The sequence below is a fragment of the Cydia fagiglandana genome, chromosome 2, assembly GCF_963556715.1.
Source record: "Cydia fagiglandana chromosome 2, ilCydFagi1.1, whole genome shotgun sequence".
In the NCBI taxonomy this organism is placed as follows: domain Eukaryota; kingdom Metazoa; phylum Arthropoda; class Insecta; order Lepidoptera; family Tortricidae; genus Cydia; species Cydia fagiglandana.
In genome coordinates, this window is record NC_085933.1 from 27,472,658 (window position 1) to 27,616,836 (window position 144,179).

Sequence of the window (144,179 nt, forward strand, 5' to 3'; positions counted from 1 at the left end):
CTTGCGTGTCCGACGCCTGTCGGTAGCCACTTACAAAACTGGGCGTAGTCGCGTAACATGGTCCGTTGTGCGGCGAAAACACCTGTCCATACTTTTGACATTGGCAAAATTATCATAAAAGAAGTCATTTTTAAACGTAGAGACAGAGACCCATCGCGCCTACATGTTTAAATTTTACCGCTTTTTAGGGTTCCGTACCCAAAGGGTAAAACGGGACCCTATTACTAAGACTTCGGAAGTGGTCAGTACTTGGATGGGTGACCTTTTTTTTTTTGCTTTTTTTTGTTTTTTTTTGCATTATGGTACGGAACCCTTCGTGCGCGAGTCCGACTCGCACTTGCCCGGTTTTTTTGTTGCAAAGCTAGGTTTCCAGACTATATTTTATTGAAAGTACTTACTTAATTGTTAATACGCTGTTCTGTTTGGCTTTGGATTCCGTTACGGTGACCATAAAATAAATTATTGTCGGACATACCCGAAAAGAATAAATAATCATAAAATGAAACTCCACACGTTGAACATTGTCTATTTTATTGTATGTATGTATACTTAGAGCTAACAATAATACTAGACGATATATTACACGCAGGAGCGAGCGAGTGCGAACGGCCGTCGGCCGCTTTCGCCGGTTATTAATAATTATTATTCTCTCTATTAAGCTAATAATAATCACTCAGTCCTTTACTTATATATAAAAGCAACAAAATGTAAAAATAATAATAGTAAATAAGCCAAAATTCAAATAGCATTAAAAACATGTTTAGTATAGATTTACCAAATGATTAAACGTCACTTTGGCTTCATTTTTATAAAATAATAATATACAAAAATATCTTATGTGACAATTTGAATTTCGTAAAATAATTTCTTGCTAAAAACTAAAAGAAACGGACGGAAGATTACACAGAAAATAAATGGAGATTATGAAAATAAAATAGGAACTATCAACCACTTTTAACTAATTCAATACAAAATATATTCAGTGGCCGCCAGTTACTCAAAAATACAAACATTTCAAATTCTTATCGACCATACAGCTATACATTTAGAGTATACTCGGGTTGCGTATACATTTTCATATTTTATACCAAAGACATGAACGATAGAAAAAAGATGAATGACTGTTTCAGATTTTACTCCAGCAATATTTAGAAATTGTCTGTTTAATAAGTTGTGTGAACTTGATTGATACAGGCATCCTTGCTTAACAAAAGTTATTAGACTTGTTTTGTAAAACTAGAGCTAGCAAAAGTTATTTTGTTAAACAAATAGGTACTTATCACATATCTGAATATGCTTTTTCAATAGGTAATTTATTTTATTTGTTGATACAAATATTAAATATTATTTTTTGGGATTTGTGAATAGGAAGAACAAACCACATAACGAGCACAAAAACTAAAATAGCCTGTATCAATCATAGTCCTTACTTTAAACACGCTACATATAACATATGCCTCTACTCTGTACCGGAATGTCAAATAATACCTACTCTAAACATACATAGAGTAAACTACCTACAACTATTTAATACTTCACGATGATACCTATGCTTAAGAAATAAATAGCTTACCATTATTACTATCATTATTATTTATTATTGTACGAACGCGTATACATATTTTGAATACAGCTCACATTTTATTAAAATTTAATTGTCCTAAAGGACTTTGTTGTCACCCCGTTGTGACAGGACTTCGAATCGTTTTATAACTAGAGTCTATACTTCCACGCACAAGTTTGACAGTTCATAATGTACTATTTAAAAAGTTTAAATGTTGCTATAGGTGATTTTGTCGATATTAAAAATATACCTACTTACGGGTTATGGTTTCAAAGTCAGTAAGTTTATTATTTAGTTTCACCTTTTAAGCTGGCAACCCTTTTTTCTGTCAAACTAGTATCGAGCTATGGATTAAATGTTAGATTTAAGTTTGCCTTACTCTTATATACATTTTGACATTAATGCCAGTGTTCAATGATCACCATCATCATCACATTACAAGAATGAAAAAAAAAAGATTGCAAATTTTTACACATGTTAACATTTTGTGGAACTCGCATAACAATACGTAGCGTATGTGTGTGTTTAAATCACATTTCCGTTACATTTATTTTTGGTATTGCATATATTTTTTCTATTATCTGAGATTACACTTGAGTAATTTACACCAGGAATGATGTCGTTCGTGTCTCTTATGTCAGCATGACTGTAAACGGCATGTTATAAGCATCGCCGACGCAAGCGCCACAGCTACAGGCGCACTGTTGTCACAAGTGCAGGTATTGGACCATGCCGATGGTTCACACAGACACTTAAGTGGAAACTGTGCTTTTTTCTACAGGGCGGCCAGTAGACAAAATTGTAAGCTTCATAGACGCAAGGGCTGCAGGTGTAGGCGCGGTGCGGTGTTTATAGACGTAGGGCGGGATGATTTATTCAAACATTAGTTTCTGTGATTCCTCTTTTGTTTGTCGACAGGGCGACAGTAGACGGGGCTATGCGCGTCATAGTTGAGCTGCAGACACGGCGTTATGGCGGCGAACAGTAGTACACATCGCCGACGCAAGCACTGCAAGTATAGGCGCGGTGTTGTCACAAGTCGATCATCACGTAGGACGGGATGGACATATTGTAAACAGTTGTGGGAATCATTTCTATCGACTGGGCGGTCAGTAGACGGGGCTATGGGCGTCGTAGTTGAGCTGCAGATATGGCGGGATGGCTGCGGAGAGCTCTGACGCGCGCCGGCGCAGCGCCGCGATGCTGTGCCCGCGCCACACCTCCTCTTCGCCTTCGCCGCCCGCTCCTGTCAAAAGAGATTCGTTGAAGACACATGATTCCTTATGTTCTAGAAATCAGATAATATTACTATAACAGAACAAGTAGAAGGTGGAGGTACTGACGCAGAGGTAGAATACACTTGAAAACATTAGGGTAAAAAATTTAATGAAATTGTGTTTGCATCAAATGTTCACCCTTTTTTAACGTCTATTCTCTAGGTTTCCAGGACCGCTTATTGCCTTAAGTAAAGGGTGAATTAAATTGGAACTATGACTTAGTTTTCCTTAAAACCTATCCTTATAGGTTCGTACCTGAAGCGGTGGGCGAGGCGTTGTTCCCGCAGTGCATGTGGGGGGGAGTGGGGGAGCCCTCCAGCGCGCCTCCTTGCTGCCCGATGTTGTTGCAGTACGACATCATGGTGTCGCCTGTCACATATAACAAACAAAGGTTTGGATTTTTGCTTAAATCTTAGTTACCTATTTAACCCTTATCTTGGCAAGGCTCAAAATATCTTAAATATAATCATTTTTTTAGTTTTTTGTCACCTATTGAGCATACTAGACTATTAAAAAATAAGGAAAAAAATCCAGGATTTTCCAGTTTCGGAAAATCATATGTATCATATTTGATACTATGCCAATAACTCGACAAAATAGTTACCTACTTTTTCGAATAAAAATGAAGATTTTAATAAAAATAAAACATGTAATGCAACAGAAATTAGCATTTACTGCTAATTAAACGCAATCTAAAGCATCAGATGACTATTAAACCTGTAAAAATAAATTATATCTACGAATACCTGATCATATGGGCGGAAAATGTGATCCCGTAAAGTTTCGAAAAAGTCTTCAGCAAAAAGTTGAGTAAAATATGATACGTAAACAAATAATTATAAGTAAAAAAAAATACAATTTTTTTACTTTGGGGCCATTTTTTTGCCATACACATATTTTTCCGTGCTACGGGCTACGGCGTAGCAATAATGCTACAGCGTACGAATATATAGTTAAACAACATCTAGTAGTTAAAAAAATCAAAGTTTAATAACTAAATAATACGAAAACTAATATTAAATAATTGAAGCATGTTTTGTAACCCCACAAATATAAAAAATATATATAATCATGTAAAACTATTTTGACGATAACTTGACAATGTATTAAATATAATACAATCCTTTCGATATGTACATTTCTGAGTTCTTGGCAGTGTATCAAATATAATACATAACAGTTTCATGTAAGGTTCTGTGTATTAAATGTTTTTAAATTCGAGGGCATTGTAAATATGTATGCACTAAGAGACAGTAAAGATATCAAAATGTAGATTATGGAAAAATATATACTAACATAAGAAATAAATGCAAAACTTCCAGTACGAACTGAAATCTATTGTATCCGCGGCGCCATGTTGATTATTACTAATTAATTTACAATGACACTCGTGTCAATTATTTTTTTCTATAAGTAAGGAGAGTAGCTCGACATATTGATGGCAGAATTATTCTGTTAGGTAATAAAGTGAACCTGCTAGATTTTTTTAAGTTCCGTGTATCACGGGTGTTACGATGCCAAGATAAGGGTTAAGACTAATCTATTACACTTCTGCTAAATTCTCTTTGCTTCTGCGTAGCAATCAAATTAATTTTCATTTCTCCAAAGCAGAGACACACAAAATTAATTTTCTACTCAGGCAATAATAAATTTATGCTACAGTCAGTGACAGTGCTGCTGAATATGGTGATGTTTAATGCTATCCCTCATCCGAAAAGGCGTTCAGAAGAGTTTTGGCTATTTTAAGCGGCAACGGAAGGGTAGTTAATTCTGATATTCGAGGTAGTCCAATGTATTGTAGTCACTGTGGAGACTTACCCAGTGAGTTGAGCGGGTAGTGCGACTGGTAGGGCTGGCTGGAGGCCACGGAGGAGATCGGTAGCGCCGGGTTGAGGTCGGCGGAGAGCTGGGGCAGTCCACCCACGCCGGCACCGAAGCCACCCATGGAAACGCCGCCCTGCGAGAGCTGGCCTAGCCCTGAAACACAATGACAGTTCTGATTAGACTCGATCATTTCCTAAATTTCGTTCTGTAGAATTTTTCTAACAAAAGTAGAACGTAAAATAATCCCTGGTTTAAACTTTAAAGACTACCCACTTCGCTCGTTGCCCTTCGGCCAAAACTCTTCGGTGATGGTCGATAGATGGAACTCTCCTTATAAATAAAAGAGTTAAAATGTATGTAGCCTGTTTTCTGCCCTCAATTTTAATCTAAGTCTAAAGGCGACAATCATTACCGACCGATCGATCAAGTTTATCGACAAACGATCAAATTTAATATTAAAAACACATCGGGATGACAGGGGCCCGTTTTTCAAAAGTTTCTTAACTTGTATAACAAATGGTCCCTTTCTAACAAAAGCTGTCAAAAAGTGTCATCCGCTTGTATTACAAGTTACAAGCGTTTAAGAAACGGGCTCCAGATGCGAAAGAGTCACGTAATGATTTTCATACATTTCATACGTTTCGATTGGTGTTTTCTTTAAACAAATGATCCGGCGCTCTCTAATGTTTTGTTTTATAGATGATGATGTTTTTGTATTTGTATGTTGTACCTGCGGGCATGCTCCACGGTCTGTCTCCGAAGACCCCAGGACTGCACACATCTCCTCCGAAGGGCGGGAGGCCATGAGATGGTAACAAAGATCCCGGAGACCTAAACACGTTGGTGCTCTTCTTGCGTTTCTTCCACTTCGCTCGACGGTTCTGGAACCACACCTGGAAACAAGGAAATCATCGTTACAAATAAGTAGGTAGTTTACGAATCTACTTTATCAATCGACAATTTGACACACATCCACAGAATGGCTGTAGAAGGACCACTGCAAAATCTGTGAAAAGAAGCGTTAAGGGTAGATTATCTCTAGGCATTAAGAAATGGCCAAGCCAGGCTAGCACCACGCTGAGTCGGGACCATTTCGTAGCTTTTATGTCAAGTTATGTTACGTGTTGTTTTATTCTTTTATTTTGCCCTGAATAAACACTCTCTCTTCTCTATAAATCGGTTGCTAGAAGGTTCCTTTATACCAGCTCAAATAGAAATCCAGATACAAAAGACGTTGCTCCGAATATTCTCTAATATAATTCATTAATTGAAAACCGTCTGGAATCGAATGGATGTCTTAATTTCTCTGCCAACATTTCTGCAACCAGTCAGACCAAGAAAAGACTGCAGCGGATTTGATAGCCCACGCAGGGCAAGTTTCATTTTAAACGTCAAACTTCTATTAAATTATGACGCATAAACAACACTTGCACTGCGTGGGCTATCAAATCCGCTGCAGACTTTTCTTGGTCCGACATTAATCATTGTTGCAGCAGTGGGAGAGAAGAAACAATGACTAAACTGTAAGTACCTATGCAAAAATATGTAAGTAGGTTTGTTGTCACTAACTTTGACTACTGAAGCCTATGAAAGCTATAAATATCTTTTGTAACGTAGGTATACTTATTTTAGCAGGCGCTGGCTTATTAGTTGAGTATCTTCCCATAAAAAAATGTGGTAATTATACCTACCAATATATTTGTGTCACGACATAATTCCAGCACATCTATTAAAATCTAAAACAAACGACGCAACAATAAAAACGCGTAAAAAAGACGCGAAGCGACAGCCGTATTAAAAATTCACCCCCGCGGGCGAGACGGCTGCACCGTGTAGTAGGAGGGAAAGAGAGGGGAGTAGTCATTTGGCAACTGTCACGAGCAGTCATTATTTATCGCCGTTTGTCGCCGACTTTATTTACCTGTTTTGGAACAACGACGTGGAATAGGTAGTGTTTATTTTCAGGCTAGGTTAGGTTCAGTTCGCTGTCAGTATTATACTTAACATTAACACTGGGCCCGATTCGGATTATGAAATAGACATCTTTTAGACATCACCAAGATACGATAACGATATGTTTAAGATCTAACCTGTCAAATTTGACATTTGCGCGATTCTGGAGATACTATTGAACGATTTCCACAGGATATGACTTAGAGATCTAATTCACATCTAATAGATATCTAGTATTCTATCTAACGTAAAAGTGACATTTGTGGCCCGAATTGCGTTGCAAAAGAGAACTAGTTGATATCTAAACTATAACGTATCTAGAATGGATCTAGTACGTGTCGTCGCTTGTGAATATCTTGAAGTTCGAATACCGCAGACTGTTCGCAGATTGACAGCAGTCATGTGGATTTCCGGTTGAACTTCAAAATGACGAAGTCTCGAAAGCGATAACCGGACCGTTGTCCGCCGCATCACTTTTTGTGGAAGTGAAAATTCGAGTTGGTGGAAGGTTGCGTCATTTTGCCAAAAAATTCGATACAGTTGATTAAAATTAATTCATATGTAATTAAAGCCAAATAATTTATTATAGGATTTATAGATGCTCCATGAGGTGTAATACGATTACTATTTGATATGGTCTGTCAGTGGTTTATTCTTCTTCTTTTAAAAATACCTTCCACCATCAATGCGTGAAACGTCACTATCCTATAATAAATTATTTGGCTTTAATTACATATGAATTAATTTTAATCAACTGTATCGAATTTTTTGGCAAAATGACGCAACCTTCCACCAACTCGAGTTTTCACTTCCACAAAAAGTGATACGGCGGCACCATAGTACCGAGTATATCACCAAAGCATTATACTTAATATATAATTTAAAAAGTCGAGTAAAAGTAGGTACTTAATGTGTATTTCCAGAAATGTATTACTTATTCAGAATCAGAGTTAGAATATTCCCTCAAAACAGAGATATATATAACTCCGTATAAGATAAATAAAGTCTAAGAAAAAAACGTGCCTCGGATGTCAAGCAAAAGTCACTCTCGAATAGATGGCGCCATATACCTTTGGCCTATTGTCGGTTAGATGGCGTTAGCGACACCGTTTGATATTTAACAATTTTAACACGTATCAGTGAAAGAACATGGGTCAGTGTGGAACAATAAAAATTAATAATCATATATCCGTAAACATATTTTAATTCATTTGTACATTTTGAATTTTATTTTAAGTTTTAATCGTGTGTCGATAGATGGCAGTAAATGTACTGTGACTACAAAATTTACTTTGACAGGACCCCTCTATACTATCTATTCTTTTTGCCTCAAAATAAACAATAGACACAAACTTCGATAAATAGTTGACCATTACGAATCCTAACCCTACAATCAGAACAATGAATTCATCACACATGAAAAATCACCGGCCACATTTATTCCTGCCCGCGGTCCGGCGTCCCGCGGGATCCGGGATGCCCCGGAATCAATATCCCGGGAAATGACGGGCGATTTACCCTAATCCCGGACCATTTGTCACCGGATCGGACAGATCAACGGGATTTAGGACGTGGCAAACTAATTGTCTTTATAGAAACTTTCAAATGGGGTATATTTTGGATTAATTTATTTTAAACTAGTGCCAGTGGATAATATTTTCTTCTTCATTGCACGATTTATCTGTATTTGGGTCATATAAATACATTTTATTGTACCTATGCCTAACTAGTTTGAGTATTTCTTGTAGACATCGCAAAGTTAAAGGAATCTAAAGCTAATTTTTACGCGGTACCTTTTTAGGCGGTATATAGTATATAGTATAGGAGGACACAAGCGGGGACGAGGAAAACCCAGACGCAGCTTTTTGGAGCAAGTGAAAGAAAAAGTGGGGGTCGTGTCGTACCAAAAAGTCAAAGAGCTGGCGCAGGATAGGGAAAGCTGGAAGATACTCCACCGACAAGAGAATACCTCTTAAGTTAATGATGATGATAGTATAGGTAATTTTTTAGGGTTCCGTACCTATCTAAAGAGTAAAAACGGGACCCTATTACTAAGACTCCGCTGTCCGTCCTTCCGTCAGTCTGTCTGTCACCAGGCTGTATCTCATGAACCGTGATAGCTAGGCGTTTAAATTTTCACAGATGATGTATTTCTGTCGACGCTATAACAACAAATAGGTACGAAAAACAGACTAAAATTAATATTCAAGTGGGGCAAAGACGTGATTTTTTGCCGTTTTTTGCGTAATGGTACGGATCTTTTCGTGCGCAAATCCGACTCGCACTTGGCCGGTATTTTCTGTACTTGAGACTGAAATATGTATAGGTAAAGCATAATTTAGGATATCGTATAGGTATATGAATCTTATGCAGTCACTCAGGACCTTAAATGTTCTTTTTTTCTTATTCTTCTGAAACCGTGTAAGCCTGAACCCATCAGGTACCGACCATCGATTCGATTGGTGGAGTGGAGTGGTAATGGGCGGGTCACGGCGCGGTCCCGTTCGCGCGGAGCGCCGTGAGCGCGCGGTTAGCGCGCCATGTTTGCGGGTCGTGCGTCTGCGCATGGACGGGAGTCACAAGCGACAGCGGGTCTCATGGCTTAGCAAAGATGCCAGTGGTTTGCGCTACGACAACGAAAAGCTTTCTATCTAAAGAGAATAATATGTAAGAGGGATAAAGATCCCTCTTACATATTATTATTCGTGCGACAGAGAGACATATAGCGTTTCGTTGCCGCAGCGCAAACGATTGGCATCTAGGCTGGGCACCCTGATGTTACAGCAATATACCTACTTCTGTAGACCTTGATGTCGTTTTGCAAAACGGTCAGCAAACTGTGGCCATCTAGCAGCCTAGCCAACATGTCATTCGCATAATCGTATCGCCAAAAGCCAAACGAAGTGTCTTTCATTGTAAGAGAAAAATAACCACCTTTGTTTTTTTTAAAGCAAGTGTGGACATTATGGTGGCAATGAGGCTTGAATACGGATTTCTCGTACTCTTCCCATTAAAACAGCGGTCGGCAACCTTTTAGCAGCCAGGGGCCACATAGTAGTTAACGAAGTGGACGCGGGCCGCACTTTGTTAATATTTATGACTTTATCAGACATTGTCATTTTTCAATATTACATTACAAAATACTTCCAAATAGCCAGGGAGGCTCGCGGGCCGCAAGCGAGAGGTTCGCGGGCCGCTGGTTGCCGACCGCTGCATTAAAAGGTTAAATTTTATCAAAAGTTCCATCACGGGATGTGCCCGCTCCCGCCCCCGCCGCCGCTCGTGACTCGGCGCTTGCACCGGCCCCGCTAATGCGTTCAGTCAACAGCGCAGCAGCTAACTGTTGCCACCTCGGGGTAATGGGTTCACGTCGACGTTGGGATATTTTTCCGTAACTCTATATAAGAACCTACCTACCTAAAGAAATATGGCGCCACATTAGTGTACGGTAAAACCGTCTATTGTGTCTAGAGCACAGAGCTTTAAAAATTGGACCTTGCTGACCAAGGTCTGGCTGGCCTTATGACGGGTTTCCCAACCAAAAATTTGATATGCCGGTGTGCCTCACATCGATCTTATATAGTTTCCAGGGGTTTTTTCGGTTTATTATAGGTATTTAATGACATTTTGTCGCACAACATAGAAGGTATCTGTTTTTAATTGCTTGAGTGCAATAAATGGACCATCCATCTACACAGTTTAAAGCCCCACCTCATCAAATATTAGTAATGTAAGTAGTAATGTAAGGGGGAGGCCTATGTTCAGCAGTGGACGTCTTATGGCTGAGATGATGATGATGATGATGAAGTACAGGAGACCTTGACACGATATCACGATGTCGCTACGTCATTGCGATTATTGCCAATATTTCACCACGTTGCGAAGTTCCTTAAAAGTTTAGATTTTTTCAAGATTGTGCAAAAATTTAAGTACTTACATAAATGCCAACTTTGCAAGATTGGGCAACTTTGCATTCACAGTTTAGACAGCATAATAACTATTCTATACACGGTGTAACATGAGTAAACCGAATAATTTTAACAGCGTATTCCTGATCATATTTAGAGACAAAAATGTCATATAAACTTTTTTGATATTCGGCTAGTTTCAGAGAGATATTATTAATTTAAAAAAAAATAAGTTTGTATTGTTACATAGTGTAAAAGGCCTTTTTGATGGTGATGTTGCTGCTATGGGACGTAGTCTAAATATCCTTATTGAAAGATGTCCAAAAGTTACAAGTAACACTTTGCAAAAAGTAGGTTCTACGAAAAAAAAATGTAAAAATCAATTTTAAGTGACAAGTTTACCAATAACATTTATTTTTTATGTACAAATACATTCAAAAAATTGAAAAAACAAAACAAAAGAAATTTTTTTTTTGGCGACATTGACCTAAACTTATATTACATTTTTTACTTCTTTTGACCTCAGAAATGCGTGGTTAAAATTATTCGGTTTCCTAATGTTACACCGTGTATAGAGTGGCACTAAAATAATGCCATCTTGATTTGATATCTACTGATCTATCTGTTTTAATAGTTAAAGGCAAAGACTTTGTAATATTTTTACGTGTATGTGAGGTGTGCAATAAAGAGTATTGTATTGTATTGTATTGTATTTTTGTCTGATATCTATGTGTAGATGCATATTCAGATAACAAACCTGGCTCAAATATCCATGACCCCAAAATCTTAATCGAATGACGGTCATAGAACAACAACTCTCGTATTTGTATATGCGCTTCACTCAGACACAGTCAGAAAGGAGGAGCTTCGCTCCTCTCTACTCATCTTCTGTAAGTGGAGTATCTGTACAATCCCAAGAGTTAGGGCTGATTTCACCGGCGCGCGAACTCGCATGTGATTTTAGTTACCTACATTGCGGACTGTTGGTTACGTCCAATTCAACCGACCGATTAAAACCCGCAATGTAATGAAACTTGCATACGAGTTCTCGCATCGTCTAAATGAGCCCTTATAGACGCGACTAAAGAACTTGCAGACGGTCTTACATGACGACCGACGGTCAAAGTCAAAGTCAAAATATTCTTTATTCATGTAGGCCTAGGAACAAGCACTTACGAATAGTTACACATATATTGTTATCTTAATCTAATTATCAGAGCAATTGCTCTGATAATTATCCAATGTTATTATACAGATCAAATTTAACACTAAGAATTTCACAAAAGGATCGTAAAACATTAAAAAAAATTGTATAAATAATACTAGTCTAGAATTTCTAGAATAAAATCTAAATGTCAAAAAAAAACATAGGTAACTCCTTCATCGGACTCGGTCCTCTTCACATTAACCTTAGTAGCAAAACCTTATGTACATTTTTCTCTCCAAACGAATATTCTTCCCTAAAAACTACAAAAGCCAAGACGCGCCAAAATCCGGGATAACTAATAGCCGTAGTGCACATAATTCGAGCGCTGTACATTACCATAAGCCGGCCGTATTGCGAACCTTAGCGAAACGCGCTCTCTAAAATAAAAACATTGTAACTTGGCCTCCGTACATAAGTGTTTTATACTCAATAGATTTCATATTTCTTTTATATGTAGTTGAGATTCAAACTTATAGGTATTTTCAAGGATGACTGGAAATAAAAAGAAGGTCCATGGACCTTCTAAGAAGAAAACAGGGTTCGAAACAATTGCATTTTGTTGCTGCAAATGTCAAAACCAAAGTATCAGCACTCAGCAGTAATGTCGCGCAAGCAGTATCGCTCACAAGAAAAATCTGATAATGTGCTACACTTAAACCACGTTGTACGTAGGTAGGCTTCATTAAAATTTGGATTCTATGTTAATTTTATTTGTCAAAGATAACTTTATACTGGCATATGACTCGATGAGAGTAAAAGAATTTCGGTCAGACTAGGAATAGTCGAGCTTATATTATCTGGTAAACTTTTGTTCGCTCCACCAAAACTTCTCCAAATGGTAACTCTATTTTAAACGTTGTAGAGATCTGACTTAAAATGCCGGTAACCGTGTGGCAGGCCTGGTTACAGCCGTTGGTACGCGCGCCGCGTGCCGGCTGTAAATATCAATGTAGCGGTTTACGCCTAATATTGCTTTTGGATATGCGGCAAACATATTAACTTAGTTTATTGTGATCGCAAATTTTAGATAAGAGTTATATGCAAATCCGAGTTTTAGTTATTCGATCTGTTTCCGATATGATACTGATCTGTCACAAGTTACGTTTTTGGTCGAAGAAATTTAATGTCACTTTTGACTTTGACACTGTCAGACCAGTATCATATTGGAAACAGATCGAATAACTAAAACTGGAATTTGCCTGTTAGTAGTATATTATAATATATTCTGTTATAATATAATATATTAAGCAGGCCACTGACGAGCCTCCCAAATGGGTGCGGTCACATTGGATTCATCCAAATGGACGGCTTCCTAATATTAAACATTGTACGTTTTTGACACTCACGGACCGATTTTGGATTGCAGCCCCGCTATTTGGACTGTTGGAAGGCTCGTCAGGGGCCACCTTTAGGTAGGGTTAGAGTCTGTGCGGAAAGAGAAGAGGCCTAAAATGTATGGGATCCGATACATGCTACGACTCTTCTCTTTCCGCACAGACGTTTCATTGATATTATTTATTTAAATATTGCTTTTGGCTGTGCGGCAGCAGACATATTCACTTGTTTTATTGTGAATGCACTGGAACATAAACTCCTCAAACTACCTCGCAGCCACGTATACATTATGGTAACATTCCATTTCTAACCGCAGCTGCACTACCGCAGCTGCACTTTTTTTGGTGGGTAGGTGTCAAATAAGCAACACCTGATTTGTGTCATCTAAATTTATTTATTAAAAAAAAAATAGTTTGTATAGATATTATAAACAATTTTAACAATAATTCAATAAATAGTAACTTAATTCACAACATATTGTGTGGATAGCCCTTGTGAATGACCACTTTGTGATATAATTGTACTGACCTGCCACTCGACCTTTGCACCCTGACTTTTTGAATTTGACACTGTCACTTGGAGCACAAAAGCCATGGACACATTAAACACCATCCTGGAGACACAGAAGACCCTTGAGGCGTCGTTCAATAAGCGGTTCCAGGAGCTGGATGACAAATTGAAAACTGCATCGCCTCAAACTCATCCCACGATAAGCAGCCTTAACAAAGAGGTAAGCACCTTCAAGGAGCAAATGTCTGCCATGCTGGAGCTCCTTCGGCAACAGATCCTCAGCATTCACCGGACTGTTGATGCCATTGAGATGCGACACCGCCGTAAGAACTTGCTGCTTAGTGGGGTACCAGAGGTTGCAGGCGAAGATGTTGCAGCGACAGTCACTGCTATCTGCCAAAATGATCTTCACCTGCCCGAGGTGACCCGTTCTTCCATCTCGGTTTGTCACAGGCTAGGATCTGGGACAAACGGCAGACCCAGAGCCGTCCTGGTCCGCTTCACTAGTCTCCTGACTCGGAATGCAGTTTGGATGAAGAAAACAGCCCTCAAAGGATCTCCGGTTGTCATATCCGAGTTTCTCACAAAGCAGCGACAAACTGTATTTATGGACGCTCGCAAGCACTTCGGGATGCGACGTGTGTGGACCAGAGATGGCACCATCCATATTAAGCTGGCCAGCGGAAAGAAGGAGCGCCTGTCTTCGGCTGAGGAGCTTCAAGCGCTGATTGAAAAGCACCCTAGCAACCTGCAGCATGCAGCCCCCGCTGTCGAAGTGCCTGCACCTGCGGGACCTGAAGCCTCCGCGCCGGCGGTGCAGCCCGGCGCAGCCTCTACGGCCGCTACATTGGAGAAACGGGCCAAGCGTGGCTGCTAATAGAGGAGTTGTGTCGGTTTTATTTCGTTGTGTTTAGTTATAGTTATTTAGTAGCAAGCAGCATTACGTAATTCTCTTTCACTGTTCAGAAACTTGCCTTTTTAATCGCGGTATACTCAGTTTTTAGGTTTATACAATTGTTTTTAGTCTACCGTCCAGTTTTTAAACTTTTTATCAATCAATCTTTGGGTAATATGGCTCCATCGATACTGTCGATGATTTCGCCAACGTCAAAGTGGATCCCACGTGGGATCGAATTAATATTATTTGTAATAAATAAACTTTAGCCAGTGTACGGTATAAAACTATCAAATTATGGCCTCTAGGGCTCTAGCCAGCCACGGTTAGAGGTAGAAATACCAAATGCTCGTAGAGCACGACGTTGTTCGGTATTAGGGTTATGAGCTCTTGTAAGGTGATAGCTGGACTTTACAAGGACCCTCGTGGGCTACCCGGCGTTGACGCCAGAATGGTGGTTAAACGCGTTTCATGATTAATTTTTCATTATCTGCACACTTCCACATTAATTTACTGCATAATACGCTATCAATATTACACTTTAAACAACACTAATGAGCAAAAACAAAGAAATGAATCACGAGGCGATGTTACCAATATGGCGGTCGACGAATAAACCCCTAAACTTTTTATATAATTTTGTAATTGTTTTATCTTCTGACATTAATGACAACCTGTCACTGACGTAATGTCACCTAGCGGTGCGTTTCGTTATTGCATGCAGTAATATTTTATTTCAAACTTAAATTTTATTTGTTATGCGATTGCAACTTGCTCTGTCTTTTTTTTATATGTAAGTTAGTGCTTAATTATCTATCAATTAACTTTCTTTTTACTGAGTTGTATACTTTTCATTGTTTTTAACTGATTTTTTTTTGTGTAAATGGTTGACTGGTGGGGCAAACCAAAAGTCAATAGATAGACGTTGCGTGCATTCACGCTCGTTTTTTTTTTTTATATATATTCTTATATATTATATTTATATTTATTTATCACATAGTTTATACCTATCTTGTGAATTATTATGTCCGATGATGAATCGTTTCATTCAGCTTGCGACTTGTCTTCTACTTTTCACTCTTTCAATAGTTCAGTTTCTGAGCCTGATACTCTTGGTAGCTGCCTAGGGCGCACTTTTCGAACTGCCACAAAACATTTTAACACATGTCACATTAACGCGCAAAGTATCCCTAGCCACTACAACGACCTCCTTGACTCGTTTTCTTCGTGCAATGCCCACGCTATTTTCGTTTCCGAAACCTGGCTCAAACCTACCCTCGACTCCACGTCTTTTTGCCTACCTGACTTTGTGTTGGTGCGGAACGACCGCGTTGGTAAAGGAGGCGGCGGTGTTGCCATATACCTTCGCAGCAATATCCCGTATAAAATAATCTCTTCTCATCTCAGTTTTCGGGGTCTATGGAATATTTAATAATTGAAATTAATATTGGAGGGACTAAGGCTGCACTCGGTGTAGTGTACTGTCCACCCGGCGTTGACTATTTCATGGATTTTGAAACTGTTCTTTCCTCTCTTAGCGTTGAATACGAACATCAGATAATCATGGGCGATTTCAATACTGACCTTTTAAAGAACAACATTAGGACACGCAAACTGAACGCCATTATTGAGTCTGCTGATCTCTCTGTGCTTCCCCTTATGCCAACTCACCATAACATCGACACGTCGGATTCCTGGTTGGACCTTATTATTGTCTCTTGTGTGGATCTCGTAGAAAAAGTTGGCCAACTCCCTGCTCCAGGTTTTTCGCATCACGATCTCGTCTTTCTCAGTTATCGCCTTCGTCCTCCTAAGTTGCAGCGTGTGACGATACAACTCCGCAGTTTTGCCAGACTTGACATTCAAGCCTTACAGAGGGACGCACGCGCGGTAGATTGGTCGTCGACGCTGACAGCTTCGTCGGTTGATGAAGCGGTGGCGGCCCTTAACTCGTCTGTTCTTAAGCTTTTCGACATTCATGCGCCTATACGCACAGTACGGTTGAAGAGGCCTCCGGCGCCGTGGTTCACGCGAGAGGTACGAATCGCGATGACACGACGAGATCGGGCTTTTTGCAAATTTAAGCGCGACCGTTGCGAGGAGAATTGGTGCCTTTTTAAGGCTGCCAGAAATAAATGCAACCAGATGGTAAGAGCAGCAAAACGTAAATTCATTCACCACAACATCGCCATGTCTTCACCAGCTGAAACGTGGAAATTTCTCAAATCGATTGGCGTAGTTAAATCTGCTAACAAGTTAACTTCTTCTCTTTTTTTCGGCAAAAGATCTAAATTCCCACTTTGCAAAACCTTCTTCCTTAGACCCTGTTACGAAAGTTCTTAGTATTGCTGAAATCAGTGCCCTGCCTTGTTTTACTACAAACGCTTTCTCTCTTACCCCAGCCACAGATGAGGAGATTAGAAAAACAATAATGTCTGTGAAATCGAATGTTGTTGGCCATGATGAGTTAAGTAGAACTATGATTACTTCCATTTTAGAATATATTCTCCCTGTTATTACGCATGTTATTAATTTCTCTATGTCTTCTGGGGTTTTTCCTTCGTTATGGCGTCACGCCTATGTCATTCCTCTGCCTAAAGTTTCCAACCCTAGTGCACTTAAAGATTTTAGACCCATTTCTATTCTCCCCTTTCTTTCAAAAATTTTAGAAGCTATTGTCCATAAACAACTGTCCACTTACATTTATTCCAATCAATTACTTTCTTCATTTCAGTCTGGTTTTCGTCGTGGCCACAGTACTTCCACCGCTTTGCTCAAAGTGGTCGATGACGTGAGGCTCGGCATGGACTCCTCATTGTTGACAGTGTTGGTCCTTATCGATTTCTCCAATGCTTTTAACGCTGTTAACCATGATCTGTTACTGGCCACTCTTAGGCATCTGAATATATCTTCATCTGCGGCTGGTTGGTTCTCTTCGTATCTTCAGGACCGTCGTCAGGCGGTTCGTTCTGATCGTACGTTTTCTGACTGGTGCACTCTCACTTCTGGAGTTCCACAGGGCGGAATTCTCTCACCTCTTCTTTTCTCGATTTTTATTAACCTTATTACTTCTAAAATTAAATGCTCTTACCATCTGTATGCTGATGACTTGCAGCTTTATACCCAAGCGAGTGCTAAGGATCTGGACCAGGCAATCGCTGAAATAAACTTAGACCTTAACCATATCTCCACTTGGTCACATTGCTTTGGTATCACAGTCAACCCAGCTAAATGCCAGGCCATATTACTTGGCAGCACCCGCTTACTCTCTTTGGTAAACACTGTGGAATTGGCGCCAGTTCTCTTTGAAACTGAAGTTATTCCGCTTTCATCGCAAGTGAAGAACCTGGGGCTAACAATTGACAGTGGGCTCACATGGGAACCACAGGTGTCCGACGTTAGTCGTAGAGTAATTAACACGTTAAGAGCACTCTATCGCCATAAACATTTTCTTCCGGTCAGCACAAAAACTCTCCTTGTCCAAGCTCTTGTTCTGCCTGTCCTTGATTATGCTGATGTTTGTTACACTAATCTCACTCAAGATTCTTTAAATAAATTTGACCGGCTACTTAATAGCTGCATTCGGTTCGTGTTTGGACTTCGTAAGTATGACCATATCTCTGCTTTTCGTAGAAAACTTAATTGGCTCCCTATACGAGATCGTAGGTCCCTTCGTATTCTGTGTACTCTCTACTCAATCTTGTTTGATCCGTCCGCCCCAGAGTATCTCCGCTCGAAATTTAAATTTGTTACCCCACGTCCAGGCACAGATCTCCGCTCTTCCCGTAGCCTTAAGCTCATTGTCCCCCAACATCGAACGGGTTTCATGTCCAATTCTTTCACTGTCCAGGCTATCAGGCTTTGGAACGGTCTCCCACTCTCTATCAGACAAGCGCAGACCAAATTCACATTCAAGCGCATGCTGCGCAAACATTTCCTTGACAAACTTTCTTCTTCGTCAACTTAATGATTCACACAAGGTATATAATTATGTATATTATGTATGTAAGTCTATTTGTATTAAGTACCCACCAAAAACATAAATGTAAAAAAGGAGAGCCAAGTTCAATACAAAAATTATGCTTGGCTGTGGGGCTCGCCGCAAAAAGAATGGAGATCTAAATGAGTGCCACTGCCAAGTTCTATGCAAAATCCAAATATGTATTTATAGGAACAAAATAACATTATAAACAAGTATTAAACTCTATTTCTTTGCTTTATTGGATACCTATAACAATTGCTGTTATTTAAAAAAATGTGAGACCTTAAAGTAGGTTAGATTTGACTTGGCCAGTTTTCATTATATCAATCATTTTATATATATTGTAATTCTGATAAAACCTGGCCAAGCCAAATCTAACCTACTTTAAGATCTCACATTTTTTTAAATAACAGCAATTGTTATAGGTATCCAATAAAGCAAAGAAATAGAGTTTAATACTTGTTTATAATGTTATTTTGTTCCTATAAATACATATTTGGATTTTGCATAGAACTTGGCAGTGGCACTCATTTAGATCTCCATTCTTTTTGCGGCGAGCCCCACAGCCAAGCATAATTTTTGTATTGAACTTGGCTCTCCTTTTTTACATTTATGTTTTTGGTGGGATATCAATACTTTTTGTAAAGAAAACTAGGCAGGTATTGAGATTTAATGTTTTTTCTTGTGTTTCCGCTGTATGGTTTTTACATCTGTTCTTTGTATAATTATGTGGTACCGCGCGCCGCCGACGACACACCTTTGGCCGGTTGTTTAGAGCGTATTAAAAGTTTTTTGTATGGGGCACCACTTATTTTTTGACTAAACTTTATTTTCATATAGCAAATATAATAATACATATATTGGGGTAGTTTCAAATATCTGCTTGTAACGGTTCCAACGCTACAATAAAAAATATTTTTTTGTATGGGGACCCCCCCTATTTTTTAACTTTTTTTTATTTTTAGATTTTTTCCTACGCTTACACACAATAACCGAGCTGGATTCCAAATTTCATCCTTCTAGGTCATCTGGAAGTATGTTAGGTTTAGGTACTTATATCAGTCCCAATAAAAAATGTTTTTTTTTTGTATGGGGACCCCCCCTATTTTTAAACTTTATTTTATTTTTAGATTTTTTCCTACGGTTACACACAATAACCGAGCTGGATTCCAAATTTCATCCTTCTAGGTCATCTGGAAGTAGGTTAGGTTTAGGTACTTATATGTCAGTCCCAATAAAAAGTGGTTTTTTTGTATGGGGACCCCCCCTATTTTTTAACTTTATTTTAATTTTAGATTTTTTCCTACGGTTACTCACAATAACCAAGCTGGATTCCAAATTTCATCCTTCTAGGTCATCTGGAAGTAGGTTAGGTTTAGGTACTATAAGTCATAAGTCAGTCTTAAAATTTACGACTTTTTGACCTTCATACCTTTATAACCGTTTGAGCTAGCTTCATGAAATTTGGGCTTCTAGATATCCTTATGGATATAATTAAACACACGTAGTTTTATGTGTTTACGTCAAAGATGTTTTGAGTTATAGAAGGGTCAAAAGTGGCACCAAGTGGTTCGTGTAATATTACACTCGGCGCTGGCTAGCCAGTTCCTTTGCTTGAACTTGGCTTGACACGCTGCCGCGTGTCTAGATATGTGTAAGTTTATCACCATAGTTTATATTCATATAGAGTCTTGTTTACAAACTTATTTACTTTAAAGACACTGCACCTACTTAATCTTTCTGGTTTGACCCATTGGTTGACTGGTAGAGAATGCCTTAAGGCATTAAGTCCGCCATTTGTACCTTCATGTATTGTGCAATAAAGATTAAAAAAATAATAAATAATACTACCAGTACTGAAAGCATCGCTGTCATTGTCAAGTTCCATGGTAAAATTGACAGTAATGCAGCTGCGGTTAGAAATGGAATGTTACCCTTAGGTTCTCATTATAAGGACCAAGTTACCTTTCAAGGATTTACTTAGATATTAGGCATTTATCTATATTAGTATGTAATACATATACCGCCGCCTAGTCAACGTAGATCGTTTGAGGCTAAGTTGATCTGTGTAAGATTGTCCCCAATTTTTTATTTATTTTTTTATTTTATATAAGTCCGTTAGATAAGTAAAAGATGAAACACATAATGTTGGGCTCGGAGATATACTGCGGTTCGTGTTTTATCGCCGGGGCGGGGCGCCACGCCCGGCCAGCGGCTCGCAAACTGTGCACAATTTTTAATGATACCTATAGGAGGTAAACCAGTTCACAAATTACCTGATGGCAAGCAATTACTGTGCTCCATGGACCCTGCAAAATCCGAGGGGTTGTAAGTACGTTGCCGGCCTATAAGATGAAGTACGCACATGGTGATAACTCACAAATATGTAACTGTGTTTAATTTAACTGATTGTCCACTCTCTAAAACTCAAATAATTTAGAAGCAACGATTCATTTACGAGTAAATAGGTACATAACTTTATTTCTGATAATCGGTTAGGAATAGAGGCGGTAATAAATATAATAAATCAACAAATAACAGATTGAAAGTTTGATAAAAGCTAAAACGATCGATGTTTATTTACTTCTTTGCAAGTTTTATCTAACTCATAAATCGACTGAATACATGGGTCAAATATTTTAAAAGTAGCGAACCGCCCCGGTTTCGCACGGGTTACACAAAAGCTTAACAAATTATACACCTAAATCTTCCTCAAGAATCACTATATTGTGATGGTGAAAACCGCGTGAAAATCCGTTTAGTAGTTTTCAACATATATACATACAGACAGACGCGGCAGTGGACTTTGTTTCATAAGATGTAGTGATGACTTAATGTTATGCGTCTTTCCGGTGGACATCATAATTATCATAAAATAAACGAACTTTAAAACCTAATTGAAAAAAATGGTAATGAAAAAAAAAACATAAAAGTTTATTGTAATTTAACAATACAGTAAATCACGACCCACGACGCGTCCTGTACGGTTACCATCAGTTTGTCACTGACATAAACGCCGTCGAGAACGTAATTTGCTTTCTATACATCCCGTTTGCACTAATATGCGAGTGCGAGCGAGATGTATAGAAAGTAAATTACGTTCTCGACGGCGTTTATGTCAGTGACAAACTGATGGTAACCGTACTGAGCTAGGAAACCCTGTGTTACCCTGTGGACCGAGTTTCGTCATATTACCAATGTCTCAATCTACGTAATTTAATCTATTTATACAAGTTGTACAAAGAGTTGAATGAAAACTTACAGATACCTATGCCTATTTTCGTACTTTATCCTATTAAGCATGCATGTCAAAACTTCTACTTCTTAAAATTCGTATCATAAAGGTCGTAGAAAATAGAAAATATATTTAACACTTATGTAATGTCTACAGAAAAGATGCCGGTTTTCCTCAACGTTTTTGACACACAATGTATTAAAAGGCAAACTGAGAATTATGAACCACACCTATATGAATTGCTTTATGCGTTTCAAATCCCGTACTGTGTGTAAATTCTTCCCGCTTAAGGCGATATGATTCGACTCATCAACGAATCTGAGGGGGTGAGGTGCGCGGCAAACCGTGAAGCCCCGCCCGCGCGTCCCGAACCGCTCGACGAGCACGTGAGCGCGCGCTGTGCGCGGCGGCGATAGCAAACGGGTCACAGTATAAGGATCTTATGATGGCAGTATTTTAACCATACCGTGCAAGGGTCACGTTTTTATAGTTTTTATTGTATATGTATATATTTTTTGCATTACGTGTTTCTGATCATTATATTTAGAATTATTATTTTTACAGAGCCATGTGTACTTATTATTTAGTGATCGGTAACAACGTTTTAATTTAATGGCAGCGTAGTAGAATTAAAGTACCGAAAGGAAATAAACATTATAAGGTGACGGTCAATTAAGGTAAGGTATTGTTCATATAAAGGTAAGGTATAGGTAGGTAGGTAGGTAGGTAGGTAAGGTAGGTAGGTAAGGTAGGTAGGTAGGTAGGTAGGTAGGTAGGTAGGTAGGTAGGTAGGTAGGTAGGTAGGTAGGTAGGTAGGTAGGTAGGTAGGTAGGTAGGTAGGTAGGTAGGTAGGTAGGTAAGGTAGGTAGGTAAGTAGGTAGGTAGGTAGGTAGGTAAGGTAGGTAGGTAGGTAGGTAAGGTAGGTAGGTAGGTAGGTAAGGTAGGTAGGTAGGTAGGTAGGTAGGTAAGGTAGGTAGGTAGGTAGAACCTTAATCAATCGGGGTGAGAGATTAGCATTTTACTCTTAAATACGACAACCTGATAAGAAAACGCAAACATAATCGAAGAGTTTGTATACTACATTGTAAAACACCGGTTGAGTAGAGAGTAATTTTTTTTTATATGACAAATGGTATTCGGTTTTTGAGTATCAAGGCATACCTAAATAAAGAACACTATTCAATAAATTTCAGCAAATCGCTTGAATACATCCCGAAAAACAATACATTAAAGAAAAATAATAATAAAATCATAAGTCAAAAACTGTCACTAGTAGGATGTTGATACTCAGCAAAAATATCCTTCATTATAAGAGGTACTCACAAAAAAAATAATTTAATTTTTTTTTTATCGGGCTTAGGGAAAACTCAGTTAAAGATCAGATGGAGGAGCGGATGATGGAATTGAATTGATTGGCAGAGCTAGACAAAGATAAGTCTGCAACGATTTTGATTTGGTGTAACTTTTAACTTTTTTCATATTATGAGAAAGCCACATAGTGCTTTCGGTGGGGGGTGTTTAGTATTAATCCTTAATACCTACTGCTATACTGATTTACTTGAGGTAGCGAGGCTACTGGCCGGCGACACACAAGCAATGGTCTAAAAAGTAATAACTAACGGTGTCAGTGTCACCAAAACATCGCGACAGAAAGGATATCTGAATTCGCAAAATATACCATAAAACAGTGCCTTGAAATAACGAGGAAGCCAGCAGCGAGCAATCCACCCGCCGAGGCCTCTGCCAGCTGCAGACCACAAAATCCCGGTAAGCCCTTCTACAATCTGGTAAAGCAGTATAGTGTAGCGAAGGAACTAACTTAAAAAACTACAGTCCACTGGCTTTACGCCACACGTACATACCGTAATGTAACAAATTATTTTCAATATTATGTTTTGTTTCTTCCAAATATCTACTAAATAATTAACTGATTGTTGTTGAAAACCTGTTCAAGGACGCCGAATTAATATCTACTATTCCACGTCCTTGAACAGGTTTAAAACATCAATCATTTTCTTTTTCTACCAGATATGGTTCAGTCAAATTAATTTCTTCTACCTTTCTTAGCTAAACTCTAGTTCTACCTAAATTAGCCAGACTCTAAAACCAGTACAGGCAGCAGCAGATATAGATAAGCAGAATAACATGTTCAAAATGATCGACACAGACCTTATTATCTTGACATTTCCGTGTCATCATTTTGATTACTAGGCCCCGTAGCTATTTCTGCTGCTGACTGTACAATCCAGTAAATTTTAGTGAAACTTTTATATTTTTATTCAGTCTAGCGTATGCTTTATGTTTATTTATTACTATCGACCCGCCCCGGCCTCGCGCGGGTTAACAAATCGCTTAATAATCCTATAAACTTTTGTATAGGATTTTGCTTTGTTCGTCATTCCCACAGCTCGACTTTCGGCCTCGCCCAAAATTACTGGGGGTGGAGCATGCTTGGACATTCGAGATAAAGCTCCGGGCCTGACGACCCTCCGCGGGGTCGGCCTTCAGCCTCCTTCGGGCTCGCCTAACCTACTTGGAAATTTGAATTTGGCCTGTGTCCGCCGCCGTTTTGGATTTTTCCATTTTTTTTTTCACATAGTAATCTTGGGCCTCCAAGCTCGCCGCATGCCAAATCTCAGCGCACTCGGACCAACATGAAAAAAATTAAAAAAAAAGTCGCCCTGTGTGATTTTTTTTAAATGCAGTTTGTTTTGTCTTGGGGCCCTCTATGACATTTGGTCGAGCACCCCCCACCCATCTCGCACCGTTTAAAAGTTGCCATACAAAATTAAAATGACCATTATTTCCGCCATCTTGGATTTTTTCCAAAAAAAATTTTTCATAGGAATTTAGGGGCCTCTATCTTCCGCCATGCCAAATCTCAGCGCGCTCGGACCAACTTGAAAAAAAATAAAAAAAGTCGGCCATTTTGAAAAAAATTAAATGTATTTTGTTTTGTCTTGGGGCCCTCTATGACATTTGGTCGAGCACCTTCCACCCATCTCGCACCGTAATATGAATACTTTTTGAGATATTGGGGAAATTAAAGATCTCTACTTTCCCCCCTTTTTTTGCTTATAACTTTTGATATTTTGTGTGTGCTACTACACGCTTCGAATACATTTTTCTAGGCATTATGACGAATCTAATGAGGTATCACACGTATTTTTAGGAGTATTATCTCTATTTTTCACCATGTTCAGTTTCTCGAACAAGACTAATACAACCAAGCACAAGATGAACTGCCTGTAGGCACTTGGAACTCTCAATTATATTTAATTCATGTCGACCGTGGTCAAATATTAAAATTAGTGATATGTATTTAGTTCTTAAATAATTGTATTGCGATATGCTTATTATGGTAATTTTTTCAATTAATTCAATTTGACATTTTATATTTATATAAATTTATGATTATGATGATGAATTTGCACGCTTGACGGGCCTGGCACGTTGCATGCGATCCAAAGCCGGGCGCCTTCGGCATCCTCATACTAAAAGCGTAACACTATACATATATTGTAACATCCCCATACTGTGTCAATCCAAATAAATAATTTCTGATTTTCAAAGGAGTCAAAGAGCACGAAGGAATATAATCATTTTGCAGATCGGACGTAGGTATATCAGTAAAGGTGAAATACTGTAAATATATCATACTTACATACTCACAATTATATTATCTAGGAATATAATATTATTTACCTACATTGAAATTGGTTGGTGACCTAGTGAAAATACTGAAATATTTTAACTGTTGATGTAGTAAAGCTAGGCGCTTTCAACCACCTCGTAAAGTATTAGATGCTTCTGTTATCAGAAAGTGTGTTTTTATAGCACTTAGTGACTTTTTCTTACGTTTCATATGCTTTGTTTCCCATTGTTTGTAAATGGTAAAATCACGTGACCGCGCGGAACACACTGACACAGGTCCGTCCTCTACAAGCGCTGCCGCGCGACTGAAGAGGGCGTAAGTGCGTTCGCGAGTGATTGCGCTTGCGGATTTAGTAGGTATTGAAACATAGAAATTATTTTAATGATGTTACCGAGACAAAGTGATCCAAAACGTCTAGATTATCTTATTACCTATACATTTGTGTAAAAAACAAGTCTAAAAAGTTTGTATTGTAGATATGGTTTGGATTTATTGTTAAAAAAAGGCGTAACTTTGGAATTTTTTTCTATCGAGCAAAGTTTATCTAATCATGTTTTTGAGATCCAAAACGTATCTGCCAGATCCTTAAGTATAAGATATATTTTTTTCACAATTTTAAAACATTGTTTCTTATATTTCTAATGGATTCAAAAAACTGGTTCGCTTAGCTCCTACGGAAAAAGCACGCCTTAAAACGTTTATTTTCATTGCATTTTATAGTTCTAGCTGAATTTTTCAGGCGGCCAAAAATTTTCCGTTCGCTATCCAAATCGTAAAAAGCTCTTGTAACTCATGAAACAGTCAAAAGAACTTTAAGTAGGTATAAGCGTTATTTTCTACAATTACAATCGGCAGCTAAAAAGCGGGCAAAGTTAGATTACTTTAGTCGTCTTGAAGAAAGCGAATGGCACAAAGTTTGGGAACTCGAGACCGGAAGCGGAAGCGTTAGGGATGAGCCTCGAGCTTTTATGGGGTGAGTACATATACATAGGGCGAAGGTACTCATTGAATTTATGTATTGACGATTTATGAAAATAAAACAAACTGCGAATGTTATTGTTATTAACGATGACTCACGCTAGACCGGGCCAGGCCGGGTCGGAGCTTCCGGCGCTTCGTTTTCTATGGAAAGCACCACGTGATCACCGATCAGCTGTCATAAAAAATTACATGTCAGGCGCCTCGGCCCGGGCCCGGGCCGGTTTAGCGTGAGTCATCCTTTAATCTTTAAAAAGTATAGTAGGAGATAATTTATAATATGGCCGACCTTCACCGATCTGACTGACGGATGAAACTTATATCTTTAAACTCTCGCATTTTGTTGTTTTGTTGAAAATATATTCCTGAACATAGGGTTGCTCCGAGAAATAGGTTTGCCTTAAGAGATATGGTCAAGGCTATTTTTAATTAATAAAAAAAATATATTCATAATATTTCATCGACTTGACTACCGAATGAACTACGATCCAATCAAAAGCCTAGGTACAACTTGTAGATAATGAATCATTTAGGTTGCCTATCGTTTTCCAGTCACTATTATGTGGTTGCCGTGTTCAAACAGGTGAGTTCATATTGATAATTGCACTCATAGCCAACCGCTTAAATTAGAATATTTTATTGCGAATACGGTGGTACCGATAGCGTTGCCTGCTGTGTTTTTTCCTCCTATTAAGGCAGAGTAATAGCTTCTTTGCTAGAAATATCATAAAAGATCACTTTGAAAAGAAAGTGGTGTGTACATAACTTTAAATAGAGTGCCCACTGGAAAATCGAAAGAGCATAGGGGCCCGATTCGGATTTTGAAATAGACATCTATTAGACATTTTTTAGACATCACCAAGATACGATAACGATATGTTTAAGATCTAACCTGTCAAATTTGACATTTGCGCAATTCTGGAGATACTCTTGAACGATTTCCACAGGATATGACTTAGAGATCCAGTTCACATCTAATAGATATCCTACTCTACTAACGTAAAAGTGACATTGGTTGCCCGAATTGCGCTGCAAAAGAGAACTAGTTGATATCTAAACTATAACGTATCTAGAATGGATCTAGTACGTGTCGTCTCTTGTGAATATCTTGAAGTTCGAATACGGCAGTAGGTAGCTAGAAACAATCCGCCGAACCAGCCCTAGCGTCGCCGCGCGCATGCGCGCACGTGTATCGAGCGAGCCCCACAGAGCACAGAGACACGTATTGCTATTCTTTGGGTAAGGCCTCAAAATAATCATCATCATTAGCCTGTAACTACGGCTGATGATTCGTTGCCATGGGAACACAATCACTCTGCGATGGCTGTACAATTTAATGTGGGACTAGGCATTAAACGTATAAGCAGAGGCTGGCAGAGGTATTAGAATAGATTGATATTAAATATTTGTTATTTGTTACTACATTATAATAATAAAAACATTCTTTTATTTCAGACAAAGTCCATAGCAACTTACACACATTAAAATTACAATTCGGTACAAATAAAATTAAATAGAAATTCAATTACTCACAAATAAACCCTTCTCTATTTATTTTTTTCAAATGTTCTTCTAATAAGGTTATAATTGTTTCTCTTATAGATAGCAAAAAGGATTTCTGCGATCTCAATAATCTCAATATAATGGTCAAGTGTGAGTCGGAGTCGCGTTCTAAGGCTTCCGTATATTACATAATTATTAACAATGTATTTTGTTCATTTTTTTCACAATTTTAGACCCAGTAGTTTCGGAGATAAAGGGGGGAGAGGGGAATGGTCAGATAGACAGACGCACGAGTGGTCCTAAAAGGGTTCCGTTTTTTTCCTTTTGAGGTACATCATCATCATCATCTCAGCCATAAGACGTCCACTGCTGAACATAGGCCTCCCCCTTGGACCTCCATTCGTACCGGTTGGAAGCCACCCGCATCCAGCGTCTTCCGGCGGCTTTAACAAGGTCGTCCGTCCATCTTGTGGGTGGACGTTCTACGCTGCGTTTGCTAGTCCGTGGTCTCCACTCGAGTACTTTTCGACCCCATCGGCCATCTTCTCTGCGTGCAATGTGGCCTGCCCATTGCCACTTTAGCTTGCTAATCCGGTGAGCTATGTCGGTGACTTTAGTTCGTCTACGGATCTTCTCATTTCTGATTCGATCACGCAGAGAAACTCCGAGCATAGCCCTCTCCATAGCTCGTTGAGCGACTTTGAATTTTGAGATGAGGCCGATAGTGAAAGACCACGTTTCGGAGCCGTAAGTCATCACTGGTAACACACATTGATTAAAGACTTTCGTCTTGAGGCACTGAGGTATGTCGGACGAAAAGACATTACGTAGTTTCCCGAACGTTGAGGTACGGAACCTTGAAAATAATAAATTTCTCTCAGGAGAAAAGTTATGGCTAATAGAGTCAGAATGTGCTATAAAAGTAACCGTCCATCGGCTTTATGGTTTTCTTAGAGCCCGTGACTACGCTCAAACTTTTAAATAACACTTTAATAGGATGTAAAAACCTTTAACTGCATCGAGACTTAGGTACATTTATTTGCTATTGACATTTTTGCATATGCATAGACTAATGAAAATTTGTTCAGTAGTCGTTTATTTGGCTGCTTCATAACGAAAGCGGTGATGCTCCGAGTATGAGTTTACGCAACAGTATTACGTAAGTAGGTAGTTGATTTCCGAAAGTCAACATAAGGCAAACCAATTCGTTTTAAAATTTACATCACATATATCAGAACTGCGTATTGGACGTACAGTTAAGAAATCTCAGAATCTACTATGTAAGGTGTAATTCTATGGAACTTGCTAACTATGTAAACAAAAAGACACTAGTAAATTGATCATTCAGAGACAATTTCAATATGGCGATTTGTTTACATAGTTAGCAAGTTCCATAGAATGACACTTTAGGTACCTATAGGTAACAGGAAGCAGGTTTTAAACAGTCAGACGGAAGTTAGATGATCGTGCCATGTATGGTCCATTTAGCGTCAACATACAAACTGCCACGTCACGGTTCCGAAAAGGACAGAGACTTTTAATTTGGCTTTGTCCATACATAAGGTATTTTAGCAAGTAAAATAAAGTCCGGGAACATAAGACACTAAGTCTGACACTCAAGAGAAGGTGGTATTCATTTTAAAAACAATTATACCCGTGGCATACTTTTGACGCCACTTATCAGTTTATAATCGATGCCGACTGTACCCGGCAACCGGCCCCTACCTCTAATCCAACTTCAGCGAACAGTGAACTTCCAAATTGAAAGGACTCGCTTTTATTAAAGCGGTGTCTTTGTGCGACGCTACATTTGAATTTCGTTTGTGACTTCGCTTTAATATAATTTATATTAATTAGTTACTTCGCGCGGTTCTGCTCGTGCCCAACATCGGGAGGGATTTTGATTTACACGCTCTACTTCCTTACTATGATATACTTATAGGTAAATCACTCTCAGCAAAATTATAATTTCCTCACTTTGCTTAAATATAAGCTTCCTCTTCACCTTACAATAAGATTAAAAAATTAAATGGCATTTAGTCCTTTATGCCGACTTCCACTGTGTTGAAAATTTTGTACATATGTATCTATCCAATCAGCTCACAAAATTTCATGAGAATCGTTTAAGAAATGCGACCTGTAGAGGAGAACATCCGGATACACGAAAGCATTTTTGGCCAAGCTGAAACGGAGACCTTCGCGCGGTCAATAAGTCCATGAATTAGAATGTAGAATATGTCTGTTAAGAATAATAACATAAAAGGTATTTCGTTGTAAAGTTACCCCAACCAAGACGCGAACCTCCCCAGGGCTGACAGGTACACGCGAACGGAATTAAAACTCCCGCGGGGCAGCCCTGGCGAGCGGACAGTAATGGATACCCGCGCACACTGGGATGCGCACTCTTTGCTAGTGAAAAATATGTGAGATCGTTCCATTACGACTTACTGTATACCATCGCCCTCACTGTTAACTGTCCATTGGTGGACCTTATGCCTATTAGACTGGTCATATTTTTCATAAAAACGATTTCGACTGGCAAAGCATATTACTTTTTGGCAACCGGGTTTTTTAACCTAATTAGACCCCGCTGAATCCGAATTTGCCGGTTGCTTGATCGAATTCTTGACCGGAAGTGAGATATTTGACATTAAAGGTCCCTTTTTTTCGTTTTTCGTAAATAACTCTTAAACGGTGGCGCATAGCAAAAAATGTTCTATTACATAAGTAATCTGCATAAAATTGCCTACAAGAAAGATTCAGTACAATTTTTCGCTAGGATCAATATTCAAAGAGATTTCAACGCGGGAAATTTAATTATAATCACTTCTAAGGTCCCGTTTTTTAGGTTTTCGTAAATAACTCATAAACGGTGGCCAATATCAAAAAATCTTGTGAGACTTTAATAATCTACATAAAATTTTGAATAAAAAAGATTCAGTACACTTTTCGCAGGGATCAATATTTAAAAAGATAATAAAGAGGGAAAGTTAATTATAATAAATTCTAAGGTTCTTTGTTTTTATTTTTTCGTTAATAATTTGAAAAGTATGACTCATAGCAAAAAAAATCTTATACATAAATAATAAACGTAAAATTTCCTACAAGAAACATCTAGAACACTTTTCGCTAGGATCAATATTTAAAAAGACAAAGCAGCGGGTAAGTTAATTATAATCAATTTTAAAGTCCTTTTTTAGTTTTTTGTAAATTACTCGTAAACGGTGTCCCATAGCAAAATAGGTTTTCAAGAACAAATTATCTACATAAAATTTCCTCCAAAAAACATCTAGAACACTTTTCTCTAGGATCAATATTTCAAGCGATATTAAAGGAAGAAAGTTAATTACAATCAGTTCACAGGTCACTTTTTTTTAGAGTTTCGTAAATAACTTGTAAACGGTGGCCCGTTGCAAAACAATATTCTACATAAATACTAAACATAAAATTGTCCACAAAAAAGGCTCTGTACACTTTTTCGCTACGATCAACATTTAAAGAGGTATTAAAGGGGGTAAGTTAATTATAATCAATTTTCAGGTCCCTATTTTTAGGTTTTCGTAAATGACTCGTAAAATAAGGCTCAAAACAAAATAAGTTCTTAATGTTCTTGTAAATAAATAATCGATATAAAATTTTCTACGAAAAACATATGGAACACTTTTCTCTTTTTAGGGTTTCGTACTTCAAAATGAAAATAAACCGGCCAAGCGCGAGTCGGACTCGCGTTGCAAGGGTTCCGTACATTACCCAATTTTTAACAATGTATTTTGTATATGTGAAACGCGAGTGATTGCCTTTAAAAACCTGTCGGGATCGGTTCAAAAACTAAGTAATGCCCGACTCGCGCTTGACTGCATAATTCTAATAGGTTTTCCTGTCATCTATAGAGGTTCTATTCTGTATATTTTTTCAAAATTTAAGACCCAATAGTTTCGGAGATAAAGCCCCTCCCCCCAAAATAAAACATTAAAATACAAAAAATTACCATCGGGGTGATGGTCTGGCCTTTATCTCCAAAAATACTGGGTCTACATTTTTAAAATAAAATAAAATAAAATAAAATAGTTCTTTACCTATATAGACGAAAACCTAAAAATAGGGACCTGGAAATTGAATATAATTAACTTACCCCCTTTAATACCTCTTTAAATATTGATCGTAGCGAAAAAGTGTACAGAACCTTTTTTGTGGACAATTTTATGTTTAGTATTTATGTAGAATATTTTTTTGCAACGGGCCACCGTTTACGAGTTATTTACGAAAAACTAAAAAAAGGGACCTGAGAACTGATTCTAATTAAATTTCTTCCTTTAATATCGCTTGAAATATTGATCCTAGAGAAAAGTGTTCTGGATGTTTTTTGGAGGAAATTTTATGTAGATAATTTGTTCTTAAAAACCTATTTTGCTATGGGACACCGTTTACGAGTTATTTACAAAAAACTAAAAAGGGACTTTAAAATTGATTATAATTAACTGACCCGCTGCTTTGTCTTTTTACATATTGATCCTAGCGAAAAGTGTTCTAAATGTTTCTTGTAGAAAATTATACGTTTATTATTTATGTATAAGATTTTTTTGCTGTGAGTCATACTTTTCAAATTGTTAACGAAAAAATAAAAACAAGGAACCTTAGAATTTATTATAATTAAGTTTCCCTCTTTATTATCTTTTTAAATATTGATCCCTGCGAAAAGTGTACTGAATCTTTTTTATTCAAAATTTTATGTAGATTATTAGAGTCTCACAACATTTTTTGATTTTGGCCACCGTTTATGAGTTATTTACGAAAACCTAAAAAACGGGACCTTAGAAGTGATTATAATTAAATTTCCCGCGTTGAAATCTCTTTGAATATTGATCCTAGCGAAAACTTGTACTGAATCTTTCTTGTAGGCAATTTTATGTAGATTACTTATGTAATAGAACATTTTTTGCTATGCGCCACCGTTTAAGAGTTATTTACGAAAAACGAAAAAAAGGGACCTTTAATGTCAAATATCTCACTTCCGGTCAAGATTTCGATCGAGCAACTGGCAAATTCGGATTCAGCGGGGTCTAATTAGGTTAAAAAACCCGGTTGCCAAAAAGTAATATGATTTGCCAGTCGCATCAAGAAGGAGAGCGATTTTGAATTTTTTTGTCTAGTCTATATTGTAATAAGGCCCACCAATTTACAGTTATCTAAGAGCGTTGCGTTCATACTAAGATCGTAGACACCTCAGCCGAGCGTATTTATCGACAAATGACAATAGATAATTTTTAAGAAAAAAAAAACCGACTATGGGGCCCGGTGAAAGATTATGGTAGATGGTGCACTATGTAGAAAAGGAGGTAAAACCAGTACCTACTTTCTAGTAGCATTTCGTTTCCGTAAGGGTCGTAGTTATCTAGCCTAACCTAACCCACTTCTCTGATAGCAGTTCGGTTCTGTGAGGATCGCAGTTCGAACCTAATCAAACCCACTTTTCTAGTAGCATTTCGTTTCTGTAAGACTCGCAGTTCTAACCAAACCTAACCCACTTTTGTTCGGTTCTGTGAGGATCGCAGTTCAAACCTAACCTAACCCACTTAACGGCGCATGCGATGCGGTGTACGGGAGTTTGGGCGGGAGGGGTTTGGCATCATCATACCCACATTTGACCGGAGTTCTGTAGAAAGCGACCAACTTTTTATTTTTGTCAAAGTGACTTAAACCCTAACTCAGTAGCTTTGGTCGCTTTCTGCATTGATAAAAAATTTGAGTTGGTCGTTTTCTGCATAACTACGGTCATTTTATGGTAGGTAATCATAGTGGTTTATTTAGTTTAGGTATCATAGTGGTTTTCCGGGTCAAGGTCCGGGTGTCTGAGTCAGAGTCCGGGTCCGAGTCCCGGTCCAAGTCCGGGTCCGGGTCCGGGTCCGGGTCCGGGTCCGGGTCCGGGTCCGGGTCCGGGTCCGGGTCCGGGTCCGGGTCCGGGTCCGGGTCCGGGTCCGGGTCCGGGTCCGAGTCCGGGTCCGAGTCCGAGTCCGAGTCCGGGTCCGAACCGGATCCGGGTATGAGTCCGGGTCCCAGTCTAAGTCAAAATCGAAATTCGAAATCACCAAACATGTACTATGCGTCGTTGATGAGTTCTGTTCTGATCATCATCAGCAGTTCCACTTCATCAAATGCGACAGTTTTTAATGTAAATGCTTGATTTTATGATGAAAATACAAAAAATTCTATACGTATGCCTTTAAGATTTGAGGAGTTCCCTCGATTCCTTATGGATCCCATCATCAGAACTCGAGCTTGACAGAAATGTGGCTTAAAAACTAAACTTGCTTAACAAACATAACGAAGAGGACAAATCGCCAAACGTGAACTATGCGTCGTTGAAGAGTTCCGTTCTGATCATCATCAGCAGTTCCACTTCATCAAATGCGACAGTTTTTAATGAAAATGCTTGATTTTCTGATGAAAATACAAAAATCTCTATACGCATGCCTTTAAAATTTGAGGAGTTCCCTCGATTTCTCATGGATCCCATCATCAGAACTCAAGCTTGACAAAATTGTGGCTTAAAAACTTAACTTGCTTAACAAACATAACGAAGAGGACAAATCGCCAAAGGTGAACTATGCGTCGTTGAAGAGTTCCGTTCTGATCATCATCAGCAGTTCCACTTCATCAAATGTCACGTTTTTGAATGTATATGCTTGATTTGTTGATAAAAACACAAAAATTACCATATGTATGCCTTTAAGATTTGAGGAGTTCCGTCGATTCCTCATGGATCCCATCATCAGAACTGGATTTTGACAAAAACGGGACCAATCTGTATGCATATACATACAAACAAAAAAATAATTTTCTAAATCGGTGCAGTAATGACGGAGATATGGTAACAAGCATAAAAAATAAAAAAAATAAAAATAAAAAACATGCAACCGAATTGACACAAAAGAGATTGATAACCTCCTCCTTTGGGATTTGGAAGTCGGTTAAAAAGTAAAAATATATCGGAATGACGTCATCATCGGCATATAGTTATTTCAGAGCTAGGCTCTTGTCGGTGGAGCAATTTCCATTTATTTACATCCTGTGCCTTCTTTTTGACTTTATTAACTGATCAATGTCATTTCTTCTCAGCTTCCCTCTCTTCCTTCTTGCTTCAACTTTCCCTCCGACAATAGTCTGTATCGGGTGTACAAATTGAACGCAAAGTCATGTGATCATTTCTATACCTACAGTCCTACGTAATTTAAGTTTTGATTGGCGTATTGTACAAACGATTCTGGGCTAGACCCTAATCCCAATAAGGCCTAGTTTACCCTGGGTTGGAAGGTCAGATGGCAGTCACTTTCGTAAAAACTAGTGCCTACGTCAAATCATGGGACTAGTTGTCAAGCGGACCCCAGGCTCTCATGAGCCGTGGCGAAATGCCGGGATAACGCGAGGAAGAAGAAGATTCTGGGCTAGACCCTATTTTTACCAATATTTTATAACACTTAAAAAATAACGCACCAGCATATCAAAACGTCAGAAACTGAATATTTGCTTAAGTGAAAACTGAAAAGCTGATCTGAAAAATAATAGCTTTTAATAGAGAGTAAAAAAATTACATAATAGTGTATTAGCCTATAGCCTATGAATCGATTCTACCCCTCCCAATGTTGGGCATAAGCAAAATCGCAAGAAGTAATTAATTTATATGAATTACATTAAAGCGAAGTGACAAACGAAATGTAAATGTAGCATCGCACAAAGATGGCGCTTCAATGAAAGCGACTCCTTTCAATTTGGAAGTTTGCTGTTCGCTCAAAGTTGAGCGGGATTAGGCCGGTAGCCCGGTGCCCGGGCATACCCGGGTATAGTCTTGTGTAGTGTTTCATTTTTGATGTTGGCCAACTTCACAGCCAGAATTTGTTAAAAACAAAAACGAAACACCTTTAACTTTTTACTGTGACAGTAGGTGTACCTACCGGGTGTGGTCTGTAACACGACCAAAAAACCGGGCAAGAGCGAGTCGGACTCGCGCACGAAGGCTCCCGTACCATAATACAAAAAAAACGGTCACCCATCCAAGTACCGACCCCGCCCGACGTTGCTTAACTTCGATCAAAAATCACGTTTGTTGTATGGGAGGCCCACTTAAATCTTTATTTTATTCTGTTTTTAGTATTTGTTGTTATAGCGGCAACAGAAATACATCATCTGTGAAAATTTCAACTGTCTAGCTATCACGGTTCATGAGATACAGCCTGGTGACAGACAGACGGACAGACGGACGGACGGACAGCGAAGTTTTAGTAATAGGGTCCCGTTTTACCCTTTGGGTACGGAACCCTAAAAATTTAACTGTAGGCTGTACTCCTGAAATTGACCAACAATCGTTCAGCGACTTAAAAAAAACTTGTATTTTGATTTTTGCACACTTAAAAGTTTATTCTAAGTCGCAATGTATTGCAATTTCTCTGTTTAAAGAAACAGACTAAAGAGTACAGGCGAGCTCATAAAAACGTAGACATTTCTTCACTTCCTTAATCTATGGGAATAAAGTGAAAAAAATTATACATATTTTATGATCTCGAATACGACTGCACAAATAACACATTTTGTACAAAAGCAAACTCCCTTGAGCAAACTCAAGGGATCTCTTCCCAACATGCCAATATGAAACAAAAGTAGCACCTTATACCTACCACAATATTTGTCTTAGCCTTTTAATCCCTACCAGTAGGGTAACCACGACCCCGGCACCGAATAATAAAATCAAATATATCTCAATATTTATTAACTTGGCTAATCGCACTGCCACGCGCCCTATACTCCGTTACAACAATGAATGCCGTCATTAAACACCTTATCATTAACTATACAAGACCTAGTTTAGCTTGACTAGGCTTTGGATTAAGTGTGCATACAAAATAACATGTAATTTTAGAGGACTTTATGTGAATGTAGTAAGAACTATTTTCATGTGCATGAGGGATGTAATCTGGTCGGGTAGACGGATTGTCGGTTTGTCGGTGTTGTCAATTTGTTGAACAGGGAATGTGGTAAATTGATGTTTAATAAGTTTATTTTGATTGTGTGATGCGTCTGTCCATGGGAACTCGACTTTGTGAAAGTTTTAAAGCGTACTTACATAATGAAAATGTTAGGTAAATACTCTGACAAAAAATTGCTTTTTCTCAAAAATGGACTGCAAAGTCGACTTTGCCATCTAAAAAATAGGTCGCGAAGCGCGTAGTTTATGGTTAGTCAAAAATTAAAAAGTTAAAAACATTGCAGTCTCGATTTTGAAACTGCAATTGTAACGTAGACATTTTCTTAGATTTTTAATTAATATTTTTGGGTTGAATTCCTTTTCTTATTTCAACGTTTTTAACAATATCCCAAACTAACTCGATTGATTGCACTTATTTGCATAATCTGTTGCATTCAGATGCACCTTTTGATGCTTATCTGTTGTCGGGGTTGTCATATAAGTAAAAATAAGTAAAACTTGAGATATTTATGTTGTCACTCCAGGAAAACTTTGTATGATTTAGGTATGACTTTTTTAGATAAAAAATAATATTGATGTAGAACAAAACATAGAAATTACAGACTGACAAAGTGACTCTGGAATGAAACATTATTAGATTTAATGAAAAAATATATTTCTTAGGCTCAAGAGTGAGTTGTTAAGTTAATCAGTTCAGAAATTTCGAAGGATTTGTGTCTTCAGGGATTGGCACCCTACTTTTGTTTTTTTGCCTTTTGTTCTCAAGATATGAGGAGGTCATTCTGAGGTGACATGCACTTTTGATGTGTGGACCCCTCCGGGGACGCACGCTCGCATGAGCCCTATTTTGTGGTAAGACCACACATTCCACATGGTGGTCAAAATGGTGGAAGCAGTTCGAGTCCTTCGGTGTGTTCCACTGAGTAAGTATAAATGGAATTTAGTTGTGATCAATTGCACAATGGCGCGAAACATTGTGGGTTTGTTCTTAACCAAGTTTTGGTTCTTTACAGAGTTGACTCCTGCTCGAGGGAAGGGAGCGCTCCGCCAGAAGTCCTGACAGCTTCCAGTGCGGTGAGCTAAATTTCGAATTGTTTCATTTTTTCTCTAGCGGCCATAAAGGGCATCGGCTAATATATCCTTTTCTCGCTTTGCAGGAGCCGGGATGTTTCTAGAAGCTTTCGATGTTTTTATATTTCTTTTGAAGATGTTTTTGAAGTTTTAAAATGATGCTGTGGGATCTGTCCCACGTCATCTGCACTGGCCGGCTCCAACCAGGTTAGGAGTCAGCTTCCCGGGGATAGGCGAGATTACTCCCCGCTGCTCCAGGTCCGGTAGCAGTTTTTGAGGTCGGTCCGATGCATCTTTAATTTTTAAATTGCGTCTGCGCTCGGCTACAAATTTAAAATGTAATTTAGAACAATAGTTATTTCAGTTTAAAGTTTTGAAAATTCTGGTGCATAAAACTTAGGTATTTCGAAATTTAGTTTTTAGTAATTAATTAATTGGTGTAAACCTTATAACATGAACCTGTGAAGCGACCCAGCTATACCACTGAGCTTTTGTAATATCTAATGTTTAGGAATAAAGTTTGTTAGATATAAATCTGTTTAATTGTTTCTCCTCTGAGCTTTCCTACAGCAAGGTTTCCATTTAGTTTATTTAATTTAATTTTGATTTAATTTTGTTTTGTTAACATGGCTGTTTCCATTTTAGACAAGCCGGAGCTTTTCATTCATTTATTTTACCCCCTTTCAAAACACCCGTGTTACACAATGTTGCATACAAATTCCATTATTTGTCGAGTTCCAAACTTTTTAAAAGTTGATATGACCATATCAAATGAAGGCACAGGCCCATTAAACAGCCAAACAGAGGATTAGTACCGCGACTATTTAGATGTCTCAAATAGGTTGGCGTATATTTGGCAGAAAAATACACTTCTATTTTTTTTATTAAAAAAATAAAAAGGCGGCAAGGGCTTTTTTCGTCAAAATATACATGCAAGAACGTTGCTTTTGTAAAATATTTCTATGATATTTATATTTCTTGCACCATTTTTGAGAAAAGCACTATATATGACTCGGCTGGAAGGCTACTTGCTGGCTTCGGATTCAATTAAACGGACTCCCAAGGTCGTCCGTTTAAAACGAATCCTCAGCCTGCAAGTAGCTACTTCCGAGCCTCGACAATAATGTACTATTAACGTTTATCACTCAACGGATGTTTTTTTTATAATACGGCTTAGTATTGCAGACTGTTCATTGTCGAATGAATATCGGTAAATTTATAATAGTGCGAGAAAATACTATAGTAGTATAGTTATCGATATCGATAAAATACGACCTAAGGTTGGTAATCTACCTGTCCAATTTGTTGGTCCAATGTCCATTGCGTCTCACTCTCTCACTAAGCAAAATGTGAGACGCAAATACTGGAATACCCTAAGTAAGTAGGGAAGTAACTGATAATGAAAATTTATGGGGTATTATTTTTTCAAGAAATTTGCGCATTGTTACAATGAGGTGTGTTAGAGATTAGAGACATAGTGTTCAAATATGAACCATTCTTAGGGTAGATCAGGCAAGAAGTTAAAGGTAACGCACATGATTGTAACAGTTATAAGAGTGTTTGAAGCAATAGATCGGTAACATAAAGGCAAGTAAGGCATAGAAAGATAAGAAATCTTACTTATTTCTCTAGGCCTAGGGTTCAGATAGCCTCCAGAATTCAGGTTCTTTTTTAACAACCCGTAAAATGGTTTTATGGTTTAATCTTTAGTAACAGTGGTTTAATAGTCTCAACAACTCTAAAAATAAGGTAAATACAGTCAGGATCAACAGTATCAGCTGAAACCGCTCCAAAACCATCTGCCATCTTTGAATACTTTTCCAATTATACAATTTGTTACAATTTAATTGTTTTACATATAAAACCATATCTCTTTTTGTTAAGCTGTAACAGAATTTTAGATACTTTTGACGCGTATATACTCTGATTCGCAACTTTTGATAATGACTGTATTAAAATTTGGAGCAGACCGATGACCGTAGGTAGGTAGTTAGAGTAGGTGATAATATGACGACTGTCTACCCCGCCTGTAATGTAATGATACGCATTATAACATCCTAAGCTAACTTCCCTATCTACAACCTAAACCACTTTCTTTTTACGCCCTATAACGCGCCATAAACACTTTTCTCAATAAAAGATAATGTTCCAAAAAGCGGGACCCTACGTGATTCGCCTTTGGCAATAAAAGCGTATTGCGGATCAGGAGTTAATTCCGACTCTAATAAAGGGTCAGGGTTCGTTCCCGGGGGACGCCATGAATACTTAAAGATTCTTTCATACTGTGTTGGCTTTTTAATATGGGGCTAGACAGATTAGATTGGCTTTTCGCAGCGGGCGATGTGATTAGCGCGTTTTAAAGCTTGTAATGAAGGAACGCGGATGCAGCAGTTAACCACATGGGAGATGTGTAGTCTGGTATACAATTCTATGTGTGCATATGTAATCCAGGAAAATGAATGTTCATCTGACACTGGTCAAGACTGCAGGAAAATGTTGCTAATATCAAATTATACCATGAAGGTAATTGGCGTTACATGGAGAATTTCTACGTTAAGAAGTGGATGAGTGCTCTTAAATGAATTTGGTGACTTTTCCTACCAATCATGTTCATCATCTTGTTCTCTATCCGCGGCTATATCAAAACGGTGTAACTGATCTGCCCTGCGACAACAGTCCATCATCTATCAAACAGACAGCCTCTATAAGCCTCATCAAGTTCTCCTGTTCAAGATGAGAACTCATTCAATTTTTAGGGTTCCGTACCCAAAGGGTAAAACGGGACCCTATTACTAAGACTTCGCTGTCCGTCCGTCCGTCCGTCTGTCACCAGGCTGTATCTCACGAACCGTGATAGCTAGACAGTTGAAATTTTCACAGATGATGTATTTCTGTTGCCGCTATAACAACAAATACTAAAAACAGAATAAAATAAAGATTTAAATGGGGCTCCCATACAACAAACGTGATTTTTCACCAAAGTTAAGCAACGTCGGAGTCGGGAGTGGTCAGTACTTGGATGGGTGACCGTTTTTTTTTTGCTTTTTTTTTTGCATTATGGTACGGAACCCTTCGTGCGCGAGTCCGACTCGCACTTGCCCGGTTTTTTCCATTTCCCAATGCCATTTTGGTTATAATGCGTGGCGTGGCAAAACTGAGAAGTTGCTCCATTATATTTTTTCCTAAACCGCAACTATTACTACCTCAAAGTAATTACCAACTAGCCAACTCCAAAAATCCCTGCCCATGACCCCTAATATCAGTTTAATAAGGTGGATAATTAGTCAGCTGTGTCCCTGACCCCTCCGACGCACCCTCGGGCCACCTTGCTTCGTTTAACTCGCACCTTGGACCCCACCCGCGATGGCTGGCTGATACACATATTGCCCATGTCATTAACTGGACGTGTTGAGTAATTACTATATAAACCCGTAGCCTAGGTGAAACACGAGTTTTAATAAAATTGGTTGTTTTGCGTGACATCAGATATCGTTCAAAACGTTTTGTAATCAGACAGCAAAACCATTTTTAATTTGAGGTAATGGTTAACAATCAGAGGCCTTACCATGATGTCCTTATTGCGATTCTGTTTAGGGCCTAAACTAAAACTATTAGTTTAAGTAGTAGTAGTAGTAGTAGTAGTAGTAGTAGTAGTTTCAGTTAGGGGGTAAGGCCCCTGGTTTCAAAGTTGTTTTCAGGATATATGGGGACGTTAGACCTTGCATTCCATAAGTACCTCGTATTTTAAATCAAAAAATTTACTGGTGTGAGAACGAAAATAATATTGAAACTACGACACATTGGCAGTTTTATCCATGGTACTAGCAAATATGGACCTTACGACTTTTAAGAATTACGTGTAATTGACTTAGCGTTATAGATGGTAAAGTTATAAACTGAAATATGTAGATTGAAAAAAGTCCTATGACAAAGCTATGATTATTTTAATAAAAAAATCTTCACTGATTCTAAGGAATTTAAAAGCGAATGTTACCTAAGATTACACATATACGTACTACGGACTTTGTAAGCATGTTAAAGCTTTCCTTCCATGTCTTCACAAAGCTCTGTTCCCTCAAAGATGCCCCGCCGGTGACCGCCCCCGCCCCCGCCCCCGCCCCGCGCGATGACAAACAAATTATTATTGCGGTAAGTTATGGCGCGATAAATCTCGGCTGCTAATGCCCCTAATGTGTAGGGATGTGCCTGGCTTTCTAATATATCGATGTTTTGTTTAAATTTGGTTGTACAGTAAAATAAAGTGCAAATAGCGAATTCATCTATCAATAAATCGTTGATAAAGTTGTAAGTTGTAGCATCAGTGATCATAGAAGTCGAGATAAAATAAGATGTGCAATCACTTCAAACACAATCGGTTGTATCATTATTTTTAAACTATGTCTGTTATAATTTATAATTACGAACACAATTTAAATGAAATGGAATAAAACCGCGTTCATCTCTTTATAGTTTGTACAAACTGTCGTCTTAATATATAGCAGGTACATACAAAGATATTTTTACGAAGTAATGGTGACACTCAAGCGGTAACTGGCCTCTATAGGTTACGGTAACCGCTTCCTACTAGGCTGTGCCTACAGTTTAATTAAAACATCAAATAAAACAATGACAGTGAATAAAAATATATTAATAATTTATAACGAATCGCCCAAAACAACAAACTTGATATTTCCAATACCTACACAGAAAAAGCGAAATTGCATTTAATTAACAATCAACCCAAAATGCAGCAGGATGCTCGATATTTTCACTTTATTTGTCCAACGTAGTCAACAATAGCAAAAAGTGCAACCAGCGTTAAAACGAAATCGTATATCTGTCTGTCTAGCAGTCCATTACAACTACTAGGCGCATGGAAGTGTGCTAATTATTAATGAGTATAAAAAGATTTCCCTGTCGCTATCGCGGCTAATAATGGGAATGAGAGAGGATACAGAATAGGACATTCACGGGGTTTAAAACGGTTTTCGCTGTTTTCTTTAGTGGCCTATCCAAATTGGATTTAATTTTGCATGGTGACGGATTTATTTGCGAGTTGTTGATTTTTTTAGTTTGGTTTTTATTTCGTGGTTGCAAGCACTGTTCTGCGAGTGTTATGTGAGTACTTGGACTTAAAGTTCAGTGTGATTGCTTGCAAATTTGATACAGATAAGATAGGATGGGATTTGAGGAAATAAAGAAGCAGTAGGGATAGAGGTACCTTACTATCTAATTCAATTAGATTAATTCTTTGTTGTTTACTAACTTTCGCCTGCGATTTCGTCCGCATAGAAATTGTTAAAAACTTTTAATGCTCATTTTCGCCCCCTTAGTGTTGTACGAGTAGTCGTAGGGTTTAGGCTGTGCATTTTGTAAGTCAGTAATTTAACTGTTTTATATAATCTTATAGCCGGCCACAACGTCGAAACTTGCCAAGACAAATAAAATTTTGATTTGTTAAAATAAACGTTAAAATAACGACCTTAATTAAAATTAGGCGTGTCATGTTCAATATATGCTTGTATTGTGGATTAATACTGATTGAAATGAAGATACCTGATATTTAATAAGGTCTTTATTGTTAACAAAATACCACTTTATAATGGCACTCACATTTACATATGTGATTATTAATCGATAAACAAACTATCGATAAAGTGTCCCAACACTGCGCCATACATCTCTTTAATAATGAAAGGCTTTGGTAAACAGGGCTCGACTTCTATTTCGCACTTATTGTATTTTTATTTCACGTAGTTGTGAATTTTTGATCGCGGCGCGGCGGCAAAAAGTTTCCATCGCGAATTGCGCTGTCGTGGGAAACTATTTTTAAACGGGTTTATTCAAAACAGAGCTCAATATGTGATGCGTCTGTTGGTAGGTTTGTGTAGGTATAAGGGGTGTGATTTCACAAAAAATGTTTAAGTAATAGAGTTAGACGAAGCTAACTCTGCACGCATTAAATAGTCTTGATACTTGTGAATTATTCTACCACTAACCGATTGTGAAAATTCGTCTTTGGCAAAGTAGGTAGCTTTGATAACTCAATAACTAAGCATAGCAGACGTGGCTTGTGCAATACATAGTATAAAGGTAGGTAGTTTCCATTGCTCTCAGCGGCATTAGTCTTGAAGTAAGTAAGGCAAAAAAACAAATGGAACACTAGCGATGGAGCCAGTTTTCCCGGAACGTTGGGGCAGCGTTCTCAGCGGTGTTTGTCCGGCGTATTTATATTATACGGTTGCGAGCAAACACGCCTCGCAAATACAGCCCACACCGCACCGCGGCCATTCGAGCCGTGTTAGGTCCCTACTTGTAATTCTTGTAATGTTGCATGCAGATCTGACGAATGATCTAGGGTCATGTTTAATGTAGATTGCGTGCTTTGTGAGAGCCTTGAATGGGTAAACCTAATTAGGCGCGCAATCTAAAGCAAACATGCGAGAGCACCCGCGGCACCTTTCGCTAGATCAGAGGGCCTACCGCGAACCACCACAAAAATTTTACAGAATTAAATATTCTCATTCGGTTTCGAGGATGGTAATACCATCAGGAAGGGCAAGATGTTAGGACACATGAAACGGCACGACAGATTTTTCTTAAACATTCTCGAAGGCAGGGTTCAAAAGACGAGATGTAGAGGAAAGCCTAGAATTACATATTAAGTGAAAAAGAATGTGTCGTATAAGAAAATCAAAATACGGGCCTATAAAAGAGATGATAGGCAACTACTCCACCGATAAGAGCTCTTAAGTTATGATGATGATGTTACGGAATAAAATGGAGCCTTTAAAACACGATAGTCCATGTAAGTAGTCCGTCGCTACACGTTTCGCGCGCCCCCGCGAGATTCCTGCGCGCGCGCCGCTCCGCGCGTTGTTTGAGCGACGTTTTTTTAGTTTCTACCTTCCTTTGTGTAAGAGTCGCCCTTAGGCACGTTTCGTGGGATTATACTAAAATCAAAGTTGTGGAAGCACTGAAATATACACAAGAAATTAACGTTTTCCTTAGAATCAAAGATTTAATGCGATAAAACTTATTGAATCAGCTTCACCTTGAGTTAAATTATTAGACCTTTGTGCTCATCCCTACTAAAAAAGGTGGTAATTGCACGAGAAGTCTGGAAGTTCTAATGATTTTAAGTCATTTTCAGTTTTGGTGCCTATATCAAAACCTCCATTGTTCAACACAGTTGCACATGCCTAAGTACAAACTGTAAGTAGAAATAAATACCTATAATACCTATATACTAAAACATGTTTACAAATACCGTCCTGCTAACCTAGTTGGTAGTGACCCTGTCTCTGAAAAATGAGGTCCCGGGTTAGAATCCTGGTATGGGCATGGGCAGATTTATGGATGTTTTCTATTTATTTATCTATCCCATGATCCCGTCCCATGTAGTAGGTACACACAACACAAGATTTGAGTAAGATTATCCCTTATTTATTCATTTATTACTGAAAAGAGAAAATCTGATATAAGCTGTTCAAGAACGGCACGAACGGCAAGTATATTTACAAAGCTAAAAGTAAACACATCCGATTTGCATCTATAGTAGTAGTAGCTGTAGTAGGTGTGAATGAAGTTGGTCGTTAACATAACTGAATCGGTAAAATGGTCAACACGGCACAGAGGCTAATAGCAGTTAACGATTCCCCGGCAATTGTCACGGATTACGGAAGGGACACACGGACGCAACCGACACCGAATACCTTTTACGTACTCTGGATTTACGAGCGAGAAACACACTGACAGCCAAGACCGAGCGTGAGATACCTGGGTCAAGCACATATTAGAAAAAGGTCCCCTCCGCGGACAACATCAAAAGCTAACGGTCCGGGTCATATCACGTTTTTCTTGTTCGAGTCTCATGCAAGTATGAAACAATGTTTACCGCTTGTAGGGTTGCAGTATTAGCTTTTGATGTCTACAGGAAAGAGCGAACGAGTTAAACATAAAATACAATGTTTATGAAAATTATGAACCACCTACATCATCAATACAATTAATAGATTATTGCGTCGTTGAGAGTTAACCGACGACACAATAATCAATACAGTTGAATCGATAATCGTAACACGGAGCACATTTTTATCAATAATACCTTCGTTTCAATTTTATTTTATTAAATATTGGCCCTAAAAGGGATTGAAAAGTTTACATAGAAATGTGTAGTTCTGAAAGCCCTTGAATAATAAATCACACAGTAAAATTTGGTAAAAAGCTGCGTAGTTACCTTGTAAATCACATTTAGTAGGTAATTGTTGAGCATTATTAGTATTGACAGATGTAAACTTTAATGTAATATAAGAGAGTAGAGACTGGACGATCCCACAGTCAAACCGTGTAAACTGTTTTGTGGGACATTGTATCTGTATAAGCTGTACACTTTTATGTTAATAAATAAATAAATAAAATAAAATATATTTAGCTTATAATCATTTTTTTGAAACCTAGACTGTCGAAACCTATTATGTCTAGGGTAGACATCTTCGTTGTGCTTATAAAACTCCCACAAGAATAGTAACAAAACAGTATTTTTGTAGTTTGTAATAGTCTATTTTCATCGTTATCTATGTCAAATAGGTAAACTATGAATATTTAATTGCAGGGTCACGGTTTCACGTTTTTGGAGTCTCAGTATTATTTACTTTGATTTTACTTTTCTTCTAATCTAAGAGGTAATTTCCTAATTTCTTTAAAAAAAAGCCATTGAAATACATTTTATCAACTACCAATCCCCCATAGAGTTGCTCTTAAACCGACCCGTCAGTGTGACTCGAGTGTTAACGAAATACAAATATTAGACACCAAACGACACAAATTACGCCTAATTCCTAACGCAAAGCGTCTTAAACACAAACTAAGTGCTACTACAAGCTGAATAGTAGCTGCTGTATAAGCTACTATACAGCTTTATTACGGCGCTAATGAGGATCGACGACAATCTATATCAATAAGGATTTGCAAACAACTCATTATCGTAGCCATAAAACTGGGCTCTTCTATTGCATTTTAATGGCATCTTTATCGTCTTTAGAATTATGGACAAACATAATTACTGTAGTGACTCTTTAACTGATTATTAAGGCTCATATAATAATATACAAGAACTCGTATACAAGTTTTTCTTCAATCGATTGAAATCCTTGTAGGCACCTCAGCAGTCAACAGTGTGAGGAAATTCGCATGCGATAACTGGCTTCGTACCTGAATCTTTATTCAAATAATAACTGAAACTAAACTAAATAAATTGGTGCACTGAAATGGTTGTACTGTATTCAGTAGAGTCAGACCAAGAATAGTCTGCAGCGGATTTGATAGCCCACGCAGTGCAAGTGTTATTTTAAACATCAAACTTCTATGAAATTATGACGTATAAATGACACTTGCGTGGGCTATCAAATCCGCTGCAAACTTTTTTTGGTCCGACTCTATTTAGTAGTACATAAAGTAATTAGAGATAACAGCATTGCGTTGTACACAATTTATGTATTTATCATGGTCTACTAAGTTATCGATGACCACAAAGACATTTTCTTGCTTAGTTCATAACTTTGTACATATTAACAATTGACGTTATATTTATGTACAAATTACAATAAGCTTATATGAGTTTCAACATGGATAGCGTCTGTCATTTGTTTCTCTTATATTAGGTCGCTTACGTTACGTAAGTATAATAATGCAAAATCATTGACGTCTGAATGACGAATGGGAAATAATACTGACACTGGTTACTGCATGTTGATTTTTCATTATGAAATGTTTGACTTGTGTTACGTGTAGGTTTAGCAGTAATAGACACAGTTATGGGGCATCGAATGAATTGTCTTTGTGGTATTAATAATCAATAAAATAAGGCGAACGGTCTCATAGCGAAACTCTGCTCAAACGTCCAAAAATAGGCAAGCCGGTGGGAATCGGCTTTTATGGACGCGCCGCCACTGATATGTAACCACTTCCTTCCGACCCAAGATACCAAAACAATATAATATAATAATTCAGCCTACATACGTCCCACTGCTGGGCACCAGCCTCCTCTCATGCGCGAGAGGGCTTGGGCTATAGTCCCCACGCGGATTGGGGACTTCACATACACCTTTGAATTTCCTCACGATGTTTTCCTTCACCGAAAATATCAAATGATATTTCGTACATAAGTTCCGAGAAACTCATTGGTACGAGCCAGGATTTGAACCCGCGACCTCCGGATTGAAAGTCGGGCGTTATATCCACTCGGCCACCACCACCAAAACAATGCAAGCTTTAAAGTGTCATTGAATACGTCTAATACAATCCAAGTAGCGTAAATACGTGTTATATTATACGGATAGCGTGTAAAACGATTGATAAAGCCGTATACTGGCTTTTATGGGCGGTTGAACGCGAAGACGTTGCGATAACTATAAACCAAGATGGTGTGGTGTTATGGCGGTCTTTAGCTCCCTGGCGGTTTGTAGCAATAAATAAATAACCAAGGGAATATCACAAGAAATTAAACTGACAAAACTCTGGAAGAAGTCGGTAAATATGTAAAAGTGAGAAAGGACCAAGCCGTTGCTTGAACAGGATGAAAGAAGAGCCGTTGCTTTACAGAGTTAGAGCTCGTATTCGTGGATCGCGAATTTACAAAAGCTGTACTATTTCAGTCACGACTCAGATTCTAATAGGTGAGCTTCTGTTTATGTATATCACTTAACGATATCTATACCTACCGTTTTCGTTACCGATCTTAAAGAGTTAACTCTTTAAGGCGTGGTTTTAAGTGATCTGATAACTGTTTCATAGTAAAAACTGTATTAGCTTGTAAGTTTGGGTAAGACATAACTACATAAGATGATTTTGGTTCTCTGAAAGTGACTTTGATTACGAAGGTCGTCTAGTAATAATTCGACCATAAATAATATATGTAACAAACCTGACCGTTTGCCTTGTCAATACATTTTTACTATGCGTATGCATAAGGTATCTTTATTCCTCGTCGAAGGACAGTGTTTAGGCACGGCGGGCTGTAGGTGGAAGGTCGGCAGGTACGCGCACACCGTGAAATGTATCAGAGACGTGCAACTTTTGCCCCAGACGTGCGAAGTGCCCAAGGGCATTCTCGGCCCGCTTTTTTTATTTTAGTTTATTTTATCCGTTTCGACGGATGTAAACTGTAACGGTTTTAGCATGTTTGTTTTAGATTCCATTTTTATTTTAAGGCTCCTTTCATCTCTGATTCTATAAAGTCGATCAAATTGAAGTCCCGATAAAATTATATCTATCACAAGATATCGTAAATAAGAGTAGGAAATATAACTGCATTGGCACAAAAATCTTGCTCATAAAATCGTTTAACACTAAAGTATACCAACTTAATAAAGTTAGAGAGGTACAGAGTAACTCTTGAGATGCGATTACACAAAAGATCCCAATGAGTCAAAGTGTATCTGCAAGGGCCCCCGAAACATTAAGATAAGATAACTGTTGACTGACCTGTACTCGGCTCTCTGTGAGGCCGATGCGCATGGCGATCTCTTCGCGCATGAAGATGTCGGGGTAGTGCGTCTTGGAGAAGCACCGCTCCAGCTCGTTCAGTTGCGCCGGCGTGAACCTGCAAGCACGGCTTGTTAACTTATGTTGCTGAAGTTTTATCAGGATATTATACAGGGTGCATAAATGAGGCAGTGAGGGTAACTATCAGATCATTGCTGCTACATCAAAATGGTCTTAAGAGATCTCATACCTTTTTAATTAAAAATAATTAGCCTGTACAGATTTTAGAGAGGGATCTGGAAGGCTTATTTTAATTTGGGCTCTTAGTATCAACTGAACAGTACCACCGGGTTTAACAAGGGTGCTTGGATCGCCTTGTAGCACCAGTAGCACGTAGATATATGCCTTGTCTGGTACCTCTTCTGATTGACACCGCTTACTGCTGACTGGCACCGTGGCCATATGCTGCTGGAGCCACCTGGGACAAACCTTCACTCACCTGGTCCGGTGCCGCTTCTGCTTGGCGGACTTGTCGCTCTCGGGGGCCGATGAAGGCATGCTGACGGGCACTGTGGCTGCTGCTGGAGCCACCTGAAATAGACCCCCATTTACCTGATCCGGTGCCTCTTCTGCTTGGCGGGCTTGTCGCTGTCGGAGGCCGATGAAGGCATGCTGACGGGCACTATGGCTGCAGGTGAAGCCACCTGGAACAGACCCCCACCCACCTGGTCCGGTGCCTCTTCTGCTTGGCGGGCTTGTCGCTGTCGGAGGCCGATGAAGGCATGCTGACGGGCACTGTGGCTGCTGGTGGAGCCACCTGGAATAGACCCCCACTCACCTGGTCCGGTGCCTCTTCTGCTTGGCGGGCTTGTCGCTGTCGGAGGCCGATGAAGGCATGCTGACGGGCACCGTGGCCATGTGCTGCTGGTGGATGCCACCTAGAACGGACATGCAGTTTAGGTTTAAGCATAATATTGGGGATTTAATTACATATCCTACTAGTATTAGGGCTTACAGGTGAATGCTTAAGAGTCTGTTCGGAAAGAGAAGAGTGGTGGAATATATTGCGCTCCATATAATCGACGACTCTTCTCTTTCCGCACAGACTCTACAAATGTTGGTTGGAGATTCGCTGTCACTTGTTTGCTGTTGACAGAAGACTCCTTGGAAGGTTTTATTCTAGTACCACTAGTGTAAATAACAGAAGGAACTCCATGTCAGAGCAGCAAGCCAAGCCAATCATCACAGTTCCACATTGTTGCTTAGTACAGCGCTAATCTGCAGATCCATGAGTCATAGGAAAAGTTAGGATATAGGAGCGGTGATCAGTTTTAGTTAGAGAATATTAATTAAATGAAGTAATTTTCTGCCTTTGCGCTTTCCGCTGCTGTGGCCGGTCGCAATGTACCGTAACTAACACTTAAAAAAATATTGGTTGACCTGTGTTGCTACAGTGTGAATGAATTTATTTTAAGGAAGTGTGAATGAGCCTGAAAGAATAATATTATATAAAAAAACGGAGATATTAAATGAGTAAATATAAATAATAATTGTAGTTCATGATAATAAAAACTGTATTTATTTAATAAACTACAGAGACAAATCTAACATTGTAATTTATTAACTGACGTAAAATTTGTAAAATTTTATCAATAAATGTATCGTATCGTATCGTAATGTACCGAAATTCCACAATAACATGCTGGGTTTTTTGTGCCGTCATTTTGGAGTATTGCGTTGCTAGCAGTCCAATAGCTAATCAGAGAATACTTATACAATATTCACTAGGCGCAATGGAACATATCGTACTCCTCGTTATCCATTGCTGCTCTCGTACTATGCGGTTCGTTTAACTTATTATATTAAAGAAGCGATGGATGCTTACCTTGCAGGTCGGGGCGTATGTTCGCGAGATGCAGTCGAGCGCCGAGCGCATGGTGCCGCTCGAGGCCCGGCTTTAGATCGTGCTTCTCTTCTGGGCACGGCTCTTTGTGACCTGGACACAATAACGTCTAATTAATAAGGAGATGGACCCGGGTATGTCCTTAAACTACGTCCAAGACCACCGGTGGACGGGCAGCAGCGTCCCTCACATTCGGTGTACTCGACTGCGATCGCCAACCCGCCTGCCAAGTGTGGCGATTATGGCATTCACCCCCCATCATGCAGATGGGGGAGGCCTATGTTCAGCAGTGGACGTCTTGTGGCTGAGATGATGATGATGAATAAGGAGATACAGTACCAAAAGATTGTCATGGATCCTGATAGAGCGTATTCTTTTTTTTCTCTTCCCTGTCTTTAAGATGGGGAAGCAGAATATTTGCGCCAATACAGTAGCAAACTATTGCGAGAATTAGGGGAAAATAATGAAAAGGAATATAAGCTGTTAAAACCTGTTTTTTTTTTTACAGGGAGAGATACGATTCCACGGGGAACGTTCTCGCTCGAGAATATTTCCCGTAATTAGACATACCTACCAAATTATAAATCATGACATGAAAGTAATATAACACTTTCGCTAACGTTGAACAATTCCGCGCATGCTTGAAAATTGTACTATTAATGATAAAGCTATAATTGGCATCGGAATGCTTACATTACTCACAGAAACTTGCTTCATTTCAGTAGCGTAGTGTAATAGTCTAATGGTTAAAGCAAACACCGCATACTCCACCGACTGCGCCAGCGCACGGACCAAACCAAACCAAACTCGACTGACTGGTTCTCGAGAAAACCAGGGTAAACTGACCTCTGATAGAAATGCTAACTATACGTAAATGGAGCGCCCCCTTATACTAGTTTTGCCAAGTATTATTTTGTGTTCAGCGATTATAATTACATAGGCCGTACCTACGTGTGAAAGCCATAAATAAAAAAAAATACCTACTTGATCTCATGCCTTGTTTTACTTGAGTCACGGTTTAAATGTGTTTTTTTTTGCTTTTTCACCCTTCGATTACTCGTAAAATGTACAAGCGAAGGATTATTATTATTATGGACAGAGCGAAGAAGAGCGAGCGAAGCGTCTCCCTGAAGAAACGCATGCCAATCGATACTCTGCTAAACTTGATTCACTAAATACCGTAACATCGGGGTACTTTAGCTCATGGGGGTTACTTTGTCCCAAAACGAAAAAAAGATTGAACTTCCCGTCACGCTGCACGTCAGGACCTATCGATGTATTTCGCGCTATTCATCGATGGATGACCGTATGGGGCGGTGGGTAGAAACAGTTTCACGTTAACAACGCTGATTAGTCAGTCCATAATTTCGGTCACAAGTTGTTACCTATAAACTACGCGATTCTATAATGTGCAAACTTTTTCTCGAAACAAAGAAAGCAAATAAGTTTAAGTGTTTAATTGTTATTAATCGTAACAGATATGTATCTAGGATCCTAATGTGATATAAATCATAGAATTTAAGACATTATTGTGAGAAGTATATGTTATTGAAAATCAAAGTATTCTTTGGCTATCGTTTTCGGGTTTCTTTGACCCATGGGAAAACATTTCCTTCAGAGAGAACAGCGACGCAGATATAGTCTCGCTTCATCTACTGAAGCTCTCATAACGGCACGAGATCAATCTGCTAACTAAGAAGACAATTTACTATTGACGCAGGTTATAAATCGCGATCCCAGGAACTGCAGCCAGTGGTTCGTCCTGTGCTGGAGCACTGGATGAACCACAGGCTCAGGTTTCAAAGACAGATTCTCTAGATTGTAATGGAATTAATGAAAACAAAGATAAAGAACATCTGCCGCATAAGTTTAATATCTTATAAAATGATTATCAATTTTTAAGACTGATTAGTTACAGTCGACTGTTAACTAGGTGCCTACCTAGTAAAATAATTCTATAGGAAAACTAATTTTTCATATGATAATTATAGTTATACACGTTAACTATTTCTAATGATTATGATTATGATCGATAAGTTTAGAAGGTTTTTCTGATTGTTTTGGCAAAGTTTTTATTAAAAAACCATGTTTAATAGATTTATTACTTTGTGTTGATTAGTTTGCTTTTTTAGTGTAATAAAAACAAATGAATCTTACTACTATGTCCTCATTTGATATACATGTGTATTGTGTAATAAATTTAAACAGCTTTCTTTGCGCTTTTATTGCAAACCGTTACGTTGTACTCAATGAAAAATCGATGGCCAAAGAAACCCGCTTGAAAGCGCAACTTTGGCTCAAACTTTGCGAAAAATTAAAAAATATTTAGAGGTTGATTTATTAAGTTTTACGTATGTGCATGAGTTGATTATACCCACAATTAAATACCTATGAGTATAAAAGTGTCATAATGCGATTAAAATTGAAGTGCTCAAACGAAAAGTAAAAAGTATCTTGATTTTGGGACAAAGTACCCCGATGTTACGTAATATATGAAATAATACAAAATAATCCGGGCTACGGATGCAGATTCAAATTGAGTTTGATTGACCACGTACCTACAAGTACAGGGGTGCTTTGCTGATTCGGTTTTTGAAACGACTATCTATGTGTCAAGCAGCTAAATACGTAGCTAATATAATATATGTATGTATTAAAACTGGACCCAGTTCGGCATTATTTTATAGCAAGAAGTAACAAAGCTATAATTTTGGTGACAGATCTTAAATGTTGGTGACTTAAATAAGTTTTTGGCCAAAATATCATTTTTGGTATAAGCTTTTATCGCTGACTGTACTTTTCTTACGGCAGACAACTAATACTCATCGAGACAATTCTAAAAACACCTAACACAATTAGGTTGCGTTGTTTCATCACAGAGTTCCTACGGCGACCTCCTGTCTCCATCATCAGATCAGCTCGATGGTACCATAATATTGCATTGTCATCCGATTTATACATGCATCATGATGCATGCAAAATTTCAGCTCAATCGGAAACCGGGAAGTGGATCAAATTTAACTTGCAAGATTTGATTGCAGACAGACAGACAGACAAAAGTCAGGTGAAAGTAAATAAAAGCTTGTAAAATAGCCACAAGCGAACAGAGTCTAGAAAGGAGGTACTTAAGTCATAACATAAACTTAATTTAAATTGATTTGGTTATTGAAATTTGGACTGTGTTGATTATTAATACAATGAGATTTATTTCTTGGGAAAAGCTATTATTTAGGGAATATAAATGAGAGACAAATTTTAATTTAGGTGATGGAAAATATTAGTTACGGAATTATTAGGTGTTAGATAGTATTACATACACACGGCTTGAATGTCAAAACTTCCGTGAGACACAGACATGTAGGTAATTTAAGAATAAGTATATTTAAACGGGTCACTCACGTATTTGGGCGTTTTCAGAAATAAATATCGAAAACCCGATCCTCACAGATCCCGGTGTTTTTGGGTTCTTTCAACTCAGAATCACTAGCATATTCAATTCTCATGAAAAAATAAAATGTCCCAAAAATTTGTATGAAAATTGTACATTCCACTACGTCACGCACATACAAATGAAAATTTTTTCATACTAAAACGTGACGTAATGGAATGGACATTATGGGACATCTTTTTTTAATGGTGGGATGGAGAATGCTGTCGATTCTGAGTAGAATGAGCCCAAGAACGTCCAGATGTGAAAGAATCAGGTTTTCAATATTTATTTCTGAAAACGCCCATTTTAAGTCGAAAGTAGAAGAAAATTTTCAGATATGACGAACGTTTTTCGACTTAAAATATGTAAGTGACCCGAATAGGAAATTCCTACTTTTCGCACTTGTATTACAAATAATTATAATATGGCTTGAATGTTTTAACGACTTTAACGCGGACAGATTCGGGGGCGGAGACAAGTATGTACCTATCTACGTTTACGTTACATAGGTATATAATGAGATGAGATATGTACTTACCATATTATTAAAAACTGAGCCCATTCACCAAATAGAGTGTGAGTGGTAAAGTTAGGTACCTAAGGCAAGAAATAGAAAAGTATCGTAAAAGTGCTCGGGAGGATTGACCCGAGAAACTTTAGCTCGTTTCGGAGACGGCACGAGCCGGCGGTATGACTGTTGGGTATTATTATAAGCTTTTTAAGAAAAGTGAATTAATCTAATATTGTTTTACGATAAGAGTAAGCAAGGTAGGGAGAATGGACGATACAATTAAGCCGGTCTTTGAAATAAAATAAGTGTTATGATATGATATGAGAATATGAATGAAAACTACTTGATCTATTTATGCGAAACAGCTTCAAACTAGATACTCTGCCTTTGGCGTTAAAATATAGGTATACAGGGTGTGTTTGACTATGGGGCATTAAATCCAGGGCTCGATTCTACTCGCTAAACGGGGCTACTTTTATTATGGCACCAACCCCGAAATCCCGAAAATTCTTTTTACAGTTTCATACATTTTGGTTGATCAGATCTCGACGTGTTCTATGGAAAAGCCAAAAATTTTTCCTCGATTTTAGGGTTTAGCCCCTTAGTAAAAGTATCTCAGTTTAGCGAGTAAAATCAAGCCCTGGATTTAAAGCCCCATGGTCAGACACACCATGTATAGTTCGTTTTTTTTAGCATTAGAAAGAACTCCACAGAAGTAAGCGTACAGTTTTTATCAGGCTCTTTTATTGTTAATAATTATTGAATTATCTAATGTAGCACGGTCAATACATATAATTTACTTCAAATTATTACCGCTAAAAGTGCCGGATTTGGAACCACAAGCTAAGCTGAAAAGTTGGATACTCCGTTAACAAGGTATTGGAACAATCTACATTGAACCCGATTCGGATTTTAAAATAGACATCTACTAGATATCTTTTAGCCGTCACCAAGATACGATAACGATATGTTTAAGATCTAACCTATCAAATTTGACATTTAAGCGATTCTAGAGATACTTTTGAGCGATTTCCACAAGATATGACTTAGAGATCCAATTCACATCTAATATGTAGATATCTAACACTATCTGACGTAAAAGTGACACTGGTTGCCCGAATTGAGCTGCAAAAGAGAACTACAGTAGAACCCGGTTAATACGATCACGTTTAAAACGATTTCCCGCATAATACGCCATTTTACGCCGGTCCCTGCAACTTTAGGCCTGTTTTCATACATTTTTTCACGGTTAAGACGACTCGCGTCCCGCTTAATACGCCATCTAAAATTCCCTTACCATCATCGTTTGTGTTATTACCATAACCATCGTACGGTCGTATTGTTATGCAATACGCCGTTAGTCAACATTTTTTAATGTGTTTATTACTTACCTTAGGTTTTTTGTTTTGTCTTTAATATCTTTTGTCGAGTCCTTGTCGGCGTGAGAATGCTATGTCATCTGCTTGACGTTTATGGACCACGGAGTGCAAGCTATCGCTCCCAGATTTTTATTTACAGTTAGTTACTCCACGACTTTATAGTTGAGCCTATTGTTGTTGTTGTACCTAATCTAGATTATTTAACCGCGTGTGAACCTGAACCTACCCACACTTAGATATCATTCGCTCAGTATCACCGCTGCGGTGTTTGTACATGAAATAATACTAGTTTTTATTTCACGTTTAATACGATTTCCCGTTTAAGACGCGTATTTTGCTAGGGCCCCTCAGAATCGTCTTAAGCGGGTTCTACTGTAGTTGAAATCTAAACTATAACGTATCTAGAATGGATCGAGTACGTGTCATCTCTTGTGAATATCTTGAAGTTCGAATACGGTAGATTATACTGGATCCGTTGACGACTGACGGGGTATCTAACTTTATATATAATTAATAATTATTTATTTTATTTTTTAAGTTACATGTTACTAACCATAGTTTGATAAGTCTTGTGAATACGAGTATGTAATTAATACTAACAATTTTATGGATATGTATGTCTGAATTAAACAATATAATTGATTTGATTGATTGATTTATCAAATTATTGGTTATGTCATTAATTGTAAATCTGCAAAAATGTAAATGAAACTATATACCTAATACTCGCAGACGCATAAACGTACACAATTAATGAGACCAATCGGTTAATCAATTATTGATTCCTATACCAAAACATTAATATTTATACGGCAATTTAATAGGAAATGATAAGACAACGTAAATGAATTTAATTAAATAGACCGGAGACAGTTAAATCATTGTATTATTTTTAACAAGAAGATATTACTTAAGATAGAAATGACTGTCCTGCGCGGGATCGCGGATGTCACGTTTTTGAATTTTATTTCTTAGTAAGTTTTAAGAAAAAAAAAACTGCGCATTTTTAGAAGTATTGGTCATATTTTTATCTTTTGTGTAATATTTCTTACAAGTTTTTAAGGTGTATCTACATATTTGTTTTTAAAATTGTCTTGTGTCTGGTTTGCATTATAACACCATTTCCAACGTGTTCAGGCTTCACGTCGCTTTTTGGGGACAGCACCGCGGACACACATACCAGATCTAGAGTAGAGCCAAACTGGAGAAGTAGGTACCTCCACCTTACAGAAAACCTCAGCCAAATAAAACAAAAACCCTTGTTCCATATTGTCACCCATCATCTTGTCATTCACTTGAGTTCGATATCTATATCTAACACAGTCCTTTTCCTCGGTTTCCTTTTCCTATTTAATAACTTAATCAATGGGTTAGTAACCAACATTAGATCTGTCACCAAACACCACTGAGACCATAAAATCATAGGCTGTTTTGTGAAGTCAATTCTTTTTTTAAAGCTATTACTTAAAGATTATTGCCGTCACCAATAAAACCAGTTTGGGCCGAGGTGTTAAAAGGATATGCCACATTTAATGCTTTTATAAACTTGAACTTTTATACCTCATATTGAACTCTCGGAAGCAGAGTTTAATAATCGTTCTCATTTAGGAATTGTTCATTTAGTTATTTTTTTGTAAATAACCAATAAACTAAAACTATTGGGTAATTTATTTTCACTTTATGCCCCTTTATCTAAATTAAAATTATTGAGAAGATTTGTTGTAAAGCACTGGTGGCCTAGCGGTGAGAGCGTGCGACTTGCAATCTGGAGGTCGCGGGTTCAAACCCCGGCTCGTACCAATGAGTTTTTCGGAACGTATGTACGAAATATCATTTGATATTTACCACTCGCTTTTCGGTGAAGGAAAGCATCGTGAGGAAACCGGACTAATCCCAATAGGCCTAGTTTACCCTCTGGGTTGAAAGGTCAGACGGCAGTCGCTTTCATAAAAACTAGTGCCTACGTCAAATCATAGGATTAGTTGTCAAGCGGACCCCAGGCTCTCATGAGCCGTGGCGAAATGCCGGGATAACGCGAGGAAGAAGAAGAAGAGAGAAGATTGATTTGTGAACCGTTAAAAACTCAAGCTCTTTTTCTCAAGAGACATTTTTTCTCAGCCTGAATCTTAAAAAGATCTGGTTTTTAAAATTAGGTAACGTGCACTTGGCAACCCTGACGGACTTACAAGCGACTATAGGCTTGGGCAGGGATCGTTCAATTTTTGAGAATAGCCGTCCGCAATAGGAACCGCTACTTTAGTAGTTTAATGATACCTAGTTTAGGTACATATTTTCGGCGACTTGGCAATTTATAGTAATGTTAATTGTGTACCTGTTTAACATTTCTTGTTAAAAATAAAATTGTTGGAAAAATGTACACCATTTTTCGGCTCAAATTATGTTAATAAATTGGAAAGATCTTAAAACAGGCAGGTAATTTGGGTGACGTCATACAGGTAAGCATGTTTCCTTATGGCAGTCATTTCCAAAGAAACCTAGGTTAGGGTAACTGCTCCATAAAGCGGACTATATCCTGGTTTGTCACTGAAGCGGTATTATTTTGAAACTCACCTCCAAGAGCTGTGGCCGTGAGGTTGTTGAGCATGGCCTCGAACGGCCACCCCTGCTGGCCGCCCCCTATGTCGCCATCGTGCGTCCCCCGCCGCCGACCATCCCCCACCAGCCCCACCACTATGCCACCACACACCAACAGTCACCACTCTCCCCAAATCCGGAAACCAAATTTAACACGAAGTTCACGACACTTTAAAAAAAAATTCGGAAGGAAAAAAACTCGACTAAAACGACAAAATTCCAGCGAAAACCCGCCTTAATACAAAATAATTAGCGCTATATTACACCCAATTAGTTTTAATTACAACTCCGTTCAACTTATTTACACACTTAATTTTTGTTATAAAATTAATATAACCCGTTTAGTATCAATTTGTATGAATTTGCAGTTTGATTGGTTCGCCCTTAAAATGATCGCTTAATGTGGCACCCGACGCCCGACTGCTACAAAAACATCTAGTGTCCATATCGTCCGCGCCGCAGACCCACCCACCCAACATATACATGCCTCCCTCTAACCTTCCAATCTTTATATAGTGCCGTCTCGCGCCTCGCATGCGTGCATCAGTAATGGATGCTTACATTTTGTTTACGTTCGATTCGAACAAACGAATAATCTATTATTTCATTCGTGCACGTATTATTGATACTAGCCTTTCGCGTTCATACAATATTCATGCACGGACAATCGTATACCGCTCTCCTTCTAACTTGCGCACTCTTAACCTTATTGTAATATCGTTGTCTTTGTCTGTCGCTGGTATTTGGATATCGAACGTAAAGCGACCGTTGGCCTCTCGACCAATGGGAGCGTTTCGAAATCACTTTGGTTCGCAGCGGGCTGGCGCGTGGAGATATTGAAATATTATCGCTATAGCGGGGCGTTTCATTTTATTGTAATGGAAAAAACAAATAGTAGCTATGGCTGTGTCGGCCGAATAAATAAGAGCACTCGAGAGCGAATATTTCAGGTGGCGAGTGCGAATTCTTGTAAGCGGGTTATTTTCGGACGGCGCTGAATAAGGAATGTGGACGGACCTTTTATTGTTCTATTTCGGCTCTTTTTCTGGTGATTCGCGATATTTTCAATGTCCATGGATACGCTTGAAGCGGCAGTGTTATATTTCCACATATAGTTATCTTATTGGTATACTTAATTTAAAAAAAAGAGAATTGAGCTACCTATACTATGGAGGATTGAAAAATCGGTAATAGTTTTGAAAAATATTGAGCTAGAATCGGACCAAGCTAACTCTGCAATCATAAAGTGTGGTAATCATTAAAACAATATGAAAATATGGCCTTTAGGTATAGGTAATGATATTTACCCTCCCTTTATCCTCACTTTGATCTTATCAAGTCTATGCAAAGTTACCTAAGACGGACTTTAATAATCTTGGTTGATAAAGAACGGTTACTAATTATTTTATTGAGGTTACCAAACGTTATATTAGGTTGCTGGATGTTATTGCTATATCACTGTTTGAAAATCTAACCATAGGGTCGGAAAGATACAATACCTAGTAATATTTAAACTTAGGTAATTAAGTACTCATTTTTCAAGTTTTATGGTTAGGTACTCGGATTTTACCTAAGTATGGAAATTTAATATCATTATAATTTTAACTAAATACAGATGGACAGTGTGGTAGACTAAATACATATACTTAACTATATAATTTTAATTAAATATCATTATCATTAATTATCCTTGTAATTGAATAATAACTCTTTTGCAATTATTCGACCAATTTTATGGACACAATACGTACGTATTGTACCTACATATTTGTACCTGGCAGTGAAGTGACAGTAGATTTTAAATATTATGATGGCGTTTTTTGAAGTTCGGGACCGAATAGGTATATATTATATCTTAAATAAGTGGGAGGCCTATTTTCAGCAGTGGACGTCTTATGGCTGAGATGATGATGATGATGATGATGATGATATCTTAAATAGGTAACAGCTTTGTTTGGTGATACGATGTTGGTACAACAGATCTATGTTATGTTTTGTAATAACTAGTTCACACGCAGTTTAAACTCATATAAAAAGTAAATATTGTCAACTTGCTTGAAATACATTGATATTGATAAGAAACATAAATAATATTGTTAGAAAATATAGTATTTTTGTTCTTAAAGCCCCAAAGAAATACAGCCGTACATTCCTCTTTTTACGGTAAAGCGCTTACCAACATCGCTGCGTAGCACAGTTACCGTCCTGCCCCGAACGTCGTTTTGCCCCGGTCTCCCCTACGCTTCAGCTCTCAGCCCCCTCGAGTGGCGGGTGGAGCGGGGGTGGGGAGCCAGGAATGTCGTTTAATATCTGCCTTAATGGGACATAGTTGCAATTTAATTTGTATTGCCGAGGCCGGCACAACACAGGATGGATTCCCGAAACAGACATGTTGCTTAGGATCATACGCACATAGACACAGATTCCGATAAATTGAATATTCAATATCAATACACAATTTTCGTAAACGCAAAGAAAAATATGCACTCCTAATGAGAATTGCACGAATAGAACGAAAAAGGTAATAGATAGAAATACTTGAAAAGTAGTATTTATAAATAATTAAGGAATGGAACCTTATTTCTGATTATGACTAAGTGGTACCGTGGAACCTATATCTGGTTTTCAATTGTATACGGCCCCGACACTATCATGGATACTGACATTACTTTGACGGAATGACGTTTTTAGTGATAGTGTAGGGAGTGTCATGAAGGAATGACGACAAGTAATGAAGTTTATTTTAATAATTTCCGTCAGTATTGGAGTTATGTCAAAGTAATGATACTAGAAATGACATTATACTGACAGTGAATTGGTTAGAATGATGGAATCAGAAATGACAGAAAGAATGATGGACGATAATGAAGTTATTAAACATTTTTAATATTTTTGAAGAAATGTCAAAATAATGACATTATACTGATAGTGAGTGGAGCGCATCACTCTAATCCCTCATTCCGTCATTTAAAGTACTTTAGAAGAAGGTTTTATACTAACAAGAGTCATTACTGGCATTTAAATCAATAAGTGAAGTATACCTACTCTATTATCATTGCTCTAAAGTTTATTTTCACTTGACTCTTAAGAAAAAAGGAAAACATGCAGAATACGATGCACAAAGAAAATCTCTGTCTCTTTCTAAAAGTTTCCGTACATGAAATAAAAAATTAAAACCTTTTATTTTATGTTTTTTACAACAATTTAATTATATTATTACCGGGAAACGCGAAAATCTAAATTTAGTTATCTGCCTCTTTATCGTTCGAATATGCAAAAGTGAGGATGATGATGATGATGAAAAGTGATAGAGAGGTTAGATAACGAAATTTCGTGTTTCGCGGTAGACCCCCAGATTGTGATGGATTGTGGTAGTGGCGCCCCCTACGCAGAGTTTCGAGTAATATTCCCTATTCAGGGAAATAGAATAATATTACGCAATACTCTGCGTAGGGGGCGCCTCTAGCACATACTGAGGGCTTACCGCGTAATTTCGTTTCGTTTCTGCCTCTTTATCACTCTTGTGTATTCGAGCGTTAGAGATTGATAACGAAAAAGAAGAAAGAAAGAAAGAAGAAAGAAGCGCTGGTGGCCTAGCGGTAAGAGCGTGCGACTTTCAATCCGGAGGTCGCGCGTTCAAACCCCGGCTCGTACCAATGAGTTTTTCGGAACTTATGTACGAAATATCATTTGATATTTGCCAGTCGCTTTTCGGTGAAGGAAAACATCGTGAGGAAACCGGACTAATCCCAATAAGGCCTAGTTTCCCCTCTGGGTTGGAAGGTCAGATGGCAATCGCTTTCGTAAAAACTAGTGCCTACGTCAAATCATGGGATTAGTTGTCAAGCGGACCCCAGGCTCCCATGAGCCGTGGCAAAATGCCGGGATAACGCCAGGAAGAAGGAGAGATTGATAACGAAATTTCGATTTTCGCATTTCGAAGTAGACCCTCTGAATTTGCTAGTGGACCCTACGCCGACTTTTGCGTAATATTCCCTTTTGCGTTTTATTTCGTGCATGGAGTTCAATATATTTTTTAAAATATGGTCAACATCCCTATTTTGTATATTCTGTATATGGCCTTATATAATAACATGTTGTAAGTATGCATCTATCCTATAAGTAAACTCTCTGGTTTATGGCATTATTTATAAACGCGTTACTGGCCTGAATTAGCTATGAATAGTTTTGATCTTCTCGTTTTGGTCTTTATCTCTCATTTTGACTTATGTATTTGTAAGAAGGATAAAACATATTAACTAAATCAGGCCTGTAAAGCTTAAAAAGTTTTATGACTAATTGAGAATGAATAGTTAGTGTTTATGGTTGAATGTTCCATATAAGACTATCCCGTTCGAACTTGCTTTATGACGGACTCTTTTTTTATACCTCCTTACTTCGAACCTCCACAGATATTGTTTTTACTAAACGTCAGGTCAACCGCAGAAACCCCGACTAGTTTTAATCAGCAAAATCCTAACCACTTTTTTAATAATTAATATAATTTTGTACAAGTATTAGTATATCGGATACCCCAAAAACCTGTGTCTTAAAGTGGGCTATAATGGTTTGTACAAAATAAAACGAAAGAACATGTACATTAAATTACAATGAAACAACACAATAAATTGAATATAAACCAATCCAGTACTTACGGTGCACGGAAATCTCAACGCTACGACTACACATATTTCGTCGGCTAGAAGACTGGCGTCAACTAACAAACAAGTTGTTGTGTTGCTGTTTGCGAGCGAGAAAATTCGAATATTGGCGAGAACTTTTAAATTTTAGCAGTGTTTTAAGCTGTTATTTTATATTTTAGCGCTTTGATTCACTTTACCGGATCTGAGACCGGATCCGGTGAATTTTGCCGGATCCGGTATCTTGAAAAATGTGCCGGATCCGGCCGGATTACCGGATCCGCCGGACCGGATTGCAATCCCTACATATCAGGTACCTTTTTTTTAACCAAATACGTATACATTCTTGCATAACAGAAGAATCCAGTAGGTACAGTCAGCGTCGTATAGTAGGTAGCATCCAAAGTATTCAAATAGTTCGGTACACCATAATAGGTATGTATGGCGTACCGAACTATTTGAATAGGTACTTTGGATGCTACCTACTATATGATGCTGATTGTACTTAGTAATAGGGTCCCGTTTTACCCTTTGGGTACGGAACCCTAAAAATTGGATACATTTTTTAACTACCAATCTTTCACACAGTCATGGCGCACGCACGCACGAAGAGGTTGAAACAAATAAATATTCTTTTTAATTAACTATTTCTTTTTCTGCATTATTCTGGCTCATCGGGCATAGAGTTGCCACAGTACATAGTATAATTACGACAGGTTAGAAATATTTGAATCGATGATTGAATAATGTCTTGGTTTTGTGTTCTTCAAAACGTACACTACAACATAACTAAGAACGGTTAGGAAAATAATAACTTAAAATTCCCCGTGAAAGGTAATGATGAAAATACTGATAGAAAAACTGATAAGTGTGTGGGGAGATTTAGGAATGTCATGACCTGACTGGACCAAACGCTGGAGCGTCATGAAATTTCATGTCATTGCTAATGATAGTGTCGGGGCCGTAGTACTAATGTACAATAAATATTTGGGTACAGAAAATTAACCACTGCATTAAAAACATTTTAAATAAAGTGGAATCTAAATTTTTTCAATAAACTTACATGGTCTTTGCCTTCTCAATCGTATTTCGTAAACTGTCATTTAGAAAAAGAAAGGCAATGATTGTTTTTGTCCTCGTGAGTGGTGTTTCCTATTGTCCGTATTAAATCTCATACAAATTCTTGATTTAATTTAGTAACTAATTTAATTAAAATACTCTATAGAATTATGATTTTAGCGCTTGGATTTAAATACATAAATAAGTTAAAAAACAAGAAATATAATTAAAAACCCCGCTTGTCGCATACCGTATCGTAGCGCTACGCTACGATACGACTACGCGTAGCTGGGCTACGGCGTAGCTCTCCGCATTCCGCCCGCCCGCCCCGCGCCCCGCAACCCTCCCTCCACCCGAGACTCAAAGGGAAGCATTTTTGCTCCAAATTGGTATGTCTGTATTGCCTGAAGGTAGCTACAGGGGGTTACCTACAGTTAGCAACGGTTCCCTCAAATCTGAAATAGGATATTATTTATTTAAATATTTAAACAATAAAAATGAAAGTAGGCCTCTAGGTTTATTTTACAGGTCAATACAACATTTTAATGACACGAAAAATACATAGCAACATTTATACTTAAATATGTTAAATACATCAGCTAAAATATGTGAGTAAACATTACATAGGTATATAATCAAAATCAAAGTACATTTATTTCAGATAACTATGATCCATACATGATAAATTAAGTTAAAATTACAAATAACAATAATAATCATCATACTGAGAATCTCGTGAAGGCCGAGAAGGACAAGTCCAGCAAGTACCTAGACTTAGCTCACGAGATAACCGCCATGTGGGATGTTGACTCGACGATCATTGTTCCTATAGTCGTGTCAGCGAACGGTCTCATAGCGAAGAGTCTCAACCAACACCTAGACAGACTCTCGCTGGGTGGTTGGATCAAGGGTCAGATGCAGAAGGCGGTAATTTTGGACACGGCGCGTATAGTACGTCGATTCCTCACTCTGCGGCCCTGACCACCGGCAGCTTGGGCCCTGCCCCGCTGCCGGCGGCACCCTAGGTTAGGTTTTTTATAATGTGTTTATAAATTTTTTTTTTATTGTTTTGTAAGTGTTTTTATATTTTACTTTTATATTCATATTATAATTAACCTAACTTAAGAAGAAAAATAAATAAAGAGATTGAATAATCATACATCACCATAATACAAATGTTAAATTAAAATAAAATAATACTAATCTTAAAATAAATAACCACTATAATAAGTATTATAACCTACCTGTAGGTACATATCTATTCCAGTTTTTCTCAAATCACAAGTTGAAGGCTGGAGGACCCTCAAAAACCCGCTGAATCCGAAACAGTAATAAATGCATTTGATTGCGTTTAAAGCCGGCAAGTGTTCTGGTAATTGCAACATATTGCATTCTCTGCCCCTCGCTACAGAGTAAAGCAACGTAGGCAGAGCGACAGTTTAGGACCACCCCACACTGGCGTCTCCCGAGCGTTGGCTTCTAATCAACTCTATGGCTGCTGCTCTACGCAACGTCGGCGCGAGTACGCAGCGACGCCACTTTCCATAGCGCTGATTAGACACTGACGGTCAAAAGACACTAGTGCGTGGTGGCCGGTATATAACATAACAGTGGTGGAAGGTATATAACATAACATTTAATTTCCAATCCGCGTCTTAGAGCGGTATTCAAATAATCTTGTTGGTTTTAATCTTGGCTCTCGCGAGATGCAATTAACTGTGGCTGCGAATTCTGTCAAGCTGTTATTTATAGGTATCAATAACAAATCAAGCTGAGATTATAAATTTGAATACTGCTTCTCGAAAAAATCCCACGAAATTAGCTTATCTCCATAAATAAGTATATCTGAGAGTTTATGAATGAGCGAAAATGAAAGACCGAAATTGCATTATCTCTCTCTCTATCGCTCAAATATTTTCGCGGTAGGTCGTTTGTTGCTCTGGCACGCATCGTTACTCCGTGGCGCCCAACACACGGCACGTGCAGGATTACCTGTCTTTGTTCATATTAAAAATTGTGTTCTTTGCCGCTTTGTTGTACGGATTTGGTATTTACGAGTATGGGCCCGATTCGGATTTTGAAATATACATCTATTAGATATCTTTAAGACATCACCAAGATACGATAAATATATGTTTAAGATCTAACCTGTCAAATTTGACATTTGCGCGATTCTGGAGATACTCTTGAACGATTTCCACAGGATATGACTTAGAGATCCAATTCACATCTAATAGATATCTTACTCTATCTAACGTAAAAGTGACATCGGTTGCCCGAATAGCGCTGCAAAAGAAAACTAGTTGATATCTAAACTATAACGTATCTAGAATGGATCTAGTACGTGTCGTCTCTTGTGAATATCTTGAAGTTCGAATACAGCAGTATATTGCGTTTAATGTTTTGTTTAATAACGTCTGTGGAAGCTATTCAAGTAAGAAGGTGAAATGTCACAGCATATGCAAAAGCATATGCATGCAGCATATGCATAGGCAAAGACCCACACATTTAGAGTGATAGCCTGTGGACAAAAAGAAAACAAACCTAACTAATTTGTAAGCAATAAATAAATATGTAGTACCCAAGCACCTACTTCTATCAAGGTAATTTGGTTTTCGACAAAGCAATCCCATCAAAAACATTACATGTAAAAAGGTGCAAGTCTCGCAACACTTCTACTACAAAAAAGTTTTGAGATGTAATGTGAAACCAAGTCGGTTATTTTAATCAGTGCCAGGGGGTGTTAAAACAGTATCAACAAGATATCTTTAATTTGTAATACACATAATGACCTGGCAATCGCACGGCTGCATAATGACATAAGGATCATCGTCACCTGTTAAAAATAATTCTAATTGAACATAACGCTAGCGCTAATTGCAGTTTGAGCATTACACATATTTACGAATATTACGGTACGAGTAAAGCATTATGTGCGATGGCCAAGTCATTATACTTATGTATTACAAATTAAAGATATCTTATTGATACTGTTTTAACATCCCCTGGCACTGATTAAAATAACCGACTTGGTTTCACATTACATCTCAAAACTTTTTTGTAGTAGAAGTGTTGCGAGACTTGCACCTTTTTACATGTAATGTTTTTGATAGGATCTCATCTCTTTTTGTAGGCAGTCCTTGTTTTCGGGTACTTACACCCATACTATGAATAAGTACATATATCATAACTAAACACATCTTCATTCATACTCACATCGTACATCGTAGTGTACCTTTACTTTACCTACTATTTGTAGGAACTGTAACTTTGTAATAGCATACTTACATACATACTAATAGCATACATTTATATGGAATTACAATCTTACTTATGCAGTTCTTGGATCTTTAAAACGTGACTGATATTGCAATATTTTTAGGTTTTCTATGGCTTAATATGATGATAACTACCTATGTTTAAAATTTGAAGCTTGTGGGTATGCTAGAAGTACAGTCACCACATGGGAATGTTGAGCCACTTGGCAATGGACGCAATTTAGTCGTGTAATATAATGGGTTCGGTATTTTTCGTTAGTAGGCACGATCGCGATATGACCGATGTTACCCGATGATATCTTGGTTGCTTTGTTGCGTCAAAATTTCACTATGTCAAAACTAGTTGACGTAATAAAAATTCCTTCGTCTACGAAAAGGATTAGCCAACGGCCATTAAATTTTGAAGTTACTCGTTTGAATCAGACGCTAGATGTCGTTGTTCCTAGCGGAAACTGGATAACGAGAGTTCTTCATGAATTCGTCTAAAACCGTTTAGTAATCTACTAGTATTTTTTTCAAATTGGATGCCATGATTTAACTGACATTAATAGGCGAGATCTTTTTTCAAGTCGAGATATTTATATAAATATCCATCCATCCAAATAGACTTTTCTAGGACTAAAGCGGATGTTGTAATGTAACCATAGTAACGTCACCTTCCGGAAAAATCGCTATCAATCATTGGTTAAATATTTTTGTTATTACGTAACCATAGTAACGCCACCTTCCGAAGAAAACACGGGCGGTCATTGGCTAACCGTATTTGGTTTTACGTAACTGTAGCAACGACCGCCCCATTGGTCAGCAGAGTTCGGCCGAAGTCGTGATACGAGACTGGTAAGAGTTCGGACCCCGACTTGGATTATTCGACCAAGTTGCGAACAGTGGTAAGTGGCTCAACATTCCCGTGTGGTGACTGTACCTTAGAATTATGATGATCGGTGAGTATGTCAGTGTCGAAATTAAGGAACTTTGACGTAAAATAATTTTTAAACTGCAAGTTTAAATTGAATGTTTTTGAGATTATATGTAAAGCATGTTAAGCCCTATATGTCACTGAAAATTCAGGGTTCTAGCTTTAGCCAGCACAAAATTACAGGACGTCGAAAATGGCCTGAATCGCTTCGAGAAAAGGATGGTACGGCCGTGCCTCTTTGTTTTGCTCGACTTGGCGGGGGCACTGCCGTGCCCCCAGATTTCTATTCTGGTCGATGCATGATGTGTGCTGATGCTTTTCTACAATTTCTACCTCGAAAAGATGCACGGAAATACGACCAAAAGCTACTCGTATTAAGACAATTGAGAAATAATGAAATTAATCAACAGAAATTACCGTCGCCCGTGGCACAGAATAAGTGACACTTGCACAGAACGATTCTAAGATGCTGGCCTTCAAGATGGGAGTAATAGGTACTTTTCTTGAAGGTAATAGTATCGGTCTGGAAATACCGCTGGCGATAGTTCATTCCACAGTTTAGCTGAGCCAGGCAGGACGTTTCTTGCGAAACGCACAGTTTAGGACTGCCAACCATCTTTTTAAAGCTATTTCATTTAGCTATCATACCATCACCCACACTGTTAACTTACAGTTCGTAAACCTTATTACAATCGGCTTTAGGTTCGCCGATGGACAGTAAAGTAATGGGCTCCTCTACACGATGGGCCAACGCCGGCCACTCCAAGAGACGCATTTATGCGTTAGAGGGAGCAAGTGATATCGCTATCACATTCTACCGCATGGCTGCGTCCCTTGGAGTGGCCGGCGTTGGCCCATCGAGTAGAGGAGCCATAAGAGTTTGCGCAAATGCAACCGTCTAACTGTTCTCTACCTCAAACTTTTACAATTACAAACAATTCTATCTTCAAAACAAGCAGCTTAAACAGATTACAACTTGCCAAAAACATTATCACTTTAACCCACTCGTACATCTATCAACCCATTTTGAACCCTACTACCCAGACCACTGAGTTCACATTTGACCTGTATGTAAAGATACAAAGTAAATGCATTTACGTAAACTAATGTTGTTAAGGGCTCGAGAGGATTTCCTTTATAAGACTTACCTTTCTAAGTGATTCTGGCCTCAATAAGGTTAAAAGGAATCGAATTGGTCTATTAACCTTTTCGCCAGACCATTTCATTAGCACGAGACAGCATGTTTTCGTTTCTCTGGCACAGTACTAACCAATTACCGTAAAACGGGGTGAGTAGGTTTCGCGGGGAGAGGTGGGTTATGAATGGGGAGAGAAGGCTTGAGAGGGGGGTGAGAAGGGATTTGAAGGCTACTGCTACAAAAGTAATGTATTCCAATTAAAAATGGAGCTATAATAATACGTATAATAAAAAAAATTTGATCCAACAATCTTCCAAAATCATCTTTGTATGAAAACCCATCTCACCCCAAATACGAGGCACTACGGGGTGAGGTGGGTTTTCCTCTTTATCGTGAAAGGTTATGAAATGGAACTACCCAAAATAAAATAAAAACTAAAATACAAACGTCCGGAACACTTATTATATACACCATTCAGTTTTCATATGTAAAAATAAAATGTTATCGAGGTTTGAATTTCAGTTTTGACCCTATTCACCCCATTTTACGGTACTAATTTGAGAACAACTTGCTGATGTAGACGCGCACGGTCTCATTTTTTTACACTCAAAGAAAGTTTTGCATACTTGACAATAACAAAAAAATTTGTTACTACTTGTTGTTTACTGCTTAAGTACGTAAACCAAGCCAGTTGAACGCTATCGATAATTTTAAGTCCTAATTTTTAGGGTTTTTTTATGTGTATGCTAATTTTAAGGTGTTTGTTAACTTAACGTGCTTATAGTAGTCGTAGAAATAAAGAAAATAAATATTTTCATTACAATGTTTCTACCCGTAAATAGTAGTTTGTGTTACAAGGGATCAAAATGATATGTTTCCGTCAAGGGCGTACATTGAATCCTGAATGAAGCGATAAATTCTAAAGCAGAATCCTGAGCGTAATGAGGGATGCAAGTGTTAACGCCTAAGACGAAATAATTTTGATACCGTGTGACACATACTGCTTTTCATACCAACTATGAGGAAAAAATATCTTAGTGTTGACACAATCTGATGCTTAAACAGATTATATAAGCTAAAAAAATAATGTGCAAAATAATGTCAAAATAATGTGCTAGAACAGAAAAGTGTTACTTTGATCCCTCCTAGCAGGGAAGAAAAGTGCCACTTTGATCCCTCCTAGCAGGGAAGAAAAAGCCCTTTTCCGAATAGTTGATGTGAAAAAAATATTACCTACCCATCACACACGAAATTAACAACAAAAAACGCATGAATTGAAAATATTGCAACTAAAATAACGCTATTAATTTTAAAAACATTATCTCCCGTCTAATAACACGAGCAAACAAACAATAAACCAGACCCCATTAACGCGTAAGCGATGATTTTTAATAAAAAAAACCCCACTTTAATATCCGATATGCAAGGGTATCTCCCTCCTTCAGCTTTGAAACAGCCTAACGCTAAAACCGTATAATAATATCAATCTTATTAACTGCTAACAAAGCGGTCTTTATTTTGTCCTAAACTGTATTTATACCTCTACCCTTATGTTGGCAAATCCAACTTTACAATAATATATATACGGTTGATTTTCAATTGTCAGCGGTTGGTGGTTAAGGTGTTGTTCCGGTGTGGTGGTAGAGGACGCATCGAGCGTAAAACCGCGCGTAGTTTATTATAAGTTAATACGCTCACACCCGCCTTAGCCCCGCGACGACGTGCACTAGAGGACAAATTACAGGGTAAACATTTATATATATTTTTTTAAGTTTATTATTTATCAGGACCTTTATATAATTGTACATATCGGCCCTATAAAGCCGCTTCTTATATATCTTCAGAAATTATGCCAATTACATTAATATAAGTGGACATTTAAAATAAAATAATTAGAATCTATTTGTTAAGCATAACTTCAGCCAATCTATATATATATATACCATTTGTGCCGTGTCCGATATTGGGTTACTAAGAATGTGTATGAAGGCACCGATGTCATATATATTTTACATATATATTTCATACTTTTAGTTTAAATTTCATTTAATATAATGTGTAAGACTGTAGGTACTATTCTATCTACCAAATACTAGTATCAGCTAAACGCCGGCCAAATAAATTACGCACGTAAATAATGTTGTAAAAGAAAAGATAATACTCATTAATAGAAAGTAAAAATGTTATCGATCGAATTCTTAAATTAACTTACAATAGATGAACCTAAAAGGTTGAATTGGAGTTCTACGGCCGTCTGTATGTACCGCAGCGGGCATCGATATGGACGTGCTAATTAACTAACACATTCCCATGTTTGATTTCGAAGTGAAAACAAAGCAACGCTATGTACCTACGAGGTACGAGTAATGTAACGCTATGTGGATCTGAGCAAATTCATTAATCAAACAGACAGGTAAAAAGCAATTTACTATGTATGACTATCTACTACATAGAGTAAAACCTGAGATATTCTAAAACCACCGGATTTTGAAGATTCATGTGGTGTTGAACACCGATCATCAGTATATTTGTATTTAGCAAGTATTGAATGTCCTAACTGCATTGTTTGACTCAGATTTAAAATTAAACTACACTACAACCTGCTCTATTCGACGAAAGCCATCTGCACCAAAACGGACAATACATGTCAAACGCTTTGTCCATACGAGGGGTGTCCATACATGTCCCGCAGTGTACCGCACCCCAGCGTAGCTATTGTAATAAAGTTACACGCTTTTTAACTTCTCGCCGCCGCGGGCCCGGACCGGGCCGGGGGCTCATTTACATGCATTCGGTCGGTACCAGCCAGCTCTGCTAGTCAGAATGTGTCAGCTCTACTGTGCGTATTTTTTATAATAAAGCAGGTAAACTGTAAACTAGCAGACGAATCGCATGATGGTAAGCAATTAGGTACCTTACCCATGAACACCTGCAACACCAAGGGTTGTACGTGCGTTGCACGCGTTTAAGATGGATTTTTATTCAATCAATCAAACAATCACAGCATTTATTTTCAGGCAACTAGGGCCCATAGATTCATACCTTACAAACTAACATACATATGTGACGTCCCACGGGTAAAGGTACCTATGGCGGTTGGCGCTTACGCTATTATTAACGCCGCTCCAGCGCCGCCATAAGGTACCTTTTGCCGTGGAACGTCACATATATACAATAATAAAAATCTTAAATACTAATAAAATCATTTTCTGGACGCAGTTTTGTTGCGGCGTCACCTGATCTGGTGTACGTTATTGACGTTTTGAATGTTGTATCGGTCCGGAAGGCGACAGTTCAGCTGAGCGAGCTAGGAAGTGTCTGGAGAAGCGCACTAAGAGGTGGAGATGGGAATGTTGTCGCGTAGAGCGATGGTAGAAAGAAGCCGGCACTCGCCGTTACACATGCGGTTGAAATTGCATAGCGAGCCTGTCAAGCCGATCTGAAGCGGGCAGCCAACAATTCGTGCCACTCTCCGATGGATACGGTCCAGAGGGAAAAGCTGCTACTGAGGTACCTGTGCCCACAGATAAGAAGATAAGAACATAGCAGTGTGGTAAAAATGTTAATTTACTGGTACAAATTTTAATTCTATCTCATTCGTCAATTACAAAACGTATAAAAGTCTCATAAATAGGTATAAATAGCTTGTACCTACATACATAATTCATGTTTATATTGTACATAATGTACCTACTAGCTACTAGGTACTCGTGCGCCCAGTGACTCGCATGACCCATGAGCGTTCTTTCACGGATGTTTGATTTTAAGCAACCTCGCCGCGCCGCGCCGGCTGCCCGCAGGAACTTTGTCTACTGTAGAGCTGCGACGCCTGCGACTCATCCCAGCCAGCATACAGCCGGTGTCGATACCGGTAGCGCGGTCGCATTTTATATCTTGTTGCCATTCCTGTCACGTTCTAACAAGTGGGTAAGTGCGAAAGTGACAAGTGATAAAAATGGAACCATGCTGCCACCGTTAATGCAACTAATAGTATAGCAGTAGTTCTGCAAAATTACTTATATTGATCCGCAAATGATTGCGATACAATTCAGGATCTTCAATGTCTATATTATCTAGTTTTGCTAATGTATTCGAAGCTCGCGCCCACCACCGTCGACGTTTCCTTTGATTTTTGCTTTTTAACATCTTTATTGAATTACCACACATAAAAATTAAACCAAATCAAGACGTACAACTTCATTCGACGCCATAGTGAAAGAAAATGAAAAGTGAATAATCTTAGCACCAGCACCGTGTGAACATGCAATGAAAGAAAAATGAATCATTCACTCAAGTGAACATTCATTCGAGTGAACCGTGTGATCCCACCTTAACTACGAAAACCGAATGTAAAGTCTCAACATATACCTTCTTCTGACTTTTCGCTGGATGCTGGCTGGAATAAGTCGCAGCTCTAGACAAAGAATAAGGGCTTTATACTCCAATAATTGGTACCTGTGGCCAATAAGTGTGTTACAAAGCGAGACCAAAGGCTCAGCTTTGCATTTAGGAGCACGAAACGACTAAAAGGAGGAATGTCTTTTGCTGCCTTGCTTGTAATATAATGTACCTACGGTTGACTGGTGAATACTGTCATAAGGCTTTAAATTTGCCTTGTAAGTTTATAAATAAACTAGTGAGTTAGAGTATTAAACCTTATGTTGTGCTGTAGGTATAATATTGACATCTTATAAAATAACAATCTGTAAAATAATATGTAGCTAAATGCACGAAAGCATTCTAAAATAATCAAACATATTATATCCAAGCCCATCATACAAATATTTATTTTTATGAGATAAACGTATCGATAGGACTGTATCGTAGAGGGCCACCCCTACCGCGTAAGAGCTAAGCCCTGTTCTCCCCCGGGGGCTAATATATTGTTATTTGCGGATCCCCCCTCCTCACTACCATAACGTGGCAACAATGTATTGCCCTCCTACGCACTTACGACGTTTCTCTTCTAGATAGTTGTAGTATTGCTACTAGGTACATTATGGGGCAGTAATATTATTCAAAGTAGGACAAGTCGGTATTGGGATGTTTGTTAGCTTTGATTTTGTGTGTAATTTAATAATGTTTTGGTTAATCTTTATCCTAAATGAGGAACTTCGTTCCAAAATATATCTCTTGTATTATTGTTGAGCGTTTCAGTGTTAATCGTTCATAGAAAACGCCTAACGAAACTTGGAAATTGCAGAGTTTGTCGATAGGTATTACCTACTGTAGTCATCTTGGCTACGGCACCTATGGAAACAGTGATTAATTAACAGAGTGGTTATAGTCTCGTAACAGGAAACAGTGTTATGAGACTATAACCATATCACAGTACTCTATAAAACATTTTAGGTATAATGGCGCCTCAGTTTCGTATTTTTTCCCCGCCGCCGCGCGCGCCGCATACAAACGGCGGGCAAGTGGCGTTAGCGGTTTACACGGCTTACCCGTGATATACTGCCAAATGCGAATTATGCGGATTATCCAATGACCGCTTTTCGACTTCCTGAGGGCCTCATCGGTAGATACGTCCAAAATTCAAACTTGGATATCTGCACTGGAGACTAGAGAAATTTGAATTTTTAAAATATTGTAATGCCGCGCAAGATGTTGACATTTAGAATTTTATTTTAGCCAATCAAAACTTCTAGTGTCCAATCACAACTTTATTTAATAGCGGGAAATTGTTTATTCGGTGATATTCAAAGGGTATAAGGTAGAAAGAATAACTTTCAGTGATACGTGTAGGATCAGTGTCAGTTTTTTGGAGTCAAAACTATGTATACTAAGGGCTTCGATTATATATATTCCGTAGCTGAGTTCCACGTAGCGTCGCGTTGTTTCAGTTTAATTCGTTTTCGGTGTTCCTCGGAAGTTGCGCGGACGAAACGCTAATGGACCCGAGGAGCGCGAGTCTGCGAGTCGTCACGCGCGTTTTTTTACTGCCTAACTTTAAGATGCGGACTATGTGCGGACTGCAACTTTTTATCACACATGGAATTTTCTAAACTGTAATAACGTGTGTCATACACAAAATTAGTTTATGAAAGTGAGAGTGAGATACATTCCTTTCGTAGACGTAGGTCTAGGTCTAGTAAATCGGACGGACCGCAATCTTTGACTTACAATTAGACAAGTGACTCGTTTTAAAATGTACATTTTATATGTGCCCCACGGAAATTATGTTATTCAAATCTAAATATAAAACTTAATCTAGATATAAAAATAGAATCAAGAATTATTTAATTTGGCCTTTGAGAATTACGCTGCCCGCTGCTGATGACGGTACATTTTGGAAACAATGACAGGGGTAATGTATGTTAAACCGAGGGAGTATGACCGTGTGGGGCGCACGCGCAGGTGAGGCCGGCACGCGCCGCGCCGGCCCGGCGGAGTCGCCGGACTCTCGCAGTTAAAGAAGAGGCCGAGAGGGCGCATTACTGGGATTATTACTTATTTTAAAATAATGTATTGCACATAAAGTATAATTCATATCTGTGGTATCTACATTTTAGAAATATCTAAACCAATAGGTATCCCTGTACTCTATAAATATGAGGATTGAGCTCTCCCAATAATCAGAGCAAAGGTGCATTTAATAGTGGCTTGATTGATGTTTATTACAACGGGGGCCATGTTTCAATTCCACCCCCAAACACTACTAACATTTACCGTCCTACCATCACCCTTCTCGCCCTAACGTAAACAATCAAGACTCAAAATCGCTTGTCAACCAATTACTCAATTGCAAAACAGTAATGCTTAATAACACCAAATTTGCTTCACCCGTTAATTACCTTTGAAATCCCTATTCTCATTGCTTTAAAGTTAATTTTCCACTGCGTTTCACTTTCGCAGCTGCATTTTGTGATGGTTATCTGGGTACAGGTTCTCGTGAGAATGCTTAATCACGAGATATTGTTGCGTTTGACGTGATGCGATGGACGTGTGCTGCGAGCATGTAATGTAGCTAGTATTTGCTGTCATTTAAAAATGGAATCGTTTGTTAAAGTTTCATTTTGGCTTGGAGTACTTATGTCTGTTAGGGTTGGTACAGACGGACTGCAAACCGACTGCAATTTGTATCGGAACTGCACGCCAACTGCAACGTCGACGGCAGTTCCCACTAAGTAGCAGTTGGGTTGCAGGCCGTCTGTACTGGCCCTTAGCGCGTCATTTGACAAGCGCCAAGAGCATGTGGAGATATATCAAGCGAAATTTAGCTTGATATTGTTATCATTAGGTACTCGTATCGTACCTATGTCCCTCACGTGTTTGTCACAAGTGGCACAACCACTTATTGACCAGTGGAATCCAAAGACATAGAGCTGACAACAAAAAACTCCTGCCTTTTAAAATAAACTCTGAAACATTGCATAGGTACAATTAAACAATAATGCATTTAGCGCCCTCAATCGCATCCCACAGTTGGGAAGAGCCTCGGGCTAACTGTAATGTGCCATTACCGGTAATGCGTGGGACAAGAAAATTACAGTATTTTGGCGTCAAACGGCGGGGGTTGGATTTAAGGGTTGAACGGTTAAAAACTAGTTAAACTGGAGGTGTGTTCGAACTTTGATAATCTTAACATCGTCTAAGGTGGTTAGTTTTGCCTTACAATACAGATTACGCCCTATACAGGGTTAAGATTTGATTTTCTACCTAGTTGTAATAATCATAAAGTCATTAAAGCGTCATACGAGCGTGTTTTAAATATTAACTGTGATCATTATCATAATCGTTCAATTCTGCCGCGTAATGGTTACGTTGCGACATGACCTGATGATAGACGGTGCATCTGCATGTCGGCAGGGGGCGCTGCGCACGCGCCTTTATATTTGTAATAACACCATGATTTTGAATAAACACTCGTTGATTGACGTCAGTACGAAACAATGATGGGAACAGGGTTTTAACACTTAATGTTTGAGAATTTTGGAATAAGCAACCATTTATTTTGAAAATACTGAGACAAGAGTATAGAAAAAAAGCAAGCTTTAAAAGAAGCAAGCAACACAATTCTCTCGGGAGACGATTCATTCGTATGGCTGATTTTCGTACCAATGGAGCCCTTTCGCGTGCACCAGTCGCGAAAAAAATTATATCCACCTTACCCCGAACCTTTCGGTGCCCCTTTTCCCCTGCCTAAACATGCAAGCTGCAGTTACAATTTCATCAATTTATCCAAAATTAAACATCCCATTTTTCTTTTAACCTTCACAATTGAACAAACATGACATTACGTGTCTACATCAAAAATCCGATCACCTTAAAAGTCTCTACCATCATAGTAATATTACATAACTTAGGTCCTTCTTTGAGGGGGTTACCTGTGACACGCGCGTCGCACGCGCACGGCACGCGTGCCGCACGCGCACCGCACGCGCCGCTAATCCCTGTTGACATGCGTAATTGAATCGCCGTGTGTCAACACAGGTTACTGTCAAATAATATGTGTGACAGCATGGGAGCAGCTTGTAATGATGCGCTTGCTTTATGACTTTATAAATCGGTAACATCCCAATTTTATCCTTCGAGTGCATATAGATTTTCCACTAAGAGAATAACTATTTATATGACTATAATCCCATCAAAAACATTACTTACATGTAAAAAGATGAAACTCTCGCAATGCAATTCTTCTACTACAATAATTTTTAAGAAAAGAAAAACCGACTTCCATGGGGGCCGATGAAAGATTATTGTAGATGGTACACTATGTAGAAAAGGAGGTAAAACCACCCACTTTTCTACTAGTATTTCGCTTCTGTATAATGGCTCCTCTACAGGATGGGCCAACGCCGGCCACTCCAAGGGACGCAGCCATGCGGTAGAATGAGATAGCAGTATCACTTACTCCCTCTAACGCATAAATGCGTCCCTTGGAGTGGCCGGCTTTGGCCCATCGTGAAGAGGAGCCATGAGGGTCGTAGTTCTCCTAACCTAACCCACTCCTCAGATAGCAGTTCGGTTCTGTGCGGGTCGCAGTTCGAACCTAATCAAACCCACTTTTCAAGTAGCATTTCGTTTCTGTAAGGCTCGCAGTTCTAACCTAACCTAATCCTTGTTCGGTTCTGTGAGGATCGCAGTTCAAACCTAACCTAACCCACTTAATGGCTCATGCCGTGCGGTGTACGGGGGTTTAAGCGGTAGGGGCTAGTAAGATTGGCATCATCGTACTTTATACCTACATTAATTTTATGGTAGGTAATCATAGTTGTTTATTTAGTTAAGGTATCATGGTGGTTTTCTGGGTCAAGGTCCGGGTCCGAGTCCGGGTTCGAGTCCGGGTCCGAGTCCGGGTCCGAGTCCGGGTCCGAGTCCGGGTCCGTGTCCGGGTCCGAGACCGGGTCCCAGTCCAAGTCAAAATCGAAATTCGTAATCTTTGAGGGTCTGTTATGTAACAGAATGATGGGACACGTCACGTCTAACCAACTACTAAACGTCCAACAATACGCTTACCAACCCGGGCGCTCAACGTCGGACGCAGTCCGTGACGTCACGACGCGTGTGCTCCAGCATCTCGAGGACGGGCGGCAGGTTGCAGCAATATTCTGCGACCTGTCGCGTGCCTTCGAGATGATAGATCACGCACTGCTGCTGGAAAAGCTATCACACTACGGCTTCACTGGTAGTTTTCATGATACCATTGCCTCGTACTTAAACAATCGTAAACAATGTACTTACGTCCACAACACAAGGTCTGCAATGGAGCATATTGGCAATAGCTCTGTCCCTCAGGGCTCCGCGACCGGCAACAACCTGTTTTTAATCTTAATTAACGACATCACATCTGCCTGCGCCGATCCGGATTACGTAATGTTTGCGGACGACACGTGTATTATTGTTAACGCTGATAAAGTTGAAAACTTAAAATCCAAATTATCTATAACTATGCAAAAAATTGCTATGTGGTTCTCAGCGAACGGAATGTCATTAAACGTAGAGAAAACAAACATAATGCACTTCAAACTAAAACATAAAGAGGACGCTCTGTTAAACATTTCCGTCGATAATATTCCTGTGCCTCAAGTCCTAGTGACTAAGTACCTAGGCTTCATGATAGACTCCGGACTCACGTGGACATCCCACATTGACCATGTATGTAACAGACTAGCCTCAGCGTGTTATGCACTATCTAGACTAGCTCCCACACTATCCATTGATAACCTCAAGAAAGCTTATTTTGGATATTTCCACTCCATCTTGATACAAGGAGCGGACCTGTGGGCCACATCTGCTGACCGTGACAGACCTTTCAAGCTTCAGAAACGGGCATTGCGAATTATCGCGCGCAAGCCAGCTGATTACCCCGCAAGGGACCTGTTCAAACATTATAAAATCTTAACTCTGCCCAGTGTATACATATTAATGGCTTGCAAGTACGTAAGAACTAACCTGCATAAATACTCGACGTACGGTTTCAGAAGCGAAAGGTATCGCGCGAAAAATCTCCTCGCGCCACCGCGAAGGCGGCTGGCCAAGGCTCGTGCATCTCTCGGCGTCTTTGGGCCTAAGTTGTATGTATAACCGTGTTCCAACCGATATTAAAAACTCCACTAGTGAGGCAATTTTTACTAAAAAACTAAAGAGCTTGCTCAGTGAACTTGCATGTTATAATGTCAATGAATTTATACTATGATAATGTTCCGAATGTTAGTTAATTAATATATACCTATGTACCTAATCCTATATGTAAATTATGTACCTGCCTAAATGTATGACGTGTAATACTTAACATTGTATCTGTTTTACCAATAAATAATCTGAATCTGAATCTGAAATCACCAAACGTGTACCATGCGTCATTGAAGAGTTCTGTTCTAGTCATCATCAGCAGTTCCACATCATCAAATGCGACAGTTTTTAATGTAAATGCTTGATTTTATGAAGAAAATACAAAAAAATCTATACGTATGCCTTTAATATTTGAGGAGTTCCCTCGATTCCTTATGGATCCCATCATCAGAACTCGAGCTTGACAAAAATGTGGCTTAAAACTTAACTTGCTTAACGAACATAACGAAAAGGAAAAATCGCCAAACGTGAACTATGCGTCGTTTAAGAGTTCTGTTCTGATCATCATCAGCAGTTCCACTTCATCAAATGCAACAGTTTTTAATGAAAATGCTTGATTTTCTGATGTAAATACAAAAATCTCTATAGGCATGCCTTTAAGATTTGAGGAGTTCCCTTGATTCCTCATGGATCCCATCATCAGAACTCGAGCTTGACAAAAATGTGGCTTAAAAACTTAACTTGCTTAACAAACATAACGACGAGGACAAATCGCCAACCGTGAACTATGCGTCGTTGAAGAGTTCTGTTCTGATCATCATCAGCAGTTCCACTTTATCAAATGCAACAGTTTTTAATGAAAATGCTTGATTTTCTGATGTAAATACAAAAATCTCTATACGCATGCCTTTAAGATTTGAGGAGTTCCCTTGATTCCTCATAGATCCCATCATCAGAACTCGAGCTTGACAAAAATGTGGCTTAAAAACTTAACTTGCTTAACAAACATAACGAAGAGGACAAATCGCCAACCGTGAACTATGCGTCGTTAAAGAGTTCCGTTCTGATCATCATCAGCAGTTCCACTTCATCAAATGCCACTTTTTTGGGTGTATATGCTTGATTTGTTGATAAAAACCCAAAAATCACTATATGTATGCCTTTAAGATTTGAGGAGTTTTGAACTGGGGGTTCATCAGAACTGGGTTTTGACAAAAACGGGACCAATCTGTATGCATATACATTCAATCAAAAAAAGAATTTTCAAAATCGATCTAGTAATGACGGAGATATGGAGTAACAAACATAAAAAAAAATAAAAAAAATAAAAATAAAAAAAAACATACAACCGAATTGATAACCTCCTTCTTTGAGATTTGGAAGTCGGTTAAAAAAGATCCATCGTGTAGAGGAGCCATAATGTGAAACCAAGTCGGTTATTTTAGTCAGTGCCAGGGGGTGTTAAACCGTATCAATAAGATATCTTTAATTTTTAATACATAATATAATGACTTGGCCATCGCACGGCTGCATCACAACACAAGAATCATCGTCAAGTAATAAAAATAATTAAACGTAACCCTAGTGCGCTAATCGCATGCAGTTTGAGCGTTATACATATTTACGATTACGGTACGAGTAAAGCATTATGTGCGATTGTGTGCGTCTCAGATCTTCAAACGTATAACGATAACCATTAGATGACTTGCAATATTTATTTAAATTATAGTGGAACATAAAAAGGACAAATGGCGGACTTCGTAAGTCCGGGCATTCTCTACCAATCACTCATTGGGTCGAAATAAATGTTCGTTAAGGGCAGATTTAAAGATAGAAAACAAATGGATAGTCTCACTTAGTACCTACTGTTAATGCTACCGACGACATTGCGGGAAATGTCAATATCAATGTTGATTGTCTGGACAATTGACATTTCCCGCAGCAATGCGGTCGCAATTGAAATGTCATCTTGAGACTGCGTTTCCACCAGACCGGCTAGCATGAGTTGCGTTATCGCGCGCAAGTCCATACTAGCAGCCCCGAAATGTGCGAGGATGTACTAGCGAGGGACGAGTTTGTTAAGAACCAATAGAAAATAGCCGACAAGAGCTGCGCTACGAGGATAGGTAGGTACATGAAGTAATCCTACTTATATTACTCATCCTCGCACATCTCTGATGGAAACGCAGCCTTAAGGTGACAGTCTATATCCAACGACAGCTGCATTACTGTTCATTTTACTATAGAAATTGACAATTCATAATTCAAAAATTGAAAATTATTTATATCATGTGATTTAGGTACACACATAGCAATACACAACAATAAACAATAAACTTACAAGAATTACACATACACACAACATATAGACATTAAAATTGACACAAAATACACATATGCTAGCCAAACTCTCAATTTTTGCTACCACTGTATCACACTTGTAGGGGAATGTAGTCCCTCACAGTGGAGCATTATGGGACAGTCTGGTTTCTCCGCTATCATTCTCAAGATGGTGTTCAATGACAGCGACGCGTTCAGTACCGGTAGTGCAGCTGCGGTTAGAAATGGAATGTTACCTTAAGTCCAGTAACCATGCGTAGGTAGGTACTATCTGATGAGTAAGCACCATACAGTATACCTAATTGTTATTAATTTGTATTGATATTCCGTTAATGATTCTCCGTCAGAGCCGGGGACAAACAAGCGAGGCAATTGATTTGCCGTAGAGTACCTACTCAACCTCACTACAACCAATATCTTGCTGAAACTATGCGCTTGGAACCATATAATTAAGATATCTATGTCCTTGATGATTGTATCTTCTGTTAGGTATAATAGATGTTTAGGTAGGTACGAATGGTTTAGATATTATATAAATTATAAAATGTGTTAGATTCAAAGAATAGCGAGGAAAAAAACTATAACTACCTAATATTTAGCTAAGTTTTTAGGAACAGTAATTATTTTCTCTCCATCTAGTTTTACATATTCGCAATTTATAGAAGAGTTTAGAGTTATTGTAATTCGGGCGATTTTCCGTAAGTCGACGACTGGCGCCTATTTTGCCTATTAGGTACTTTTATATTTGAGTATTTTATATATGTCTCGTCTATAAAAACTCGACAGTTTATTATTGTCGAGGCAACCCCACATCTTGCCACGTTTTCTTCGGACGGTGACGTTGGTCCTCCATTGAGATGGAGCCCCGTGGAATTCTTCAGTGGGCCCTTTGTTTATACCGTGCAGGGCTCGGAACCGGTATTGATATACCGGTTAATATCGTTCATAAACCGTTATATTATTTCGTTCATTAATAAACCGGTTAATTGATGGAACGCGAACTTTAAAATTTAGTTCTCTCTTCTAACCGGTTAGTTGAGAGAACGAAATATTTTCGTTCTCGAGGAACGATATAATACCGGTTAATCTCAGCCGTCTACAATATTAATACATTACCCGGCTACCCGCTCTAAGTACTCGATCTCGATGTTGACTTGACGGTGCTGCTTGCTGACTGAATTGTTTATTTTTTATACTTTTTGGGCGTGTGAGTTTTGACTGTTGGTGTTGGTGGTGTTTTGTTACATTTAAAATGGTTTCACAAAGTTGTAAATATGTTCCGGACAGTCAACCATTTTTCAATGAAGAAGAGACCGATAATTTCGATTCTGACAACTGTAAGTAAAATAAGTGGGTACACATTTTTTTTGATAATCCTAGTCTGAAAGGATATAACGCTCTGAATTGTATTAGCAGCTTGCATTTTGTATGCAAATAAAAAAGAATATTAAATGTTGGTGGACGTCATTAAGCAAACAATGCTGACACGCTGGCGTGCAAATTATTTATTGTCTATAGATATTTATTTTGAATTTTGTTAATCCTTTTATATGACCAATTAGGATAGATTTATATTATAAATTCCAGATGTTCCATTGAAAAGAAAAATGGAAGATCATTTTGTGACCCAAAGACGGACATGTACCGTAAACAAACGAATTTTAAACATGGGGCCACTTTTAGGGGGTCAATGAGAAAATTTAAAAATAAAAAAGTTCAAACTAAATCGTGTTGATATCGACGCCCGAAAGCAAACACGTAGTAACGCACAAAAACCAAATTGTTCACCAGAGACGAAAAACTATTCGAGTTTTGAAAAAAAAATCATAACTACGTTGTTTATTAACATAGCTAACTCAAAATTGGATAGGTACAACATTCTAAATTTTTTGAAAAATTAATTTAATTAATTTAGCCGCAAGTTGTTACAAGACCATATTTTGTGGGTTACTACGTTTTGATCTTTTTTACACAGTGCGCAAACTCGTAGTAAATGCCAGTACCAGTACAGTATGGGATAGCATTTCCTTAAAATTTGTATGGACAGAAGAATATGACAAAAGATATCCGTAATAAAGTCGTAAACGTTGTGGTTTAGATATTTTGGGTGAACAAAATGCTGTAACAGTATTTTTTTTCTTTTTGTAAGCAATTTAGAATGCATTAAATGTATTGCCAAAAATTTTACCACACCCTTAAAAATGACTTTAATGGCATCTTAAAGTAAATTGCACGACATTTCAAATGTATATTTATAAAATGTGAAGATGTTTTCGAGATTCATAAACGAACATAACACATCTATTATGATGATTTGAACTATTAAAATCAATATAAGCATTCTTAAGACTAAACAAAACACATAAATTTTGTTTAATTTTCAAGAACATAATTAAATCTTATAATAGTTATAATGTTATTATAACCAACAAAAAAATAAGAAGTCCACCTTGGAAAAGACATAACGTAATGGAAGATCAAAATCTAACCAAAGTAGAACAACGACGTTTGATTAAAAAAAGTGGTTTCTACATCCTCTTATAAAATAAAAGTCCACTTTAGACAAAACAAACTTTCATCAGATACCATAACACCAAATTTTATTTAAGTCCCATAAAAGCATAAAATCGATACACACACCGTAAATATTGCAATTTTACATGCTTACAATTGAAAAAAAATCCTTTCTTAAATAAAAATAATCACTTTATCCAAAATCCCCGTAATCTTTTACTTCATTACAAACACGTCGACTCACTTTCACCCCCCGAACCACACTGAGCGACGGCGTAAACGTTCAAGTAATGGCCGCGATAGCCGCGTTAAAACGAAATGGCACGTATTTAACCGGTCAACTAATTAATCGAAATTGGGTAGTTTAAAAAAATAGAAATGGGTACTAAAATTAATAGTTTGGCAACAAAAACGGAGCCTAAAAATATATCAATATGAGTTGTATTTTAATGCCGTTACAGCTTTTAATTATTTTAAGGCAGGTACCAAGTATTTATTTGGCAACTGAATTATTATATTGGAGATCATTTATGAAGCACATTTTAAAAAGAAAACGGCTATCTATTAATTCAAAAATAAAGTTCTTTTAAAATAGTTTGTTTGGTCATTACACGGTCAACCTAACACGCTCCTCCTCGCTTTGCTCGTCGTCGCACCTATCTGTTGACTCTAGCAGAACACAGTGGTAACTATTGAAATTAGTAATTAAAAATTTAAAGATTTAATGGTATAATGGCCATTAGCCGTTTCATGATTAGAAATTTCGACTATAAGTATACTGACCATTACGTATTGGTAAATTAATTTGAGGTGTTTTGTGTAAAAAGTGACCAATATCCATAAAATTTTACTGCTTTTGTGTTAAAATACTACCTAGCTGAAACGACATGCTCAGTTATGACTATAGTTGATTACTTAAGTGTGAACAACTAGATGACAACTAAATTTTATGATCGCTTTACAATATTAGTTGCCAATTTATTATTTTAGGCGCCAACCTAACACTTTAAGTTCCCTATAATTTTTTGGGTGGCTTGATTTTGCTGCCAGTTTTTTAAATAATATGATGCTTATATTTGAAGCTAATATATTTTATTTGGCGCTAAAATATTAATGCACAGCCAAATTATATTATCATATGCCCAATGAAAGTTCCTGTTTAATATTTTAGTTGCCCGGTTAATAATAAGCCAAACGAAATAAGGCGCAGAAGTTTAAACCTTACGCCCTACAACAGTGAAGTAATTATTATGTGGTTAGTTTTACTTGATCCTTCTAAACGTAGTAAAAGACATGTCTCTCATATTTTAATAGTGTGTGAATGTGTTAAACCACTACTCGACTAAACATTATTTCCCACCAAATAGCGTAACTGCAAGACATTCACATTCATGAGCGGCAAACACGTAGTAACCTACACTTGCGTCAGACCAACGGAGGTTGTAAATGACAAAAGTATAAATTATATGGAATTAAAAATGCTGTAAATACAATGATTTAAATTATTGAGTGTTTTTGCTATTACTGCGTGTTTGCTGAGTACATTTCAAGAAAAACGAGAACTTTTTGTGTTCCTATTTTCCCCATTTTTCATCGTATTGGCACGTGGATTCGACCTCTCGACGCAGAAAAAATTGGAGATTCCAAGTATGCAATATTTTTTTTTGATCTTCTGTGAGTTACTACGTGTTTGCTTTCGCGCGTCGATATGTATCAAATAAAAGAGCTCATTGTGAGAATTCAAATATATTTTTTTTATAATTTTAGGATAAACATTTTAGAAATGTGCAGTCAAGCATGAGTCGGACTTAATTACTTCGTTTTTGATCCGACCCTACGGGTTTTTCACACACGTTTCACATAAAAATACATTGTTAAAAATTGTGTAATGTTACATTTCTAATGTACGAACGGAACCCTTGCAACGCGAGTCTGACTCGCACTTGGCCGGTTTTTTTTAATTTTCAAGCAGATGGGCTAATTGATGGTGGCAAATATAAAACTGATTCGTTTTCTTGTATAAATAAATAATTGGTTGATTTTAATAAATAATAAAAATAATTAATAATACCTTCTTCTATGGTCATTCTAAAGCTGCTATAAAAAAATATTAAATTAAAATTATAAAATAAAACATCGAAAACTATTTATTAACAAACAGGAAAAAACATGTAACAAACATACACTAATTAATTAATAAGTAGAAAAGTAATAAAAAAACAATAAACAAAAGAAACATATTTCGGCGCACACAGCGTACTGCAGAACGCAAAATGATTCCTACGCAGCGATACGCTTCGCTATTTCGAGGAAAGCACTGATATTCTGCCGGTTACAAATAATAATACTCATTTTATCTTGCTGCGACGTTTTCAATTTAACCGGTTTATTTCGTTCCTCAAGAACGAAACGAGAACGTAATTGGTGTAAACCGTTATTTCAAAAGAACAGTTCTTTAACCGGTAACCGCAAACGGAAATGAAATCCATTTCGTTCCCGGGCAAATGAACGAAACCGGTTTGAGCGTTGAGAACGGTTTCCGAGCCCTGATACCGTGGATCCCTGCGCGGGCGCAGGCGCGTGTGAATTGACCGAGCGCGCGAGTTCACACCTCCACAGGCTGTAGTTATTTCAACAGTTTTGAAGTAAAATATATCAACCCTCTGCGACTGGTGTGCGGTCTATCAGACACCGCAAAATATTTTTTTTGTTGCTATTTCGGCGTACGGGCCGATATAGCCCTGTTTCGCTCATTACCTTCCTAAAACGACTCGCGGCATCGGACAGTGATGCCTGAGCGGCAACGAGATGCATGCACCGGAAGATATGAGCTGCGGGTGTCCCACAGACGTGAGCACAGCAATAAGTATAAAATAGTGTGCTATTATGAGCCGCAAGTAAACAACACAACCGATATTTTCAAATTCTGCTTTGATAAAATAGTGGTAGTACTAGCTTAGAGACAAGGGCTTTATACTAAAATACTTGTTAATCCACGTTAACAATAAATTGTTCATGGAATCCAATACGTATCAGTGTCCTGCTCTATATAAATCATGATCTAGCAGGCGTGGCTCACTCCGCGATTTCGTCGCTTTGCTACAGGTAGCTAAAAGTACATTCGTTCCACCCCAGTTTTGGGGAAAGCCATAAGCGGCGCCTGGCGCTGTCGCCACCTAGCGGCCATATCTGTGCTCACATCGTATAACAGACGCGTTTTGTTAGAGAGTGAGTCTTCGGTACCTAGTACTATTATTTATTCTATGATCTAGGGTTCAATGGTTGTATTATCCCATTCTCATGTCACCTTGATTGATGACTATCTTGTGGACCCAATCAGTAGAAGTAGAATTTTAGGATTGGTACTCACCAATTCGGGTAGGTGGTTTTTATCAAAATATTGTATTTTTAGGGTTCCGTACCCAAAGGGTAAAACGGGACCCTATTACTAAGACTTCGCTGTCCGTCCGTCCGTCCGCCCGTCCGTCCGTCCGTCCGTCCGTCCGTCCGTCCGTCTGTCACCAGGCTGTATCTCACGAACCGTGATAGCTAGACAGTTGAAATTTTCACAGATGATGTATTTCTGTTGCTGCTATAACAACAAATACTAAAAACAGAATAAAATAAAGATTTAAATGGGGCTCCCATACAACAAACGTGATTTTTGACCAAAGTTAAGCAACGTCGGGAGTGGTCAGTACTTGGATGGGTGACCGTTTTTTTTTTTGCTTTTTTTGTTTTTTTTTTTGTATTATGGTACGGAACCCTTCGTGCGCGAGTCCGACTCGCACTTGCCCGGTTTTTATTTTTTAATTATTTCGTCAATTTATGTGCGGTTAAGAGTCGGGAAGCGTACGATCCGATTATATTTCTGTCAGAGTTTCGCTGTGAGCCAAAACTTCAGACAATCACAGACATTCAAACGCAGCACCCTGTGGTCGGGCCGGTGTTCGCGCATGCGCGCTAATTGCGCTATCAGCTACCGTGCGCTTCCGCCGCTCGTGTGGGAGGTCTACACCTTACACTGGAGACCGGCTTTTGTCCGCGCCGTCGAATAAAGTGCTTCCTTTTTATAAAAAACATACATAAAGGTCAGTCTTTCTTATTTAATTTATTCTCTATAGTCTATAGAATGACAATGTTTATAACGGAGGGAAAACGTAAAGCTACCTTCTTGCCTCTCGTATATTTGTAGTATTTTAATAATTTTACTGTCCGTCCGTACCTACTCCAAAATGCGTCATTTACCTACAGCTACATACCGTCCTCTTACTTATATTGTAAACCTAAGTGCCTTTCACTATTTACGTAAATATAATTTGAATGTACGAAAGAGTTGGCAGCTGGCTGAAGTGTTTCAGTTCTTTGCTCTTGTTGCGCTGAGTCGCAACATTGCGAGTCAGCGAGGAAATGCCTTAGATAACTTTTTTATATTACTATACATATATACAAGTAGCTGTAACAAATATACACAAGTATAAATATTATAAATATAATAGAATAGATAGCGTTTATTCGGGACAATAAATAAATAAAACAACAAGTAACACAATAACTCAGCAGTACATACATTATTAGAAAACAGTACGAGTACATCTTGTGCGTCACACTGTCTGTTTGTCTGAGAGCCCAAACTTGAGCAAACAGAAGCGTTTTAATTGATGAAGCGTTTAATTGCCTTTTAGAACCGGATTCTTAAACTCGTGTTGTACAAACAGCATCACTCTAACTGTACATTGGTGGACCTTATGTCCTATGTAATAAGGTTTACGATCTGTCAGTTATCACTGCGGGCGATATGGTAGGCATAAATACAATAGTTGGGAGGTCGTAGTGACTCATCCGATGAATAGGTATTGGTTTTGGTTTTGTGAATGGTTTTGAACGATCATAATAAAAATGATGTAGGTATATGTATGGAATATAATAACAAAACCTAGAGGAGGCCTTTACCCAAGAGGGGATCCCAAAATAAAATGCTTAAGATACCAAAAACACAATTTACAATATTAGAGAACTGAAAAAAACTTATAGCTAACCTAACTTAAACAGACTTTTCTTAAAAACTGTAAACTTAACCACGTAACACTAGAAACAGCGAAAAGTTAAGCAAAGCATAATAACTCTCCGGTTAAGGCTGGTGGCGAGCGAGGGTGGCGCCCTCTCGGTAAATCACGATGATTCAATATTAATGATGTTTTAACCTTAGTGATTTATCTATGGCGGCGCAAGCTACCGGCGGGAGCGGGTAGGGTTGTGCGACTCTGCGTGTTCTATCAAAAAAAAATTTTAGAGACAATTTTATTACTGACTGAATTTTACGATTCATTAGCAAAGAGTTCATACTCAATACAAATCTGATGAATTCTCAACATTATAGCCTATAGTTATATACTTTATTCTATATTGCAGGAACTCACTTAGTTTTTGCTTTTTTATGATATAGAAGTGAAACGAGGAGACGACTGACGTGAAGGTATCACCGTGGATCCTGCAACACCGGAGGGGTAGCAAGTGCGTTGCCGGAGTTTAAAATGAGAGTACGCCCCTTTTCTTGAAGATTTTAAAGTCGTACCTATAATTCTCGTATCGGTCCGGAAATATCGCGCACTATACATGTCTACGCATTACAAATATCGTGACATTCAGGCGTATTCTGATTTCTTCGACCAAAAACGTCACTATTGACACTGACAGATCCGATCTACAAACTATAGTTCGTTTTTTTAGCATTAGAAATAAGGTAAACAATCTTGATGTGTCTTTTATTTGAAAAACACATTTTAAAAATAAGTTACGGCAAATATGTAATAATTACACACAGACACACGTACAGATAATACACAGATACGTAATTACGTACAGATGATTTTTACGCTATCATACGCAACAGGACAGCGTCGATCATGCGAAGGATAAGTAGCAGTGACAATGGTATCCTAAAGATATTTGCTGTAAAGTTGGATACTCCGTTAGCGAGACATTGGAACAGTCTACATTGTACTGGATCCTTTGACGACTGACGGGGTATCCAACTTTATATATAATTATAATAACTAACTTTGTATTTTATTTTTAAATTACTTGCATATACTATGTTACTAACGATAGTTTTGATAAGTCTTGTAAATATGTAATTACTAACAATTTTATGGATATGTATGTCTGAAGTAAATAAATGAAATGAAATGAATAATTATGAATCTAATACGATTATTTACATTATAAATATTATAAATATTAATATAAATAAATAAATAAATAATAAATATAATAAATATAAATATTATAGGACATTCTTACACAGATTGACCAAGTCCCACAGTAAGCTCAAGAAGGCTTGTGTTGTGGGTACTCAGACAACGATATATATAATATATAAATATGTACTTAAATACATAGAAAACAACCATGACTCAGGAACAAATATCTGTGTCATCACACAAATAAATGCCCTTACTGGGATTCGAACCCAGGACCATCGGCTTCACAGGCAGGGTCACTACCCACTAGGCCAGACTGGTCGTCAAAACATTCTTCTGTACATTCTGTACATTCTTCTGTAATAATAGTTTTTGTTTTTTTAAAAGCGTTTTTCAATTAAATGACATGTCAAGATCGCTTATGTTCTTGCAAGTTCTTTCTAATGCTAAAAAAAACGAACTATAATCCAGATCTAATTCATAACCTAGCTGTTATTGAAATCAGAATACGCGCGTTTTAATCTACGCTCGCTTATTTTCTCTCCCCGCTGCCTCCTGCCCCTTGTTCCCTTCCCCGTAAGCCGTACCATAAGCCCCTGTTTTTGTTTATTGCTAATAAGGTATCGGCGCAAATTGCCACAGGGGCTGCGCCGGGGCAGTCAAAAAAGGGATTTTTAGCGCCATAACATTAATGTAACTGCGGGTTTACTATGAATAATGCCGTGGCGTTCATACTTGACAATTAATAGACAAATGAAAAAAGTTTAAAATCGTACTAAATTAACATTTATATTTACCTATATTAGCAGCTTACGATAATGGGTTACTTTTCGAGCAACAATTAGATAAGAACAGTGCAGCAAAAAAATGTTGTTAAAAGAAATGTAAAAATGTTAAATGAGCTTCTAAACAGAAATAGTTTTCCATAATAGTTTATTGCATAAAAATTTAAAAATTACTCTGATCAAATGCAAAAATTTCGTTTTCATATCTCATACTCTGAAAGTGGGTCGTTGTTGTTCTAAAAGGTGCGCAGAAAAGTGATACGTTGATGCTCTAGTGCAGAAAAGTGGTGTACTCCTCTGCGTCCCCGTCCCACGAACAACTGGGTGGAAACAAAATGGAAAAATAGTGTCTTTATTTCCTCGCCTGGAACAATTGGTAATTGTTTAATTTTACTAATCCCACGTTGATCCTTTTTTTTATAAAAAATGATGTAAGTGAATTGTTAAAAACAAATTATTCTTGATTTATTTCGTTGAATTATATTTACTCGATTTCATAAGGGAACCAAAAGGAATACACCAAAAAAAATTTTAAACCTTACACTTGCGTAAATGAGCAAAGGCAGAATCTTATACAGCTACAGTTAAACGTTTGTACGATAGTAAATTGATTTTTAAAGTTATTTAGTACTATATTCATGAAAATAAAATAAAATACAAGATAAAAATTACTTATATTATTAATTAAATAGTTATTTAATATTTAAAATACCTACTTTTATTATGTTATAACGTGGTGGTGCGGCGCACCAAGGTCGCCGTGCGGTCCCATAGTCTGTTGCGGCTTTTAGAACGAAAAAGTATAAAATTAAAAAGTAAGAGGCAATCCCGCTGATTTTCATACTATAATGAACAAATCATTTTAAAATTACTGCACTTTGTCAAAAAATGTGTGTTTTCGTAAATATTGCAATGTAAAAGATTTTCGCGAGGGGTTATTAATCTTCACACATGTAAAGTCTCCGATTGCAACTATTGCAAGTAAGTTCTAAGGAAAATAAATCATGGCCGTAGATCTGTTAGGTATAACTTTTTTACTTCCTTTTACTTCCATTGCTGATTTTGCCAAATTGCCTTGTCTTGTTTGGTTTCCTCGCATTCGATATGAAAAGTAGAGTGTTTAACTCGGATGAAAGGCACCATTTCTGTCTCGGACTATTGGCGCTCTCACTGCGTTCGAGCGCCAAACTACCTCGGTTAACAATCTACTATTGAAGACTCTTAAAACAATTCCTTTAAGGATAGGCACTTTTAACACTCCGCTAACAATTTCGGAATGCGTCCGGTCTAGTTAAGTGTCCCCAGCTCCCAAACGTGGACAAAGTGGGCAAACACCCCGATTTGTGGCGAGTTAGCACGCTGTGTTTTAGCACCCACTACCATTTACACTGTTCACTGACATCCGGTCAACCCGATGGCAAAGATATTAAGGTTCATTTATGCTCAGTTAAGAGTATAATTTTTAGTACCATCGTCGACATTATTCGTAGATCTTATTGAAATAACCTTAAGGTTCATACCTATAGTTGGTTACTTATATGAGTTGTTGTGTTGCTATGTCAAACGGGGCCTATATGAGTTCGTTGGCTCTTGGACCGGACCGTTATTAGTTCGTGGTACAGACTAGTTTATATGAAAGTTAGATTTTCATAGGTAACTTATATGGTTTATGTCCCGTTGGGCAATTAGACAGGCAGGCCATTTTTGGACAAAAATGTAACAAACATTTCAACTGAAATTTGCTTCCGTGAACCCAGCCAGGAGGTTGAGCAATTTATTCCCTGCAAAGGTTTCCTCGACTGCAATTTACAGGAGTTTAAAACGCATGTGAGATTTCCGGATTAGTTGGCGTCCACGGCTAGGGTAACAGCTTACAATTAGGAACTGATGTGGTATAAAAAGTTAGAAAATTCCTTACAAGGTTGGGTAAGAGGAACACCCAAGCTGGGGGCCTAGATAAAATGACAATAACTGATGTTAGAGAACCGTAATCGGAACATATTGTAAATGAAGCATGTGTCTTTTCGTAGCATCTGTCATCCCGATACATTTTTGTTTTCATTTGGACGATGTCATCTTGGCTAGGTTACCTGATCTTACGCAATATGATGATGATAAACTGTAGCCAGTTATTCAGTGAGATACGAGGGCACCTCAAATGTCATAAAAAGGCGATTGTAGTCGATGTTACAAAACGATCGTTTCTCCTTTTACGGCGCCGCCTGCTCCGTGACTGCGCGCGCAGCACTTATACTCCATCAGTAGTACCACACTCACGCTTCAGGCTGTTACACTTTGTCTTCAGAATCTGTTTTAAAATACAGGAGAAAAAACGGTGAAGTATCAGTTTTCCTTTTCAAACTCTTCCTTTTTTTTTCTTTATTATTTTTTGACAGGACTGTTGGTATCCTTCTTCTTCATCTCGTCGGTAGTGGAAAGCCACCTTTTTTTTTGACAACGTCGGTCAAACAAGCATGCGGCCCGCCTGATGGAAAACTGTTTTTAAACACTGATCAAGTGCTCCAGTAAACGAGTTGTTATTTTAAACCGTGATTGCTGCACTCTAATAAAAACCAAAACATTTTTTTTACATTATAAATAATTTCAACCAACTTCCAATAACAAACATTTCCTAGTACCTACTGTATAAAATGAAAGCGCTGTCCCCGGCACGCTGCTCCAGCATGTTTGCGCGCCGCTTCGCACCTCGCGCGCTAAAAGCACGGAGCTACCTGCGAGAAATCAGAGCACGAGTGTACATAATACCATACCATACCTACCTTTTATACGAGTTTCAAAAATGGTTTATAGATTCTGAGATAGTTTTGAGCTTGGGATATTAGGTACATAGTCTTCACGCTGGATATAGCTTCCTAGCCAGCCTATGTTTCTTCATATTTTATATTATCGAATTAAGCTATTAAAATATACGAGTATAGATAGTTACCTACTAGGTACAAACCTCTCGTCTTCGTTCGCTTAGAAGTCGATAAACACTTTCAACCCAATTTTCATTTCTTTAAGGGTCGGAATATAAAAAAATCCTTCCTTAGAGATATACAACATTAAAATAATATTAAATTTATTTGGTTTAGGCTGTGCGTTGTCTGTCAGTATACAAAGTGAATTATTTTTTGAATAAACATATTTAGATAACTCCCGACTGTCATTGAAAAGTATTTACAAACCTAGGCATTGGCACGATTCGACACTCACCCAATCACTACACTTACAGATACCTATTAATGATTAATCACGCCGGCTTTCTAGCTATTCATTACCTACCCATTCGTAGCTATTCACGACTAACCCCAGAATACCATCGTTGACACTATGAACTGACTGGTCATAGCCCTTATTACCACTACATAAAGTGTACCATTGGTTAAATCGGGCTGTTGGTTGTATAGTAGAGGTCCCTACCGCGAACACCGAAGTTCGCAAATCGCGGGCATCTTTCTCTGTCACACTAATTACTTTTAATTGGAGGAAAAAAGAAAGCTGCCCGCAACTTTCGAACTTCGGTGTTCGCGGTAGGCCCTGAGCTCATTTCTGGCAGAGCTCCACCTACGCTGTGGTTCTTTCGTTACAGTATCCAGTTTGATAAGAGCTGTCAGGTGTTAAGTAGTGGAGCACGAGAGAGGGCAAGGTATGGTGGTGGTGACGTCATAATGGCGGAGTCATGTCCGCGGTCCCATGGGATGCGGAAGTGCAGAGGTGTCGGGGCTGTAATGAATAGGGGTTGTGATTATTTATCTTAGATTATTTGTAGTAAGTATTTAACTATAGGTAGGCAACAAATACCTGGGAAGAAGATATTATGAGATAGATTCTTCTCTTTTTCAGCACTTAATGTATAATTATTTCATAGTCTAACTTGTGCCTCACATACCTAAATAAAAATATTTATAGTAAAATTTACTTTTAGGTAGTCCCGTTATGTCACCACCATTTTAAATTCTAAATCCCTATTTGTTATCTGTGTAGGTAAGTTCTAATTTAAAATTAAATTCTAAAGTATTCTATTCTGTCCATTTTCTTCAATTATCACCATTAATATCCGGCTAATCTTCAAAAAACTTCCGTTAGCAAGTAGTGAGTATTTGCTAACAGTTTTAGTCTTTTAGATTAGAATGCATACTTCAGTTTTAGTCTTTTAGGTTAGAAAAGCGTATTTTTTATAAGTACGATCTTAACACTTGCTCGTGGGCACATACCTACGTTTTAACCATAACATGTAATTAATAACTGAAACAAGTAAAATTATTTAAATATTTCCCAAAATGACTGAAAGGTATAAAGGTGTAAATTGTACCGTTATTAATCTAAGGCCCACTTGCACCATTCCACTAACCCGAGGTTAACCAGTTAAACCTGGTTTTGCCATGGTTACCCATACAATTTGACACTAGGTTAACGGTTTAACCGCTTAACCCCGGGTTAGTGGAATGATGCAAGTGGGCCTAAGTGTGTCTTATACTAAACCCTATAAGTACCATAATACTACAATTGGTGTTAATAAAATATCCACATAGGTACTCGTATTCGAAGTCATATTCATCTTAGAACAATCAGATAGTCAGTTCGAGTCTGTTTATCCTCTGCACTAAATATCGTCGTATCCACATTATCCGCTATTCCTCAGAGACAGCGCACTTCATTTGGCAGACAGGCAGACGGACGGACACGGAAACTTCATTAGGGCTCGGGGCTCGGCGGGGGTACGAGTGATCTGTTTGTGTTCTAATGCGTTTACTGTGAGAAATATGGGCTAGATTCCTACCTACATAGATTTTAAGAGATAATATCCAGAGTAGGTAAGTTTATGATAAGAATTATATTTTACGAATACATACGAGTTGAAATAATTGGTGTAATTGTAAATATACCGGGTGTGGCCTGTAATATGAGCAAAAAATTAAACTGTAGGCTGTACTCCACATTTGTTCAGCGACTTTTATTAAAAATTACTTGTGGTTTGATTTTTAATACACTTTAAAGTTTATTCTAAGACGCAATGTATTGCGAATTTTGTTATGTTTAAGGCGTGACAAGCAACGTCAATCACAATGATATGTGGCGTAGCGATGGCGTCCATTGAAGATAATATTTATTTTGAATGAAAAATAGGGAGTCTAAATACTTCATAATTTTTAAAAGTTGTTGAACAAAAGTGTCACCGTTTGAGGAGTACAAACTATATTTTAATTATTTGCTCGTGTTACAGGCCACACCCGGTATATGTATAACTGTAGATATTCGGCGAAACTTGTTTTGCCAATATTAATTTATTTCCCCATGAATGTATATACATATAATATGCATTGGAGAACATTTAGGTAAGTAGATGGCAAATCAACGATCTCGAAATTCATATTGCGCGTAATATATCTAGGCCATAGAAAAATCTTAGTTTTGGAGTCATACTTCGAACTTCAAGATACGTACGTCCAAGTACGTCAATAAAAACGTTCCATCAGAGAACGGTCCTTATGCTTCGTCTGTGATAAAGGCGTTTCTATCAGAATTTCGAATGGAAACGTCTATATTGCACTTGAAGCATAAGGATCCTTCTGTTTTAGAAAGCCACATAATTGTTAACATTCAGTTATTAATAACGTTTGTATTGCCATCTGTCGTCAACGAAAATAAATTTCAACTAGTGAAACACATCACTTCTCAACCCGCTTGAAGTTATAACAGTTATAACAGTCTTGCTACTTGCCGATAGATGCCGCTGTTTTCAAGCACAATGATAGCTAGTATATTATTATCCCGTATTTTAGTTCCATTTGACCGAGAAAAGTTCCTCTACTTGCTGACAGATGGCACTGTTATTGAAAATGGTGGCGGAGATGACTTCGATATCGACCAAACTCGGTCACAGTATTTGTAAACTTGTTTTGATGTGTTAAAAATGTCCGAAGTGTCTTTAAATGATGACTATTCTAAGGGAGGAGTTAAGAGTGACTCACTGAAGAGCGAATCTGAGGACAGTTTACTTGAGTAAGTACCTATATAATGCGTGTTCTACCTTTTTCAATAAAAAAAAAGTGGTGTACGGTTCGGGTTCAGATACTTATTTGGCAGCAATGTACTATTCAAAATATTTAAAGGGCACTCAATTTATTGGAGATTAACAATCTTTATTTTTATCTGTTTTGGAGTAATTATTGCATAAGTGATCGTGGGACTTAGTCAATTTTATTTGTGTAAGAATGTCCTTGTAATATTTAGTTTATTAACTTTATTTATACATTTATTTATTTATAAGTAGAAGATTTAGTGATCATTTTTATTTCAGTGAAGATTCAAAGCCTGGGTCTGCATTAGCGCGTCAGCTGCTGGACGCCCTGACGCCGGCCGCGCTGAGCAAACTGCGCCGCGCTTTCCGCAAAACCAAGGAAAACTCACGATCTCAGGACATTGACAGGTGCCTTCTACACCTTCTACATTTTGCTGTTCGCCCGCCCCCTCCCTTACTCCATTAAACCAACAACGTCCAAAATACTAGACATGACCTTTGATCCTGAAATTATTTCTTTGAAATTATTTGAAAATAATTTGTAATCTGGTAAATTTGTAGGACACTTTTTATCCCCGAATTTTATATCCTTTAAGGGATAGGGAATACGATGGGGGTTTAAGGGAGTGTAATTTTCCCTTAAATCAGAAATAAATAAAACTCAGAGGGTTGTGAATTCAAGTTCAAAAGTATCAACGATTCCATCGCAGGAACGCATGCATGTTGTGTGAGGAACAAACATTCAAGTTGAAGGACTATTTAATGTACCAACCTACATACGGCTTTACATAAAAAAAATCTTCTAGTACTTCCCTTCAACAGACGGACTTAATGCCATAAGGCATTCTTTTTCAGTGACCCACAGAGAGTCCTTCAGAGCATAATTAATATTTATGCTTCTTCTGCAGACGCGTGGAAGAGGTGATGCGGCTAGCAGCAGCAGAGGAAGGCATCGAGTTCGCCCCCGCACCCCCTCACACCTCGCTCGTACTTTCCCTTGACAGGGAGGGATTTATACAGGCTATTAACAATATCTTCGGTACTTCATTAGTTAACATATGTATTATATTTGTAAGAATGACGAGAAGAATGATACCGTCCTGCTTATGTAAGACAATGTTTTTTTTTGTTATTTTCTGTTAATCCAGGACAGCACAGATATGAGCCGCACGCCAACGCTCTGTTCAATTCGTTGGACGCCTGGGGCGCCGGCCGCGTCTGGTGGCACCAGCTCTTGGCGCGTCTGTTGGTCACGGCACCACCCAGATGGACGCCGCTGAAGGACGTCACTGTCAAAAAGCTGCAACATTGCAAGGTAACATAAATCCAGTTTCTGAATATCTCTGTTCAGCACGTGCCAGCTTTTGCGCGTTTGCTGATCGCAGCACCAGCGAGATAAAGGATGTTAAGAATTAAGTATATTGTCTCTTTAATTAATGGCCACTTGCCTTTTCTTTATTACAGGTGCAAAGTTTCTTTCTTCTCTCACTTATACATATTCTCTTCAACGCTTAGCTTATAAAAGTGTTCATGTGTTGTACTCATACAATACAGGTCTAGTTTATCTTCTTTCAGCGCGAAACTATAGTGAAGTTGGTGGGCATCGAGACAAGAGTGTCATTTTGCTATGCCGCGGTATCACGAGGCGGGCGCGTTGGCTTGTATGACGGTCGACTCAAGCTGCTGCACTCCTACGAGGTATTTGTCATATCAGCCGAGAGACTGTTGAACATAGGCTTCTATAAAGGATCACCGCCAATGTTTTACAACAAACTGATAATTCTATTTTACACAGGTATTCTACGATCGTACCGGAGTGCGCAAACGCGTCAAAAACTGCTGGGTAACCGACGCTATCTACATGAGCGTAAGTCTACCATTAAAATAATTGTGACTTAAGTTCAATATTCACAACTTGCTCGCGAAGTTTTGAAGGCCTCTCTTGCCTAATATAAGCTGATTCTTTTTCTTCCTTAGCTCCCTAAACCTGCTTAACTCTCCCTTAACTTGTCTCGAGCGCCGAAAATTTACGGTCGATGCTAACAATCATTCTTGGATAGCGGATGGTGAAATTAATTAGATAATTAATCCCATCTTACAGGACTCTCTCAGCTTCCTTCTCGCCGCCTCCGACCGCAGCCTCGCGGTCTACGACGCGTCCACTCTCGCGCATGCTCTTCGATACTGCATTACAGGATTACCGCATATCCCTACAGTAAGCCCGTCATATCACTAAGCTATATCCGCCCCAGCAAGTTTTCTCGGGAAATTTTCTGTAGCAATGATCAAAATAAAGAAGAGTATACTATATAATACCTCGTACATCAGTTTCTTGAAAGTTATTGGTACAAGAAGGGTTTCGAAATAACTTTCAATTTGGAAGCCTATTCCAATTATTCCCACTGAGTGTGTTCAGGTGAAAAGTAATAATTAATGATCGTGCTTAAGATCCGTAAGTATAAATTATGATGTCAGTGGAATGGTCTCATTTTGTTAAGGTTGACGAAATATAAAGTGAGCCGATCTCTTGAACAAGTTTGAACAAGATCGGCTTACTTTATATTTCGTCAACTTTACCAATGTGTAATTGGATAGGTCATCTATCTATCTATATATATAAATGCAAGTGTCCTGACTGACTGACTGACTGACTGATTCATCAACGCAGAGCCGAAACTACAAAAGCCAGAAAGTTGAAATTTGCACACCAGATTGCATTTATAAAGTGTACAAGAGATAAGAAGCGATTTTGAGAAATTCAACCCCTAAGGGGGTTAAAAAGGGGATGAAAGTTTGTATGGGGTTAAAGTTTTCTTTTAAGCTAGGAATTTGAAACTTCGTTAAAAGATATATTATTAAAATACAAGAAAAGTAATTTCAGCGTTTTTGAAAATTCAACCCCTAAGGTGGTGAAAAAGGGGTTGAAAATTTGTATGGATATCAAACATTTTTTCGAGTGGTGGACTTGAATCTTTGTATTTAGGGATATTATTAGAAGACAGAAAAAGTAATTTCAGCGTTTTGTAAAATTCATCCCCTAACAGGGTTTAAAAGGGGTTGAAAGTTTGAATCCATTACAAATGGTTTTGAAACTTCTTAGAAAGGCATAATAGCCGAACACAAAAAAAAGTGATTGCAACATTTTTGGAATTTCAACCCTTAAGGGGGTTAAAAAGGGGATGGAAGTTCGTCTGCGGGTGCAAATTTTATTTTAAGCTAGGAACTTGAAACTTTGTAAAAACGTTTTAAATTAAAATACAAGAAAACTCGTTTCAGCGTTTTTGAAAACTCATCCCCTAAGGTGGTGAAAAAGGGGTTGAAAGTTTGTATGGATATCAAACATTTTTTCGAGCGCGGGATTTGAATCTTTGTATTTGGGGATACAATTAGAAGACAATAAAAGTAATTTCAGCGTTTTGTAAAATTCATCCCCTAACAGGGTTAAATTGGGTTTCAAAATTTAAATCCATTACAAATGCTTTGAAAATTCTTAGAAAGGCATAATAGCCGATTACAGAAAAAAAGTGATTGCAACGTTCTTGGAAATTCAACCCCTAAGGGGGTTAAAAAGGGGATGAAAGTTCGTCTTCACGTGCAAATTTTATTTGAAGCTAGGAACTTGAAACTTTGTAAAAAGGTATTATATTAAAATATAAGAAAACTAATTTCAGCGTTTTTGAAAATTCATCCCTATGGTGGTGAAAACGGGGTTGAAAGTTTGTATGGATATCATGCATTTTTTCGAGCGCGGGATTTGAATCTTTGTATTTTGGGATATTATTAGAAGACAATAAAAGTGATTTCAGTGATTTGTAAAATTCATCCCCAAAAAGGGTTAAAATGGGGTTCAAAGTTTGAATCCATTACAAATGCTTTGAAACTTCTTAGAAAGACATAATAGCTGATTACAAAAAAAGTAATTGCAACGTTTTTGGAAATGCAATCCCTAAGGGGGCTAAAAAGGGGATGAAAATTCGTCTTGGGGTGTAAATTTAATTTTAAGCTAGGAACTTTAACTTTTTGGAAAAAAAGGTAATAAATTAAAAAACATGAAAACTAATTTAATTCAAGCATTTTTGAAAATCATCCCCCAAGGTGGTGAGAAAGGGGTTGAAAGTTTGTATGGAGATCAGATATTTTGTGAGTGCGGAATGCGGAACTTGAATCTTTGTATAAGGGCATAGGTACCTATTATGAGAATACAAGAAAAGTAATTTCAGCAACCAACATCAAAATCCACTTGACTTAAAACTTCATACAACTTGCTAAAAAAGAAAAGTACTTAATTTCAACATTGCTTGGATATGAAAATTATAGGTACTAAAGATGTAAAATGTTGAAGATAAGATTCCACGCGGACGAAGTCGCGGGCAACAGCTAGTATAATAATATAATAATATAACATTTGCTCACTTAAACATCTCACCCCGATTTCGGATCTTGTATAAGCACAAGTAAAATACCAAACAATGCCTTCTTGAAAGTCATTGGGAGTTTTATTTTACAGTGCGTTGCGTACTTACCATCTTCCTTGTCTTCGTACGCTGAGCTGGCTGTGGGCACGGCGCGCGGCGACGTCGTGCGCGTGCGACTTCGACACGCACTGCCCGCCGCTGACGCCGTCACCATCTACTTTTGGAGGGTACACATGACTAACACATCTGAAGACCAGTTCTATCAAATGTTAAAGATGCCCACGTTTGGTTTGTTGACAAAAATCCTAGAATTTTCCCTAGCTTCACATACTACTAACGGGAACCGAATATTTTTGTCATTTTAAAAACTTACATTGGTTGGTCAGACTAAATTATTCAAATTATTTCTCAGGAGCTGTCATCCCCACCTCACACCAGCTACATCAGCATTACAACATGGCGACGGGTCCACTCACGCGCTGTGCGACGTCTCGGTTATTCTGGGAACGTCATGTGGTCCTGCTCACACGACAGTGATGTGAGCGTGAGGGCACGCCATATGCCAGGGAAACTTGACGACTATGTGTTTAAAGTGCAGAGGGTGAATATCTACTTTTAATAGACCTAGGCATAGTCAATCATCCATTGAAGGTGCTTGAATGTCTCGTTTCAATCCATTCGTTGGAATTTGCTACAATTACTCTACCCAAGAGGTGTTTTTGTTTGTTTGGTAGTTAGGTATGTATTTTTGCGCTTGTTTCTGAAGGGCTTTTTATGTCTGAAAGTAAATGTTCCATCATTTGCGGACAGGGCGTGAGCTGCTTCCACGTGGTGCCCGCCTTGCACATGCTGGCAACAGGCAGCGCTGACGGGACAGTCCGTCTCTGGGATATCACGCAGGTACCATCAGTAAAAGTGCATGGCAACCTTATCAATGAATTAATTCACAGTTTTCCCATGTATTTCTTATTACACAGAACACTCACTACTCTCATTCTCAATTCGCAACACTCATGCAGTTTTTATTGTGTTGTGTTTGCAGTCCAGCCCTTTCGCGAAGCTGGCGGCGCCGGCGCGGGCGGCCGTGCTCGACGTCAAAGTCATCGCAGACATGGAGGTGGTCATCGCATTCTGTAGCAACTGCGTAAGTTACATTCTAATTTGTTTGTGTTCAATTATGTTATATGTTCCTATTTGGTGACCAAGTCCTACCGGAGATTTCCGATGTTGACACTGAGATACATATTATGCCTTTATCGTTTATATTATCACAATACAATATTTTTGCAATTCATCGCATCCGCCATATTATTGTACGTTTTTAATCCTTAACCATCTTTTGAGTAATTTATAACTAACTGCATTAAGGCCTATCCCAAAATCGGTAAGGAAAATTTTCTGTTACATACTCGACGCTTATCATTAACAGTGGCACAACTCAAAATGAAATGTTATTGCATTTAATATTCTATCTTTTACTGGTACGATTTAAAATCGAACGGCATTTCATTTTGTTTTGTGTCACTATTCATGATAAGCAACGATGTATGAAAATGTTGGGAAATTCCAGGGTTCCATTTTTCGAGGTGCCAACCTCATAGTTTAGTATTACTTTCAATTCCATGCAGATTAAGGTTAAAGGGACTCTCTTTAATAACTATCTGAACGACAGTGCCTTCTTCTTGCCATTGCTGTCGAATAAAACTTTTTCAATAAACTGTTCCAGTGGCTGCACATCTGGGACCTGAACGAAGAGAGCCTTCTGCAGACAATAAAGATCAAGTTCCCATTCCTCGGGGTCCTGGGGAAGAAGGTCGAGTTCGGAGCCTACTGCATCCACCCTGGTAACTAATATCATTTGTTTTATTTATTTACAATATATTTATACGGCATTACAGACAAGCCAATTATAAACATTACAAAATACAAGTATACAAACATGAAATATATTACGAGATAATAAAATGTAGGTGACATGTGGTTATTATAGTTAGTGACAGTGATATAATATATCTCCGGTTTTCAGAAGTTTAACATATCAGAAACCGCTATCTTCAGTAAAGTTCGAGAACTCTTGATTGACGGTCACTATATCGAGGATGAAAGCTAATTCTCATTAAATCTGCTTTAAAGGTCCCGCACTCAAGAAGACGGTGGTAGCGGAGTCTCCAAGCACCTCAAGAGGGTCTAGCGTGGCGCGCGGGAGCTCCGGAGGCCTGCAGCTGTTAGAGGAAGAGCACGAAGAAATCGAGGATAAGAGAGACGGGTAAGATAAGGATAGCAAGAGAACGACTTCGTTTGATTGCTGAGATAATGATTTTTATTGAAGAAAATTCAAATATGGTTCTTTCGGAGGTTTTGTATAATTAAATAGAAATGTTTTGTGCTGTACCGTCCGACACCAAGTTTGTTTAGATTGATTGTACGAGTAGATAGTGGGATTATTACAAGCAAAGTGGACCACTTTGTACTGTGGTCGTGTACCGTACAAATCAGGTGCAAGACAGGACAAATCAGGCCTGGTAATTGGTAAAATTAGGTGCACTAATACATTGAAATTCATGTTTATCTCTCAACCTCAACCCCGAAAGTTACTACTTGACAACAAAGATTTCCGATTTAAGATCTACTTACTTATATTCCAGAGAGTACTCCCTGTCCCACCGCGCCGCCATACTAGTGACGTGCTGTGACTGCGTCTGCACTGTTCCCCTCGCAGAACCCGAAGAGCCCCGCCCTCCTCCGGGGGACACTTTGCAAGCCCGCCGTCCGCACGCGTGGGATATTCCCTTGTCATCCACAGGTAATTGCTACTCCAGGAGATATTCTGCGCGATCTTTGGATGACTCTTCGTCCTTAGATTATCACCTGAAAAAAGGTACAGCGTGGTGCAAAATTACTTTGACATATTATAAATGGAAACGCTTTCATGCATTTTTGCAGCTGGGTATATATGTATTGGGAAGGTTAATTATATATAGAGGACGAGATGATAGTAGTAAGAAGTATTTAGTCTGATAAGATCCGCTGTACAATGGACAGCAAACTTTGGCCGCCAAGAACTCATTACTTCATATTATTATTATATTCAAGCCGGTACGGGGATGTCGTTCTCCCACCTAAATATGTTGAACGAGGATTTTTAGATTGTCTCACTCTTTTAGCATAAAGTCTTCACGTATCTTAATCCATATTTTTGTCTTTTTTATCATTCAGATAAAATATAATCGTTCATTTCCAGCCACTTCTACACCTCGGCGCCACTCTCTGCGTCCTGCACAATCTCTTCAGCCTTCACACACACCACGATCACGGATCCCTGGGCCCCTAGGGGCCCACGCGTCGCAACCGCAGACGCCATTTGACAAACTCCCTGAATTGCCTGCGAAGTTACCAATCGAAGATCTTGATCTAGAAACATTGTTGGAAAATGCGGGTGTGTTAACTTTTACTTTATTATTTGGAAAGTGCCAAAAACTTTTAACTCAGCAAACTGCTAGTTTTGTTACAATTGTGTAAGCTGAAGCTTTGTTGTAATAAAAACCCTTATAAAATCACTTTAAAGTGTCGTTTAAAAATATAAATAGTTATTTTTGTTTAATTAACACTAATGAACTGCATCCCAGTTGCAACTAAAAGTTGGCGTCGCCATATAAATTCTAGCTGAGATGCAAATGACACAATCCGTGTCGACCAAAGAGTAGAATGATCGGCGCTTCATAATTTCAGGCTTACAGGGTATCCTCGAGAAAGATTTCGTGCTGATGAAGGGACTAAAGCACGACTTGAACATGAAACTAGCTGAAATGGAAGCTAACAGGGAAGCAGTAAGTAAAAAAAAATCGATAGAAATATTGGCCGCTATTTTGATAGTGCCTGCCTAGTCTTAATTATATCAGTGACTTGCACAGAGCACAATACGTTTGAATCCGAAGATCAATTGAATGCTTTTATCACCGACAGATGGCGTCCGCCGTGGCCGCCGGTGCGCCTTACCTCGCACTTCGCACCTACGAGATGGAGCCATTAGCACCTGTCGATGAAATGACAGACGCGTATGCACGTGTGATGAGGTATTATGTTCAAATTACATCGAAATAATACTATAAAAATACCTTAATAAGTCATAGTCACTTTACATTTTGCTTGTGTGTCCATTCATTAGTTTTAATTATACCTAACTCCAACGTTCCTATTTTTTTTAAACTACTGGAGTCTGAATTATATTTATATGTAACTCCATTGTCAAAAATTTGTGTATCTAAAAATATTTAGTTTGACAGGTTGTTTCCACCGCCGAGCACGGTGGGCACGCCAACGGGCAGCACAGGTTCGACTCCCCGTCGGGGCCGCAGCCGGACCAGCACCAATGTCTGAAGAACTTTTCCACTTTGGCTGTCAAAAGTTGACGTTTGACTACAAAGCATACAATGTGGTAGCCATCTGTTTCGATTTTGGCTAATATTATTTGCGATTTGGATAATTGTAGGTACTTACTCGAATAATCAATAAAATCGAATTAATTAATTAATATGTGTTAATCAATACATTAAGTTGCAGTGAGTTCAGATCCTTCTTAAGAGACCCACTGATTAACAGTCCGCCGCATGGTATCGGCCTGTCAGTTAGAACAAAATTTTGACAGTTCCGAACAACTGACAGGCCGATACCGTCCCGCGGACTGTTAATCAGTGAGCCCCTTTAGACACGCAGCTCGACACTGAGCAACACTGAGCACTGAGTGGACGGACGTGCGTGCCCGAGGTTGGGGAATTTTTGTTGTGCACAAATAGTTATAAAATTTTAATGGTGCGTTTCAGACCTATGTTCGTGATTTTTTTACTGTCAAGCGAAAGTTGTTAAATCAGGTTTCGAATTTTACTGGAGAAGGGCCTCAAGATTGTTATTCATATTTTGGGCCACCGGATTAATGCTAAAAACACGCTACGAGTTATCAAAAAGTCTGATGGCAAAACGCACTACACCGTAATTCATCTAATTAGTAGGTATCATATCAACATATATTAATTGCACTAATCGCGATACGTCATTCGATTCATTGAACTTGTGACATATACGATAAAACCGATAAGATCCTACGGTGGGATAGCAAATATATACATAAATATTATCATTTTAAAACGGCGCAGTTTTAAATCAACCGCGGTCATAATTTATGGAAAAAACAAGAATTAATATTTTTTTTTATTTTAGTTAATCGTGTTTAATGTATTTGTCAATGTTGTCATAAAAAACCTACAAATGATAACGCCACCTAATTTAAAAAGTACATTGAGGGCGCCACTTCCTACGTAACTGTAACATTTGTGACGTAAAATGCTTTAACATGGCAACATTTTAGTATGGAAATATTTTAGTACTATTTTATTTAATTTTTACTATTTTATGTAGCACTATAAATCGAAAATTGAAGAATATCTAAAATGTAGCCTTCTTAATTATACCTCGTACCTACATATACTTATCTATAACGTACACAATCTTTTAATAAATAAACTATTTTTCTAAGTAGATTTTTTTATTTACTTAACAAAATATTGAATCAAAATAAAATGTGGTGTCTGGTATCTAAAAATCTTGACAATCTATAGGTAACGTTATTAAACAATTATTACATGATCTTTAGGTACCTAAGTATGTTTTTGTACATACAAAATGTTTTCCTAAATGATGACTTGCAAAATGCGAACCACGCGAGAGGTCAAAGATATCAATTAGAGATCCGTATTCAGTCTATCTCAAGTAAGTAAAGTAGTTATGTTCCTCCTTATCACTCAAATATACAAGACAGATATAGAGGTAAATGACGAAATTTCGATTTTCCATGTTCGAGGTGGGCCTAGTGCTAAACCAATAAATCTTTTGCTAAACTTAAACTAAAGTATCTAAGTAAGTGTATGAGTACCTTTACGTATAGGTACCTCGTATTTTAATTAATCTGAATGTTATAGCTATATAATCGTTTATAATTAAAACCTGTGTAAATAACTTGACCTACAATATTTAAAATACATAATTATGTATCTTCTATACATATAATAAAGCTGTAGACGGTCGAAAGTCTGTACATGGAAGATATTTGAAAAAAAGTTGGCTGAGGATACTTATAATCGATAACAGAACACGTTCCAACAGTTTTTAGGATTTTTGTCTGTTTATCTGTTTGTCTGTTTATTTGAACGCGCATCACGTGAAAACGGCTGAACGGATTTTGATGAAAACTTTACTAATCTGTCGAGAAAATCTCCGGCCAGGTTATAGGCTATAAAAATTCAACCCCATATAAGGGGGGGGTTAGCCACAATACTCGCTTGATTTAAGTTTGCCCCTGAATCTTATGGCGCTACTTAGGAAGGAGGGGCAAACTTTTTCGCGCCTGGTTGGAACTAAAAGTAAAAAAACCGGGCAAATGCGAGTCGGACTCGCGCACGAAGGGTTCCGTACCATAATGCAAAAACAGGCAAAAATAAAACGGTCCCCCATCCAAGTACTTGACCCCGCCCGACGTTGCTTAACTACGGTCTAAAATCACGTTTGTTGTATGGAAGCCCCACTTAAATCTTTATTTTATTAAGTTTTTAGTATTTGTTGTTATAGCGGCAACAGACATACATCATCTGTGAAAATTTCTACTGTCTAGCTATCACGGTTCGTGAGATACAGCCTGGTGACAGACGGACGGACGGACAGCGAAGTATTAGTAATAGGGTCCCGTTTTACCTTTTGGGTACGGAAAACCCTAAAAGTGTACAACTGTCTATCAAATGGCGTTTTTTATATCGAAAAATTTTCGCGCTCGCTTCGCTCGCGTTTTCACCATTCTATGATATGATAAAGGTGATATTCGGTTGGCAACTGCAGCAGCATTACTCTGTTGCAACGTTACTGTCAACTTTCGTCATAAAATGATGTGACTGATTTCCATACTAAAAGTAAGAGAGTGAGGGTACGTATGAAAATTTCCAACGTAAGCATTCGATTTGACCCTACGCGGACGCCCTTAAAGTCATGGAAAGAATCTTGCTTGCGGGCTTGCGGCCAGCCGATTTTTTCGACATAGGTTACCGATTTTATAGCGAATTTTGCTCTCTTGCACGGCAGATTTGTCGGCCAAGGCGAGTTGCTACTTAGCCGCGATCCTGTCAAAGTGATAACACTTTGGCAGTTAGGTCTCAGGGGCCCCGCGAAAGCCGAAAACTAAAAGCATCCTATCAAGCGCTTTCGAGTGAAGCCAAAGAGCGAGCAGTAGAAGAGTCGTGATTACATGCATAGATTCGATTTCAAGCCACTCTTTTGCAGTTCGGCGTCAGGTCTTATGCAAGGCATTCTCCCTTACGGCAAAGTTGATCTTCTGCCTTAATTACACTTGGGCGTGGATCCAAATCCAAGCTTTCCTCTTTCGCAGATGGGCCTTCTGCCTTGCTCACTTTTCGCCAATACAATTCACTTGGTCAATTCCAGGCTCTGCTTTCTTGCATCTTTTCTGTATGAAAACAACGTCGCTGAGACCCTTAAATATCGAGCCCTATGCCAAGCTAGGCTGATAGAAAACTGTCACATCAATTCTCTGTATGAAATCCTGGATTCGCGCCTGGTTGGGACTAAAAGTAAAAATGTGCAACTGTCTATCAAATTGCGTTTTTTACATCGAAAATAGTACTCTGTTGCAACGTTACTGCTGCAGTACTGTAAATTTTCGTGATAAAATGATGTGTCTGATTTCTATACTAAAAGTAAAAACGTACAACTGTCTATCAAATTGCGTTTTTATATCGAAAAATTTTCGCGCTCGCTTCGCTCGCGTTTTCAATCATATTCTTAAATATGTATTCGGGTGGCAACTGCAGCAGCATTACTGTGTTGCAACGTTACTGTTGCAGCACTGTTAATTTTTGTGCAAAAATGATGTGACTGATTTCCATACTAAAAGTAAAAATTACCAACTGTCTATTAAATTGCGTATTTATATCGAAAAAAATTAGATATGATAAAGGTGATATTCAGGTGGCGACTGCAGCAGCATTACTCTGTTGCAACGTTATTGCTGCAGGACTGTCAATTTTCGTGATAAAATGATGTGACTGATTTCCATATCCAGTTCTAATGCAGCAATGAACGTCACTCAATTGACCAAAAAAAAATTCAATATAATCTTGACGACCCTAGGGAGGGGAGCACCATGGTCTAGAAATGCTTAGGGCATCAAAATACATATCTTAATCCGGCATTGGTCGTTTGCGAAGTCAAACGATTTGGGACTCGAATTTTATACGCATTACCATGCCTTCCCCAAAAAAATCGAACGATTCGCGAAAGTCTCGCAACGCATTGAGGTTACAAAGGGCACGTGGTTTTCCTCAGGAGTCTGAAGAAGACCACGGTGAGTGGCGCTTTAGCCAGGCAAGCCGCTTCGCTTTTGCTCGCGCGCGTATACTTTACTGTATCGTCCGATATACACCTACTACTCTGTCGTTTAAATCACGTGTAAAATTTGTATAAGGGCGCAAAAAGCTATTGATTTTGGAGTGTAGTTTTATTTAGTGGTACCTAATTGTTAAATATTTTATCTGGACTACAGTCCTCTAGCATATCCATCTGTCAACTTTACTTCAAGTTCCGCCTCCAGGGGAGAGGGAGAGAAATAGAACAGACCGAATTCCACGCGGGCGGAGCCGCGGGCACAGCTAGTATATAAATAAATGCCTTTGACTGTCCATAGAATGTGTTTGGTAGGTACTTGTTACTTATTCCACTCTATGACTCTATCCTATTCTAACTTTCAACAGTTTCAACCTGCTCAGAGAACCCTCCAACCTACATAACTTGCTCTTAGCTTTTTAATAATAAGTATGTATCATGCAAGAAAAAGGTAAACATTTTTTTATCAGAGCTACGTCAATAATTATCAACGAGCCACATTTAAAGGATGAGCGTCGTCGCGAAAACTGCTTCTCCACTGTAATTAATAATTGATTATACACGATTATATTCACATAATATAAACCAAGTATTATTAACAGAGATCTGGAATTGAAGTTCATTAACGCAAGCTTTACTTATCTTATGATAGATTCTAAAACTTTTCTATAATTCGATTACTAATAAGACGAGTGTGTGGATAATAGCAACAATTCTAAAATCTTAAAACTATTTTCAAAGTTCATGTAACTATACTGAACACAATTGACTTTGCCGGTCCTGTTATTTTGCGGGTTGTCAGAGCTTGACTTTTGCAAAATGTTTGTGCCGTCGAAACTATTCCGAGGCCACAAGATGGCGCGGAGGCTCCTGGGGCCTGCGAGGGCCTGCTCGCAGGAGACCGACGACTTCTTCAAGTTCTACAGTGACGAAGGGCCGAATACCGAGCACCGGCCTCTTACGGAAGCCGATTACAATCGCTTCATCAGCCACAGGGCTGCTAGGAGGGAACCTGCGCTGACCAGGCTTATCAGTGAGTACTACACCCAGTTTTCATTGACTTCAACATTTTGAAATATTTTTGTTATTTTGCCGATGTCTTGAAGATGGCTGGGCCGATATGGTTTTTTTTTGGTTTGATGGTTTACAGTTGGTCCCATTGTCATCAGGTCAGGTGGTGGAATCCGGGATAAATCGAGGGAACTCTTCAATTAGGCACTTTACAGTCTTTCTGTTAGGTTCTTTCAGAAAACGACGTTTCATGAAATGCAATTGCTGATTAAGGCCGTAAAATGATGGCACACTGTTATGTGGAGTCGATTCTATTTTGTCATAAGTATAAATAAAACAAATCTAGTTATCTCACATTTCCAGAAGTCTAATTTCGTTTAATAAGTTTATTTACATGGAACGCATTAAATAACTAATATGTAGTCATTTTATTCCGTTATCGCGAACTTAAGCTGAGATCAGAGTCGCGCTTGATAAAAGGTTTGTAACCTTTGATCGCTGTTTGTCTCTTTTTGCAGCATTTGAATGGCAGTGCCTATTAACTGCGATTATAAGTTGCTAGCCTCTTATGAAACGCGTCTCAATTTACTCAAGATTCAAGCGAGATGGCATGCAGTGTACCTCTGTAACGTGTACCGATTTCATAATCAGAATCATGTAAAATTCGGACATTTGCTGTCAATAACCGCGTGACCACAGATAGTAGATGTCAGGGGTCATACTGCGTACGGGAGTTACCGAGCAAGAGCTAGCTAGTCGAAAACTCAAACCATGCTAAAGAAAGTTTGTATATCATCATCATCAGAACTGGACCTTGACAAAATTGTTTCTGAAAAATGGTACTTGCTCAATAAACTTAACGAAGAAGACAACTCGCCAAACATAAATTATGTATATTATTGAGAAGCTCCTTCTGGTCTTTATCAGCAGTTCCACTTCATCAAACGACATTTCCTGAATACAAATGCTTCATTAGTTGATGAACAGGCAAAAAAAGGGGTTTCCTGGATTCCTTGTGGATCACCATCACCATCAACAAGACCGTGTTCTGTGAAGAAAGTTTTGTACGGAACACTAAACATTTAGACATAAGTGGGACCAATTTGGCATATCTAACAATAACCAAAATCGAAAATTAATTTCGAAATCGGTTCAAAATGGACAGAGTTCTATAGTTACTAATATGTCGCTACATTACACAAGGTGTGATAACAGCAATATGTCAGGTTTTAAGTGATTTTTCAAATAATCCTGCTACATTAAAAAAGTAATACTAATAATATTGTAATATTGAGATATTTAGGTAAGTACGCTCATGTCTCATGTTTAACTAATTAAGTTGATAAGGTTGACGTAATATAAAAAAAAAACAATAACTATTTTAATGATAACAAGATTCTTAGAACGACACTGTTTAAGATTATATTATCACTTTCGTATTCTAGTTTATTCGATGGGTAGCGTCATGATTCGTTCTGTTTTCATCGTTCTGTCTGTGATCATTAGCTTCTTCCTTCGCGTCATTCCAGTCATAAACTTCTTTTCTTTATTCTTGTTTAGTACTTATTTGTTCTATTTAACCTGACTTATCATAAAATAATTATGATAATAAAAAATTATATTAATAAATTATTTTCATTTCATTTTTACTTTGCTTTGATTCACAAATTTGTTATTTTTGACCTTATTTGCTGTTTGTAACGTAGATTATTTACAAACGTTTAGTTTTCCGGTCGTAAGGCATGCAGCAAATATTAGTTTTCCTTATTGCTGATCTGATAACCCCAGCACGATTAAACGCATTAAAATCACGCTAATAAATAAGTAATTAACAACAAAATCACATACAAAGTTAGTGCTTAAATGACGTAAAGCGCAAATGCACAACGCATAACTATGGCCGCATCGCATGTGGCGCAGGAATCGTATTGCCTCCAAATCATCTATTTTTTTCTTTTTACTGGCTTAAGAATTCAAACTTTACGGCAAGTAAATAAAATGTTTATTTATTTCCTGTTGTGCATACTTATTACCTTATCTATAAACAAGTTAAACACGTTTACAGATAGTGACATAGAAGAAATGTTATGAAAATAAAGAAGTTATATCTTATTCTTAAGAAAACATGTTTGTGATTGTCTTGTTTTTATAACATTCCCGATTTCATTCTGTAAATCAGTAGGTATAGTAGCCATTACTTTCATAAATAATAAACTATGATTACATCACTTAAGTTTTATCAGAGGTATGTATTATAAACAAATCCTATAAATGTTTATGTAAATAATTTATTATAAGACAAGGTAATGTGGCCTTGCTCCCATGATCAAGGAGATAGTGGGAGAAATATAATCCCAACAAGAACATAAATTTGAAATGAGAGCCAGTTCAATATTAAGAATATGTGTCTTTGCTGACTTGCCGATAAAAGAATTGAGATCTATAGCGATATATGAGATATGGGTGCCAAGTTCTGCGCTGTGTAGATAATTCTGAAATTATAAAGGATTTATCTACTATTGATGGTTTCCCTATTTTAATCCTTGTTACTTGTTATGTCTTGGTTGGTGCCCTTTGATCCTGGACTTAAGTTACTTTTTTGTAAACATTTACATTTGGCTTAAATTTTCCTTAAGTCTAAAGTATACGTATACAAAGAAAATAATAAAAAGGTTATGAACTGGCTTTTAAGATATTAAACTAGTAATAAATCCGAGGCTGACCAGTGCGCGCCGGTTTACCAAACACATTATGATTTCATTCAGTGTAATAACAACATTATCTACTGACTTGCCCATATCGTGCAATGTATGACTCAATTCAGCAGTCTCGTTGAATCAAAAACAGTATTTTGAAAGATTATTATACTAGTTCATAATCTGATAAAACTTTCTCTTTCTACGCTTAAGTGGCGATTTTTGCGCGTTGTTTCTTGGATGAAAACTGTCTGGGCATCATTAAGATAATAAATAATGTAGATTGTAGTTCATGTTGATGATAAGAGATAAATGACAGCCAAATTTAAGCTATAAATTTATCTGGGTACAGAAGATTTTGCCTAAGCTATAAAGAAAGTTTTTTTTTGTAACCCGTACCCTGACCTAAACTCAATCTCGGTGTATTTTTTATTGTGCCTTTCTATTGCAGCGACCCTGGCGTACGGCGTCGGACGTCAAATGATCTCCCTCGCCGAGGGCATGCCCAATGAAGAGGTGTTTCCCTTCACCAGACTCGAGCTTGGATCTACCGCAGGACCGTTCCATATGGAGGGGAAAGAATTAGCTACTGCGCTGCAGTATGTCCCGTCACAAGGGTGAGCAGACTTCTCTAAATCTTCCTCCCTCAGAAACAACAACGAGGAGTTCCCATTCAGCAAATTTCACAAGGAAGCTTTCATCCAGTGGAGTGGAGCTCGGTTCGAAGATAAGGTTGTTTGATGTTTTAAGAGTCAGCAGTTGTTACTCGTTTGGTTGTAATAGGTACTAAAGTATAGTCAAGGATTTACGAGTAATAGGCACTTTGAGTTCAGAGAGCTCATTCTAATCTTAGTCTAAAACAGAACATAAACTTGTGAGTTTCCTGTGATTAAGGTCTTAGTTAAATTGTATTCACTTTCTTCTTTCTACTTGATTACCCGTCAAGAAAGTAGAAAGTCGAAAGTGAATTTGTAAGCGATCATAGACATGGAACTAACTGAATCACCATCATATTTTTTCCAGTCTCCCAGCTCTCCTCAGCGAGCTCCGCGCCTTCCAGCAGGATCTGCACCGCCCCCCGCCCCTCCCCCGTGACGTGCTGGTCACCAACGGGGCCCAGCACGGCATCTACCAGGCCATCGACCTGCTGTTAGATGAAGGAGACCCTATACTGTTGGCTGAGTATGCCTACACTGGAGTCCATACTGCTGTTAGTATAGAACGTGTTTAGGAAGCTTCTAGCAGTGCAACACGGTATCTGTTACCAGGTCATGAAGTTGCTGCTGAATGAATGAAAAAAAGGTATACTCCTGGTTCAGTATACATTGGCATTCACGCCGCTATTTGTTGGAACACCGTTTGCTATAGACATCAGCTATAGATAACAATATAATTATCAAGCAATCTTTAAACCACGGTCTTTCAAGTTTTGTTAACTATACTAGTTTCTGACTAGTTCCTAAATTTGAATACCGAAAATATCTCTTAAAAATATGTAGTATAACACCTTTTTCAATGCTCTGGAATAAATATTATCGACACCAAATTCCCAATGAACCTTGCAACGCACCTAAACGTAATGCACCGCTCTTGGTTTTGCTACAGACTTGCAGAAATTTACATTTACAATCCACTCATCTGAGGTTATTCTTTGGGTACTTTTGAACATGATAGCCAAGCAAAATATATCATTGCCGAATTTTAATAGCTCAACCCAACTCAATATTTTAACAACTTCATCTCTTTCCAGCTCAGGCCATACCGACCGGAGATCATTACCATCCCCGAAGACGGTCATGGTATAGTCCCCGACACCCTCGAAGCAATCTTGGCCGAGCGACTGGCCCGTGGGCTCTCCATGCCGCGGCTTCTCTACCTGGTGCCCAATGGCAACAATCCGACTGGAGCCACGTTGCCTGCGAATCGCCGGCGACTGATCTACGACCTCGCCTGCAGATACGACTTCCTTATTCTGGAGGACGATCCGTACATGTTCCTGAATTATGATGATGAGGTCAATTTATTTTCAGTTCAATACCTTAAAGAAAGATCTGAAGTAGTTCCTCTCTTTTAGTCACATGCCATTTCAAGCTACTTTCTTAGCTGTTTCTTATCTTGTTTCAAAAGTTTCGATGAGCGGCCTTTCCACCATCTAGAATAAGGCATGAACTATCCAGTCACTAACTAGTTTGGTATACGAGGGCCTTGATATCCAGTGTCCATGATTAAATGAAAAAAATTGTGTTCTTAATTAATGTGTTAATGTTTAATCTGTCAACAGCAACACCCATCGTTCCTGTCACTAGACACAGCAGGACGGGTCGTGCGTCTCGACTCATTGTCGAAGGTCGTCAGCTCGGGGCTGCGTGGAGGCTGGATGACGGCCCCGAGACCGCTGCTGGAGCGTGCCGAGTTACACATGCAAGGGGAGATCCTACACAGCTGCACGCTTGCACAGGTAATGTCAGAGAGTTATTTTTTTTTTATTATGAATAGGCTTACTCATGGCCACAGACTAGCCGAGGCGTAGACGTGGCCTACGATGGAGCGAGCTCGCCCAGAAGGTGCCAGTTCACTCTTGATTTGAAGGTTGCCGTCATTTAAAATACATAAGACGTTTCGAGCCCTTTTCCAGTGCTGATGGTGGTGGCCCTGTTAAGCCATATCATAGAGAACTAAGTAAGGATGGAGTGCTAACTCCATACATCAGTTTTTTTACCAAAACGCGGGTTATTTTCGTAGTCGACATCTAGCGTCAAGTCGCGAATTTATCAGTACCGTTTTTCCTTTTCTCTATGATAGGGCAGGATAGATCTGTTTACTGTCACTCCCCCTCAAACAGTGCAATCTCCGGACTTGGGCAATGCCCTTGATAATCACCCTGACTTTGGCTTTCAACAACATTTGCTTTGCGTTATCATAATCAAGATAGTAGATGATGATAGACATTCGTAGATGCGAAGTGGCGTTGAAAAATTATGTTGTCATTTTATAGTTAAACAAATATTTAGAATAGATAAGATAAAATGTAAAGATAAAAAGATAACAAATCAAATCACTCATTAATTTACGTTTCTTTTAAAGTTGACGCCCTAATATTTTTGACGCTTTTAACTAATGAAAGTACAAATAAGTGCGCCCGCTCTGTGCACCCGAGCCAGCTAGACGCACTAAAAACATCACGCTTGTAAATGGATCGTAATGATATGATGATTGTGTCGGAATGTGGACGTACGAACTAGGTGATAAAACAACGCAACCAAGTTGAGTTCAGATTTGTTAGAAGTCGCCTCAAGACTAGCGATTGCAAATCCGTGACATTTTTTCAAATCCGGATTTTCGGATTTTGGCTTGACCGAAATCCGAAGTTCGGATTCAATCCGGATTTTAAGAAAGGAATATTTGGCATAAAAGCAAAGTGAAACAAACAATCAAATTAAGTTGTTTTTATTAAAAATAACAAAAACAGAATGCGTACACTGCTACGCCCATAAAGAAACATCATCGCATCAAGAGATTCGTCACTTAACCTCGTCCTCATACGGTTACAGAACACTCCTGCTGCCGAAATTCTCTTTCCGATTCCACACTTGTTGGTGGTATTGATAATAGCTGGTTGTATACGGAGGATAAAATGCTACCGATTTTTCCTCCGCCCTCGTGGACGGCCATTTCTATGTGGATTCATCATCATCATCTCAACCATAAGACGTCCACTGCTGAACATAGGCCCTTGGACCTCCATTCGTACCGGTTGTAAGCGACCCGCATCCAGCGTCTTCCGGCGGCCTTAACAAGGTCGTCCGTCCATCTTGTGGGTGGACGTCCTACGCTCCGCTTGCTAGTCCGTCCGTGGTCTCCACTCGAGCACTTTTCGACCCCATCGGCCATCTTCTCTGCGCGCAATGTGGCCTGCCCATTGCCACTTCAGCTTGCTAATCCGGTGGGCTATGTCGGTGACTTTAGTTCGTCTACGGATCTCCTCATTTCTGATTCGATCACGCAGAGAAACTCCGAGCATAGCCCTCTCCATAGCTCGTTGAGCGACTTTGAATTTTGAGATGAGGCTGATAGTGAAAGACCACGTTTCGGAGCCGTAAGTCATCACTGGTAACACACATTGATTAAAGACTTTCCTCTTGAGGCACTGAGGTATGTCGGACGAAAAGACATTGCGTAGTTTCCCGAACGCTGCCCAACCGAATTGGATTCGGCGGTTGACCTCCTTCTCGAAGTTGGACCTACCTAATTGGACTACTTGTCCTAGGTAGATGTACGAGTCAACAACTTCGAGTACCGAGTTTCCAACAGAAAGTGGGATGGGCATAACATTGGCATTTGACATAAGTTTCGTCTTGTCCATGTTCATTTTCAAGCCCACCCATTGTGAAACTCGGTTGAGGTCATCGAGCATCATGCGGAGTTCCTCCATCGACTTTGCCATGACTACTATATCGTCGGCAAACCGAACGTGAGTGATGTATTCGCCGTTGATGTTGATGCCAAGTCCTTGCCATTCCAGGAGCTTGAAGGCGTCTTCCATTACGGCAGTAAACAGTTTCGGAGAGATAACGTCTCCCTGCCTTACGCCTCTTTGCAATGGAATCGCCTTCGTGCTCTATGTGGATTCGAGTAGCTAATCCGGGGCATCTGGCGAGGCAATCTGGGCAACTCCTGTATTATTTTGGTCGAGCAAAGACAGCTGCTGATTTAATTGCTCTTTAAAACTTAGCTCTCGTTGGTCTTGTTTCTGTAGTTTACCATTAACAGTTGTCATTGCACTCGTGGAAGCCACCGAGGAAAGAGGAGAAGTCGGAGTCGATGTCGCGGCCATGGTGCAGATGACGGTGACTTGGCGGGTAGCGGGCGGCGGACGCGGGGCAAGCATACAGGTGCGAACGAGTGCGCGACGCGCAATGCCCGGCTGGCAATAGCTCTCCCGCGTTACCGCTTCATATGCACCGCTTTTTATTTCGCATTAGCATTAATTTTGAGCAAATTAGTACTGGTGGGAAAAAATCCGAAAAACCGGTTTTTTCTTTTCAAAATCCGGATTTTAAAACGGATTTTTAAACGCTCCGAAATCCGGATTTTTGAACTTCGAATAATCCGGATTGCAATCACTACTCAAGACTATGATTGTTGAAAGAAAAATAAAATAAAATCAACAATGAAATCTTAGTATTACACATTTTAATTTAAAAAATCTGTACTGTTTTTCTAAGGCGTGCTTATAAGGATTGTATATTTGCAGTGCCTGGTGCACCGCGTTGTGTCAAACCGCCCGTGGCTGGCCGACCACCTGCAGCGCGCGCGCGCCCTCTATCGGCGGCGGCGCGACGCGCTGCTGGAAGCTATCGGTCCGCTTGAGCCCCTCGCTGAATGGCAGACGCCGCCAGGTGGCTTGTTCTTGTGGTTGCGAGTGAGGGGAGTGGATGATGTTTATAATATGGTGAGTCAAAGCATTTCTCTATTATTTAGCGTCTAGCGCCTAAGAGAGCCCCACTTTAACGTCGTTTGAGCTTTGGCGTTTAGTCAGCGCTATGGATATTGGTGTACATACATAATATAAAATAAATATTTCTGAATGATAGCTATGAGTAGACGGTAATAAATTATCATAATTGACTTTAGATCCCGGATTTGCTAACATTGTAGCGCCGCGCCGTATAACATATTGTAATGAAATCCAAGACGATTTGTAATCTTAATTAAAATGTAACGAATGTATTGTTGTTCCAGGTATTCGAAACTGCTTTCAAACGTGGCTTGATGCTGATCCCAGGCCAAGCCTTCCAATACGACAACACCATCCCCTCGCAGCACTTGCGATTGACCTTCAGCAAAATAGCCGTCAAAGACATGCCCGTCGCCGCGCGCCATCTAGCAGACATCATCAGAGAAGAGCAGCAGCGCAGTTTGCAGAAACAACCGCAGAGGATCGCTACTCAACGCTAGAGGGCGCTAGTATTAAAATAGGTTAAATTATTTAATGCTTGACAATAATGATGGTTGTATATTAATTAGTATTACATTTTATACTGTTTTATAATGCATAATTATTGTACTCTGTAGTGTAAAACAACAATAATTATGTTTTTTTACTCGTACATGCAAGAAAATATGTTAGTTAATTTATCATAACATAATTAGCTTGTAAATTAGTCTTAATTTTATCTATGTTAAATTGATAATCCGAACTAATTAAATATAATCTCATACATGAACCAGTAAAATGATTTATTGACAAGTTTTCCCTTACCGCAAAAGTAAAATTTGAAAAATGCAAAAGCTCGTTTCCCGGAATGTTTCATAATATCATAACGTAGAATTTTTTTTCGTGTGATACTTTTTCTTTTAAAACCCGTTTCTGTTTTAATTGTGTTTGTTTTTGTAATTATGTAATATAAAATTTTCCTTCTGTAATAACTCAGTTTACACTACTTGTCACTAGATGGCAGAAGTTACGAACCTGTCATGAGTGCACGGGGGTACCCGCTATTTTCTTTCGTTCCCTGGCAGCTGCTAGTTGAGACTAGGGACCTAGCCAAGATGACAATCGTTTACGTTTAACATCAAAATGATATCAGAATGATCTGTTAGTTATCATTCGCATTAGAGCAAGTGAGACGCACGAGGTAATGATAAGTAACTGACATCATTCAGATATCGTTTTGATGTCAGGATGTCAGATGTACATTCGAATTGACCTGATTTTCTACACCACGGTGCATATGTCACCGTAAAATTGTAAACACTCGTCAGTTTATAATATCGCTAGTTAGATTATAAACTGACGGTAGGGAGGTTACAATCTAATCTAACCTACGTTAGATTATTAAACTAACGGGTTCACAATCTTACGGTATCACATACACCGCCAACCCATAGGTTGGTCTGTGGGTGAGCCTAATCCATTTTACGAGGGTTGTTTGAGAAGTAACTTGTTTCGTCTACGTATAGATGGCGTTGGCGCCAACTCTGTTTGTATTGATTTAGTTTAGTAACTAAAAATATATAATCTGTGGCGTCATGTCATTTTTGGCGGGAATTTAACATTTGACAGTAGTTCAAAGAAAAGTGGTCTGAGTTAAGCGGGAAAATGGAGAAAATTGGAATTCGTGGAGTCATTCAGTTCTTTTTTTTGGAAGGCAAAACTGCGAAACAAATTCATGAAAGGATTTTACCTACGTTGGGTAGTTCGTGTCCTTCCTACGAAACGGTTCGACTTTGGGTAAATGAGTTTAAGCGAGGCAGGACAAGCATTGAAGATGCACCTCGCCCTGGAGCTCCGAAAACGGCAGTTTCACCAGAAGTCATCGATAAATCCATGATTTAGTTTTAGCCGACCGAAGATTGAAAATACGCGAATTAGCTGAAGCCACAAACATCTCTTCTGAACGGGTGCATTTTATTTTACACAACGAGTTGCACATGAAAAAGCTTTGTGCAATTACTGACTCCAGAACAAATGCGTATTCGCATGCGAATATCTGATGAAAATTTGCAGGTGTTAAAAAAAATCCAATAGATTTTATTCGCCGTTTTGTCACTATGGATGAAACCTGGATCCACCACTACATCCCGGAGACGAAACAACAGTCGAAACAATGGGTTGGTCATGGTGAGCCAGCTCCAAAGAAAGCCAAATGCATTCCGTCTGCTGGAAAGGTGATGGCGTCTGTGTTTTGGGGCGCAAAGGGTATCCTTTTAATTGACTACCTTGCCAAGGGAAAAACTATAACTGGAGCATACTATGCATCACTTTTGGATCAGTTAAAGGCGGCAATAGCTGAAAAACGTCCAGGTTTGGCAAAAAAGAAAGTGATATTTCACCATGACAATGTTCCGGTGCATTCAAGTCGTGTCGCTGCACAAAAATTGTCGGAGTTACGATTTGAACTTCTTCCACACCCTGCTTATTCACCCGATTTGGCTCCGTCGGACTATCACCTCTTCCCGAAACTCAAAACATTTCTCTCAGGGCGAAAATTTAAGTCCAATGAGGAGGTTATACGGGAGATCAATGCGTATTTCGAGGCCCTTGAAGAGACGCACTTCCGTGAAGGCATAGAGAAGTTGCAGATTCGTTGGGACAAGTGCATACAACTTCGGGGGGATTACGTAGAAAAATAAAATAAATACATTTGCAATATTATTATTTTTTCATATCAAACCAAGTCACTTCTCAAACAACCCTCGTAACATTAGCTTCGCGTCACACATTATGGTTAAGTAGGTACCGGCAGTAGGTAGTACCTACCTAACCTACCTTCGTAAGACCCATGTAATGCCAATTTTTGCGCTTTTGAATTTGGAACATTCTTTTATTTCTATAAGAGTTCATAACATAACGCGGGAACTTACGTAGACGCCGACGTTAGATTTAACCATAATGTACCAATCTATAGTTAATTTACAGCATGTAAACAGGAGCCATATTGAAAACCCATCGGCTCATTACACACCAGCAGCACTTCGTCACACGCCAGGAAGTAAACAGTTCCCGGACATAATCTCGTTCCAGCAACGTCAACAATTCCGCGCCAATCGGCGAATAATCATGCAGCAATTAAAACTGCTTATTTCCTTAATTGTCGGCAATCGGGCGCTTAAAGAGCTTTTTCACTCAGCTTCAAAAACCAACCTTAAAATTATGTACTACAGCTCAGAATGCTTTGACGATTGGTGAGATAAACTGGCTGATTTTAAAAGGACTCCCTGCCATTAGAAAATCAACCTTGCGCAATAATCTTTTAGGGTGCGTTTTAGTTTGGAAAGGTTGGATGAAACGCTTTAAATGGGAAATTGTAAGCTAACTCGTCGTCGGAATAAAACAACTCTTTGCTCAGATAATGAGAAAGAGTGAGGAGTCTCGCGAAGGTGCTACCTCTTTTCTTTTCTGCTGAGGCTTAGATTAAAGAACGTGCATACTGTGCCGCAGCAGGTAGTCTTATTATTATAAGATATGGCTACTTTACAAGTTTAGAATAGAGTAGGACCAAGCTAACTTTGAAATATCTACCTACCTAAATATTATACTCATGGACCAATTTAGAGGAACGCAATAAAAAGGTTTATTTACTGGATATCAAAATTTCAAAATTAGTAATTAAACTTTTTTTTGCGTTTCTCTACTATGAGTGTAGTCGTATTAGTCATCATAGTTCGTTTTGTATGAATACCTCAGGAGCGTAGTCGGAAATATAGAAATTTCTATTCTAAGAAACGCTCTATTACCTACTTGACACTTTTTTTTACAATCCCACACTCCAAATAAGCCGTGTTGATTACAAACAAAGCTCTACCGCCAAAAAAAACGGTTTAATCTTCAAAAACGCCTAAAAATCGACGCACGCGCAACAATAGCACTCCAGATTTGCGCAAACAAACAAAAACTATTTTGTGTTGAAAATAACACCTCTTGATAATACCCTAAACATTCACGTGTCGTTGCGAAACTAAATGCCAAGGAAAATCAGTTTTTATTACTACGCTGATAAAAGCGCTTCTAGGGAAATTAATGGCAAATTTAAGTTTGTTTTGCTAATGCTTTGGCGGTTTTGCACAACTGCATTAGTTTCATTTATTACACGTATTATAGGTACTACTTTTTATAATACTTACCAAATAAAATCTCTATTCCATTTCTCTCGTTGCTCAATTGTGAACTTTAATTGTTTTGTAACAAGGTTGATTACTAAATTAGAGTAGTTTTGTAAGAGCAGATATAAGTTTGTTCCCTATTTGTGCTAAGTTTCTTTGTACTAAGGTGTTCAGATTTGCACGTGTGACGGGCGGAAAGTAGATGACTTACTCAAAGATACAATGGAGTGAAACTTTATAAAGAATATTGCAAAATAATCTTTAATGAGTAGCAAATATAATATTTTTTCTCCCTCTCCTGAAATTGAGTTACAATTTACAATTACACTTCAGGGCATTTGCTGTTAACGATCTCCAAAGATCTATAATAACTAAGTGTTTCTAAAGTATGAAGTGCCTTTGGTTTTATAGATACGTATTTTGTTTTTTTTTTTTTCAATATATATGCTGCTTACATTATTATTAAAATTTAATTTAAAATGCTTAGTTTCATTTATAATTAATATTATTTCCATATATTATGTTATAATTTATATATAAAGACCGTTCAATTGTTAGTAACTGCACCGGGGGTCGATTTCCTGCGATTTTAGTTAAACTGTTAATGCAATCGAGAGATGCGCGCGAGTGGAAATGGAAAACTTAACGCGGTTAGCGGCGGGCGCGAGTCACTAGCGGCAGCGGATGCAGGTCACGAGCGGCAGAGGCTATGTTATATAGTCCGTTTTTTTTAGCATTAGAAAGAACTTCGCAGAAGTTCGCTTGTGGTTCTAAATCTGGCACTTTTAGCGGTAACAATTTGAAGTAAATCATATGTTGCTACATGTTGCATCACCATGCTACATTAGATAATTCAATAATTATTAACAATTAACGAGCCTGATAAAAACTGCACGCTTCCTTCTGCGGAGTTCTTTCTAATGCTAAAAAAAACGAACTATAGACCATGTGGCTTAAATGCAGTCTGAAGACAAATATAAAAACAAAGGTATTTTAAGTAAGGGAATAAAAGTTTTCTGATAACACACATGTATGTCTTATTAAACGTTGCGTTTAAGCACGTAGAGAGCATAGAGGGGGCACTTAAGCTAGCGAACTAAGCGTATTGCGAGGCGTGGCGACACTTGGGCATTCTATCGCGAGTTTATAGCGTCAATATTGTCACCGGTATATAGGGATTCAGCAACAAGCTTTTGTTTTGTTGATGAACATAAAATAACGTTCTAAGAAATGGGAAAGCAAAGAACGGAGAAGCCGCTCGTCGCTCGTGACTCGTGCCTCGAGGAAGCGGGCTGCACTCGTTCGTTCCTGTCATTTAGCGTTTGTCTGCGTCGCTGATTATCGTTGGGAAAGCATCCGATTATTCCAGCCGTGTCTGCGAGAGTGTCATCATCATCATATCAGTCTTACCACGTCCAGTGCTGGACATCCGATTATTCCAGCCGTGTCTGCGAGAGTGTCATCATCATCATATCAGTCTAAACACGTCCAGTGCTGGGTATTGCACATGTAGAGTGCGCTGTCTTCATCCAATAGTTTCTTGTTATCTTAATTGATTACCATTACCATGAGATAATTAACCAACTCATTACCATTACTCGTTAGCGAGAGCGTAAACGATTTGTATGGAAAAATTGTACAGTGCCTTTAGCGATGATCTAAGAAAATGAAAAAAAAAAGGCGTTGATGATGGCGAGGAAAATGGGGACTACGTTTGTATGGATAAGCGGTCGTGCGCTGTCGTCCACTTTCTCCCCTAACATATAAAACTTCGATAGGTACCTTTCAGAAGCGATCTGCTCTAGTCAGTGCATTATTACATTTGTTCTTTAATGTTAAGCTTGTAAACCTCAACGCGTCACAGTCGACGGTAGACACCCTGGTTCACTCCGGGATGCTCCCGCGCTGTTGCGCGCGCACAATGTTTATCGGATTATGCTCTCACACACGCACTATGAAGGCGATTATTGCCATAATTCACATAATCATAATAAGGTAGCTATAAAACTCGCACAATATGTGTGAACTGGTGTCGTCGGGCTTTGACGCCCTAGGTGATGGCTTTGTTTGGTGTCTACGCCACGCCACCTATGCGCGCACGCATTGTAGACATAAATATTCATTCATTTTTTAAATCCTTTATTACGCATTGCAAAAGCAATGAAAACAGGTCAGTTTGGCACAGAATCACGATCAAGGTGCTCAAAGACATAAAGGCGTGTTCTGATGGTAATAACATGTTACAAATTAGGATCAGAAACGTCACTTTTGACACTGACAGATTATGTCCATAACAAATCGGTCAAATTAATAAGCTATTATTACAAACAATACATATACACCGTACGTATACGTACACGTACCTATAGCAATAATAGGCGACCCTTACATTTTTCCTTAAAATCAATTTTTAAGTAATAACTAATAACGTGCCTAAATAGGAATTGTCTTCAAATTACGTTGCCGTGTCAAACAAAAATCACTTTATTTTAAAACGGTATCGTTTAAATGGAATCCACGACACAATTTCGCCTTAAAAATAACCTTAACCGAATTACATACCTATTAAGATTAATTGCCAAAAATATTCGGGAACTTTGTAATTGCTCGTGAAATTGAAAAACGAAAAGAGTTTTTGTGGAAATGAAATTTGTCTTTGAGAGGATTTTTCATTACTTTCATTAGATAACTCGTTAAGGGAGCGGGTCTCGTTGCAGACCCTTTTGGGTCAGAGTGCGTTTGAACGACAGTTTGGACTTCATTTGTAATTATAATTAGTAATTACATGTAAGGTTTTGATGTAACAGCATTATGTGATACCCACATAGGTATTAGATATAAGCCAAAAATAGAAACAAGTTTAATTAAATTACTTAATAATTATTTAATAACCCCTTACCTTACTTGATAAGATATTATTAACCTAATGTTAAATGTATAACTATGTTTTTCAAATAACAATTTTATTATTATTTTTTATTATTAATTATTCAATATGAAGTTTTGGTGATTGTTGCTCAAGAATATTTTCCAGGTTTCTCTCTGCCAATAGGTCAATAAATATTTATTATCATTTTAAGGACGATGTAAACGGTTTTTAACACATTTAAGTTAAATTCACATGTAATAAAGATGAAAAAAAAAACTAGCAAAACATTATAAAGAAGGGACTTTTAACTAGCAATAAAAAAGTACGTTAAAAAGGTTTTCTTTTGCAGAAAGTCAACAAATCATTTTAAACCAGCGACACTAAGTTTATATTTTTCATACTTTTGGCTAGGCCAGGGGTATTTCGGATGGGATGTTTTTCTGAAAGATGTTGTCCGCTAAGTATTGGAAATCACTGGCAAAGGTGAGGCCTACCTATAGATGTTAACAACTAGTAAATCCTATTTGTTAGCCTACCTACAGTCTACCTACTACCGACAATCAGCCTTGACTAAAGCTGGTGCTATACAGCCGCTAACTGGCAGCCAGTTAAGGCGAGGTGTTGCCTGCTAACTGTTAGCTAGTTAAGGCTAATAAGGCTCGGGTCGCGCCAATTCACCGCTGACACGGACGGGATACACCTTAATGTTTCCCGCTAGGGATGCCCACTACTATCGAAAAGTCGACATCAGATTTCGATAACAGTTCGATTTTAAATTACAAGACAGCCGTGAATTTAAGATAACCCTTTAACCCTTTCCTTTCTAGTCATTCGATTTCGAACCGTAATTCTTATAGTAGAGATACTACGATAGCAAGTATGTTGCCGCTATGAACTAAAGGGATACACCAGTTAACATATATTCCAATGCGAAACATGTACAAGAACCGGGCGATGTCACTGTCAAAACCAGTTATGTGAACGTTTCAATTGCAACTACAGATCTATTAGAATGTTCAAGATTGCCTGATTCCGTTAACCTTCCGTTTTGTATATTCAAGGCGGCCGCTAGCGGCCGCTATGGAGTCCGAAAGTGGGCACTTTTTTACAATTGAAGTCTGCCTTTTTCACACTCGTGCAATGTTCATATATGTGATGGCTTCCCTTTTGTACACTTTGATTATCAGCGTAAGCGTCGTCTAGATCCGTGAATAGACCATGTAGTTCTTGCGTCGCTGTATTCAGCCACCGAAAACGGTGTTCTTTACTTTCACCATAAATCGTCCGCAAAAGACAAAAAGGCCAATGAGTCGAAATTCAATTGGAAATCAGATTCCCTTTGGGAGCGTAGGTTCGGATCCTACCGACTGCGCCATGTTAAGGTACTTGGGACGCGACAATCAAACACCAGTTTCCTTAGAGGATATAACCAACGGAGACGCCATATCTATAATTTTCGGTACAAAATAGTTTGCGGGGGAGGACAGGAGGACATCAAATGTATACGTAAGGTCAACATAGCTATGTCAGATAAACGTCAGTCCATATTTTTGACACAGAGGAACGCCTGTTAATGACTACTCCGTTTGGTTATATTCTCTAAGCCAGTTTCAGATCAAGACTAAAGTTAATTTATTGTACGCTTACCCACCACATACATAAATATAAAGTACCTATAGTGATATTTTGTGATGATGAATCTGTTCGAATCTCGAAATGCCCACAGATGTAAAAAATATTGCACTAAATGTGTAAAATATTTTATCGACAGTTTATCGATAGTCGGTGTCGCGTCGCGGGGCGCGGCGGGGGAGCGAAATTGGAGGAAAACTTTCGTAAGGGGAAATGAAATGGGATTGATAAAAATTGGAACCAAGCCGCGGCAGGGCCGCACTCGGCACGCTATGAATATTTACACAAAAATCCAGATAGAATGAAGTTTACCGTAAAATGTGCTTTATTTTGCTCCCCTCTGGGTAATTGTGCGTCAACAGTTTATATACATTAATACTGTATCACAATCTCATTTGAGTATTAGGTACATCATGATAGTAGTGATGGTCTAGTTTAAATCGGCACAATAAAGTACCTAAGCTTAGAATAAATTTAAAAGTGTAAAAATTACTGTCTTGAGTGAGACTTGAACTAACGGCCTCTGGATCGATACCTCCTTCCTACCTCCTTCCTTCTGTCCTTGACCTTGATAATATGGTGGAAAGATTTGCTGGCTGGGGATGAGGTCTTGGTGGCTCAGATGGCAGAGCGCTGGAGTATCGATCCAGAGGCCGTGAGTTCAAGTCTCACCCAAGACAGTAATTTTTCCACTTTTAAATTTATTCTAAGCTTAATAGCATCGTTCGCAGACGTTTCTGCTTGTTAAAAATTAAAATTAATAAAGTACCTATTTCAATATACCACAATACTTAGTATAATTTAATAAATAAACATAAATTTAGAATAAGCATATTCTGGAGCAAACAATTTTTACTCGTAATCTTTTTTCTTCTATATAATATGTAGGTACTCGATTTTACAATTCCCACCGAAGACTTGCTACTAACAAAGGCGTATAGTAGGTGTAGGGGTTTATTATTCAAATATTAACTTAATTTATTTGACTTCCTGTAATTTTTTCACTAATTCCTTCACCTATCACGGAAAAATGGTACACTGTACATTAAGGAGGCATGCACGGAGCCGAAACCAACACGTAGAGTCCCTTTATGACACTTGAATGCGATGTAAGAACGGATATACTTACCGAACGGATGCTAACATTGCTAACTTTGCCCGTGTCATTATGGGACGCACGCAGAGGTAGCACCCGCCAGGATGTAAGGACTATTTAATTAAGAGTTTATGTAACCTAAAATGAACTAGGCTATTGGGAGAAATAAACTGAAATAAACTCAAATTAAGAGCAACATGGTATTCAAAAGTGGTAAATATTTGATTTACCATGCCACGTTTTAAAATTTAAATCTTACTTTGCAATTTAGACTCTCAATTCAATTTTAAATTTAGACTCCTCAAATTAAGGTCGCACCTGCGATGTGTGTTGATCAGTCAAGCTTCAACAACCAAGCCGGTAACCGTTTGTGCAACACCACCCAATCCATCCCTGCGCCATCCGAGGGCACGAAATTCACTTAGCTTCGTTTGTCGAAGCTTTTCGCCCCTTGAAACTTTTCAATAGCCCAGAATCGAATTCCCCCCTCCCCACCTACCCGGGGCCTGAGGGGGGGTCGCACCTGCGATGTGTGTTGATCAGTTTGTTCTAAAAAGGCTGTTATACGTACGTTATTGCTTTATAGGGCTTTTATTAGGGATGTTGTGACGTCACTGATGTTTAATGGTTACTTTTTGTTGGTAATTTGATTTGTGTACGGAAGGAAAATATTCTTTTAGTAGTTAGGTACTGTAGTAGTGCTATAAGGCTCACGGTAATAAAATATACAAACAGCATGCCCATAACGTCTGTTATTAATATCAATATTTCTAAATAAACTTACAATATTCTATTGACAATAGGAAGATACACTAACGTATTGTATTTACAAAAATCTACGCATCACCAGAAAAACTTGTATTTCAAGTGTTTATCCAAACACGGCCGTGCACAATGGGCGTTTCATTCACAATGCGGACAAAAACGTAATGGTCACTTCGAGTTTGCAACTTAAGACGCTTGAAATCCGACACAAACCCGCCCAGTGGTCACTCGGTAGCTGTCTTGGAAAAAAAAATGCATTTTTTTTGGTTTTTGTGTAGAGATTAAATGCTTGAGTAGAAAGCGCATTATTTGGAGGCGTTCGCGGTAAGCCCTTAGGGCCCTTGAGAGGTAATGAAGCCGAGTGCCGAGGTGCTAATAATGGTGGTCTATTGTTAACGTCTAAAGCTTTTTGCATTGCTAAACTTATTTGAGATTATGGTAAATGTAGTTCGGGAGCACAGACGTGGTTTTATACTATTAGTTTTAAATACATTTTCAATTTGGATTCACTAAGAATAACATTTAAAACTTTCGCTTTTTGAACACATATTAAGTTTAAGCCAATCTAAATGCGTGTTTAAAATTATATTGATTACGAGTATCATAATTCTAGCCAGTCAAATATTATGTATTACTAGAAAAAAATGAGAAATTAACTACCGAGCTCAAATTAGTGAAGACAAACTAAAGATGCCCACAATACTTACCTGCTTAGTGTTGTTAGATTAGATAGTCATAATAACATGGGTATCGACAACATTATTACTAAGTAAAACACATTTAATGGACTACAGTATTTACCGAATTCTATTGTAATACTCACTGAATACAGACAAAATGTAACCTACACATTCTAATCTATTTCTCCAAATCAAAACCATGTCAAACAAACCTTTGTGGTTACCGCGGATATCTCATAATCATTACTTTCGGCAAACTTAGTATCGGATACAGACATATTGTCAATAGATCTTTGTTGCTTGCGCAAGCTTTGAGACGCCGCTTTGTGCGCGCCGATTCAATGGTAACACGACACCTTAAGAAACTTATCGACTGTGAAATAAAGTGTATCTGTAATTTAATATGTTTTCAGGTTGGGTAATGAAGCTTTTAGCTGGCCAGGTGGACTTTGGTGACCTGAATTTTATCTTGGGATATGTAGTTTATTAGATTTGGGCTATTAATTAAAAAGGCACATAGCGATTTATAAGAGTTGGAATTTATTATCGCAATATTGTAAGGCAAGGTGTGCTCCTATTCATAGCTACCAAGGTACTAAAGCACAAGCGAAGTCCTTAAGATTAGGAACTATGGGCTGTTGTTTTTTATTCAATAGTTTACATGTGTGAAAGAGAAAGTATAACAATATACTTGTATGAGTGAGATAGATTTAGTTTTGTTAATTCCAACACGCCCCCTCAAAAATAAATCTATGTTTAAAATCTTTATACAAAACAATAACAACACCACCTGCCTTTTTCTGGGAAACATAATGGCCAACATTTGTTCGAAGGTAAGGGAAACCCAGTAAAACCTTACCAGCCATATCAACTTAGGTAATTCTAAAATACAATCCAACTTATTTTAAAATTCCTACCTATATGGTACCATAGCTAATAATTAAGTACATTCAACACATATGCATATGCAGTTTTATATAAGTAATTGAATCGATTGATCAGATCGATTCAGCTTAACTCTATGTTAGTTAACACATAAATATTATAATAATAACACATGTTACAGTTACATGTCTTTAAAGTCTTACATGTACGTACACAAGTTAATATTACATCTCTTTGAAGTCTTAACATTAACATTTTGTAAGCTCGCATTATTTCATACTATGTTTTATACAATATTCACACAGTTGTTTCTCATCTTAGAGATATTGTACATTACCACAGTTCCTTACAACTGTAAATTACACATATTATTTCATAATAAAATTTATTATATATGTATGCACTTATTTGTAGCTATTACAGCTTACATTATTTACAATTTGCACACATTAAATAGTATCACATTCCCATTAACAAGAATTCAATGATTACTAAGTGAAATACATGGAGTTCAATTTGTTATCCATTTTACAAATGTATGTGTCTTCTCTGACAGTTTTATATAAATTAAGACCAATCTGTTTATAAGTGTAAAGTAACAACCAAATCTATAATTCAATTTAAAAATAAATATAAACCTGTGGCGTTCCACTTTATCACTTTGCTAACCCATAATTAACGAAAACCACTTCATATAAGTTTTAAGTTGCCACGCTCGCTATACAAGTGTTCAGTTCACTTAAGATTTCTTTGTTCGTGAATAATAACTTGACATTCTTTAGCATAATGAAACTTATCGCCTTGTTTACATTAGTTTAAGTTTGACTGAGAACACCCCACACTTCATTTCTACAAAGTGCCTTTGTTTTTATAATTGAAACTCTTTGCATTATTTTACTTCACATTCAGAATTCAATGTTTTTCATTTAGTTCCGTTAGTTTGTAAAATGCCTCAACGATAATTCTATATTCAGTTTTTTTTTGCCATTTGATATAATGTTCGTAATTGATTAACTCTTTATAATAGAATGTAATTTATTTATGTCTATAGTTAAAAACAAAATATGTATCTTTAAATTATGTACTTTATTCCCACGCAAAGTAATATATTGTTTGGTGTGCATTTAAGACATTTATGTAATGTTTCTAGTTCCTTATTTTTTTTTTTAAATGTACTTAATGAACATTTTTATGACAAAGGCTATTTAGAAGTAATTAAGTCAGTACATTTAATCTCATGAAGTTAAAGTAGTTACCTAAATGAAGAAAATCCAAAAGATATAATAAGATATAATAAATCATCTCATGAAATATTTCAATATATATTTTTTTAATTTTTTTATTGGCAAACCAATTCGAGTGATAAATGGGTAATAAAAAACTAGAGTCATCGCAGATCATTCACGTGCGTTGTTAATCTTTTATAAAAATATAAACCTATTTAACTGGCAACATTTGTGTGTAAGAATATGTTTGCAGGTAAGTTATCTTCAAGATTTGCATACCATTTCCAACTTTATTTGAATACGATAGAGTTGAAATTTGAAAAATTTAATTTTATGATATTATTGAATTAATCTGACTAAGAATGTAGGAGGTGCCTACAAGAATTTTGTGATGAAACATCGCAATATTCAGTTTGATTTTATTAGAATATTCTCGAATATGTTAGTTTAAATGACTGTTAAAAAGTAAAGTAGGTACAATTGACGTCGGGTATTTACATCATAATTTAAATTTTGACCAATAATCTTATAGAAGCACATTTCAACATAACATACACACACACACTTACACAGGCAACTGGATTACAACACATTTAGATGATAAGAGAGACTTTAGTTAATGCTTTGCAAATCAATGACTTAATAGAAGTCCTAATAGTGCCAATGTTTTCCGCAAACAAATATAATTATGTTTAGTTTAATTTATGTACCTAACTAAAAACTTACATGGTTTAATTTAAATAGATTGAGCTTACATGGCTTATATTTGTAGTCCGTACTGTTTATTTAGGTAATTATCTCAGACACAATTTTTATTTTATTTTATCAACGGCTCAAATGGTTGGATAACTCACAAACTTAAAAGACACACTCAGACTTAATTTTACTTAAACCAGGGAAAATAATCCTGACATTATTTTTATTTAACACCCGAAAGTCGGTACCGTAGACATGTGGTCTACCTAGACTTTTCATAAAACACCCGAAAGTCATTAACCTCAGACAAATAGTCTGCCTAGACTTTTCGTAAAACACCCGAATGTCAGTAACCGCAGACAAGTAGTCTGCCTAGACTTTTCGGAAAACAACCGAATGTCAGTAACCGCAGACAAGTAGTCTGCCTAGACTTTTCGGAAAACAACCGAATGTCAGTAACCGCAGATTCACATGGCCGATATACCAACTTTTCAGAAAAACTCTGAAAGTAATTATTGGAAATGTTCAATACCCTCAAGCTCATGTAGTCTGCCTACCTAGACTTTTCGGAAAACTCGCAATAGTCAGAATGAATTTCCAATACCCTCAAGCTCATGTAGTCTACCTAGACTTTTCGGAAAACGCCCGATAGTCAATGACCGCAGATTCACATGGCCGATATAACCAACTTTTCAGAAAACCTCTGAAAGTCATTACTGGACTCTGACTATCACAAACTACACTATCTATCACCTTTTCTCACACTTTTGCCATTTAATCATTTGGTTCACAACCAATGAATGTCTATCTATATCTTATTACATTACAAAATACAGAACCAAAAACTCGAGCATTTTTCAAAGGTGTATTACAATCATACCAGTACTTTAGTGAGCTTTCCTTTTTTTTTTTTTACATACGCATCAGTTAATAATCTCACTCAAGAACGACTATTCAATCATAAATTGACAAACAACATCAAAGTGTTATTTCGTTCTTACATCATTAACACCGCTTAAAGGCAACAGCACTGCAAAGTGATATATTTTTATTATTACTTATAAATACTTTCAATTTTTATTACGTATCTCAACTCAATTTGTAGATACATTTGACAATTTGATATAATGACCACAAAGTTAAATTTATCTTTGGCATAAAAAACTTAATTATGAGCTTTCAAGTATCGAGCGCACCAATGCGCCTATTCAACAAAAAATGTGTTTTGCATTTAAAGAGTCAAACAAGCTACATTTGATCACACATTTGTGAAACAAAAAATCTTTTACGTCTTAACAGCTGTTCTAATGCTTAACTTTGTTATTATTTTATAGCATTGGGTTCGATGTGTGCATTTTGCCTTGACCAATGTACTAATGCTTGTGTAGTTATATTTGTTAGCATTAGTTTTAACTTATTAGTATTATATACTTGTGTTGTGACTCAAAACAAAATACTGACACAAATTAATACCTCGCAATTAATTTTAAATTATACTTTTATCAGTTAACTCAAGCAATGCTATGTACAAAGGGAATGAAAAAATGGTAGTAACATAACCATTTAACCATACGTACCACACCTTACACTTACTGATAATGTGTAAGTCAATGCCATCTTTGGATATTCGCCGACATGAATGTCATCATATTAATTAAGATGCTGTCATTTCAGATTTGCTGATTAGTATTGACAACAAATTTTTAGTAGACGGATGATAGCCACGTAGCATCCACGCCGACCAAAATTATCTCGTAGTTATTAATGTTGTCACTCGCCGTTACCATCACTTCGTCGCATATGTTGAGGGTTGTATAGTTAAGGCTCTTATCTGGTCTTGACGATATGACGATATTCCTTACTTATGGAACAAATCTTTTGTTGTTGTACGTTGACAATTGTTATTCAAACACGTACTGTGATATAATCACGTTTTCTTCTGGTGATATTTTTATGATATAGGAGGCAAACCAGCAGACTAGATGCTAAACAGTAGCTCATGGTATGCAAATCCCAGTAATCTGCTATTAATATCAGTTTGCACACTGATTCGTCGAAAACTTGAACATGTTGAATAAAGTTCTCCTCTTCCCATTTTAAATTAATAATTTGACTCTTTAAAACTAGCGGCGACGCCATTCTTTTTCTTTATAACTTTTCAGATCCACTTCCTGTTTGGAAGTGTCCTTTTTCATCGAATGCAAAGGAAAACGTTTAGATAGCTTTTTAAATTTCGAATGTGTAACTCCGCACCCTGTACGTATCACCACTAAAAGGGTTCATGTTCCATTTTATATTTAAATCGTTCACATTCACATAAATAAAAATAACACTTATAAGTACAGTCCACGAGCCACGAATCTCACTACACTATTTACAAAAGTCCAATTAAATGTGTCTGGGCCCATAACCTATTAGATTTGGGCTATTAATTAAAAAGGCACATAGCGATTTATAAGAGTTGGAATTTATTATCGCAATATTGTAAGGCAAGGTGTGCTCCTATTCATAGCTACCAAGGTACTAAAGCACAAGCGAAGTCCTTAAGATTAGGAACTATGGGCTGTTGTTTTTTATTCAATAGTTTACATGTGTGAAAGAGAAAGTATAACAATATACTTGTATGAGTGAGATAGATTTAGTTTTGTTAATTCCAACATAGTTAACATTACATGTATTGCTAATGTAACACATGTGACAACGTATGTGATCCAGCACACACTCACAAGAAAAGCGATGACAGCGCACCATGTAAGTGCACAAACACAAAAAAGTACAAACGTAAAATTTTATGAGCCCAAATTTTCTAAATGTCAAAAAAAATACGTTTGTAATGTTTCATGAACTGCGAATATTTCTAAAATTATTTTCGGTAATTAGACTAAAATATGTAGAATGTAAAAAATATTCACTCAATTTACCTGTAAAATATCCATTTGCCATGTTCATGCCAAAATAAATAATATTTTTATATGCCCTAAAGCTTTTAGCGAAAACAAGCATTCAATCGAGTTACAAAATACTTGTTACAGTTTTAAATAATGCCCAAATATAATTGTCATCTCGTTAAAACTCGTTCCATTGTCCCCTCGAAGGGAATTAGGCGCAATTAAAAAAAGAAAATTACAATTTCATTCGTCGCTGAAGCAACATATTGGGTGAACGCCTCAAACAAATGTCACATAATCCTGCCAACTACATTTCTAACAGAACAGACAATTTTGAGCTTTAAGTCAATGAGAGAAGTTTAGTTGATACGCACGGTTATGATGGTAACAATGTCATTGTGTGTTTTTTGTATTGTGTTTTTATTGTGTTACAGCGTTTATTCGCCGCTAACGAGTCTGCAGGGAGCCGTGCGAGCGAGAGGCGGTGTAAGAGCAGGACAGCGCCACAATATGATTTGTTTTGTTACGTTTGTGGTTTGCGTTGAATGACATTTTTTGTGCAGCATTCGGTGCCGACTTACTGTGCATGTATTATCGGTAAGTGTATTATTACGATAATAATGGCTGATGTGCTCGACTGTTTGTTGACGAGATTTCCGAATGTACATTCTATGTATTGCCGTCCGGGTGAACGTAAAAAGGACTCTTGTTACTTACGGAATTGAATATATTCAAGAAAAAGTCACACATAACCTATTACAACTTTTAACATGTTAGCTCCATAAACATTTGATTCATCGCCAAAAGGGGGCTAACATTAAATACGATTTGAATCATTATTCAAACTAAAACATATATATAAACTACAGTTGCTGTTTATCTTTTTATCAAAGTTCAATAATCAGTGTTTGACGCAATTAATTTTTAAATAGATACGGCTTAGTTAGTTAGGCAAGTCTAAACACATCTTAGAAAAGAGTACAAAGAGTTTTTATAATTTTATATCAGTTACTGATAGTCAAATTACAGCGGCTGATGCGTGAGAGATCGTATAAATAAGTTACAGAACCCTTTTAAGAGACTATACACTTTAAATTAAACAAAAACGTAACAATATAGAAATCTATCTTGATTGAAAACGCTCGTTGTACGCATAAATGCCCTCGAATAGCGTCCCTAGTACGCCGGAGTCTATTAAACGGTCTTCACATTAGATGCCGATCCGCACGCCGCTACGGTGTGCGAGCGGGACATCGCTATATAAGCGTATGGCGTCGTTTCTCTCACACACGAATCCGCATCAGTGTTATAACCGTATTAGGTCGTTATCTGTCGGTTGTTCGGCAATTTGCCGACGCGATAAACATCGGGAAAGTCGCCCCTAGTCCAATGTGTATTTAATTTGCCGATTGAGCGGTGTTTGGTGTAATAATGTCACATTTTTGGTGCATAATTCAGCTTTAGTTCAAAATTACACGGAGTGAAATAAGAACTTGATGTAATAATTATGCAATAATAACATTTTATTACAGACAATAAATTTGTTGTAACAAAACAGTGAATATTTATGCTGGTCGTAATTTGTGATTTTCGAACGAGTCATGGAAAGTTTATGTTAATGTGTGTAGATGAATTATTTTTCAGAAAATGACATTTATCTATCTATACCTACTGTGGATTGTCAGTAGATATATAACTTACAAACTGCTAATGAATTATTTGCCCCACTTTTATAATTATTCATCATTATTATTGTAATGTGGAGCGTTCGGGTAGCAAATAATACTATGAAAGTCTGCTGAATACTGAACTCCTTTATTGAGTAAATTGGTGCTTATATACTAGTGGCTTACGTGAGTGGCATTTAGGTGACCTTTATGAAATGTACTTAGAATTATTGTTTATTTTATTAAATATATTTTCTATTTATTAAATGTCACCTAAATGTCACATGACGTGTTGACCCTAATACCCAACACGTCATGTGCCTACTCACCGTACACCTTCCCCGTTTTTTTTTGAGACAAAAATAGGTTACAATATATTTTTGTCGTAATTTCAGTGTACATAATAACTTAATCTAAGACATTAATTTCAAAATATTCCAATACATGCCAACCTTACAATCTAAAACAAAACGTATATGCACATACAAATAAAGACACTAAAGCTACCTTTAAAAAAAAGAAACAAGCAAGGTTATTTTAAATATTAATTAGAATATGATTTTAATTAGGTATCTATTGTTAAATAAAATAATTTAACGGATCATTTTAATAAGTTGATTAAAGATAAATTACGGTTTAAACAATTAAAGGTTTACAATGTTGGAAATATTTCACTTAACATATAATAAATAAAAAATAAAAAATTGGTTAACATATGACAGATTAATAGGTTCTTAAAATTATCTACTCTATATTCTAAATGTAAATACAATACTTGCTTTTCACTTCCCGTTACGTATTTCTACTTTGCTATTTAATTACAATAAACACCTTGGTGTCGTTGTTTATTATTTTGCTTATTCTGCTATTAATTATCCTAAAAGGTTACATGACTATATTTATCTTATAGCTAAAAGTGCGGTATTGACATTTAGTATGTGTCTTACAATTATTCCTATGTGACATTAGATATAATACTGTAAACAATGCGTTGCTTGCTTTCTTATGTTCTAATAAGGAAGATGGAGATCCTTTTATGGATTCTGTCGGCTTGGTAAGTTTAAATGTGATCGGTTTTAAATTGCATTTTGTAAAATAAGAAATGTGGATTGTTAGATTATTAGATCAGTTCTGTCGCTTACTTCGCGGATTTGTGTCGATCATGGAACTTGCAATTACGTTTGAATTTGACTTGTGTGTTTGTGTGTGTATGTGTTTCTCGTGTCTGGTGTGCCGAAGAGGTGAGTTTTAATGGTAATAGTGCTTTGTTCTGTTTTGGTGTGCAATGTTTTCTTTTCCTGATACTAATAATTTTAATGTTTGACCTTGGTGTTGTGCTACTGTGTAGGGTTCCGTGTATACTGGGTCCATGTTATCTCTATCTTCCTTTTTTTTTAATATTAAGTCTCCTACGTTATAGTTACATGAATGTTTTTTTTTTTTATATATTTTTTTTTGTTTTTTGTATATTTTTGTTTTTTAACTTGTTTTGTCTTAATTAAATTATGTCTAGCGTCCTCCTGGGACTTTTGCGATCTATACTTAAGTTCTAGGGAATAAGGGTTAAAATTATAAATTGGGTCTTATTTGTTATATAAAATTACGGTTTAGTGTAAATTGATATTTTTAGATGCCGAAAAATATAATAATTTGAGAATTTGATATATAATTTTTATAATATGTCATTGACTATGTAATGGTTGCATTAATATGTGTGTTGTTTTATTTTAGTGCTGTATGACGGGGGGGTTTTTTTTTTACAATCTGTTCTTACTTAATGCTAATATTTGTTCACTGATTTTAAATAATAGTATATGGCTCTTTTATACATTGGGTAATAATAACATTAATGACTATGTGGTTAAAAATGATTTTTCTACATTGATGACGAAAAACTCGTATTGTAGTATAATATAATACTTTATTATTTTATTATTTGTATTATTTTATTTATTTTATGTTTGTTTTTTTTTTTTTTTATACATTGACCTATTATAGGTATGGCAAATAGGTTGTTAGGTATCTTTGAGAATTCTCATTGACAAGTAAACTGGTCATTAACTTATTATTATACATATTATGGACACAATACAAAGTGTATTTGTATTGTATTTATATTTTACACGTATGATTTTTTTGCATTAATTTAACTTATTTTAATTAAGTTCGTTTTTTTTTAATTGATTTGTTTATTATTATCACTGTATTATCAATTGTAGGTATTTATTTAATGTTGGTATTACGTTTTTTTTTATAATTAATGTTATTTGTCTTAATTTAGTTTTATTCATAAATATATTTAGTATATCATCTATTGTATTAATTAATTATTTTCTTTTCTATTTTGATTTATAGTTGATTTTATTTATTTATTGAGTATAATGCTATATTTGATATTTGTATGTATATAGGTATATATATATTTTTTACAGGCTGTTTTTAACACATGTTTATATTAATAAACATACTATGTGTCCAAGGACCTTCATGCTAGGTAACTCGACCGTATCATGATGTCTCAAGGATTCAGTGCTTGTAAAAAAAAATGTTTTTCTGTGTTATAGTGTCTATTATTTTCCCTGGGGTTTTCATTTATTATTATTATTATTTTTTTAGAATTTAGTTTGCTCGTGATTTGTGGAAAATTTGTTTATTATTGTAGGAATTGATCGCCAATGAGCCATTTTGTAATGTCTGCATTGTGACCTAATAATGTAAGCTGACTTTGTGATACCTGTCACCTGTCTTTTAAAAAGTACACAGCGCCTTTCAATAGCGCTCTCGGTCGGCCGACCTTTTTTACATACAACATATTTATTAAGGATACAAAAATTTATTATTTATTATAGCGCGCTGATACATATTACGCGTAATATGCACTGCCAGACAGTTGTTTTCACACATCGGAACAACAAAAAACCTTTCCGTGTGCCCAAGGACCGCTGCAATTGAGAGCTCGCTCGAATTGTTTTGGTTTCAAGGGTTATTGCCTGGTTGTATCCTGGTGTACCTTGCTTACATTATTTATTTCCACGAGCTACCCCGTTTTGAAAGGAAATCATCACTTTGAAAACTTAAAGCATATAAGAGTCACAATAACTTTTAGTTGATCAGGCTAATTGTTGGTTGCAACACTTATCTGATTTAGCTCTTTCAATGTGATGTTTAGATTTTTCCTTCCCTTTTATTTTGTTTATTTGTCTTTCATTATATTTATTTTATACCTACTCGTATTACCTAATTGATGCCTTAATTTTTATATCATATGTTGTGAATAATTTTTTAGTTTAAAACTCTAATAATGCGTCAAATGTATGAACTGTTTATTGCTTTTTTTTTTCCTTAATTTATGTACTCGAAATTTAAGATGACATAGCATGTGTTGCATCCGTATTGGGTGACGTATGACGAGTACGCGTGACGCGGCCTTCACAAGGCTGGTGCATTCCATTAATCGTATTTTTAAATAGATTAGTATTTAGTGTTGTTATGTGTTACTGTTCAACTTTCGTTTGAATATCGATTTAAGGTGACATCTCTATTAGCCTTTAACTTCCGGTAGGGTTAGTTACAGACAACACTAGCCGTTTCCGGCAGCCATTAACCTTCTTATCGGCCAACTAGAAGTACGTTGCTCCGAATTAAAATTGTGAAAGAATTATTGTAAAGCCAACTTTCGGTCAGATTCTGTGCTTTCGGACTAATTTAGAGAAGTGCCAATTACATTGTGCGCGTGGATGAGTGGCAGGCCTTGCAGAGAGGTATTCCAGGTTAAGGTAACGGTAAGCCGAGCTCGCACGTCCAACACCTTGGAATCCTCAGGGAGCGAGCCTGAACCTGCGCGAACCTTCACCATCATCAACGTAAAGGTATGTGATTGTGCACTGTTCTAAGTTGTTATTTCTCGTGAATTCGATATACTTAAATATTTAATAGCAAAAGAAAGTTTTCGTCTTAATGTAAAAATCATACAGTCCACTTCAAATTATTTTCGATTCATTTCGCGTTTAAACAGTTACTTTGTATGTTTTGTTGTTATTGGCAATTATTTAGATGTGAATATTAATGATCTAATTTAATTTTTGTATTATTCTTTATATTTGAATATTATAAGGATATGAGAGTGGTGAGTGGCCGATGGTATTTTCTTATTTTTATGCAATAATTAATTAGTTAAGTAGTAGATTCGTGGCTTGAATAATATTGATATATAAATGTAAGTTAATGTAAGAATGTTATTTATTTACTTTAGGAAAAAAAAAATTACTCAGATTGGCTATACATTTTGATTGACGATAACCATGACATGTCATAGTAATAAGCTATACTGTTAATTTAAAAAAAATTTGGCAAAAGATGACTTGTCGTGTGAAAACCTTATGGGTGCGAAATATTGTCGGAGTCCTGAAGGAAGAATGGTGGTCCCATTAACTTTCGATAGCCTTCAGGATCGCCCCCGGTTTTCTAATTCTCGGGAAATCGCACTTAAGCGACTTCTACATTTGGAAAAGAAGTTTAATATTAACTCTGATTTTCGGACAGCGTATGTCAACTTTATGAATGACTATTTGGATAGTGGTCATATGGAGGAGGTCAGGGCCCCTTCGTCGTGTGAAGGCCCCTTTTATTACATACCCCACCACGGAATTTTACGCCCCGATTCGGTTTCTACCCCGTTGAGGACGGTGTACGACGGAAGTGCCAAGGATAGCCGCGGAAAGTCCCTGAATGACACTCTTTTGCCAGGCCCAAAGTTGCAAAAGAATATTTTCGATTTATTAATTCGGTTTCGATGGCACGTTGTCGTTTTCACTGGGGACATTAAACAGATGTACCGCCAGTTTCTGGTCGATAAACAAGATTGCGATTATCAACGCATACTTTGGCGGCCATCTCCCTCGGAGCCTGTTAAGGACTTTCGCTTGCTTACAGTCACTTACGGCGTGTCATGCGCGCCCTACCAAGCACTGTGGTGTATTTCGAAGCTGGCGCAGGAGTTTAACGATACCGCTCCTC

General features: G+C 37.9%; 4 protein-coding genes and 1 non-coding gene across 6 annotated transcripts; 4 read left to right on the plus strand and 1 right to left on the minus strand.

The window, feature by feature from the left end:
• Positions 1-2,648: 2,648 nt before the first annotated feature.
• Positions 2,649-60,191, minus strand: LOC134679536 (homeobox protein orthopedia). Of its 2 annotated transcripts, XM_063538492.1 has the most exons (8): positions 59,153-60,191; positions 51,244-51,354; positions 50,197-50,296; positions 49,359-49,476; positions 5,396-5,558; positions 4,660-4,818; positions 3,097-3,210; positions 2,649-2,810 (listed from the first exon to the last, which is right to left on the minus strand). In XM_063538492.1, exons 1-8 carry the CDS (start codon positions 59,184-59,186, stop codon positions 2,674-2,676), a joined length of 936 nt encoding a protein of 311 aa, XP_063394562.1. In that variant the 5' UTR covers positions 59,187-60,191; the 3' UTR covers positions 2,649-2,673. The 2 variants fall into 2 exon arrangements, with proteins under 2 accessions (XP_063394562.1, XP_063394563.1); XM_063538493.1 differs by lacking the exons at positions 50,197-50,296; positions 51,244-51,354; positions 59,153-60,191 and adding an exon at positions 49,971-50,041.
• On the plus strand, positions 13,449-14,623 carry LOC134679714 (uncharacterized). Its single transcript, XM_063538656.1, has one exon. It carries the CDS (start codon positions 13,661-13,663, stop codon positions 14,453-14,455), a length of 795 nt encoding a protein of 264 aa, XP_063394726.1. The 5' UTR covers positions 13,449-13,660; the 3' UTR covers positions 14,456-14,623.
• A 19,424-nt stretch (positions 60,192-79,615) lies between the features above and the next one.
• On the plus strand, positions 79,616-107,390 carry LOC134679555 (uncharacterized). Its single transcript, XM_063538512.1, has 20 exons — positions 79,616-79,838; positions 80,130-80,308; positions 98,470-98,573; positions 98,872-99,000; positions 99,501-99,631; positions 99,741-99,907; positions 100,168-100,290; positions 100,388-100,459; positions 100,694-100,807; positions 103,100-103,234; positions 103,420-103,608; positions 103,818-103,907; positions 104,050-104,151; positions 104,734-104,851; positions 105,141-105,273; positions 105,653-105,810; positions 106,249-106,443; positions 106,737-106,834; positions 106,971-107,080; positions 107,291-107,390. Exons 1-20 carry the CDS (start codon positions 79,616-79,618, stop codon positions 107,382-107,384), a joined length of 2,664 nt encoding a protein of 887 aa, XP_063394582.1. The 3' UTR covers positions 107,385-107,390.
• Positions 107,391-112,217: 4,827 nt separating this feature from the next.
• On the plus strand, positions 112,218-121,165 carry LOC134679458 (kynurenine/alpha-aminoadipate aminotransferase, mitochondrial). Its single transcript, XM_063538376.1, has 7 exons — positions 112,218-112,479; positions 115,605-115,770; positions 116,177-116,363; positions 116,904-117,167; positions 117,435-117,611; positions 120,408-120,605; positions 120,896-121,165. The coding sequence occupies exons 1-7, from the start codon at positions 112,266-112,268 to the stop codon at positions 121,109-121,111; spliced, it is 1,422 nt and encodes a 473-aa protein (XP_063394446.1). The 5' UTR covers positions 112,218-112,265; the 3' UTR covers positions 121,112-121,165.
• An 8,702-nt stretch (positions 121,166-129,867) lies between these two features.
• Positions 129,868-129,940, plus strand: Trnad-auc (transfer RNA aspartic acid (anticodon AUC)). Its single transcript has one exon. It is a non-coding gene; the product is annotated as a tRNA-Asp (tRNA).
• Positions 129,941-144,179: the final 14,239 nt, after the last annotated feature.

Coding starts and splice junctions, on each gene's coding strand:
- LOC134679555 (XM_063538512.1), top strand. CDS start 79,616: ATGATGGGACACGTCACGTCTAACCAACTACTAAACGTCCAACAATAC. Junction 79,839..80,129: donor ATCACACTACGGCTTCACTG/GTAGTTTTCATG, acceptor TGTGGTTCTCAG/CGAACGGAATGTCATTAAAC. Junction 106,444..106,736: donor AACATTGTTGGAAAATGCGG/GTGTGTTAACTT, acceptor TCATAATTTCAG/GCTTACAGGGTATCCTCGAG.
- LOC134679714 (XM_063538656.1), top strand. CDS start 13,661: ATGGACACATTAAACACCATCCTGGAGACACAGAAGACCCTTGAGGCG.
- LOC134679458 (XM_063538376.1), top strand. CDS start 112,266: ATGTTTGTGCCGTCGAAACTATTCCGAGGCCACAAGATGGCGCGGAGG. Junction 117,612..120,407: donor ACAGCTGCACGCTTGCACAG/GTAATGTCAGAG, acceptor GTATATTTGCAG/TGCCTGGTGCACCGCGTTGT. Junction 120,606..120,895: donor TGGATGATGTTTATAATATG/GTGAGTCAAAGC, acceptor TTGTTGTTCCAG/GTATTCGAAACTGCTTTCAA.
- LOC134679536 (XM_063538492.1), bottom strand. CDS start 59,186: ATGCTCAACAACCTCACGGCCACAGCTCTTGGAG. Junction 5,559..49,358: donor TCACAGAGAGCCGAGTACAG/GTCAGTCAACAG, acceptor CCTTGTTTCCAG/GTGTGGTTCCAGAACCGTCG. Junction 3,211..4,659: donor CTACCCGCTCAACTCACTGG/GTAAGTCTCCAC, acceptor TATATGTGACAG/GCGACACCATGATGTCGTAC.